This window comes from Anolis carolinensis, chromosome 4, assembly GCF_035594765.1.
Source record: "Anolis carolinensis isolate JA03-04 chromosome 4, rAnoCar3.1.pri, whole genome shotgun sequence".
In the NCBI taxonomy this organism is placed as follows: domain Eukaryota; kingdom Metazoa; phylum Chordata; class Lepidosauria; order Squamata; family Dactyloidae; genus Anolis; species Anolis carolinensis.
The window spans coordinates 116,141,445-116,276,900 of NC_085844.1; the positions used below are offsets into that span (position 1 = coordinate 116,141,445).

At 40.8% G+C, this 135,456-nt stretch overlaps 1 protein-coding gene and 1 long non-coding RNA gene across 2 annotated transcripts; both read left to right on the forward strand.

The window, feature by feature from the left end:
• The first annotated feature begins 4,400 nt into the window (after positions 1-4,400).
• pxdc1 (PX domain containing 1) lies at positions 4,401-47,981 on the forward strand. The gene is made up of 5 exons (XM_003224398.4): positions 4,401-5,222; positions 27,998-28,089; positions 34,877-34,994; positions 40,658-40,769; positions 44,357-47,981. The coding sequence occupies exons 1-5, from the start codon at positions 4,967-4,969 to the stop codon at positions 44,472-44,474; spliced, it is 696 nt and encodes a 231-aa protein (XP_003224446.1). The 5' UTR covers positions 4,401-4,966; the 3' UTR covers positions 44,475-47,981.
• A 391-nt stretch (positions 47,982-48,372) lies between these two features.
• On the forward strand, positions 48,373-64,413 carry LOC103279740 (uncharacterized). Its single transcript, XR_506952.3, has 3 exons — positions 48,373-57,276; positions 58,595-58,753; positions 61,700-64,413. It is a non-coding gene; the product is annotated as an uncharacterized LOC103279740 (long non-coding RNA).
• Positions 64,414-135,456: the final 71,043 nt, after the last annotated feature.

Genomic DNA, 135,456 nt, shown 5'->3' on the forward strand with positions numbered 1-135,456 from the left:
GGGGGGGGGGGGGAGGAAGCAGCAAGTAGGCGCAATGCTCTTTCCCATCTCTTGGATCTGACCAAACATCTCTCTCATTTTTTACTGGCTGCATTATCTAAGATTTTTGTTCCTGGGTTATACATTCCTAATTAGTTCTGTCATAAAAACATGGAAAAGGTTTATTAAACTGCATGAACTTTGCTTTTGTGGGACATCCTGCAGCACATTTTGCTATAGTTCTGCAATTAATATCTTATAGAGTCTTGGCCAATTTAACTTAGGGTTGCTGTGAGTTTTGCGGGCTGCATGGCCATGCTCCAGAAGCATTCTCTCCTGACTTTTTGTCCACATCTACAGCAGACCTCAGAGGTAGTGAGGACTGTTGGAAACTAGGCAAGGAGATTTATATATCTGTGGAAAGTCCAGGTTGGGAGAAAGAATTCTTAGCTGTTTGAATCAAGTATGAATGCTGCAATTTGCCAGCATGATTAGTATTTAATGGCCTTGCAGATGCAAAGCCTGGCTGCTTCCTGCCTGGGGGATCCTTTGTTGGGAGGTGTTAGCTGGCCCTGATTGTTTCATGTCTGGAATTCCCCTTTTTTTTGGGTGTTGTTCTTTATTTACTATCCTGATTTTAGAGATTTTTAAAATATTGGTAGTCGGATTTTGTGCATTTTCATGGCTACCAGTATTTAAGAAGCTCTAAAATCAGGACAGTAAATAAAGAACAACATCTAGAAAACAATGGAATTGTAGTCAAGAAACAATCAGGGGCAGCTAACACCTCCCAACAAAGGATTCCCTCAAGCAAGAAGCAGCCAGGCTTTGAATCTGCAAGGCCATTAAATGCTTATCAAGCTGGTAAATTGCAACATTTAAACTTGCGTCAAACAGACAAGAGTTCTTTCTCCCACCCTGGACATTATTCCACAGATACAGTAGAGTCTCACTTATCCAACGTAAATGGACCAGCAGAATGTTGGATAAGCGAATATGTTGGATAATAAGGAGAGATTAAGGAAAAGCCTATTAAACATCAAATTAGGTTATGATTTTACAAATTAAGCACCAAACATCATGTTATACAACAAATTTGACAGAAAAAGTAGTTCTGTATGCAGTAATGCTATGTTGTAATTACTGTATTTACGAATTTAGCACCAAAATATCATGATATATTGAAAACATTGACTACAAAAATGCGTTGGATAATCCAGAACGTTGGATAAGCGAGTGTTGGATAAGTGAGACTCTACTGTATATAAATCCCAACAGGCGTCATTACCTCTGAGGATGCCTGCCGTAGATGTGGGTGAAACGTTAGGAGTGAATACTTCTGGAACATGGCCATACAGCCCGCAAAACTCACAGCAACCCAGTGATTCTGGCCATTAAAGCCTTCGACAACACAATTCAACAGTTTGTGAAAAACACAAAAATTAAGTTTCTGGAGTATAGCAACTTCAAAGTAAGTACTGCACAATTAAACAGGAAATAACACTTTCAAACCAGGAACAGAACATTTTTCAAATGTTACATAGTGCTATCAGCTCATTGCTACTTCTTAAAAAAATAAATCCTGCCAATCTCTACTTAATATCAGTCCAGGCCACTTCTCCAAGGCAGGAGGGCCTCATTTTTCTTCCATGCAAGCCATTCTGTACATCTACCCCCAAGCTGTGTTGGTTGTGTGAAGGCCAGACAGATTGCGAAAGTCACTCAAAAAAAGACAAAAGCAAAACAAAAGAGGGGGTCATTGCAAATGGGCTGCAAGTCTCTCAGCTACAGTGGAGTTTCACTTATCCAACACTCGCTTATCCAACGTTCTGGATTATCCAACGCATTTTTGTAGTCAATGTTTTCAATACATCGTGATATTTTGGTGCTAAATTCGTAAATACAGTAATTACTGCATAGCATTACTGTGTATTGAACTACTTTTTCTGTCAAATTTGTTGTATAACATGAAGTTTGGGTGCTTAATTTGTAAAATCATAACCTAATTTGATGTTTAATAGGCTTCTCTTTAATCACTCCTTATTATCCAACATATTCGCTTATCCAACGTTCTGCCGGCCCGTTTATGTTGGATAAGTGAGACTCTACTGTACTTCCACTTTGAACTTTGAGAGAATGTGTGGAAAGAAGGGAAAATTCAAGTGTCAAGGGACCGAGCCAGAGTTGCACAGCTGGAATGCATCTACATTGTACAATTCATCCACTCTCAATAAGTGAAATTCTGTGAAGTAGGGACGCTATATAAGGTAAAAGTAAAGGTTTCCCCTGAGGTTAAGTCCAGTCATGTCTGACTCTGGGGGTTGGTGCTCATCTCCATTTCTAAACCGAAGAGCCGGCATTGTCCGTAGACACCTCCAAGGTCATGTGGCCGCCATGACTGCATGGAGCGCCGTTACCTTCCTGCCGGAGCAGTACCTATTGATCAACTCACATTGGCATGTTTTCAAACTGCTAGGTTGGCAGGAGCTGGAGCTAACAGTGGGTGCTCACTCCGCTCCCGGGATTTGAACCTGGGACCTTTCGGTCTGCAAGTTCAGCAGCTCAGCACTTTAACACACTTCACCACCCGCGCTCCTAGGGACGCTATATACTTATACATTATTTTAGTAGTTATACACTATTTTAAGTCTTTATCAACCAATCGTGTGTTGATAAATCGCCTCCTTCTCCTCCTGTTGCCGCTTGGGCTCCTCTCCTCTCCCTTCAGCTTCTCCTTCTTCCTTTCTTTAGGTGGTAATTTGTAATTTTTTATGATTTCTAATATTATTTAGAGTTTATTGAAAAACCGCAAAACAGCGAATCCGCAAAAAGCGAAGCGCGAAGTAGTGAGGGAACACAGTATGTGGAGAGTGACCTGTGGAGAGTGTGGTCAGACCACACCTGGAATACTGAGTCCAATTTTGGGCACCGCAGTTGAAGGGAGATGTTGACAAGCTGGAGGAGGGCGACTAGAATGATTAAGGGTTTGGAGAACAAGCCTTATGAGGAGCGGCTTAAAGAGCTGGGCATGTTTAGCCTGCAGAAGAGAAGGCTGAGAGGAGACATGATAGCCATGTACAAATATGTGAAGGGAAGTCATAGGGAGGAGGGAGCAAGCTTGTTTTTTGCTGCCCTGCAGATTAGGACACGGAACAATGGCTTCAAACTACAGGAAAGGAGATTCCACCTGAACATCAGGAAGAACTTCCTCACTGTGACGGCTGTTCGACAGTGGAACTCTCTCCCACGGGCTGTGGCTGGATGGCCATCTGTCGGGGGTGCTTTGAATGCGATTTCCTGCTTCTTAGCGGGGGGTTGGACTAGATGGCCCATGAGGTCTCTTCCAACTCTACTATTCTATGATTCTATGATTCTATGGTGTATATGGAGAGTGTGTATGTGAAGAATGTGTCTGTGGAGAGAGTGTGAGTGTATGTAGATGAAGAGTGTTATGTAAAGTGAAGTGTGATGTGGAGAATGTACAGTAGAGTCTCACTTATTCAACATAAACGGCAGAACGTAGGATAAGCGAAAATGTTGGATAATAAGGAGAGATTAAGAAAAAGCCTATTAAACATCAAAATAGGTTATGATTTTACAAATTAAGCAGCAAAACATCATGTTGTACAACAAATTTGACAGAAAAAGTAGTTCACTACACATTAATGCTATGTCGTAATTACAGTGTTTACGAATTTAGCATCAAAACATCATGTTATACAACAAATTTGACAGAAAAAATAGTTCATTACACATTAATGCTATGTCGTAATTACAGTATTTACGAATTTAGCACCAAAATATCACAATGCATTGAAAACATTGACTACAAAAATATGTTGGATAAGTGAGACTCTACTGTATGTGGAAAGTCAGTCTCCAAAGAGTGTGTTTGTTCAGTGTTTATATCTGAGCATGCCTGTCACAGATGCAAGCAAAAGGTCAGGAGAGAATGCTTCTGGAACATAGCCATATAGCTCGGAAAATTCACAGCAACCCAGTTTTTTGTGTGTGTCAGGAGCGACTCGAGAAACTGCAAGCCGTTTCTGGTGTGAGAGAATTGTCTGCAAGGTCGTTGCCCAGGGGACGCCAGGATGTTTTGATGTTTTTACCATCCTTTTGGGAGGCTTCTCTCATGTCCCCTTATGGAGCTTTTTTTTTTCGTGTCAGGAGCAACCGGAGTTGCTTCTGGAGTGAGAGAATTAGCCGTCTGCAAGGATGTTGCCCAGGGGACGCCCGGATGTTTTGATGTTTTACCATCCTTGTGGGAGGCTCCCGCATGGAGCTGGAGCTGAAAGAGGGAGCTCATCCGCACTCTCCCCGGTGGGATTCGAACCTGGCAGCTTTCAGGTCAGCAACCCAACCTTCAAGTCAGGAGGCTTTTATCCGCTAGGCAACCGGAGGTTCTCTTATGGAGCTGGAGCTGATAGAGGGAGCTGCGCTCTCCCAGGGTGGGATTCGAACCCGGCAGCCTTCAGGTCCAGCAACCCAATTTTCAAGTCACAAGGCTTTAACTCACTACGCCACGGAGGGCGCAGTGAAAGCCTTCGACAACGTATAGAGAGAGTGTTTGTGAAGAGTGTGTCTGAGGAGAGAGTCGTGTTGTGAAAAGTGTGCGTATGTATGTGAAGAGAGCGTGTGTGTGTGGAGAGCGCGCCACAATCCAAGCTTCGAGGGGTCCAGTCAGCTAGTCGACGGCTCCTGCGCCTCGTCCCCTTCAGCTCCAGGCTTCGGAGGCGTAGCGACTGAGGCGAAGAGGCGCAACTGTCAGCGGAGGAGGAGGAGGAGGAGGAGACAGACATTCTTCCCTCCCTGCCTCTCTCGCTCCGTCCCTCCTTTCCAAGCGGCCTCCCTGGGCGCGCCCATCGACGGACAGACAACCGGACGGAGAGGACCCCCTCCCCGCCTTCTTTCCCGCCTTCCTTCCTCTTTCCTTTTCCCCCGGGCGGCGACGTGGTATGCGCGCCCTTCGCCTCCGCCGGGCGGGATGGCCTCGGCCGTGTTTGAAGGCACTTCGCTGGTGAACATGTTCGTGCGGGACTGCTGGGTGAACGGCATCCGGCGCCTGATCGTCAACCGGCGGGGCGACGAGGAGCAGTTCTTCGAGATCCGCACCGAGTGGTCGGACCGCAACGTCCTCTACTTGCACCGCAGCTACGCCGACCTGGGCCGCCTCTTCAAGCGCCTCCTCGACTCCTTCCCCGAGGATCGGGCCCAGCTCTCCCAGTCCCCGCTGCTCCAAGGTGGGCCTCGGGTCGCGACCCCTTTCACCCCCTTCCCCTTCTTCCCTTCTTCTCCTCACTGGAGCTCCTCCAGTGCCGTTTCAGTGCTCCATCCCGTGGGATTCGCGAAGTTTTCTTTTGACAGAGACGGCTTGTCGAAGGCTTTGATGGCCGGAATCACTGGGTTGTTGTGAGTTATAGCCCGGAAAACTCACAGCAACCCAGCGGTTCGCAACCTTCCTAATGCAGCGACCCCTTAATACAGTTCCTCACGTTGTGGTGATTCTCAACCATAAAATTATTTTCGTCACTACAGTAGAGTCTCACTTATCCAACTCTCGCATATCCAACATTCTGGATTATCCAACACATTTTTGTAAATGTTTTCAATATATCGTGATATTTTGGTGCTAAATTCATAAATACAGTAATTACAACATAACATTACTGCGTATTGAACTACTTTTTCTGCCAAATTTGTTGTCTAACATGATGTTTTTGTGCTTCATTTGTAAAATCATAACCTAATTTGATGTTTATAGGCTTTTCCTTAATGCCTCCTTATTATCCAACATATTCGCTTATCCAACATTCTGCTGGCCCATTTATGTTGGATAAGTGAGACTCTACTGTACTTCACAACTGTCATTTTGCCACTGTTATGAATCGTAATTTTTTTTTTCTCGTGTCAGGAGCAACCGGAGTTGCTTCTGGAGTGAGAGAATTGGCCGTCTGCAAGGATGTTGCCCAGGGGACGCCCAGATGTTTTGATGTTTTTACCATCCTTGTGGGAGGCTTCTGTCATGTCCCTGCATGGAGCTGGAGCTGAAAGAGGGAGCTCATCCACACTCTCCCCGTGTGGGATTCGAACCTGGCAGCTTTCAGGTCAGCAACCCAACCTTCAAGTCATGAGGCTTTTATCCCCTAGGCCACCATGAATGTCAATATCTGAGATGCAGGATGTACAGTAGAGTCTCACTTATCCAAGCCTCGCTTATCCAGGTTTCTGGATTATCCAAGCCATTTTTGTAGTCAGTGTTTTCAATATATCGTGATATTTTGGTGCTAAATTTGCAAATACAGTAATTACAACATAACATTACTGCGTATTGAACTACTTTTTCTGTCAAATTTGTTGTAACATGATGTTTTGGTGCTTAATTTGTAAATGCATAACCTAATTTGATGTGTAATAGGCTTTTCCTTAAGAGAAAGACTGGCGGAGAGATCTTCAACCTCCTCTGCCAAAGGGGTCCTAGGACCATCAGAAATATGTGTTTTCTGATGGTCTTTGGAGACACCCCCTCGTGACCCCCCCCAGGGGCCCCGACCTCTAGGTTGAGAAATGCTGCTATAGACCTTAGTCAAGCTGCAACTCCCACGATCCCATAGCTTAGAGCCCTGCCAGCTGAAGCTGTCTCCAGCCACATCCATGCTGACCCAGGCTCTTTTTACACTGCCATATAAAATCCAATTTATCTGTTTTGAACTGGATTATATGCCAGCCCATTCATACCATCCATTTCAAAGCAGACTATGTGGATTATCTGCTTGGATCATTTGGATTATATGGCCGTGTAGTATCCTTTGCCACCCCTCTCTTTTGGTTTTGAGTTGCAGTGTTGTTGTTTTTGTGTGCCTCCCTGTCATTTCCTACAGATGCGGACCCTAAAGCGAACCTATCACAGAGTTTTCTCTGACCTTTCTGTGTGTGACATAGTGGTTTGAGGATTGAACTAGGGGCCCTTCCAGACAGACCCTATACCCCAGGATCTGATCCCAGGTTTTCTGTTTATCCCAGATTATCTGACAATGCGGACTCAGTTCAAAGCAGAAAACCTGGGTTTAACAGTGAGTTCAACTGCTGAGTTTCTGAACTTGCTGACTGAAAGGTTGGCGATTGGAATCTGGGGAGCTTCTGCCAATCTGATAGTTGGAAAACATGCAAATGTGAGTAGATGAATAGGTACTGGTCCGGCAGGAAGGTAACGGCATTCCATGCAGTCATGCCGGAATGACTGCACGGAATGCATGACCTTGGAGACGTCTATGGACAACGCCGACTATTTGGCTTACAAATGGAGATGAGCACCAACCCCCAGAGTCAGACACGACTAGAGTTGATGTCAGGGGAAAACCTTTATCTTTACATTTACTAAAGTAGATAAATGCTCAAGTGTGATGAGGCCCTGCACAGTTACTGCCTCTTCACACTAGAGCATGAATCCACTTTACATCCGGTTTCTGCCTCCTGCAGAATTCTGGGAATTGTAGTTTGGTGAGGCCCAGGACCTGTCTGGATGAGCCATTTAAAGGCCCCTCCTGAAAGTGGATTTAAAGTGGATCCAAGCTCTAGTGTGATGAGTTCTAAGGTCACTCAATAGGCATACATGGTCAAGTAGAGATTCGACCCCTAGCCTCCAGAGTCCTAGCTCAATCCTCAATTTATTTATTTGTATTTAATTACCATATCTATACCCCATCCTTCTCAACCCCGAAGGGACTCAAGCCAGCTTAAATATAGGCAACTATTTGATGCCTTAAAACAATGTACAATAGAGTTAGAAGATACCTTAAAAGCCGAGGCTGGATAGCCATCTGTCAGGGTTGCTTTGAATGTGATTTTCCTGCTTGTCTGGGGGATTGGACTGGATGGTCCACAAGATCTCTTCCAACTCCATGATTCTATTTAAAATAAACATAAGCATGCTTGATGAAAGAGGTATATTGACACTTGCTTTGAAAGGTAATGGTGCTCCATGCAGTCATGCCAGCCTACGGACAACACTGGCTCTTTGGCTTGGAAATGGAGATGAGCACCAACCCCTAGAGTCAGACATGGCTGGACTTAATGTCAGGGGAAAACCTTTACCTTTTACCTTGAAAGGTTAACCACTGTGACAGTGAGGGCCCTTCCACACAGCCATATAGCCCATAATATCAAGGCAGAATAACCCACAATATCTGCTTTGAACTGGGTTATCTGAGTCCACACAGTTCAAAGCAAATAATGTGGGATTTTATTCAGCTGTGTGGAGGGGACCAGAGAATGATGACATTTTAATATTTTTTAGCGCAGAATGAACAAATGGTACTGAAATTGGCCTTTCTTACCTGACAGTATGAATGAAAGGAGTCCTTAAGGCCTCCTATATGTAGATCTGTTGGTTTGGGAAACTGAAAACCTGATTATGTCCTTCTCCTCCCCCTATAATCATTTTTAGTAAATGCCCCATACTAACAGAGCTATGGTAGTTGCTGTATGAAGAACTGTGATTTATGAACAGCGTGTATGCCCTTCAGGCATTGTGGTGTGGCACACCTTGTGTTTCTTTTGGGCACTTCTAGATGACAATCCTCAACTTTCTTCTAACCTGAGAATAGCTGGATCAGAAGGGAGAGATGCAATGAGTGCTTGTGTGTGACTTCAAGCTACCTGTTGACTTATGGCGACACCATACATTTCATAGGGTTTTCTTAAGCAAGGAGTGCTCAGAGGTAGTTTGGTCTGTCCCTGCTTCCCATGATATATAGCTCACAGCATCTTGTAAGCATAGGCAGGATCTCATCCAAGTATTAACCAGATCAGACCCTTTTTAGCTCCCAAGATCAGATGGACTCTGGTGCCTTTAGTGTATTCAGGCCTTGAGGGAGGCAATAGGAAGATGTAATTGTTAGCGCAGGAATTACTCACTCTCATAATTCCACCACACTAAACCCAGCTAGTCCTTTGGACTCCTGGTAATCATCGTCATTTCCATATAGTCATTTCAGTGCTGGATATGCTGATTCGGCAGATCTCGCTTCTTATATTGGCATTGCAAATGGGTAAACAATCTTCATAGCAAGATAAGTGAGGCGAGTCCTGTGACTGTCACAAGTAATCTCTGGCAGGAGGTAGGAGGCTGATTTCCTAGAGCTCCCACCTTAGCTTTTCCTGCCCTGTTCATAGCCTATTCACAATATGCAATTATTCTACATTAACTGCCCTGGCCTCATTCTATAGAATCCTAGGATTTGCTTTTTAAAGAGGGATATTCAGAAGTGTATCCCTTGTCAAAGAAAACCCTATACAATTTATGGATCATCGTAAGTCAACAGGAAACTTGTAAGCACATATACATAAGTGTATCTGTATCAACTGGAGTGTTTCTACAGTCTCAGCAAACTATAAGCCCCTGAATGTCATAGGATGCAGCCACAGTTATTAAAGTGGGATCATGTTGCTTTAATTGTGTAGTGTGAAAGAGAAAAGCTTTTCTTTTAACCTGGCCAGTTTTAAAAGCGCAAGGAAGGTAGTAGGCATGTATAAAATGCACACATTAACAGATGCCTTAAAAATAGGCAAAACCATAAGGAAATTATTGCCACTAACAAGTTTGTGTTAGCCTTCTTTAATGTTTTAGTGCCATCTTCATCTATCCAATATTCTCCAGATGATTAGGTTATATCCTATTTTGATCATGCTAGTTAGGGGTGATTAGGATTTTTGTCCTAATTATGCTGTTGGGTTGCCTTATAGTGTATATGAGTGATACTCTGTCTCAAAGTTTTTGAAATCTTTAGGGGAAAGGAGACTTACAGCTGTGGAACAGTTCCTGAACATGATTCTGTATGCACTTGTGGTCCAAAACTGGACACCTGATGCCTTACATTTGCAGTCTGTTGGTTTTAAAATCCATGGATCTGCAGAGTCTCTCTCTCTCTCTTTCAGGAATTGGTCCTCCTTCTTTTGGGTTGAATCAATGTGTCAATTATAAAGGGATAACATCACATAAAGCCTGGAGGCAGTGCCTTACAGTGACCATTACACTGTATTTTGCATTTCCAACTCTGTAATTCAGATGTAATAACTAAGTTGGCAAGTTTTACATTTGAGTTTCCTGTGGTTTTCTCCATTCTACTCCACCCTTACAAGTGTGTTACAAATAGCACAGGAGCCTTGCAAGTACTTTTTGAAAACAGGGGAATTCCAGACATGAAACAAAGGATGTCCCCAGGCAGTAAGCAGCCAGACTTTGAAGCTGCAAGGCCATTAAATGCTAATCAAGCGGGCCAATTGCAACATTCATACTTGCCTTAAACAGACAAGAGTTCTTTCTCTCACCCTGGGCATTCCACGGATATATAAACCCCAGTTATCTAGTTTCCAACAGACCTCACAACCTCTAAGCATGCCTGCCATAGATGTGGGGAAAACACCAGGAGGGAATGCTTCTGGAACATGGCCATAAAGCTCAGAAATCTCACAGCCACCCAGTAATTCCGGCCATGAAAGGCTTTGACACTTATTGTTTGATTTGTAGGAAAGCCATCTTCATTATAGATTCATATCTTCTAGCAACTTTTAGTGTCAACAAATGTAACAATATGTTTTTGAATACAAAACATTTTATTACCTTCCCTGACTACTATGGTGTTTTTGTATTTTGTGTTTTAATTTGTTTACTATATCTTAATATTATGTTGATATTGTTCTTACTTGGTTTTAAATACTTATTGGTTTTAACTGTCACATTTTTTGTTTTTGTTTTGGGCTTGCCCCATGTTAGCCGCCCCGAGTCCCTTCGGGGAGATAGTGGTGGGATAGAAAAATAAAGTATTATTATTATTATTATTATTATTATTATTATTATTATTATTAAAGATGGTTAACATTGCTAATGTAGGCATTCTTTATTTTTCTTCATGTTTTTTCTCTCAAAACAACCACAGGAAACACAGTACTATAATGGTATGATATACTAATATTTTAATATGGGTCTTTTCTTTTGATTTTTAAAAACTGAAAATGAGAGGAAAGAGAGTAAAGGAAAAAGACAAATCAAAGTTAAAGCCATGATACTTCTATGAGCCCTTTGGTCCAGTCACTCTGTGACAGCCTGCCCTGACTCATAAAGTTGTTGTGTTGATAAAGAGCAGAGGAGCTTATTGGAAGGAAGATGAGCTATAGTCATGATTAATGTATAAACAATAAATTAACATATAATTGAACATGGGCTTCAGATCATGCATCCTACATTGTAGAATTCATGCAGTTTGGCACTATCATGGCTCAATGCTATGGGATCCTGGGTGTTGTAGTTTGGTGAGACACCAACACTGTGGCAGAGGTGGCTAAAGTCCTTATAAAACTGCAACCCTTGTGATTCCATAGCATTGAGCTGTGGCACTTGAAGTGATGTCAAACTGCATAAATTCTACATTAGAGATGCATTCTCATTCTCATAACTTTCAGTGGGTCTGGTTTCAGCTGGACTATTTATGGATTCAATCCACCACAAAGCCCTCTTGTGAGAACTCCCATGCTAATTTTGTACCCTTATGCCCCCGAGTGGGATAGAGTATACTATTATCATGTTTCTCGTGTTAAAACAAATTTCCCTGTTTGTAGGTAAACTACATGCCAAAACCAAGACTTAGCTAGAATCCCCTTTCCTAACATACCTCCTTTCCATGTACCTGTAGTTTCAAATGTGGATAAAACTCTGATACAGGGGGATCTACCCCTGGGATTTGGAATGGTACAACCCCAGCATAAATATCTGGCTTATTATCAGTAGGGCGAAAGCAGAAAAATGCCTTAAGGAAAATGGTTAAGAAGCCCTCCTACTTAAGATTATGGTCTCCACTAGATCACAGAAAAATGTTTATATATAACAGAAATACACATATCCTATTGTTCTATCCCCAAAATGAAGAGAGCTCAAAGGCTGTGATGGATTTGAGGAGAGACTGAAAGACTCTTAAAAACAGAATTGTGAAGTGTTCAAGAGAAACCAAGTGAATGAGTCAGTTGTCCCCTGTGTGAAACTGTGTGGTGTTGTATATACACATGCCAGCTGGGTGTCAGGAAGAAAAGGAAGTGCTACCAAGACACACTGAAACACTGGGCAGGCAATAGGGGATTTGTTGTTATCGCTTGGCTCCAATTGCTGGGAAACCAAACTGGGTAATCAAGCTCTGTGTACATAGACTGTACATAGAGGCTACTGAAGCCTGTGAACTGAATATAATTAGAGAAGGACAAGAAGAACCGATGGAGCGAGATAAACCTAGGTAGCTGTGGTTACCTCAAAGCTGATCTTCTGAGCTAAAGAATTCAGAAATTGTCTCTAAGAAAACAAAAGTATCGGAAATTGACTTTAAGAAAACAAATGTGTAGAACTGACAGTCTGGCTTTATGCTGTGTTGCAAGATTCCTTAAGGCAGTGGTTCTCAACCTGTGGGTCCCCAGGTGTTTTGGCCTACAATTCCCAGAAATTCCCAGCTGTTTACCAGCTGTTAGAATTTCTGGGAGTTGAAGGCCAAAACATCTGGGAACCCACAGGTTGAGAACCACTGTCTTAAGGCATAGTTGGGAGACTTTGACCTTTCAGATGTTTTGGATTGCAGCTTCCACAGTCCCTCATTGTTGGTCATGATGACTGCAGCTTCTGGAAGTTGGAATCCAAAACATCTGAAGGGCCAAAGGTTTTTCACTCTTGTTGAGGAATGCTCTAAGATTTATTTATAGCATTTATATTCTGCCCTTCTCACCCCGAAGGGGACTCAGGGCGGATCACATTACACACATAAAGGCAAACATTCAGTGCCATAACATAGAACAAAGACAGAGACAGGACGCAGGCACGGGCTGGCCTCGAACTCATGACCTCTTGGTCAGAGTGATTTGTTGCAGCTGGCTTGCTTTCCAGCCTGCGCCACAGCCCGGCCTGTGTCTTGTCTCTGTCTCATGACATTGTTGTTATGTGCCTTCATGTTGGCTCCAATGTATGATAACCCTATCATAGGATTCTCTTGGCAAGATATATTCAAGGAAGCATACTGTCAGCTTACTTTTTAAATGCTTTCTAGAAACCATTATGTAAAATGCTCTGCAAGGTGGTTGATTTCATATGCAGGGTTGGTCAGAGCTGTCTGAGAGGAAGAGACAGAACCACAGAGTTGGAAGAGACGGCAAGAACCATCTAGTCTAGTCCCTGTAATCTAGGAATACACAGCGAAAGCAATAGTTATTGAGATCATGTGGCAAGGGTCAGCTACTTGGCTTTTGCCTTTGACTAGATATAACCGTGTTTCACACAGGTTGCTTGCTGTCCTCAAGTGAAACAGAACCATGTTACTCCAAATAGTGGTCACTGGACTGGTGCTGGTCCCCAAACCATTGACTACCAGTTTATGGAAACCTTTTTTGGGGGGGGGGGCAGTGCCAATGGGCACATTTATGGTGCCTATTCCCCTGCACATTGGGGGCAGGGGAATGCCAGCCTTTTCCATCACTTAGCCTGAGATCAATGAGATAGAAGATGTTGTTATTGCACCAGCACTGAATTACAATCAGCTGATGTGTCCAGTCAGCTTCTATATATTAAATTGTTTGTGTAAACAGTTGCAGAAGGGAACTGTTCCTTTTCCTCAGACAGTAAAATGTCTTGGACTGGGCCTGCTTCCACGCTAATTTTGTCAAGGAAAAAGGACTTTCAAATTGACCAAGTTTTCCCACATGCCCTTACAAATGTTTTTTTAAAAAATAAATAAATAAATTGTATTACTGCTATGAAAAATGCCCTATAAGCCTGCTTCATCCATAGAGATTGTCACAGTTGGTCACCATGCGACAGTAAATGTGTCTGTACCCTCTTTTCAATCCATTATAACATTTTCATTTTTAATGGAGTACAATATAACTCATCTAGCGAAGTATAATACTAGCCAAAGGTCAGGACCATGCATTGACTATAGTGGCATCATTTGTTGACTGGCAATTTTAAATAATAGCATATTATTTTTCCTAGGAATGTGGTTGTGCCACTGTTTTGGCCTTATTGCCATTGGTGACAATCATCTGGCCTCTCTGGCCATGAAGATGAATATGTATACATCAAGAGATTATTCTAGACAGGTTGCTAGTTCTACACATTGTGTCATATGCAGGTCCAGTCCTCATAGTCTAGGCAAGTCAGTAGTTAATATCACTGACACACCAAAATACACATTTCTAGCCAGGCTGCAATTTGTCTTGCAACCCCACATTTTCCTGGAAGCCATGCCATATTGTTACTACAGAGCCTATGAACCATCTTTGTGCACTAAATCACTGAATGATGAGAAATGAAGTGAAACACATGATCTATGGCTAGCCAGCTGCATGATGGGCTCAAGACACCTTGCTGTCTGAGGTAAAGAATTATATCCTCTCCCGTAGGGAATCCGCCTGAATGGTTGTTGTAGGAAATATAGGAAATCCAGCCAAACTGGTGGCTGAATAATTCTCCAGCACTAGAGATGGGGCATTATCCATTGCTCCTAAGGCACCAAGCTATGTGTGTTGTTGCAAAGTGTGCTGTGTGGCATAGTTTTAATTCCCTGCTTTTGCCACTTTCCAGCATGTGCCACTCAAAACTGCTGTTTCACTTTGCCTGATGGTAGGACCAGCCATTGCATTCCTGTGAAATTCCTCAACTGGATAATCAGTTCATTTGTGCCTTTTGTATTTATATAATATAGAAGCTACGGTGTGACTTAGGAGTTCCCAGCTGTATTGCCTTTTAAGTTAACTTTATTCAAGGAAATCAATCAAGTTTTTTCACTCTCTGCCTCTAATGGAATTTTGTTCCCAAGTCTTCATGCTATTTCATTATCCTTTGCTTCTGCCACGTAATCTGTACTGCATTCTTCTGAGCTGTTGTTTCCTTTTCTGAGCTTGGAAATGTTAAGTTATTTCCACATTTGTTGTTGCTCAGCTGGAAGCAAGAGACAGAAGGAATTTGGCTGAGACTTGCTGTGCTAAAGTGCCCCCTGCAGATAGCTCAGTAGTGCTGCTGCTGAAACCCACGGGTTATTGTAATAATTTAAACATCTTAAAAACGTTCTTGCTATTTTGTATCTTATGGTACAGTACGGCCCTTTCTATCCACAGGATTGATATATGTGATGTAATTTATCCACAATCAACAAAATATGCCCTCTCTAGGTGTTTTCTGAGTTCTGCAGCACAACTCCATGGTGTTCTTGGGCCAGAAGTCCTTTATTTCTATAGGGTTCACTATTGTCTGCAGTGTCACAAAGTCTGGGAACATATCCTCCATAGTTACAGGGATCATACTGTACAGACATGTGTCTGTATTTTTTTAAAATATTTTTTATTGAGATTTTACATTGAAGTAGGGGAATAAGGGAATGGGGGGGTAAGCTCAGGGAAGGGTGGGGGGGTTGGGGGAAGAGAGAAAAGATAGATATAGAAATTAAAGAAGAAGGAAGAAAGAGAAAAGAAAAAGAAAAAAAAGAGGGGGCGGGGGGAAACAAAGGTGAAGTGGGGGGGAAGGGATCCCTAGCAAGAGGTGGGGGGGGGGGGGTGACTTCCAGTCAAGTAGCTTCCATCTTCAATCCATATAGTTTCTTTCTTAATTTCATCATATTTTGGAAATATTCTTCGAGGAGCGACCAATTTGTTTCTCTCATTGGTCTTCCGGTAGTTTTTTTGATCAAAAAGGTTAATCTGTCCATATTTTTAATGTCCATTAATTTCTCCAGCCACAGTTCTTTCGAAAGATTATTCCTACCCTTCCAATTTCTTGCTATCACAAGTCTGGCAGCCGTTCTGCAAACCAGAATATTACTTATTAGGCCTATATAATTTCAAAGAAGGGGGAGAAGCAACTTGAGAGAAAGAAAAAGATAACAAGGAGAGAATATTCACCTATGCTGTAACGGCTGACATATGTCTGTATTGATCCTCCTGGAAATCGCTTACAAAGATCCCAAGTGAAATGTATGGTATAGCATACGTTATGTCTTATTAGCAGGAGGCATACAGAATAGATGTGGTGACAATTTATTTTGAATCTTTTGCTGAGAAGGCAATATTCAAACATTTGAAATGCACAGAACCATCAAAGAACCACAATATCAGATGGATCTATATGGCCAACATGGTCAAATGTTCCCATTCATCCTGATTCAGCAGCATGTCTGGACACCTTGACACACTGGGTCATGCTTTCTAAAGCCCCCCCCCCCCCAATGCATCATTTCCTTGCACCAGGAGGGTTCGAGGGGGACCATAATGGTGGCCAGTTAAGTTTTAAAACCTTTTTAACAGATCCTTTTGGGGTTTTGGGGAGAGGTTGGGTGCCCTCTCGGTTTTTTGGGCTTTTGGAGCTCAAAAAACAAGATGATGATGATGATGATGATGATGATAATTATTATTATTATTTTATTTTTTACCCATCTCTCCCTGCGACTCAAGGCGGGTTACAACACGATTTAAAAACACAAGCATAGCAAAAATTCAAGAAATACAAATATTTCTATGAAAGATCCACATTAAAACAGCATTTCTATAAAATACATGCAGTAGAGTATCACTTATCCAACATTCACTTATCCAACCTTCTGGATTATCCAATGCAGTCTGCCTCCCACCCGGATCTACAGCTCTAGGCAGCAAGGACTGAACTTTTTACCGATTTAATTTCTGATAAAGTTGTTACAAAGTTAATTTTCTGCAATCCTATCTTTATTTGTAGTCAATTTGTTAGTAGCCAAAGTTTTTGTAGTTAATGTTTTCAATACATTGCGATGTTTTGGTGCTAAATTCGTAAATACAGTAATTACTACATAACGCTACCGTGTATTGAACTGCTTTTTCTGTCGATTTGTTGTAAAACATGAAGTTTTGGTCAATACCAACACTTTGTACTTTGCTCGGAAACTAATTGGTAGCCAGTGGAGTGACAGTGTGCTCACTCTTAGATGTTCCTGTAGCCAATCTGGCTGCCATATTTTGAACCAGCTGGAGTTTCCAAACTTGGTACAATGGTAGCCCAATGTAAAGCGCATTGCAGAAGTCCAACCTTGAGGTTAACAGTGTGTGCACTACCATCTTCAGGTCCTCCAAATCTAGGAAGGGGCACAGCTGGCGTATCAGCCAAAGTTGGTAGTAAGCACTCCGGACCGTTGCATCTGTCTGAGCTGACATTTGGAGGGACGGATCCAGGAGCATTCCCAAGCTACAAACAGTCTTTCAGGGGGAGTATAACCCCATCCAGAACGGGTTAACACCTCCATGCCCAGATTAGGACCCTTGATGGCAAGCACCTCTGTATTGTCTGGATAAAGTTTCAATTTGTTTCCCTCATCCAACCCATTACCTCCTTCAGGTATTCATTCAAAGGATACACACTATCCTTAGCTGAAGCTGTTTGGGAAGGCATGGAGAAATATATTTGGGTGTAATCAGCATACTGATAATACTCTGCCCCATGTGTACGGATAGCTGTGTGGATTGGGCCTGGGGATCACGTGAAGTGGTCCGCGGACCCAATCCACACTGGGACCACATCTGATAAGACCCGGATCTTACCGGATGTTTATTTAATCCAGTTTTATTGGATGTGTCATTTGGACATCTCCAGTAAAACTGAGATGAGTCCTGTTTTTTGGGTCTGTCTGGATGGGTCCTGAGTTACCACAAACTGAGGTCAAAGTGCAAAAGTGAGTTTCACTCAATAATATTGCGGGTGGGGGTGGGGAGAGCAGACAAGAGGGCAGTATCTTGCCCTTCCTAGTTGCCTTAGGCAAGAGCAAACTGTTTCAGCCTCTCCTACCTTATCTGTTTCTATTCATTAATAACTTTTACCCTCTCAATCACATTTTGATTTTGCTTGGCTACACATGTCCCAGTTTTCATCTGTGAAATCTTGGAAAGAATGCTAGAGACATCTTTAAATACAGCTTAAATGACTTCAGCAGAATATGGCAGCTAGACACAGATTGTCAACCACATTTGCTTATACTTAAAGCTAAAATGCTACTGTCCAAAAATTGCACTAGCGAAATGCTCTTTCCTTCCTGCTTTTTGAAGGATGATCAGCAGTCTGTTTTGTGTGGTTATAATTGCTGCATCTGTGTTGAGCATTCAAAATTGTGCTTTCTGTTTCATCTGACTATGGCCCCTTCCACACAGATGCATCAAATCCACATTGAACTGGATCATATGGCAGTGTGGACTCAGATACCCAGTTCAAAGCCGATATTGTGAGATTTTCTACCTGATATTCTGGGTATATGGCTGTGTGGAAGGGCCGTTAGAAAATGACTGATAAATAGATTTACTGTTTCCCAAACTCTGTAGCATTAGTCATTCTGATGCAAACATACTTACACAGATACATACACAATGTACAGTCAGAGGTATGCCACTTTGTCTTACTGTGATTCACAATTCTAAACTTACTGTAACTTCTGCCCAACCAGGGATAATGTAGGCTGTGATTTTGAATGTGTTGCAGTACTGACATTCATTTTAACCAGCAAGGTTGATTTCTACACAGTACAAATGTGTTTTAGGTCACCCAAGAGGCATTTAAAAAATAGTTAAGCAGACTTAATTTCTATCCTACCGCTGTTCTAACATAGGGGCTAGGGCAGCTAGTACCAGACTAAAACACAATGCAGCTGGCCCTTCAGATATGTGGTTTTAACTTTTCTGGATTGATTATTTGTAGATTTTATTAATATGTTCTCTCTAAGAATCTCTTTCAATGTAATTTAAGGGCCCTTCCACACAGCCATATAACCCAGAATATCAAGGCAGATAATCCACAATATCTGCTTTGAACTGGATAATCTGAGTCCGTACTGCCATATCATCCAGTTCAATATGGATATTATTACAACTGTGTGGAACAGGCCCTAGGTCTATTCATATGAAGAGTTTGGCCTGTGTACAGTAGGTTGGATTCAAACTTAGTCCAAGTTGTAATTGACTCATTGAAAATAATGGCACTTTAGTTAATTGTGATTAACATGTTCCACTAAAATTGTTCAATTATCCCTGCTTATGATTTAGGTTGAACCCAACTACTTATCTAGAGATGAAAAGTAAATGATAAATAGTGTCCGTATGGTGTGTTTTCTATATTGCTTTACAGGTTTCTTCTTGTTTACTGTTTATCTGTAGCCATGCAGGAGCAAACCGCCCATTTCCCCAAATGGCAGCTATATTTATAGTGTTGCAGCAAGAAAGATAATTTCCCAATTGTATTGCAGTGCATTGGTTGTAGAAGATTTTATTGTTGGCTTATCAACAATGTATTATGAACAAAGAGTCTCACTTAGGTCTATGTCCCTCTGGCAAACCATGGATTGCTCTATTTAATTATCTAACTCAAGTGGGTGGCTGCGATATTTCTTTGATGGCAATAATCATACTTTTGGAATATGCCATGGTAAATGTACTGTGATGGTACAGTTTATGGAATAAAGACTCAATTCATATCTTTTGTAATCCATCTGTTTTTGAGCATTCCAATAAACGGATCTTGTCGAGGTGCTGAAAATTATTCTGTGCTAGCTGTCAACAAGATTCTAAACATCTTGCCGATGTATGCTGTCCCAAGATCTGCACTGAATATATCAACATTGCATCTTAAGCCTGCTTTGAAAATAAAGCTGCAGAAGTTACTGGCCAACTTTTTATTTGTTCGCTATCTGCCTGTGCCAGGCATTAGTGTCCTTAAGAGGGAAAAAGGGAACAGATGTTTGGAAAGCTTCACTGCCTAGTTGCCTGGAGGCAATCTTTACTCACCGTAGAGGCCAGGCTCTTTACAAGCCGGAACGAAACCAAGCAAAATCTAGCTTTTGCTGTGATTTGCAAGTTTTTTGAAACCCCTTAGGGAAGGGTGGTCCTCTTAACACTTTTTAAATATTGCATTTGAGCCAGCTAGCATACTCACTGGCATATGTCATGTTTGGTGGCATTATTTGTTTCCCTCTGTATATTTTGTCCTTTGAAGTATTGTTAATGAAGTATTTCCACTACACAGCTACTTCAGTGTCATGCCACTTCAGCTGTCATGGTTCTGTCCTGAAGAGTACTGGAATATGTAGCTTGGCAATGTACTTAGATTTCACTGCTAGAGCCCTAGTGGAAGTTGGAAGGCCCTCCAGATGTTGCTAGACAGCAACTCCTGTAACATTTGCCCACATCACTACATGTAAGGTACGGTGCAGTTTAGAACCTCCTGGAAGGCTATACAATTCCCATCCCATACTAGACCCAGAAGCTCTAATACCTCTTGGTAGTGCTTCACCAACCTACATTATTCCATAAGATGGAGCCATGACAGTGAAAGCAACATGAAAATGATGTAAGTGTGTAGTCTATTTTTTATTAGTTGTTAAATTCACAGGCTTCTGTACAAGGCTATGTACTTACTATAGATGTTTTGTATATTTAATTGTGGTATACATTCTTTTATAATCAATATTTTATTACATTTTCATTTCCTTTCATTGCAAAATTCAATCTCTATAATTCATATATTTATTTCATCTCATTTCCCCTATTGTGTTCCCCATCTCCAGAGTCCTTCTTTTCTTCGTGGTGCCACCAGAACATCATTTATTTTGGTGAGGGTTGCTTCCCATCTTCTTTTCTCAGTGTTTCTTCAATAAATGTTTCCCATATGCTTTCAAAATAGTTTTTTCCTTAGGCCTTTTTTACCTTTACATTACATATTGATTATTTATTACTAATTTCCATATTTCTTTATATTATTCTTCTATCTTAATTTCTACCCCTCTTTTCCATTTTTTTTGCTATTAATAGCCTTTCTTCCATTAAGAACATTGTTATCAGATTCTTTTCATTTTCTGTGGTATACATTCTGAAGTGTAGAAGCTCATCATGACAGATCCCATAGTCTTCCCCATTAAGAGAGTCCAAAAAATTCAGATCCATATGTGCCTTATGTCTTTTGTAAACCAAATAGGTTTTAATTAGCCCAACATTATATATCGTTTGATTGTCATCAGCTCAACATTAAACAGGAATAGTTCATAACCAGATATTGTTGCTTGAGAAATTCCCTGCCTTCGCTTCTGTGATGATTGCAGGTAAGCTCAGGGTGACCTGGAGAGAATTAAAGGTTTAATTGCTTTGGTCCCATTTCACCACTTCACTACCCATTCCTGAATATATGCAAAAATCCATCAGTGGATCTAAGTGCTACTCATCTTGTTCTAGTTATTACCATATTTGCCACAAGATTGGCTTTAACCAATCAAGATACTAGGAATGAGAGAGTTTAAAGAGATCTGGCCATCAACAGTCTTGTTCACACCTTGCAGACTCAGGACTGGGCCTTCCTTGATTGAATCAGTTCCTTTGTAATATGTTATTTTCCCCTGGCTTTTATTTTACTAAACGTTATCATTCTTTCCAATGAATCATGTTACCTCAAGGTAGGTTCAAAGTGCACTAACCCCAATTTGATCATCTTCGCTTGGCCTTTATTTGTCTTTCTGCAAGTCCATGGTATCTGTAAAACTCTCCTGAAACACTACATTTGAAATTAGTTGATTTTCCTGTCTGATCTTTACACTTGAGGGTTTATCTAGTGATCATGCCTGAATTTAAAGTCTCCCCACATCCCGCTCCCACCAAAAACATTGTATAAAGATCTGCCATCTTAACTAACCTCTATATATGTTATATGCATGCATGGAAGCATTAATGTAAATGATTACATTAAGGACTACCTATGAATTTAGCCAAAATTATACATAATTCTCACTTGTTGAAAAGATTGTGCAGTGAGGGATTCAATTTTGAGATTTCGGGTTCCCTGGAATAAAATAAGTGCCTGGCTGTTATGGCTATTCAGTTTAATGTGGTAGTATTTGATACGGTACCTGTTGAAACTCTAGGGACCAGAAAAGTGAAGTGAAGCCAATGTTCAGTTTTGCATGGCTTGGGAGCCAGAATGGATGACATTAACCATTAGTCCTTATGCTTCTGAAATTATATATAATGGAAGGTTCTGAGTCATGGAAGAAGTATCCAGTTTTAAATATGATTGTTAACTATCAGTATGGAATTGTAATGACAGCTCATTATTTTTATATTAACTTTCTAAGCCTTGACAAATGTTAAATGTAATATAGAGGTGAGAAACAGGGGTGCTTTCATATGTTATACTGCTACTCTATCAGCCCTACACATCAAAGGCTCTGTTGAAGGATGATGAAATAGGCAGTTCAGCAACAACTAACCATCCCCTGTCCGGGGTATAAAGTAACATGCGGATGTGGCTGCACCAAGATATCCTAAGCCTGTATACCACAGGCAAGAAAGAAAGAAAATGTGTTGCCGAAGGCTTTCATGGCCAGAATCACAGGGTTGTTGTGTGTTTTCCGGGCTGTATGGCCTTGTTCCAGAAGTATTCTCTCCTGACGTTTTGCCCACATCTATGGCAGGCATCCTCAGAGGTTGTGAGGATGCCTTCCCTAGATATGGGCGAAACATCAGAGAGAATGCTTCTGGAACATAGCCATACAGCCCGGAAAACACACAACAACCCAAAGAAAGAAAATGTTTGCGTGTGTGTGTTTGGGGTGAACCCAGTAGCAAATTTCTGAATTCCTCAGCCAATTTGACTTAAAGGACAATTCCTTCTTGAATCCAAGTGTATTGTCAAGTTGTGTTAAGACATGTCTGCATTTCCCTGAAACTGTTTTAATTGCCATGGCTTCCTTTCAAAGAACCCTAGGAGTCTGAAACTGAGAATGCTACTGGCTCTCTCGCCCCTTTAGGGCTGGCTTTTGAAACGGCAAAAGGAGAGACATCTCAGAAGCTAGGCTGCTCAACGCTGCAGTTGTTCATGCAAGATAATGCCTCTCCGTTCAAGACCTCATCACGTGTAGAATTGACTAGCAAGGTAGAAAGCTAGCCTAGAACTGTTTTACCTGGCAGGTAAATGCACACCTATATTTGAAGAAAGACAGAAAGTCCAGTTACAAGTTTGCCATATCATTTTGTGTTTGTGAGACAGTGGTGTTGCTAGGGGATGCGGGTGGGGGTGTGGACTGCATCGGTTGACACCATCAGGGCAGATTACACTAGAGTGACTATCTGTGCGGTGTTTCAGCAGAAAGAATTCTGTGTGGTGTTTCAGTAGAAATGTATTGTTTTAAAAAGAAGAAAATAGCTGTAGATATAGAGCAGCAGTGTGGTGTAGTGGTTTGAACATTGATCTACAACTCTGGAGACAGGGTTCCATTTTCAGCTTGGATATGGAAGTCCAGTGGATGACTTTGAGTGGGTCATACATTATCAGAAAACACTGTAATAAGTTTGCTTTAGGGTCGCTTGAAGGTTGAAAACCACAATTTATTTTTTGTAATATAGGTTTACATATGTTGTATCAACATACCTGAAAGGTGCAAAATTGCTAATTCAGTGCTAAGTTACTTTTTGAATTTTCTAATGTGTATGCACTCCAATCAAAGCAGACATTGTTACCCTATTACGATGACACTTTGAATCATGTGGCTACAAAAATGTGCTGTTTTTATTTAGTCTCTGATTTTGTCATTATATTCAGTGATGCAAACAAACTAGAGGGAATTACAAATTATTAATATTGTCTAGTAGGGGAAGAGGTCCAAGCGGTGACACAATTGGTTACTGCACTGAGTGATACTAACCCTAGTGATACCACTGTTGTGAGAACAAGCTTTAGATCAGTGGTTCTTAACCTGTGGGTCCCCAAATGTTTTGGCCTTCAACTCCCAGAAATCCTAACAGCTGGTAAACTGGCTGGGATTTCTGGGAGTTGTAGGCCAAAACATCTGGGGACCCACAGGTTGAGAACTGCTGCTTTAGATCAAGGATGGACATCTTCAACCTTCCAGTGTGTTTTCTTTTGTTCAGCCTGTGCCATGGCAGTTAATGTTGGGGTATGACAGGATTAAGGTGTCTGTGACAAAAATTCTAAAGAGAAGGGCATTCCGACTCTAGCAATCTGGTAACAGGTGAAAAAGCTCTAAAACAGCGATGGACAAGTTGTGACCCTCAAAATTTTATTTTAGAGCTCCCGTCAGTCTTAGATAGCAGTAGAGATGGAGAGGGACAATGGAAAATGCAGTCCAGCAACATTGGTAGGGCCACATGTTCTTCAAAAGTACCTCAGGATTAAGAATTTGTGGAGAGGAGAGTGATTTGAAGTGTAGAAATCTCATTTTCTAGGTGTTTCAGGACGGAATTAAAGACATGTCTCAAGATGCTCAAACTGTGATTGTTTTAGCAGTTTAAAAGTCCAAGAGACACAGATATCTATAACAAATAACAAATAGCGAAATAACAAGTTGTCAACTGTTGTGCCCAATAGTGTTACACAGGGCTTAAACATATGAGTCAATTTAATCTAAAGATGAATAGCTAAACAAAGATACACAATGGTACAATACCCAATAATGCAGTTTTTTTCTTTGCAGAGATTACTAGTATAGTCAGAGTTTTATCTTCACTTGTACATATAGTATTTTAAATCTAAGTCCCATTGGTAATCTGTATATTCCCTATGAAGGTATCTCGTGAAGCCAAAGTTATATCTTCACTCTTCCGTATAGTCTTATAATTGGTAGATAAACAAGGAGGAAAAAAGTGTTTTTGAAAAGTCTCTGTAGCAATGAGTAAGACACTTGAGGTGCCCTTGGGAAAGTGTCAACAAAGATCCCCGGGTTGTGAATCCTGGTTTCGGGAACCTCCCTTCTTCAGGATTCTACGGTGTCTTCACATAAGTGTTATTAGACTCAATAAATTCCTAAATAAGTGATAACAGACAACATAATAGATATGCCAGCAGTTTAAAAGACCTAACCCATTTCAGTGGTGATGGTGATTTACTGTATTGCGTCGCATAATAGTCGCCACCGCATACAAGTTGAACCCTCATTTTTGGGGGGGTTGTGTTTCCTCGCTTAATAGTCACACTAGTTAGTCACTCATCCATGCCCCTGTGCCCCCTTAGAGCTACATATGTTCCTTCAGCTGCCAGCTAGTCTGGAATTTTCCAAGGCTTGATTCCAAATAGCCTTCAGGAGAAGACCTTTTGTACACAAGGCTTTGAGAGGTTTTTTACTAATCCAAATACATGTTCAGCATCTTGAGACTTGTCTCCAGTTTCTTTATTGGATTACCTTGGCTCTGCCTAAGTTTCTGCTTCTTTTGTTTTTTCAATTTCAGGAAGGCCCATCTGCTAAACTCCAGAAAAAGAAGGCCAAATTGAGTGTTAACAGTAACCCAAGGGTACTTTTAAGTATAGAAAAAGCTATTTCCATTGGAAGTGGTGAGACAAGAGGTGGATGAGGAAGAGACATGTGATTGCAATAGCATGTGTGAGAGTCGGAGTAGGGAAATGGTAGATGGGTGAAAGGTTACTCTTTTCCATTGCTTCTTCAGTGGAAGGTGCATATCCTGTTCCAAAAAGGCCAGCACACATTTGTTTAGGTCTCAGATTTAGAGCAACTAAAAAGTTAACATACGGTGAACAACTTCTGGACTAGAGCTCAGATAAGAGTGTTTATGAAATATTTCTAGCAGAAGGGTTGGACTATTGGTTGTTTTCTGGGTGTCGTTGAATAACAATTCCCAGCAGCACTACCAGCACAGTTAATGATGTGGATGATGGAAGCTGGTAGACACATGCCTACCCCAGTTTAGGGTTTACCACCCCCATATGTCATGTTGATCTCTTCCCATATAGATAGGGCATCTGTGTTCTTGAGAAGTGGATAAACAATACAGTGATTAAGCTTGTTTAGGCTGATGGGAATTGGAACTAAAATCCAGCAACATCCACAGAGTCAAAGTTTTCCTAGTCTTTGTTTAAGTCTTCATCTCATTTGAATCTCATTTGAATAATCAAATCCACAAAAAGTCTGAACTGCAAATGTGGAGGGACAATCCTATTACATTATTTGCATATATTTGTTCCCCTGTTATTCTTGGTTTGTGTTCCCATTTTCCTTTCCCCCTTATAGTCTCGATTAACTTTTCTCCTGAAGTGTTAAATTTTAGATTGTACTCTTCTAAGGACAGATTTATTTCTTCTTTGCTTATTTTCTCCAAAAGATTTCAAAATAGGATATGTCATAGTAATTAAAGTAATGTTTTATAACTGAGCATTATATACAAATAAATTTGCTGTTGAAGTCACTCTTCTTCCCTCGTACCTCATATGTTTATTCTGGACTGCCATTATAAGGCTAGCTTTAATTTTGCAAAATCATTTCACTGCCTTATTTCTTGCATGTTACATGATTAGTCTTTTCCCAAATTGCTGTGAGATGCAATATCCTTTTGCACAACAGAATTCTAACACTTTCATATCACATTAATTGCCATGGGTCCTTTTAGATCCTGGGATTTCTAGTTTGGTGAGGTAATTGCAGTTCTCTGCCAGAGAGCTCTACTGCCTCATTAAAAAATCTCAGCATTCCATATGATGTAGCTATGTCAATTAAAGTGTGAACAAACTACTAAAACTGTACATTGCAGAGGACACGTTAGGCTGCAAGATATATACTTATTCTGGATATAAATGTAATTAAAAACCATATGATTTAATTTTTGTGTAGACATGCATCTGAACACACATCACACTGTTAGTTACACTTCTAAACATGTTTTATCTGGCCGCAATTCCTGAAAGCCATGGGATTTACTTCTGAATCAGTAACATAGGATTGCAGTGTTAGAACATGTTCAAGAGATAATGGGATTTAATACAGTTGAGGGAATCTTGTGTAATATGTGGATCTCTAGCACTCCCTGCTGGATGCTTTTCTCTATGCAATGGAATGGCTTTCTCTTTTCGCCTCATGCTTGGATGCAAAACACTTTTTGCATATTTTTTAAAATAAAGATAATATAAAGTTAAAGTTAATAAACATTAATATTAGTGTATATTTTGCATGCATTAGGTAGGTCAAGTTAAAGGTTTTCCCCTGACATTAAGTATAGTCAAGTCCAACTCTAGGGTTTGGTGCTCATCTCCATTTCTAAGCTGAAGAGCCGGCGTTGTCCAAAGTCACCTCCAAGGTCATGTGGCTGGCATGACTACATGGAGCGCCGTTACCTTCCAGTCAGAGCAGTACCTATTGATCTACTCATATTTGCATGTTTTCGAACTGCTGGGTTGGCAGAAACTGGGGCTAACAGTAGGAGCTCACCCCCTCCCCGGATTCGAACCGCCAACCTTTCAGTCATCAAGTTCGGCAGCTCAGGGGTTTAATCCTCTGCACCACTGGGGGACCCTGGCATGCATTAGCATGTATCAAATAATGTCAACAGATAAATATTAAATAGATGACAGATGCATATACAGAAAGCAAATTTCCAAAGCAGAGCAGCCTTTCCCACTCCTTTGCAGCCTGGACAACAGCAGCACTTATCAGCAGTGGCAGCTGGTGTAAGTAGTGAGTCTACTCTGAGTTTTAGTATGAACTTTAAAGGAACTAGCTTGCATAGTTATTGGCATTGCTAGCTGGGGGCAACGAGAGGTGTTGCCTACAACATCTAAATTATTTTGTATTAGGGAAGTTGACAAGGGACAGACTCAAAGAGGAGCTGCACAGAGACGGTTTGACTGGAGTCTCAAGAAATTGACTTTCAGAGCCCATCCAAACAGGCCCAAAATGCAAGACCTGTCTTGGTTTTTACCAGAGGTGTCCACAGATTCTGTATCCATGAATTCCACCATCCACTGCTTGAAAACATTTTTTTAATCCAAATTATTTTGCCATTTTATATAAGACACCCTTTAATATGCCATTTAATAATGGGACTTGAGCATCCATGAATGTTTCTATCCATGGGGAGTCCTGAAATCAAACCCAAGCAGATAGCAAGTACTTACTGTAAAATAAAGCACTGGGATCCATATCCTATTTCCTCTCTGGCCACAATAATCTTAACAATCATTGTTATTTTTCTTTCTTTCCAGGACTTATCACAATCAAAGAATCTCACGACATAGAAGCCAGGCTTAATGAAGTAGAGAAGCTTCTCAAGAATATTATAAATATGCCTTGGAAGGTAAGTAGAGTAGATAACATTCATCAGTGAAAGTACAGTTCTTCCGTAAGTTTTCTAGTTGTTATTTTGTCTGTTTGCAAGCAAGATGACTGAGTCACTGGTGGAGGAGAAAAACAATCCTCGAGTTTAGTCTTAATAATGGAATAGCCCAGGCCAGAATAAGGTCAAGCCATACTTGTACCTGAATCTAGACCTTTTCACACTGCACAATTATAGTGCTATAATTCCAATTTAAGTGCCATGGTTGCATCTTATGGAATCTCAGGGATTTTATATATGATTACAACAGCGAGAATCATCTATGCCCAGAGATGAAAAGAAGCAGATATATTGATGCAATAAGATTGCCTGATGAAAATATGTGAATTAGGAGAGATTGATAAATTGACCATGTTGATTACACAGAAATCCTTGACTAAATTCAAGAAAGATTGGGACATATTTGTTACTTTTATACAGCAAAGATGGGGACAGTCTTCAACCATTGGTTTTCTGATATAGAAGAGTGTTATTAAAACTAGAAAGGTAGAAATAAAGTGATACCTAAAGGACCCAATAAATAAGCTAAAATCAACAGGCAACAAGTAGAAAGCTTATAGATTAGTTTAGTAGGTGTTTGTTTAGAATTTGGACAAATTGTATGTTGTAGAGAAAGGTGTATTAGTTTTGTATACAATTAAATTTTGTAATGGTAGTTTTAATTTCATTTTGAGTTGTTGTATTTTATAAGTATGTTTTTTTCTTTGTTTGTATGTTTGAATAAAAATCATTTACACACAGAATCTCTGGGTATGTAGCTGAATTCTAAATGTCCCTCCTAAAATTCCAAATAGGATAAGAAGCATGGCAGTTAAAGTGAAATCATGTTGCTATAACTGCAGTGTGAAGGTCCCTGTGGGAGAGGCTCTTCTGAGTAAAATAGCATGGGCTTGTCCTTGTAGTATTTTTGGAATCATAGTGCTATATACAAAATACAGCAAATGGAAGCCAACATTGCATTGACCCAATGAGTGGCAGCTGTCCAAGCTTTGGGCATCTTTACCAGCCTTCTGCATCATGGTGATTTCCAGATGTGTATTTTCATCTCGTCTTTTAATTTTTTACCCAGATCATCTGTCTATCTGGCAGCCTGTTGAACTGTGCTGTCTCTTATATCACAGTTTCATGCATACCTGATGAAAGGCAAAGGGCATGCTGCATGTTAACAGCCAGACTTTCACATTCATTGAGGTTAGAGGTGCAGGACCCCTGTGAAAATGTAAGACCAAAAATAAAAAACGGGGGTTTTTTATCTCAGAAAACACTGATTAATAATATTTTGGGAATATTTGGTTTCCTCCATAATTTCAGGTGAACCAAGTAGATAAAATATGCTGAACACAATTATGTATTTATTATGTCTGTAGTGATACATCCTAGGCATTGCTGTATGGATTGCTGTGAATTGTCATTGCTATATTCTATTAGAGTTGTGCGCAGAATTTGTTTATCCCATTTCCTTCGTTTCTTTCATTTCTTTTGGTGCTTCGGGAGCACATAACGGGCTTGACACGAAAGCAAGCAGGAGCCGATCCTGACTCCAAGCCTGCTTTTTGGCATCACAGTTTAATCTTTTTTATTACTCCCCAGAAAACAAAGAGTAAACACTCATTCCCTGAAAACTACTCTTCTCTTCCAGGAGATCATCATTCTTCCTTACCTGGAAGTGGGAAGCCTCCTTAAGCCTCCAAGGAGAGTGTGTATGTGGCGTGCAGGCCCAGAAAGTGTGCGCACCTTCCAGTGCCTGCAGCCGAGTGCCTGCCTCCTCTAAAGTAAGAAATTCCTACTCTAGAGGAGGGAGGTGCTTGGCTGAAGTCACTGGCAGGCGAGCACACTTTCTGGGCCTGCACGCCACACACATTCTTTCCAAGCAAAGTGCATGTGTAGTGTGCAGGCCCAGAAAGCGTGCCTGCCTGCCAATGCCTGTAGCCTGTGCCTGTTGCCTGCCAGTGCCTGTAGCGTGTTCTGTGCCTGCAGCTGAGCACCTCTTCTAGAGTAGAAAGAAACAGCAGATAAGAAGAAGCCTCCTTAACACACGTGGGAACGGGAGCCTGAGAAGCTCCTCCCATAATGGGCCGATAGAAAATGGATCTTTCTGCACCTCAGAACGAAACCAGATATCTGCCCTCAGTTCCTGATCTGAAGGCCGGGATACAAAACGGGTCAAGGTTTACCCCGAATGCACAACTCTAATGTCTATAGCAGCATACACTATGACAGTAATGGTGTCATCAGGAAACAAAACTAAAAATGTTTTGCTACAGATTTGTAATCACAATCCAACGCTTTGCGGATGAGAGTCCAACAACAGTCACCCAACATAGACGGATTCCACTTGCCCTGATACTGTTTCTCCATCTTGGCAATGCCCTGATAAAACCTTTACAAGCTCTACTTGTCTCAAGTGGGTTTAATGGGGCATATTCCCATGTAAGCGAGCATAAAATTGCAGCCACAAATATCTCCATCTATTTATTTTTGTATTTCCAGAGTATTTCTACTGTTTATATAAGCATCTCTTTGTGGAGAGGAACTGTATCACATTTGGTTTAGTAATAAATTCTCCAGTTTCACTAGTGGGGAGCTCCTCTCTGGATGGCTGTGTGAATGTCCCCATTGTACCTGTAGGAGGCACCGCTAGACAAAAATACCTTCATCCTTTACAAGGCCACACATCCAGTTCAGTAGGGATGTAAGTTCATTCATGCTTAGTGTATTTTTCCAAAATATTTGTAAATGTTAATGTTGGGGCTATAACTCCCCAATTCCATAATTAGCATGGCCAGTGGAGAATTCTACAATTAAATACAGAAGTAATAGTACCACTCTCTCTCTCTCTCTTTTTAGTATGTTGTATTACAGATGTTTGGACTCACATTCCGGAATACCCTCAAACCTCGAGCTGAGGTATTTGGGGAGTAGAAATCCAAAATGTTAATCTTTTCAAACTATGCCTGGAGTAACTGTCCCTTGAAAACCTTTGGGCCCTCAAATGTTTTGGAGTTCAACTTCCTGATATGGCAGCATACCATTGCAACACAGAGAAGGACTGGGAGAACTAAACCTAGCTGTGCACATATGTTTAAGAGTAAGCCCATTAACCTCAGTGGTCACTATGTGTGAATAAAGGGGTGCTCCATATCCTTGTTTATTTTGCTTGGTAATGCAAAAGAAAAAAAAACCTGTGGGGACATTATGACACAGAGAAAAACATGCATAGCTCTGGACTGGGAGAACTAAAGCACACAGTGCACATATACTTTTGAGTAAGCTCACTGAACACAGTGAATAAAGAGGTGCGATATAGCCTTGTTTGCTTCTCTTTTAGAAGAAGGTAAACAACAAGGACACCAAAGTAGAGTTTGAGGCCCCTTCTACACTGCCATATAAAATCTGGATTATCTGCTTTGAACTGCATTATATGGAAGTATAGACTCATATAATCCAGTTCAAAGCATATAGTGTTTAATACCTGATTTGATAATCTGGATTTTATGGCAGTGCGGAAAGGGCCTGATTCTCCTTGGAGTAACCATTGAGCCGGTTATTCTGGTGTGCAGAGTAAAGAAGCTATATAGTTTTTTACAACTGTATTTTTGTTTTTATGAAGCAGTAGGGGTCCTTCTGTGACCATTATTTTTGCCTTAGGTGCCAAAATAATTAGACTAGTGGCACCTTACATTACAAAGGAACAACTCTACCCTGAGTTTTAGTCTGAACTATAAAGGAGATATTTATTAGGGTACTAAACTCATTTGGGGTGTAGGATTTCATAGCTTGGATACTTCTTTTAAAGTTCAGATTGAAATTAGAGTGGATACTAGTGGTGTGCATTCAGGACTCACTTCGTCCCGTTTTGTGTCCCAGCTTTCGGTGGGGTCCTGTTCCGTTTTCATCTGACCTCCTGAAATCGAAACAAACATTTGTTTTGTCTTTTGGGCCAAAAGATCTGTTTTCTTTCGACCCAAAGCACCCGGGCCTATGGGTGCAGGCTTTGTGCCTACCCAGTGCACCCGGGCCTCGCTGGGCCTGCTGTAGCCAATTGCAAAGTAAGGAGTGCTCCTTACTCAGCACTCGGCTGCAGCAAGCCCAGCGAGGCCCGGGTGCACTGGGTAGGCACAAAGCCTGCACCCGTATGCCCGGGTGCTTTGGGCCTATGGGTGCAGGCTTTGGACCTATGCACCCAGGCCTCGCAGGGCCTGCAGCCGATTGATCCAAAAAGCAGGCTTGGAGCCAATACTGGCTCCCCCCTGCCTTTTGTTTCGAGTTTGCTTTTGTTTTGGGGGGCCTTTCTGTTCCATGCCATCCAAATGGACGGTATGAAATGGAAACACAAATGAAACAAAAGGAACAAATACTGCACACATCTCTAGTAAATACCATATCCTGTTGTTCTGAAATCCATCAGCCTCCATTAAATCTTGCTGGACTTGTGTATTATTCACCTTTACATTCTTGAGAGTGTAGTAGTGGCATTTGCTGTTTAACCTCAGGTAGCAAAATGTATTGAGCAAAGCCTGCCTTGCTCAGCCAGTGTGGGGCATGGGATTGGCATTTTAATGTTTACTAAACATTTGGAACAATTGGTTATGTCCTGTCCAAAATGGGCTTCTGACAGAAAACAGAACTATCAAACTAATGCTAAGAATGAAGCAGTATGTATGTACTAAACATGACTCACAGATCATGTTTGGTCTGGAATCAAACATTTGCATGATACAGTTTCTCTCTGAAGCAGTAGACTAATTTGTCTTCACCACAAGCCAATCAATGTGACTTGCAATCAATCAATGTGACTGTTGCTGTGTTTCATCTTAAGTATTTATTTACTAGAGCACCAGCCAGGTTTATAAATTGATATGTAGTCTCAAAGCCAACCAGACCCAAGGACAGCAGTTACCGCTGTGAAGCAAACAAGCTAGCAAAAAACCCTTTTCCAGTGGTGTGAAAGTAAAGCTTGTGAAACCATCTTCTTAGCCTGCAATTCTCACAGTTTAGGCGATTCAGGGAGTTATTGCACAAAAAGTAGTGTTTCCAACTCTGGGAAATCTTGATTTATTGAAAAATAGGAGTGCAAGTAAGGAGAGCAAAAACATCAGTACCCAGCACTGATTGTGTACCTCTATATTTCCCAAAACGTTCTCTCCACCATGGAGATACCACGGTCACTTGGGAGAGAAAGATTTAGAAAAATAAGCAACAAGGAGATAAATTGTGGGTACAGGTGATCTTCACCACTTTGCCGCATTTGCTGATAAAATCAGATCTTACTTTCTTTATTTACAAAGTCCCCCACGACCTTCTGGCAAACAAACTAGTAAAATGTGGGCTAGACAAAACTACGGTTAGGTGGATCTGTAATTGGCTAAGCGAACGAACCCAAAGGGTGCTCACCAATGCGTCGTCTTCATCATGGAAAGAAGTGACAAGTGGAGTGCCGCAGGGCTCTGTCCTGGGCCCGGTTCTGTTCAACATCTTTATTAACGACTTAGACGAAGGGTTAGAAGGCACGATCATCAAGTTTGCAGACAACACAAAACTGGGAGGGATAGCTAACACTCCAGAAGACAGGAGCAGAATTCAAAACGATCTTGACAGACTAGAGAGATGGGCCGAAACTAACAAAATGAAGTTCAACAGGGACAAATGCAAGATACTTCACTTCGGCAGAAAAAATGGAAATCAAAGATACAGAATGGGGGACGCCTGGCTTGACAGCAGTGTGAGCGAAAAAGACCTTGGAGTCCTTGTGGACAACAAGTTAAACATGAGCCAACAATGTGATGCGGCTGCTAAAAAAGCCAATGGGATTCTGGCCTGCATCAATAGGGGAATAGCGTCTAGATCCAGGGAAGTTATGCTCCCCCTCTATTCTGCCTTGGTCAGACCACACCTGGAATACTGTGTCCAATTTTGGGCACCACAGTTGAAGAGAGATGTTGACAAGCTGGAAAGCGTCCAGAGGAGGGCGACTAAAATGATTAAGGGTCTGGAGAACAAGCCCTATGAGGAGCGGCTTAAAGAGCTGGGCATGTTTAGCCTGCAGAAGAGAAGGCTGAGAGGAGACATGATAGCCATGTACAAATACGTGAAGGGAAGTCAAAGGGAGGAGGGAGCAAGCTTGTTTTCTGCTGCCCTGCAGACTAGGACACGGAACAATGGCTTCAAACTACAGGAAAGGAGATTCCACTTGAACATCAGGAAGAACTTCCTCACTGTGAGAGCTGTTCGACAGTGGAACTCTCTCCCCGGGGCCGTGGTGGAGGCTCCTTCTTTGGAGGCTTTTAAGCAGAGGCTGGATGGCCATCTGTCGGGGGTGCTTTGAATGCGATTTCCTGCTTCTTAGCAGGGGGTTGGACTGGATGGCCCATGTGGTCTCTTCCAACTCTACTATTCTATGATTCTATGATTCTATGATTTCTCAGAAGCGAGGAATGTGTCTTTCTCAGGAGTGGAAAGATGTCTCACTCCAGATGTGTTTGGATTGCAACTGACACCATTCCTAACAACATTCCTAATGTTGAGAGATGAGGAGAGTTGCAGTTCAGCAACATTTGGAGCGCCACACATCCTTTGTTTTCCATGATTGGGGCAATTCCATCTCTCAATGCATGGAACTGCTGTTGTGGTGTTTTGTTGGTCTTAATACTTGTAGGCTCAGTTGTTGGACTTGCTGCATTAAGATGCACACAGTTTGTCCATATTCAATGAGATTTCTCTCCTCCATGAACATCTCTTTTTTTTCCAGTATTCTCGATCTGAAGTTGTCCTCACCTTTTTTGAAAGATCTCCTTTAGACCAAGTGTTGAAAAATGACAACGTTCATAAAATTCAGCCAAGTTTTCAAAGTCCAGTTAAAATATCAGGTAAGAATAATTAACTTGTTCTAGTAAAAACCATGCTAGTTAATTATTTTTTTCCTAGTACACCACCTGTATTGTTTGAAAGAAAGTTCCTTTCAGTCATCTCACTTCTTTTTCTTAAGGCTTCTCCAAGGATTTCATGTCCTAAAATCACTTCATTGTTTCCCACTGACGTCTCATTGTCTTTGAAACTGGTTTGGCACATGACACGAGGCGGTTAGAGATAACTGTCAATTTTTTTGTGCTAGTGTTATGAAAAAATGAACAGTCTGGTCACAAAGTGGACTTACAACATGTTGTGAGAATGTGGCAATTTTTCCACCATTCTCTAGCAACTCCTACTTAATTTAATTAGTTGCTGCCTAATATGCTCACCCCACATCCTTTGGCCACATTCCACAGGGAAACCACATGCTAAAGAAGGTTGGGGCTGGAGCCAAAATTGTAATCATTCTATGTTTTCACATGGCCACACACACCAGCCCCAATCTGATCACACTCGGGCATATCGTATTCATTTATTTATTCCCTTTAAAATATAGACATGCTCACCCAGAAGCACACACATGCATGCCTGTCCATTGGTGGAGAAAAACGTTCATTTATTCTAGGGGGAGTGCAAACTAGTGCAAACAGCCAACTTGTGGGGCTGATTGAGATTGTAAACCTTTAACCATTTGCCTCTCCTTCTACTCTAATTCCAGTCCACATCAGAGCTACCTGGTTTTTCAATTTCTATTGCTAATCCACAAAGGACCCCCTCTCACCCTTCCATTTGAATGGATGTTCAGTCTGGTTTGGGACAATAATGGGATGCAAAGAGTTGAAGTGCCTCCTTAACTGTCATTCTTGGGTATGAATATTAATCAAGTCCCAATGTGTACAATTTTCCACTCTTCTGTGTTGTTTGTGAAAGAAAACAAACACACATCCTACCAATATAGTCGGTGTGGAAACCAAGGGGGAGGACTTGGGACTAGTAGAAGTCACCCAGAGGCCAGATAGGAATTGTCTGAGAGCCACATCCAGTATATGGGGGAGCCATTGCCTGTTCAGTGTGGCCTTTACATTTCCATACTGAATGCTAATGTACTCTAGACTGGGTGATAATGTTACAGTTTGCACCTTATCTCAAGTGGTGTTCTTAACCTGGGCTTTAGTTATCATGTAACAGGATAACTCCAATGCTAGTCCTACTTGAAGCAGACCCATTAAAGAGAGGCCAGACTTATTAGTCACATTTAGCTTAAATCTCATTCATTTCGGTTTTCCTGTCAGCATTACAGAACAGAGGATTTTGTCTGCTAATCGTCCGATCTGCTCATGCAGAATTCTGAGAAATGTAGTTTAATAATAATAATAAATTTTATTTCTAACCTGCCCTCTCTCCCTGAAAGAAATCAGGGTGGCTTACACATAGAAAAGGCAAGTATTTGATGTTGTATACCAGGGGTCCCCAAACCAAGGCCTGTGGGCCGGATACGGCCATCCAAGGTCATTTACCTGGCCCCCGCCCTCAGTTTTAGACTTAGGCTCGCTCAGAGTCTGAAATGATTTGAAGGCACACAACAACAACAATCCTAATTAACTTGACTATAAATAAGACATGTGCAATGTGCATAGGGATTTGTTCTTTTTTTTTTCAAATGATAATTTGGCCCCTCAACAGTCTGAAGAATTATGGACCGACCCTCTGCTTAAAAAGTTTGAGGACCCCTGCTGTATACAATCATAAAACAGAATCAAATATACATAAAAACATAACACAATAAAATAATAAAATACAGATAATCATTAAAAGCACATATAAAATAAATGATGGGAGAGGTGACGTCTGGGCCTCCTAAAATGCAATAGCCAAGTATTGTTCAGATGGAATCTAGAGATATAACATATAGGTATGAAGTAGCCCTACAGTGTGTTATCCCTTAGTAAGAAAGCAGTCAGGAGGGAGTGGATTTTTTTCCTTTTCAATATTCATCTGCTCCTCCATAGGCTGTGGAGCAAAAATGAGTTTTAAGATTTTTTTTAAGGGAGAGGAGGGAAGGGGCTGCTATCACTTCAATAGTGTGTCCAGAGAGCCGAAGCAACCATAGAGAAGGTCCTCTCTCTCTCATTCCCACCAGCCATGCTTTGGATGGGGTGGTATCGAGAGGAGGACCCCCTCAGGTAATCGCAGTAGGTGAATAGGATTGTAAATCAAGATTAAGGTTCTCAAATAGTCTGGACCTGAACCATTTAGGTAATAACCAGCACTTTGTATTTAGCCCAGGCAGCCAGTGGAGCTGCCGTAACAGAGGAATTATTAGCTCCCTGAACTGCACCCCAGTTAGTAAGGAAGCCGGTGACCTCTCTAGCAGAGAATTCCATAGGCTGTATCCTGAACCACATTTCCCAAAATTCTGCAGGAGCAACTCAGACGATAGGCAGACAATAGCCTCTGTTCTATAATGCTGGTAGGAAAACATCCTTGGTCTGATATGAGGCCTCCTCGCTTCACATCCATCCATCCACCTACACAAAGAGGGCCACGTATACTTGGCAATCTGGACAGCTTGTACAGAAATATTTACATCACATCGAGTTAGACCTGGACACTATAAATACCCCTTTGACAGGTTCCTATCATGAACAATACTTTTTTTCCTTTTACTCATTTACTCGTTGTCTCTTTGGATCCCCAATCTCCTCATTAGTTACTTATCCTTTTTTCCACTCTCTTCTAGCAATTATTATATGGATATTCTTTCTACATTTCATATAGCGGTAGATTTGACAGCCCTGGATGGGGGGGCAGAGTATCCCCTTTAGACATTGTGGGCTCCTCAGTCCAAATCTTTATATGTTAAAATAATCTAGCAATGTGACTAAATCACATTAAAAAACTACTCTGGGCATTTTTAAGCCTAGAGAAGAGAAGGTTGCGGACATAGATAAAATTAGTATTCTGCTCAGATTTCACACTAGATCTGCTTCTCTTTGTTTGTTTCTTGCATTGTTAGAAGAAGATTGGAAAAGTGGGAGGAATTATTTTGTGTTCACTAAAGAAAAGCGAACTTCCCAAACAGTCCCTCTCCAAATTGAAAGAATGAAAGAAAATCAAGACTTTACCCAGTGGAAACAAGTTTGCGTCTTGTGTTTAATTCCTTTTCCCCCTCAGTGTAATCTTTGACTGCAGAAGATGAGTCATACTTTTAGTGCACAAACTGATAGGGAAAAAAGAAGGAAAAGAGGCAGAGATCTCATGTGAGACTAGCAATACATTCAAAATGAACAAAAGAAAAGCTTTCTCCTGCCGCAGTTTTATATCTCTGTGAAGAACCCGAGAATATGTTTAAAGCCATCAATAGGAGAAGGTTTCATTTTATCTTTCATAACCAGGTTGGTTGTGAACAAAATCTTAGGGGTTCATAGATTAAAGTCTTTGAGTTTGAAATGCTGCACCACATGGAGAAAGGCTGTCATTATTTTTTAAAAAAAATCCTGAGATGCAAGATCCAAAAGTTTTTCTTTCTTTGCAAGAGTTTTAACTCCTTTGAAAAAAAAATGTTACCGAACAGGCAAGTTCCTCTTTCAAGGAAAGAAAGCTTTTATCTCCTAAGCTAATTGAATACTGAGAAGTTTAACTGCATTATGTGGCAGTGAAGATAGGGCCTAAGACTCTATCTTAAAGGTTTCTGTATGAAGGAACCATATTGATAGACTCACAAAACCACTGGAGGTGGTCACATCCAATTCCATGCTTGATGCCTAAGATTCAGTGCTCAAGCTTCTCCAACATATGGCTGTCCAACTTCTCCTTGAAGGTTTCTAGCTAGGGAAAACCCACTCTTCTTCTACAGTTCCTACCATCAAGTGTTTTCTGCTAAGCCTAAATCCAACACCTTTTCCAGCTAAGGAGGCCTGTTGAATGATTTAATACAGGGATTCACTTTAAGGGTGTAGAAATCTTAGCAAATTTTCTCTTTCCCAAGAAGAGAAAGAGTATCTTAACATTAAAACAAACTTTTAAAAAGTGTCTGTGGATTTCATTCTCTCTGCACAAAATATTTTGCACAAAATGCATTTGTGTGCAGAAAAATGTTTTGTGCAAAATACGTTTTTGTCTGTGCAAAAGTTATTTTGTGTGAAAAATATATGTGAGTCAAATAAAATCCTTTATTTTCACAAGTCCTAAATTGTGAGTTTAAAATCAGAAATGTCCGTCAGGAGCCCCGGTGGCGAAGTGTGTTAAAGCACTGAACTTGCAGACCGAAAGGTCCCAGGTTCAAATCCCAGGAGTGGAGTGAGCGCCTGCTGTTGCTCCAGCTTCTGCCAACATAGCAGTTCAAAAACATGCCAATGTGAGTAGATCAATTGGTACCGCTCCGACTGGAAGGTAACGGCGCTCCATGCAGTCATGCCGGCCACATGACCTTGGATGTGTCTACGGACAACGCCGGCTCTTCGGCTTAGAAATGGAGATGAGCACCAACCCCCAGAGTCAGACATGACTGGACTTAACATCAGGGGAAACCTTTACCTTTACTATGCCCGTCAGAGAGGACATAATTGAAAGCTTTATTGTGTGAGTCAAGTAATCAAAGTTTTCTATACCCTGTTGACGTAACATTCAGGTAGTGATTCCAGTGATTCTGTTTTAATTTGAACTATAAGTAGATTTCCCCATGTAGGAGACCTCCTGATACTTGAGAATGCTGTTATGACCCCCTTCCTCTCTCCAAGTTACAACTGTCCAATTTATTCATTCATTCTTCACAAAGTTTTCCTGACAACACTCTTACTTACTTTCCTCTGCTCTCCTCTGAACACATTCTAGTTGGTTAGTATTTTTTCTTAAAGTGCACTACCCAGGAGGATGTAAAATAGAAAGAGTAGTTATAGCTACAGAGATATCCAAGTAGCCAATGGCCATTATGGATTGCTGTCTTAGAGGCCACTTTTCACAAAATCACATATATAGTGTTATAGAGTCTGTTAACTATATGAAAATGTACTAAAAATGATATATGAATTGAGCTTACCAGTATTGATGGACCAAGGGCTCTAGAGTCCAGGTGGACTTGGGTAAAGCAAGGGTTGGAATCCTACAGTGCCTGAGATGTTGTACAGTAGCTCCCAGCATTCCTTGCCATTGACTTTTTGTCATTGCTGGGAACTGCATCTGAAAGGTTGCATAATTTCCAGCTATATTCTATATCTACCATTCTAAAGATGCGCTAAACCTCATGTAACTTTGAATGGATTTGAACAGTAATGGGGACAAAAGTGACAGGAAAATACAAGACACATACAAGGGGAAGATGGCATTGCATGGACCCTCCCCACAAAAATTCTGTGAACGAGGCATGACGCTTGTTGTAATATTTCCCCTCTTGGGGTAGCAAACCTGTTTGCTTTACTGAATGTAACAGAGGAAGAGGCACCCATCCTAGCAAAATCTGTCAAATGTTAACAACCTATTATATATTTTAAATTTCAGTCAGGGAATCTAAAAAGTTGAGTAAAATACTAAAAATAGTTTTAATAACTCAATGAGTTAATTCTAAGCATTGTTTTTCACTGGGGTTATCCACTGGTGTTACTGTTGGCAAGACACACAGTTCTGCCCACATTTCTGGAATTAGTTCTTATTCTTGATATCTTGTCTTTTCCTTTCTCCACAGAAATTATGAGATCAAATGGATTTTGTTTAGCCAACACTGAAACCATAGTTATTGATCACAGTATACCAAATGGTAAAGAAAAACATTTGGATGTCGACGAAGCAGATCATTTGTAAGTAGACATTATTTTTACATAACATTATTTTAAATGTTATTTTAATATAGTTTTCAGCTTCATATCAAGTGTGAAGAAGGAAAAAAAATGGAAACTGGCTTGAGAGAAAGAATATTTATAGCTTCTTTCCCATTAGATAAAGGTAGGTAAAGGTTTTCCCTTGACATTAAGTCTAGTCGTGTCAGACTCTGGGGGTTAGTGCTCATCACCATTTCTAAGCCGAAGAGCCGGCATTGTCTGTAGACACCTCCATGGCTGGCATGACTGCATGGAGCGCTGTTACCTTCTTGCCAGAGCGGTACCTATTGATTTACTCACATTTACATGTTTTAAAACTGCTAGGTTGGCAGAAGCTGGGGCTAACAGTGGAAACTCACCCCATTCCCCGGATTTGAATCGCCAACCTTTTGATGAACAAGTTCAGCAACTCAGCGATTTAATCTGCTGCACCACCAGGGCTCCCATACTCTTTCCCATTCTCTACCATAAATGAGATCTAATTTTCATATTTCAAAGAATTTGCAAGGGAGGAGGAAATCCAGAAAGACTGTTGTCAACTTTCTGTAGTGCTAAAATTATACCTAGATAGATAGATAGATAGATAGATAGATAGATAGATAGATAGATAGATAGAGAGGCAGGCAGGCAGGCAGGCAGGCAGGCAGGCAGGCAGGCAGGCAGGCAGGCAGGCAGGCAGGCAGATACATATTCATGTGCATATTGTTCCACTATAGATATTTTATTTTTAAAGTTTATAAATTACTCAATACTCCTGATTTTAGAACAGTGTATAGTGAGTTAAACACTAAACAAAACAATATACTAAAAAGGACTCTGACTTTATTTTTTTAAAAGAAACATTTTGTCTGAAACAAACATCTTCAGCAAAAAGCAAAAATAAATAGGGTACATATTTGCCTGTTCTCAGCTGGCATGATGTCGCATAAATGGGAGTTGATATACTGAATGCCCTCTGCAGATTCAAATGGAACCACCAGGAGTGGTTCTTAGAAAACAGCAGGGGTCAGGCGGGATAATAAATGTAGAGAGGTGTTCTTATTGTTACAGGAACAGGAGCTTGTAATCAGAGCTACGTTTACAAACAGCAACCAGACTAGATTGTTAAATACTGTTTTCTAGACACCTGTGTTGACAGTCTGGTTTTCATTGTAGAAGATCCCTGAGAAATTCTGTTGTGACAGATGATTGATGAGTCACTCAAATAACTTTAATTAGCTCCACTTAATAGCGTCTTCTTCAAGTTTAAATGTTTGCAGTGTACAAATGGGAATCTTCATCTGTCAAGACAAAAGACAAGGAGAGGGGAAAGAAGAAACATGTTAGAACCAAAAAGGTGACAATATAGTGAACTAACAATTTAGTTTTAATTTCTGGTAGCAATAAGTCAATCGTTTCTGTCAACCATGTTCAGTTTACAAGAGTGCAATATGCAGTTGCAGGTGTGTACAAAGATTCCCACATGCTTCTCCCTCTGATTTGAGCAATCAGTTATTTAGTCAGGAATTGAGTGATACACATAACAAAACATACCACCATTTAGCAGATGTTGTAAAACTTACTCTTTTTGGCGCTGTGTCTACCAGAATTCCCCAGCCAACTTGGCAAGTTGCAATTATGACTGAGGGAACTTGGGCTCTGCTATTTGCATGAAGTAATTCTACAGGAACATAAGTCACACTCTGGCTGTCTTTCAACATAGGTGTGAAGTGGGCAAACCTGAAGGTGTGCATGGAACCTGCCTTTTAAAAAGAGTGTGAATGTGTATGCTTTAATTCTTAATTAGGTTGTTAGCAGGCAATTATCTCATGAATCTTTGAGAAAGAGACGACTCTAGTTCAATAGGTGGAACTATTTGTACTTTATATATCTATGTGTGTGTGGAACAGTAAAATACTGGAATGTTTCATGAATTTTAACATTTCTGGAAATTGCTGCTATTAGGTCAGTGTCCTGAAGTTACCCATCTGCACCATAAAGTATTTATAATCAGAACGTTTTTTCAAAAATTGGTCATAGAGAGAGAGAAAGTCAACTATTTCCTATAAACAACTTATCTCAGCTAGCAAGTACCATAAAAATATTGGTGGTACAAGGCATAAAAAGACAGAAGCAGTGAATTTATTTGCTTTTTAGCTATATTGGACATGAATGAAAGGTGGATCACTTTCCACTATACACAAAGTCAGATTTTCTGTAATATTTATTCATTTATAAACTATTCAGATAGCTTTACTATAAAGATGTCCAAAGTGGTGTCCACATGAGTCTTGGAGTGGCATTATTTCTGCTCTTACCATCAGGAGGTCAATTTCTTTCCTGAACTATTGTACCCAGATATAATAATAAATAATTTTTAAAATAACTAAGCAGATATGATTTCAGTAGTTGTATAATAGCACTGGTAATTCAGTCGTGTTTGTTTTTACAGCTGGTTATCTGAATTTTTGTGATTTATTACTTTACTTAACTTTCTGTACATCTAGGTATGTATTAGAGGTGAATTCTGAAAATCATACTGAGTGTAAAATAAGTATTACAGATTTAACTGGTCTATTGTAATTGGTCGATTTAACTCAATTTCCCCAAAACTACCATCTCACTCATGGGCTGTTTTGTTTTGCTGAGCTCTGCTATTTCTGCTGTGCTAGAAATGCTGTAATTGTCATATTATGTGCCCATTTTTGCTTCATCTGATATAACGTCTACAGTGACAAGTACAGAGAACATCCTCATAAACAACAAACACTCTCTGTATACAATCTGCATTGGTCACATAGACCTTAGATGAAAAACATATTTATTAGATATTGCTCATTTTCACGTTGCCTGTATAATTCTGATTTTATTAAAATATTGAAGTTTATTCCAAACATGAATATCTTAATAGAACTTATTAAATGCTATTTTGACTAGTGCTGTAAGTCAGACAGAAAGCACTATTGAGTCCTGGGGGATCCTTTAATCAAAGCTATTGTTTATTGTTTGTATGCCTTTCTGCTCAGTTTCAGGCCTGAATAACATTTTTTGGGGTGGAGTGAGCTTTTTATTGCTTCCAGGAACCCATAATTCCCCCCAGACTCTGTCCGTCCCTTAAAGATGAGATGACTAAAGGCATAACTACAGACCTTACAGCCTAGCATTCCTTCTCTTTCCTGATAAAAGTCAGAGAAAGTGGTGACAGATTAATTGTCCAGGTCCATGACAATTCTGTAGGGCTGTTCTAATGATGCCTTCCTTAGGTAGAGAACCCAACTTTGCAGTACCAGGGATTGGAGACAGCCTACCTGCTACTGGCTTCCAAACTCACCTGGTCAGCTGAAGAGCTGTAGTAGCTATTTCTGGCCATTTTCTGGATAGCACTAACTCCTTTTGTATGAGGGCTCCCCTGGAGGTATAGTTAATAAGACACTGAGGGCTTTCTAGTAATAGATCCCTTGATCTGATGATCTTAGAGCCACTTCTGCTTCTTTACCCGTACCCATCTCAGTTACATCATCCTGTTTTTCAGACATATGCCTGCAGATGCATGAGTGACACCCTCTCTTTGTTTTGTCTCCTTCCAGGTTTGACACAGTTAGTGAATTTACCTCGGAGCTTGAGGACAGTGATGACCCAACAGCTTATGTTACCAACCTGTCATATTACCACCTGGTTCCGTTTGAAACTGATATTTTGGACTAAGACTGTCTAGCAAGCTTGGTGGCTGACATCAGGCAGATGTCTTCCTTGGTGACATTTGCCATCCTAGAACTTTGCACTTGTCATGCCCAGATTCAAGGTAATGCGATGCAAGGCAGGAAAGGGCTAGCTACAAATATGCATCCTGAAGCTGGAATCGGTGCTTGGTTCTTCCCTGGGTATCTGGAAAGAATGCAGCTCATTTCTGATGGACAAAGGAACTTCTGTTATTCCAGAAGGAATGAAATAAGGACAGCCCTCAGGGGGATATATGTTGCAAATATGTAAGGACATAACCTTAACAAAACTTTTGATGATTCGAAAATCCGTGGCTCCAGTTCTTACTGATGTACAGTGACATTTGCAAAGACCATCCACATTTCTTCTTTCTCAAGTGCTCTGGGATCTGTAATGATCTTTTGACACTTTTTTTTCATTGAAAGGCCTTCTGTGTTCAGAAACCAGTGTTTTCCTCCATTCCTCAGAGTGACAATGTGTAACAGTTGTCACAATGGTGCATTTGCTGAGACAGACCCAGAGTAACCGATGCCTTATGTCATACGTGCCTACAGGAAATAAGCACATACATGGGATTGCTTGATTTAACTTATTCTAAAGCAACGGGTTCATTTAATCATCTAAGGGCCTGAATTTTTCACTTGAAATGATAATCATGCTAATGAAAGAAAGCAAAAAACAAACAATAGAGGAAACAAACAACATACAGCCTGGGATGGTTGGGATGGAATATTAATTTTCAAATATTTTGTCTAAATTTTGGTTAGCTTTTAAAAAATGTCATAATTTCCTTTCCCACCCCTCAGTTATGAAATGTTGCAATGTTTACACTAAAGGGGTATCTATTCATATTGATTTTGTCTCAAGTGTAACTTGGAAAAATTGCTTCTTTTGGACTACAACACCTAGAATATGGATACTGGTTCTCTTGAGCAATGGTTCTCAACCTGTGGGTCCTCAGGTGTTTTAGCTTATGACTCCCAGAAATCTCATTCAGTTTACTATCAGTTAGGATTTCTGGGAGTTGAAGGCCAAAACATCTGGGGACCCACAGGTTGAGAATCACTGCTCTAGGGGCTAGAATGTTGGACTTGTGTGTCATAAGAAGACAGATATGTTTCCCACATGCATTTCTTCCATGGTTGTAATGTGGGAATGAGAAAAATGTGGTCTTCCAAGTGGTGTGGGGTCACAACTCCCATCTATCCTAACTATTGTAACGAATGGTGAGGGATTGTGGGAACTGCAGTCAAATGCCATCTGGAAATTCCCTCATTCATCTTTCCATGCATAGATCCTCTGGAGGTTCATATCACTTAGTTTTACAACATGAAGGTGCCAATCTATGTTTTAAAAAGCAATTCTGCATCTTACAAATAGGCAGGATCCTTGTATTAGTAGAGATTATTTTCAACTGCAGCTGCAGCATGTGCTTTCACCTTATAATGAATGAAAAGTTTTTTATAGCAGTATGGCATTAGCATTAACAGGACTGACCCAAGATTTTTTGTTGCCTGAAGCAGGGCAGTGTATAAATCCCTTCTCAGCGAAAATTGAGGTGCATAGTACCTATAACCAGCCAAATTGTTCTGGCAGAAGAGCCAGAAATGTTTAAGAAGTGCCTCTTTCCATCGCTGGCAGTAAAATAAGAAACTAAATAACCAAGAAATTGCTGGGGGTTTTTTTTATGACACCTATAACATGTTGCTCCAGGGCACAATTAAACTGTGCCTGAAGAAACAGCCAGCCCTGAACATTAATGCAACAGTCCTGGAGAACATGGAGAATATGTTCATCTGCTAAATTTGGAACATGGCAGCAATCCCTCCATGGCCCATGATTCACACTTCTGAGTTGCACAGAAATAGACTTTGAACATGTCTATAAGGACTGTGCAAAGCTATAATGTGCCACCGTGTTGCTCACGCTAGTTCTTAGTTTGCATTGTAGAATAGATTAAAAATGGGGCTGGTCCCAAATATTATGCTGCCTGAGATAGATCAGCAAATGCCCTCTTCCCCGTCAAGATGCATAGCTGTGAAAGCAAGCCAAATTATTATTTTGTTACATAAGGCTGAAAATCTCACAGGCAGATCTCACACATCTCTATCAGTATAGGAAAACAAAGCATGGAGTTAACAATTTGCTCCTCTTTCCTTCTTAGGGTCGCTGTTTTGAAAACTGAAGGTGAATCCTTAGCTTTAATGGTTATATAGGAGAGGGAATTTCAGAAGGTATTGCTTGTGATACATGCAGGTATTAAGCAATACCTGCTGAAATTCCCTCTTCTTCACAACCATTAAAGATACAGGAGCCCTTTCCTGTTTTTATTCCATCCATTCTACATGAAGCCACCCAAAATCTGCTTCCCAAGAGAGCCACTTTGCCTAAAAGTAGGGCTGGCAAAATGGAATAAGTACAATGTGCTTTAAGAGCTGCAAACCTGGGAGAAGCTTGAATGTCATGCCTCCTTTTGACCATTCATGCTGCATTGAGAAGGAGAGACTATGACATGTTAGTAAGTGTGAATAGCTAGGAAGAGCCCAGAAGGTCTTCTTTGCTTTTGATATCTGCAGCTCTTCATCCTGGTCATAGCGTAGGAGAAAAGGGTGAGTAGTTCTTGTGGGAAGTGGGATAGAGGCCAGATACCTAGACATGAAGCAGAGAGGGAAACATAGATGGAGAAAGAGTATAGTGGATCCTTGGTATCTGCTGTGGTTTGCTACCAGGACCACCTATAGATCCCAAACTCCATAGATGCTCAAGTCCCTATACAACAGAATAATAGAATGACAGCCCTTATATAAAATAGCATGATCAGGATTTAATTTTAAAAATATTTTAAAGCCCTGGATGCAGAATCAGTGGTTATGGAGGGATGACTGTACTGGCTCTGCGGCTTTAATAATGTCTGATAAATAGTGTGACATGAGCACTTTCTAGTAATAGGAAGCAGTTGACATAACTGTGAAAGTAGACTGTAAAGCTTTTGAGCTACTGAGTGGTTGGGTCTTGGCTCCAGCTCATAGGATATTGGAGCACCTGTTTTCAGAGCTCACTCACCATAGTTATGACTGCATTGTTAACTAAAAGCACATTGACACTATAGACCTCAGCCCCCTTGGGACTCTTGGAGACTGTATTTCAGTTAGCAAGGTTAGGTGTCACAAACACAGAATTTCAGCATTCACATCTAACTGATCTTCCCTGGAAAGAAAGAAAAGGCAGGTAAACTGTTAGCAGTATGGCTGCCTTACGGTGAGTGTAATTGCCAAAACTGATGCATAGGAATTGAATACATTCCAAACTACCTGTGGTTCCTCGGCCCCAAGAATGGTACATCTCTTTCTCCTGTGAACCTCAGTATTCCTTTGTATAATAATTCTTTAAAAAATGCTAATGTAAATAGTAATAAATTATTGAGAACCCTAATTGTTTTACATGATAAGTTTCTCATATTTTAATGAAATAAAATATTACTCATCAGTGTAAGGCCGACTTTTGAGCATGTTTTTGATGCTAATAATGACAACTTGTACCAATTAATCTGCCTTATATTGAGTCTGGTCTTCAGTTTGCCTAGTACAGTCTCTGGCAACCATGAACCCTCAGCTATTGAGTGTGGATGCTGGGAGTTACCCTCCAACAGCATCTGCAGACCTGAGATTAAGAAAGTCAGTTTGGGCCAATTCTGTAGCATCTAATGTTTTTGCTCAGCTTTGTAGGTGTCAGGGATGTGACAAATCTTTTACAGCTTTCTTTCTTGAAGAGGGATAAATGAGAACTATGTTTGGAAAAGGATTGATTACAAATGTTCTAAAATTTAAATAGGTAAAGGTAAAAGTTTTCCCCTGGATTTTAATTCCACTAAGTCCAGTAGTGTCTGACTCTGGGGGTTGGTGCTCCTCTCCATTTCTAAGCCGAAGAGCCGGCACTGTTCATAGACACCTCCAAGGTCATGTGGCCAGCATGTCTGCATGGAGCAGCATTACCTTCCCATCGAAGGGTACCTATTGATCTACTCACATTTGCATGTTTTCGAACTGCTAGATTAGCAGAAGTTGGGGCTAATGGCGGGAGTTCATCCCGCTCCCCGGATTTCAACGTGGTAACCTTTCGGTCAAAAAGTTCCTCAGGTCAGTGGTTTAACCCACTGTGCCACCAGGGGCTCCAGAAAATTTAAATATTTCTTCATAAATTCAATAGAAAGAATTTGAGATTATTTTTTTTACAAAAATTTAATGAGTGAAGATATGAAACTTTCAGCTGTTCAGGCATAGAGTTTTGATTGTTTTTAGGTATTAGAAATCTGGCTTTGATTCTCTGAATATTCAACTACAAATATGCTGACTGGCTTCTCTTTGACAGCTACATGGGAGGTGGGCGGTCAAGTACAACATGATCCTTTCCACAGCAGACAGGATTGTTCCCATTGGCCTATACAAAGATAAGATAATTTCATTTGGCTGCTTTCTATAAGAACTCACTCTGAGCTGGAACTGACAGCAATTCTAGATCTCCCAAAACTGCATTTGATACTGAAAACAGACACATCACTGCTGTAAGATGATGATGATGATGATGATGATGATGATGATGATGATGATGATGAAAAGGTAAAGGTTTCCCCTGACGTTAAGTCCAGTCTTGTCTGACTCAGGGGGTTGGTGCTCATCTCCATTTCTAAGCCGAAGAACTGGCGTTGTCTGTAGACACCTCCAAGGTCATGTGGCCGGCATGACTGCATGGAGCGCCGTTACCTTCCCGCCAGAGCGGTACCTATTGATCTACTCACATTGGCATGTTTTCAAACTGCTAGGTTGGCAGGAGCTGGAGCTAACAGCTCACGCCGCTCCTGGGGTTTGAACCTGGGACCTTTCGGTCTCCAGCTCAGTGCTTTAATGCACTTCGCCACCAGGGCTCCCTATTATTATTATTATTATTATTATTATTATTATTATTATTATTATTATTATTATAAACACAACAAGATGAGTCCACAGCAGACACTCTGCTGGCTGTTGTATTGGATCACACGTCGGACACTTCCCAAGTGTCTAGGGCTGTGTGGTGTATCGGCAAATAGTGCGTGCAGATCCCAGTAAGGTGGCCTTCTGCAGCTGGCAGGTGGTAATTTTGTCAGCGCCGATTGTGTTTAAGTGCAGGTCAAAGTCTGCACCCAGTGTGCCGATCACCACTGGGACCACCTTGACTGGCTTGTGCCAGAATCTTTGTAATTCGATCTTTAAATCCTCATATCGTGTCAGCTTTTCCAGTTGTTTCTCCTCAATCCTGCTGTCCCTGGGATTGCTACATCGACAATCCATACTTTGTATTTTAACATGATTGTTAGGTCACGAGTATTGTGCTCCAAAACTCCATCTGTCTGAATTCGGAAGTCCCACAGTAGCTTGACATGTTCATTCTCTGTAACTTTTTCTGGCTTGTGATCCCACCAGTTCTTTGTTGCAGGCAGATGGTATTTGTGGCACAAGTTCTAATTAATCATCTGAGTAATGATATATTATTGTTGTTGTTGTTGTTATTATTATTATTATTATTAATTCATTTCTATCCTGCTTTTTCCCATGGATGGGACTCAAAGCGGCGTACAAAGTAAAAAACACCAATACATATAAATTGACACGTCGTCTTCAATTACGAGTGGAGTGCCGCAGGGTTCTGTCCTGGGCCCAATTCTCTTTAACATCTTTATTAACGACTTAGACGAAGGGTTAGAAGGCACGATCATCAAGTTTGCAGATGACACCAAACTGGGAGGGATAGCTAACACTCCAGAAGAAAGGAGCTGAATTCAAAACGGTCTTGACAGACTAGAGAGATGGGCCGAAACTAACAAAATGAAGTTCAACAGGGATAAATGCAAGATACTTCATTTCGGCAGAAAAAATGGAATGCAAAGATACAGAATGGGGGACGCCTGGCTGGACAAGCAGTACATGTGAAAAAGATCTTGGAGTCCTCGTGGACAACACATTAAACATGAGTCAGCAATGTCATGCGGCTGCTAAGAAAGCCAATGGGATTTTGGCCTGCATCAATAGGGGTATAGCGTCTAGATCCAGGGAAGTCATGCTCCCTCTCTATTCTGCCTTGGTCAGACCACACCTGGAATACTGTGTCCAATTCTGGGCACCGCAGTTGAAGGGAGATGTTGACAAGCTGGAAAGCGTCCAGAGGAGGGCAACTAAAATGATCAAAGGTCTGGAGAACAAGCCCTATGAGGAGAGGCTTAAAGAACTGGGCATGTTTAGCCTGCAGAAGAGAAGGCTAAGAGGAGACATGATAGCCATGTACAAATATGTGAGGGGAAGTCATAGGGAGGAGGGAGCAAGCTTGTTTTCTGCTGCCCTGCAGACTAGGACACGGAACAATGGCTTCAAACGATAGGAAAGGAGATTCCACCTGAATACCAGGAAGAACTTCCTCACTGTGAGAGCTGTTTGGCAGTGGAACTCTCTGCCCCAGACTGTGGTGGAGGCTCCTCCTTTGGAAGCTTTTAAACAGAGGCTGGATGGCCATCTGTCAGGGGTGCTTTGAATGCGATTTCCTGCTTCTTGGCAGGGGGTTGGACTGGATGGCCCATGAGGTCTCTTCCAACTCTACTATTCTATGATTCTATGATTCTATGACACATAACCAACTAAAACATCATATGCTGATTTTAAAATAACCCAATTCAGGGCCACTACCAAAAAGGCCTCTCTCTCATTCCCACCAATTGTTTCTGTGATGATGGTGGGACCAAGAGAAGGGCCTCTCCTGATGAACTCAGGGCTCGAGTGGGTTGATAGGAGGAGATACGGTCCCTCAAGTAGGCTGGGCCCAAACTGTTTAAGGCTTTGTAGGCTAAAGCCAGAACCTTGAATTGTGCTTGGAAATAAACTGGAAGCCAATGTAGATGCTTCAAGAACAGAGTAGTTCTTTCTCTCTATCCACTCCTGTAAGCAGTCTAGCAGCTGACCTTTGAACCAACTGAAGTTTCCTAGCACTCTTCTGGGGCAGCCCCATCTAATCTGGATGTGACTAAGGCAAGTACTACCATGGCCAGATCGGGCTTTTCAAGGCATGGGCCCAACTGGCAGACAAGCTTAACTGTGTGAAGGTCCTCCCGGCCACCGGTGACACTTGGGCCTCCAGGGTCAATGCTGAGTCCAGGAGGACCCCCAGACTGCAAACCTGTGCCTCCAGAGGGAATGTGACTTCATCCAGCACAGGCTACAGCCCAATATCCTGATCAACCCTACAGCTGATCAGAAGTACCTCCGTCTTGTCTGGATTTAATTTCAATTTGTTCATCCTCATCCAGTCTATCATAGCTAACAGGCACTGGAAAACTCACAGCAATACATATAAGCTGTATTGATAGTAAATGATGTAACAAGTGAAAACAATGCAGCAGAGAAAAAAAGTTCAACCCTTTAGCCAATGAGTTCCAACAGCAAGTGGCAAAATTGGGTCCCAAAACTATGAATTCTACTCAGACCAAGGACAATGCTCCACATCCTTGTGTCTTAATAATACGTCACTTACAAATAGATCCCAGAAGAAGAAGAAAAACAAATTGCACAGGTATGACCCATCTTCCATCCAAAGAGCTATGAAAAGTTGCTAGCAGAAAAGCCTGTCTCCTCCCAGCTATAGCTTTGAATTGCCAGACAAAAGCATAAACTACAAAACAACCCATTTCATGTCCCAAAAAGCTGTTAATAATAATAATAATAATACAGTAGAGTCTCACTTATCCAACATAAACAGGCTGACAGAACATTGGATAAGCAAATATGTTGGATAATAAGGAGGGATTAAGGAAAAGCCTATTAAACATCAAATTAGGTTATGATTTTACAAATTAAGAACCAAAACATATGTTTAACAACCAATTTGACAGAAAAAAGTAGTTCAATAGCAGTAATGCTTTGTAGTAATTACTGTATTTATGAATTTAGTACCAAAACATCACAATGTATTGAAAAGATTGACTACAAAAACATTGCCTACTAAAAGGCAGACTGTGTTGGATAATCCAGAACGTTGGATAAGCGAATGTTGGATAAGTGAGACTCTACTGTAATAATAATAATAAGTTATTTGTATCCCACACTATCTCCCCAAGGGGACTCAGGGCAGATTCCAACATACAATGGCAAACATTCAATGTCTCCGTAAACAAACAAATACTGACATAAAATCCCAGAGAAACCCATCTCTAAATAATAATATAATATTAAACCTTTATTAGGACTCAGGGCGGTTTCCAACCAGTGCAAAACAACATACAATATACAATAACTTAATACAGTAAAAGCGCATCATTAAAACAATACAAAACAATTCAGTTAAAATTAGCAATAAATAAAGTTAACATCTCTGCCAAGGTTTCCAGAATTCATCTGCCTTGTGGCGGGACAGATGCTTTAGATTTAGCAATATTTATGAATTATTTTATATTTTAAACAAAAGGAATCTGAACGAAATTTGCCCTGGGATAGTGTGGCGAAGCAGAAGATTAAATCCAGCAGACATGACTCTTTTTTGACCTTGGGTGTCCTTAAAAGAAGTCAAATAGGGTGAAGGAATACCTTAAGCAGACAAAACTCCATAGAATGCTGGGGCTCTTGAAATGGGGAAGGAGAAAAGTGAACTCAGATACAAACCACAAAATATCTTTTATCCTTCTGAGAAACTCAAGAGACAAAACCCCACTGTTGGCAATGTCATTTCTCGACAGTTAGGGAAGTGAGGTTGAAAAATAGTCCAGGTTTATTCTGCATGCCCCATGGATGAACAGGGATTTGTATCTTATTCTCCCAGGACTACATTCATCATACTGTGTTTTTCTTTGTGGAACAAAAATGTAGAAATTATCTCTGAGTACCCAGAGGGTATTCATTACTGAGTTCATTTGGGAAATGTGGCACATTTGGTATCGCATTTTTGGCCATTAAGTTAGTAGGGCTGCAGATGTAATTAATCCCCAAGAGAAAACTGTAAATCCTGCTTTTAAGACTATGGGGAAAATGGATTTAAATGGATTAATACTATTGCCTATTGCAGATTGCCTCTGTTCTTGCAAGACTAAACTCAGCCTGAAATAAGTAATTGCTGATGATTGGACACTAGCTTTGAGATTAATACAAAGAGGGGCTTTTTCTCCAAGATGATAACCAAATTCATTTCATACAACAGTCAGCACGATTGGTCCATGGTGTTTCACTGCAGCATATACATAAAGCAAAATACCCCATGAAGGCATCTCCCAATAATAATAAAATAATAAAATAACTAATAATTTGCTGCTTTTATGATATTCAACCACCGCTGCTCTCCTCTTGCTAATGTTAGGACAGCTCCTGAATTTGCTGATAGATGATTTTGAACAAATTACCATTTGTTTGTTTATTCCAATATGGGTCTCAAAGTTGACATATGGTAATACTGATTTGAGAGCAGGGTTGCATTAACAGCTACTTCTCATTGTAGATTATCATATATTTTAATACAGGCAAAATTGGCCTTGGAACACTGGTGCTGATAACAGGTAAAATGTTGATGTCAGGTGCTGGGCTTGTTTCAAAAAGGTTCCTGTAAATGTAACCAGCAAAAAAAACGTAAACTATTGTGTAAAAACAACTAATTTTCTTGAGTGTTTAAAAACATTGTGGTAATGTCTTTTCTTATGGTAAATTTAAGAATCTGTTTTTGTATGTTGTTTCTTCATGTTGCAGTTTCATTTGACTCCTAAGTCAAATCCTGTCCGTTTCCATGGAGGTTTTCTGCACTCTGAAGTGTTTCCTCTGCAGCTTACAAAAATCAACATTTCTCATGCAATTGCCATCTGAACACAATCTGTGCATTGATGCATCACTGTGGCTGATGTCTTTTTAAAAATGCTGCTCAAGCCTTCCATTTCCAAATAAACTTCTTATAAAATGAGACTAGCTGCTCTGGATGGTGATTGCTTTGTGTAGCTGATACCAACATGAAGCAATATTCCCCAGATACAAAGAACCTGTTGCCTCCCTGAAATGACGTTAGTATGGCAGTCCATCAGCCGCACTGCATAGAGTTATTTTAAAACAAGCCTGTATCAGTAAACCTTTTGGTAGCATGATTCGTTGTCTCCATGCATGGTAAACATGGTTAGAGGTAGCAATAGAATTGCTGCATATGGTGAATATATTTTCTATCTGTGGCAAAGGTAAAGGTTTTCCCTTGACATTAAGTCTAGTCATGTCCGATTCTGGGGGTTGGTGCTCATCTCCATTTCTAAGCCGAAGAGCCGGAGTTGTCTGTGGACACCTCCATGCAGTTATACCGGCTCATGTAGCCGGTATAACTGCATGGAGCACCGTTACCTTTCCATTGGAGCGATACCTATTAATCTACTCATATTTGCATGTTTCAAACAGCAAGGTTGGCAGAAGCTGAGGCTAACAGGGAGAGCTCAACCTGCTCTCCGGATTCAAACCACCAACCTTTCAGTCGGCAAGTTCAGCAGCTCAGCGGTTTAACCCAATGCACCACCGGGTAAATAATTCTTGTTTTGTTTGTGCCCTCCTATTGAAGGGACCATAAGCCAGAAAATAGTAGACTTTTGCATATATAGCTTTGCCTCTGCTAATATCATATTAGCTTCATATAGACAATGTAAGCTCTTTGTATGAGCCAAAGTAACAAAGAAACTGTGTCCCTCCTTTTCTCTTGCCTGGTACCCTTCTCCAGAAAGTACCAAGGCCAAATGCTAGCTTGAGATCAACAAGTGAGATCATAGACACCACTTGTGCCAAAGAGGTGTGGAGGTGAAGAAGACCCACAGTAATTGGTCAAGTTTAGATAAGCCGAGATATATATTCTTTGTTTGCAACGCCACACTTCGCGGCAGCCATTTGCAAGTACAAACCTTTTGGGGTGTACGGCTGTCCCGCCTTCTCATAGCTATGTGAAAATAAACTTTGCTTTTGTACTCTTACGAGACTAGATTTTCTGTCTCATTGCCTCCTGTGCCAGAACTCCTTTTTGAGATAAATTGTCCTACACTATAAGAATAGGCACCAAGGGGACTTGGGAGTTCTTTCCTTCCTTCTTGTTTGATCAACATATCCACGCTATGTGAAAAACTGGGAAGGAGCATGAGCAACCAGAACCTTCATACAACTCGAACTGCTGAATATCCAAGAGGACAGTGGGGCTTACTGGTTAGAGGGCTCGGAATTAAGAGATTCAGGGTCAAGTCTCCACTAAGCTATGAAATTCCAGCAAATTTTATTTATTTTGTGTCAAAAGCATTGCATAATAAATAAGTTTAAAAGTGATAAAATAAAGGAATCACAAACAGCTAAATAGTTTTGGACCAAAAGCGGGCAACAGCAATCGCATTGTCTGTAGCTTTAAACAACAACTCCTCCATGCATGAGGCAGGGCATTGTGGGCAAGCATACATATGAGGAGTTGTTTGTTCAGCTCCACATTCACACAAGGTGGATGATTCTTCCAGGTAGTGCTGTAGCGGAACCTTTGTGCTACGGTCCTTGTTGAGCGCAGTGGAGGGATTGGAGACGGACAACTGGAATAATTCCAAGAAAGCAGTTTTATTTGGCTAATGGCCACTAGGGTTCCCCCTCGCACAAAATAAGTGCTTTTCCCAGGGAGAACCCCCAGTGGCGGGCTGAGTAAATATTTATACACACTACAGGGTTCGGGTTATGCCCGCCCACAAGCAAATTCATTGGCTTAGAGTTGTGACGCTGCTTGACTTGGACCCAATCAGTGCTGACCAGCGGGCCGGCCGCACTCTTTCTGTGCCGTGCTCACAATCATTCAGAGCGCCTGCGTACGCATGCGCTGTTTGTTTATCTTTAGCTTTCATTTCTTCAGAAACACATGATTTCCCAGAAGTCACATGTTTCTGTGAGTTTATGCACCCGGGTCGCTAGCTGTCGCCATCTCTGCCCATATATGGTATTTCCTGGGGTTCTTTAACCTCCCGCCTCAGTGCCATCTTACAAGGTTGTCTTTTGATCTGCAAATGACTCTGGACTAGTTACACTATGTAACACAATTTTTGTTCCTGGATTATAAATGTCATTTTCTAACTAGTCCTATCGTAAAAACATGGGGAAAGTTTATTAAACTGCAAAAACTTTGGTTTTTGTGGGACATCCTGCAGCACATTTTGCTATAGGTTTTCAATGACTATCTTCTCAAGTCTCAACCAATTTAACATAATTTGTGGCAGCCACAAAAACTAAGTTTCTGAAGTGTAACAATTACTTTCAAAGTAAGTACCGCACAATAAAACAGAAAACAACACTTTCAAACCAGGAACAGAAAAAAATTCACATTTTGTTACATAATGTATTTTTTTTCAGACTGGCCTATGCCATAGTTATCTGGTAAGGAAAAAAATTGAAGAGAGTCAAGTATTCCCATTTGATCTCTTTAGAAGAAAAGCAGATTGGATGGTAAAAGTAAAACACACACACTTAAAAAAAAAACAAGCCAATGTAACCTACATTACAGGTTTCTGAAAGAATCCTCTACATCAGTGGTTCTTAATCTGTGGGTCCACAGTTATTTTGGCCTTCAACTCCCAGAAAGCCCAGCCAGTTTACCAGCTGTTAGGATTTCTAGGAATTGAAGGCCAAAACATCTGAGGACCCACAGATTGAGAACACCTGCTCTACATAAAGTGCCCAATCCTGTTTAAAACTATGATAAGAAATAAAGAGGGTGGGAATGGACTTTGCATCTGCTAACCACTATGGTAAGATATGTTCTTCTGAATTTAATGGTACATTATTTAGATTAGTACAGTAGAGTCTCACTTATCCAACGTTCTGGATTATCCAACGCATTTTTGTAGTCAATGTTTTCAATACATCTTGATATTTTGGTGATAAATTCGTAAATACATTAATTACTACATAGCATTACTGCATATTGAACTACTTTTTCTGTCAAATTTATTGTATAACATGATGTTTTGGTGCTTAATTTGTAAAATCATAACCTAATTTGATGTTTTATAGACTTTTCCTTAATGCCTCCTTATTATCCAACATATTCGCTTATCCAACGTTCTGCCGGCCCATTTATGTTGGATAAATGAGATTCTACTGCAGAGGTCCTCAAACTTTTAAAGCAGAGGGCCGGTCCACAATCCTTCAGACTGTGGAGGGGCCGAATTATCATTTGGAGAAAAAAAAGGAACAAATTCCTGTGCACATTGCATATGCCTTATTTGTAGTGCAAAACAACAACAACAATGAAAGAACAATACAATATTTAAAAATGAAAACAATTGTAACCAACATAAACCTATCAGGATTTCAATGGGAAGTGTGGGCCTGCTTCTGGCCAATGAGATAGTCAAGTTAATTGTTGCTGTTGTGTGCCTTCAACTCATTTCAGACTTTGGGCGAGCCTAAGTCTAAAATTATTTATATATTCATTTACTACATTTATTTGTTACATTTATATCCCGCCCTTCTCATCCCGAAGGGGACTCAGAGCAGCTGTATGTACATACAATATATTATATTATTAGCATAGCACAATATCAGCATTATATATTACTATATTGAACTATACCACGATACTGTAATATTATATGTAATATATATCATATAATTAATATTATTATATGGTATTATTAGTATTATACTGTATAACATTATAATATTATTATCAATATTATATGTATATACAATATATTATATTATTTAAAATGATATAAAATATTATATTATAAAACTGAGGGCGGGGGCCAGGTAAATGACCTTGGAGGGCCGCATCCGGCCCCCGGGCCTTAGTTTGGGGACCCCTGCTCTACTGTATGTACAAACTGTATGCAGATCCGTTTTCCTGTTTATCTTCTTTGGAGGAAATTTATCCTCTGTGCTCCCTTATTTTGATTAAAGTTAAAAAGGCTACCCTTAATGGAAATGGCATTTTGCGTAGAATGTAAAGTGTAGAGAATGCTAGAGAAAAAAATATGGACAAAACAAGATTTGTGTCTGACAGGATGCAGATATAGGCTCCTAGGAAGAACTCTACTTTAATGGATTGTTCTCTTCCCGCAGTGGCCAACAAGATGTCTATAGGAAGAGCATAAACAGACATATGGCATATTTCTGTGTGCCATACTGCTGATACTGAAGGCGCTAGGCTGAAACCAACCTGAAGAATTTGGTTTTGTGACTCCCACTGTTTCTCTCTTTCCACTTTGAAGAAAGATAAAGGTAAAAGTTTCCCCTGATGTTAAGTCCAGTCATGTCTGACTCTGGGGGATGGTGCTCATCTCAATTTCTAAGCCAAAGAGCCGGCATTGTCCATAAACACCTCCAAGGTCATGTGGCCGGCATGACTGCATGAAGCGCCGTTACCTTCCCACCGAAGCGGTACCTTTTGATCTACTCACATTTGCTTATTTTCGAACTGCTAAGTTGGTAGAAGCTGGAGCTAACAGCGGGCGCTCAAGCCGCTCCTGGGGATTTGAACCTGGGACCTTTCGGTCTGCAAGTTCAGCAGCTCAGTGCTTTAACGCACTTCGCCACCGGGGCTCCACTTTGAAGAAAAGTGGCTGTTAATTCTAAATCAAATTTTCCTCTTAGATCGGGGAGCTGAGGTGATCATGTTACCCTTGTTGTGATTGCTAAGCAAGCCTGGAGTCCTGAAATAAATCCAGTCTTGGCAAGCGCCTGCCAGACTCATTCCTGAGCCAAACTGACCTGGCAAATCAACCAGTTCTTGAAACACAAAGGACATTAAAGTAGAGGAAACAATCAGAGCTCAATGCTGTATGTCAAATATAGAGGTTGCAGCAGGAGTGTGCACAACAGGATAACTTAATGAAACCCAGCTTGCTGCATTATGGGCTGCTCATGATGCTAGATATGGGGCTGCTGGTTACTTCAAGCAGATACGCAAGCAAATGTCCCCACTCACCTCACTGTCAGTGAATATATAATTATCCAAACAACCTACTGTCTTTTAATGATATCCCAGATCTACCTCTTGTGGTAAAGCTGGTCATGAGATAGAGTTCATAATGGATGGATGGGAAAAAGCAATGCATGCAGTTTTCTGCTGCCCTGGAGACTAGGACATGGAACAATGGCTTCAAACTACAGGGAAGGAGATTCCACCTGAACATTAGGAAGAGCTTCCTCACTGTGAGAGCTGTTCAGCAGTGGAACTCTCTGCTTCGGAGTGTGGTGGAGGCTCCTTCTTTGTAGGCTTTTAAGCAGAGGCTGGATGCCAACTGTTGGAATGCTTTGAATGCGATTTCCTGCTTCTTGGCGGGGGTTGTACTAGATGGCCCATAAGGTCTCTTCCAACTCTATGATTTTATGATTCCTTGCGTTGTCGAAGGCTTTCATGGCCAGGATCACATCACTGATGTCTTTCGGGCTGTATGGCCATGTTCCAGAAGTATTCTCCCCTGACGTTTTGCCCACATCTATGGCAGGCATCCTCAGAGGTTGTGAGGTCTGTTGGAAACTAGACAAGTGAGGTTTATTTATCTGTGGAAAGCACAACCTACAAACCATCTACAGACCCACAAAGAAAATCCAACAAATGTTAAGGTCAGCGAAAGACAAGAGGGATCCTCTCTCCTCTGCAGGAGTCTACCATATACCATGCAGCTGTGGAAAGTATAAATAGGGACCACCAAACGCAGCGCCCAAACACGAGTCAAAGAACATGAAAGGCACTGCAGACTCACTCAACCAGAGAAATCAGCCATAGCAGAGCACTTGATGAACCAACCTGGACTCAGTATATTATTTGAGAACACAGAAATGCTTGACCACTCCAACAACTATCATGTCAGACGACACAGAGAAGCCATTGAAATTCACAAGCATGTGGACAACTTCAACAGAAAGGAGGAAACCATGAAAATGAACAAAATCTGGCTACCAGTATTAAAAAAGTCAAAAATCAGAACAGTAAGTGGGGGGCAACACCCTGAAAAACAGAAGAGTTCCAGGGGCATCTGATGACTGATCAGAGAATGCTCGCAGGCAAAAAAGACAGGAAGATGAAGCTTTTCAGTGCTAATTAGGGTGATTAACTGCAACATTAACACTGGCCTACAACTGACAAAGAGGTTTTTTTCCCCCCTCAGATAAATAAACCTCACTTGCCTAGTTTCCGACAGACCTCACAACCTCTGAGGATGCCTGCCATAGATGTGGGCGAAACGTCAGGAGAGAATACTTCTGGAACATGGCCACACAGCCCGAAAGACATACAACAACCCTTTATGATTCCTGTTCCCACTCTCCATTTTAAGCTTGCCATATGAATACCGGAGGGGTTTGTTAGCGAGTGTGTATAGCGGAACCAGCAGCGTCCAGTTAACACCATGTGCAAAAGACTCAGACCAGGCAGAGGAATTGAAAGAACAAAGGAACTTTACTTGTTGAGTTGAAGTTAAGTAAACAGTTCAGCAATCGTACAATGTCCTTGTAGTTGCATAGGATCAATAACTAATCAATCAGCATTCAATATATCCAGCATAGCATATTTAAACTGCTACTTGACCGTAGCTAGAGAGCCTGTCTTTTCTGTGCTCTCCCTGCAAGCTCAGATTCCCAACTGACAAACCCAGCCATCTGCCAGCAAACTGATACATTGTTTAAGGCGTGGCTTGCCTCTGCAAAAACCCAGCTCCCTTTTTGCAGAGAGCTTTTGCAAGCAACTTTGCAAGGATTTCTTTACACACACACATAGCAATTTGGCGCAATAGGGTTGAAATCATGCAGTCCTCCACAAGACTGTTTTTATGCCAAGACCCTCCTAAAATGTGATACAATGACGAGAGTCTCTTCCAGTGTTCCTGGGGGTGTTACAAGCCATTTTAGGAGTGCAGGGTATGTTCTGTCATATATACAGCCTTGTCCTCGAATATCTTCCCACCACTCTGCCTCACAGCTTCTGTCACCTAGACAGGCACCTCACTCTGCCTAATGGTATGGTTGCTCGTGCAATTTAGTGTGCCGAGATGTGGCCGGGCCAGCAGGTACAATCTACTCTCTCTTCCATGCGTTCAATGATTGCATTCATGCTTTTGCGTGCAATTATTTTGGCGCAAATCCTTCCTTTTATGTTGCCTCATTTTACTGCTCTCTCTTCCCCAATTCAGCCGCTTCATTCACAGTATCATTTTTTTTTTCCAGGAAACCTCCACACACCTTGATTGTTTACTGCTTCCTGTTTGGAGATGAATCTTTTTTCTCACAAGCTTCTAGTTAAAATGTGACCGTTAAATCAGCAGCTATGTTATCCAACTTTCATCTTCATCGCCCTGGAAATAAACCTGTAAATTCTGAATGTGAAATTATTAGATGTTAAAGAATGGTTTTCAAAATATTTAATGTCTCTTGCTTCTCTCTCTCAATTACTCTCTCTCTCTTGGACATGTACACACAGTTAATAGGAAGAACGTATTCCTATGCCAACCACTGTCTCCTGAATATTTAATATAAAACAGAGGGAAAAATAAAAATAATGAAGATCGTGCATTCTCTTGGGTGTGATGTTAAATCTTCATAAATGTAAAGACTGTAGGCTTGCTTCTAAGTAAATTAAAGGTTCCTATGTGCTCTCCTGGTGTGCTTCTCCAGCATTTTCTGGAAGGAAGTCAGTGCATGGTGTGTGGTTAGATGTGTGATTGGAAATAAAGGCTGAACGGAGTAGCCATAGCAATGTAATTCTGTTCTATTTTTCTTCTCAAAAGGAGTGATATATAATTCTAGCAATTTTCTTGCTGGAAGAAAACCTTTGGAAATTGCACAGATTTCAAAGGCTATTTGATTGTTCTTTGTGTATTGTGTGCAAAGTGTTTTGTGCAGAAAATGGCATTTTGGAAACTCAGTTTTCTACGTGGGAAATTATATTTTTTGGAAAGGAACATTATTTTCTGCACAAAAATACTGACTTTTGCAAAAAAAAAAAAAAAAAAACCCCTAAAATCCATGCCAGGGGATGGAGGATGACTGATACTTCTCACTAGCATTTTGCAGTAAGAAGAAGTTTCACAATAAAGCCACCAAGGAGCCTTCGGTGGCCTAGGGGATAAAAGCCTTGTGACTTGAAGGTTGAGTTGCTGACCTGAAAGCTGCCAGGTTCGAATCCCACCCGGAGAGAGCACGGATGAGCTCCCTCTATCAGCTCCAGCTCCATGCGGGGACATGAGAGAAGCCTCCCACAAGAATGGTAAAAACATCAAAAACATCCGGGCGTCCCCTGGGCAATGTCCTTGCAGAAGGCCAATTTTCTCACTCCAGAAACAACTCCGGTTGCTCCTGACACGAATAAAATAAAATAAAATAAAATAATCTGCCAAAAAAAATCTGGTTGTGAAACACAAACTGGATTCAATGGGAAGGATCAGAATTCATGATATTTGAATTTACTTATAAGTAAATGCAGAATGTGCCTGTTTCCAATAAGCTTTTATTGGCATATATGTATATCAAATGTGTAAAATGCAGAGTATATAATGCAATAGAAAAACAATAGAAAATCATCACATTTGTCAAACATTCAATTTAGTTTAGCAATTAGTACTCATATTGGCACAGTGTGTTAAAGCGCTGAGCTGCTGAACTTGTGGACCAAAAGGTCCCAGGTTCAAATCCCGGAAACAGAATGAACACCCGCAGTTAGCCCCAGCTCTTGCCAACCTAGCAGTTCGAAAACATGCCAATGTGAGTAGATCAATAGGTACCGCTCCAGTGGGAAGGTAATGGCGCTCCATACAGTCATGCCGGCCACATGACCTGGAGATGTGGACAACGCCGGCTCTTCATCTTAGAAATGGAGATGAGTACCAACCCCCAGAGTCAGACATGACTGGACTTAACATCAGGGGAAACCTTTACCTTTACCTTTACTCATATTAAAATGGAGAATGACCAAGGAAGAACGAAAGGACCAACCTGTCCATGTGTATGTGGGCACAGCAAACTCCATTGATAGGGTTGGTTTCACTGAGATCCATCAAGAGATAAACCTTATTCAACTACTTCCCATTCCACAGCTTGAAATGCTCTCAGAACCATTTACATATCAGTTAACAATACAAGACAATCTCTGCCTTCCAGCATGTCCTCTTGCACGATAGGACACAAAAGAGAAAGGGGATTGAGAGATAAATAGAGAACAAGAAAGCTCTCATTAGTTCTTAATGCAAAAGGCATGTATTATTATGTGCCTTCAAGTTGTTTCCAATTTATGATGATTCTGAGGACCTTATTTGTGACAGCGCGAGTGGTGCCATCTATATGTCCAACTGTAAGTTGCAAGATTTGAATTGTATCATGCCTGATTTTGCCTTTACCTTGTAAATGTAGTTGGATTGATTGGTTATTTATAGCTGTCAATCAATGTTGTTTGCACCAGTTATATTGCTTCCTCAGCTCAATTGTTTGGTTCCACCTCTTCCTGGAGTAGGACAGTGTTTCCTCCTTTCATTCCACCATCAAGCTCTCTACCAGATGGACATGAGAGACAGACTTGGCTCTAAAAGCCCTTGATTAAGTTACCTCTCAGCACCAATTCTGAGGTTCTTACCCTTGAGACTTATGCTTCATGTTCAAGGCCAACTTGAACGACATTAAGGAGTCTCAAGCACCTTCAAATCAGTCCTTTGGCAACAGAGAAAGATTGTGTCTTCAAACATAGGCCATTTGGACTGAGGCTGAGGTTTGCTTCGGCATTCATAGCCATTGAGAGAGAGGGACCTGGAAAAGCTTCTCAGCTACAGAGCTCCTTGGACTTAAGACAACCAAAGACTGTAATGTATATTTTCCTTTACCCCTTTGAAACTTCCATCTTATTGCCTTAAAGAGATAACCTTTTGTGAACAATAAAACCAGTTTTTGAGTTATCTACAGTGTTTTGGTCCTTGGGAGTTCCAGTTTCCCTAAAGGAGGGCAAGAAGCAATCCCCTGGGGAAAGATGTCACGTCCATGCCTCTTTCGCTAAGAGCTATAGCCCCAGGCACGACGGCACATTATCAGATGTAGTCCTCTCTACGTACTCTCTCTGCCTTCAGGTGCTGGCAAAACAGAGTCCCACAAAGGCCACCCCACATTGCACAGCCACTCCTGATGCTGCCCATGGGAATCTGTGTTTCCAGCACCAGACAACAAAGAGAAGACTCTGTTTTCAGGAGTCGTGTGTTACCCAACGTCTAACTGCAGAGGAAGCAGGGAAACGACAGGAAACAACAGGAAACAATATGGGATGGGAAGCTATCCCAAAAGACAAGGAAAGATGGTAGTGAACGAAGGAGAATGGTTCCTCCCTCTTTCCCCCCTCCCATCTGATGACGTCCTAGGATGAACCTATCATGGCCAGATTTGTTTAGAGGAGGTTTTGCCTTTAACTTCCTCTGAAGTTGAGACAGTGTGACTTGCCCAAGCTTACCCAAATGGGTTTGCATGGCCAAATAAGGATTTAAAATCATGCTTCTATAGACCTCATAGTGTGTATAGAGAAGTTACACAGTGTAGATATTCTTATATTGGCCTCACATTTTTTATCTAGCCATTGTTATCATAAACATTGGCTGGAATCCAGTTCAGCAGTTAGAAGATCATAAGCTGGACTTATGAACTCATGACCTCTGAGGATTCAAGTTTATGATTGTTAATTACTAAATATGGCCCCCAAGCCTACATTTGTAGCCTAGCGACACACCAACTGGGGTGTTTCCAAGGTGTGAAGATCAAGGTGTTGGGAAATGATGCCTGCAGTGCTCTCCTGCACTGAGAGAAACAACTCTGGTGTGACCCAGAGAGATGTCATCTTTCAGTCCCATGTTTCAGTCCCATCTAAATCTAGAAATTCTAGATCAGTGGTTCTCAACCTGGGGTCCCAGATGTTTTTGGCCTTCAACTCCCAGAAATACTAACAGCTGGTAAACTGGCTGGGATTTCTGGGAGTTGTAGGCCAAAAACATCTGGGGAACCCAGGTTGAGAACCACTGATCTAGATGCAGAATCCATCAATCATTCAGTCCACTTTCCTTTCTGTCCTCTCATCCTGGACACATTAGGAAGCATTTTTGACAAATTCATTGGCAGGGGAGACAAAGGGTTGAATAACTGGTAAGCTAAACACATACCTTTTGTCTGCATTTCTTCAACTTTCGAAATCTGGAAGAATAGGGAAGGGTGAGAACCCCCAATTTACACATTTCCCCTACAAACACAACAAAGAAAATGATTCGATATAGGTGAAAGTAAAGCTGACTGATTTGTACACCCTTTCCATGCTACGAAAGCTAGACTAATTGAATTTGGTTCATTGAATTCAATGAAAATGCACACTTACTTAAATGTCAAAAATGCACAATATAGGAACTCCAGATTCTGAAATATTCAAAAATTGTCCATATGGATGGCTGAGAGAGTGACACCTTTGCTTTCTGGTGATGCAATGTACACAAACTTTGTGTCGTGCACAAAATTATTACAAATATTGTGTATAAAATCATCTGAAATACACCTGATAGCTACGTAGGTGTATATGAAACATAATTGAATTTTGTGCTTAGACTTGGGCCCCATTTACAAGATATCCTATTTTCTATGTATTGACCAGGTATTCCAAAATCCAAAACACTGCTGGTCCGAAGCCTTTTGGATAAGGGCCAGTCAACCTGTAAATTCTTTCTCTTGTATGTGAAGTGTATCACAACAACATTTTCATATATGCTAGCCTACACTCTAGATGTGCTAGACTATAATTGCTAACATTCCCAAAAGCATGACCTATGGATATGATGTCAGGAAGTAAACTACATATAGTTTGCCTTTAATCCCTATAGTCAAGTTTTTAATGGCAGCACAAGTTGTTTGCATCACCATCCCACTTTCAGGTTTTGGGGGCAGGGATCTATGTACAGAGCCATGTTTTGATTTGAGATAACAAGTCCCACAAGGCTTGGCTTTTGGTGCTTAATGACCTGCCGAAGCATGAATGAAACAAGAAGTGGTGACAGCCAGGGTCAGGCCATTAGTTATGCAACTCAAAACACTGCAGGCAGCTTGATCATTATTGTGAAAAGATGTCCATAGAAAAAGAACAAAACCTCCTGTACAGTTACAGATGTTCCGGGAGTACATAATGAACTTGCCACATGTGCTTTTGTTCACTTCAAGCTGTTTCAAATGTTGACTTGGAGAACAATCATATATCTTCCCTGTTGAGATGCTAGGGAGCTTTTCCCCCTTCCTTTTGGGGTCTGTTTTTTGGTGTAGTAAACTGAGAAAGATGTAGTAAACCAAGAGAAAATTGCAAAGTAGCAAAAAAGGCAGTAATGTTGTTGAAAACGGCCCACTCACACCACTGGGATTTATACTACATCAAGTACAGCAGCATGCAAACAGATGAAATTCTTCCCCTGCTATCTGAAGGGTCCTCGTGATCCCATGACGGGCCAGCAGCAGCAAATCATAAGACCCAATCCTCCCCATATATGTACATATATGCCTTTCTCTCTCTTTATTAACTACCCACAGATATGCACTGATTCTAACCAGCGCATCTCCCTTGATGAAATCTCTATCAAATACATCCCTTCTATATCAAATGTATTCATTCTATCGTTACTCTTCTATATGTTGGGAATCACCCTGGACTACTCAATTCTAAATGTAGTTAGACAGATGATAGAGTTAGATTGAGGGAATCCTTTCCCTCTTTCAAAAGCATGCCTAGATAGGCTTTACTGTGTTTCACTCTATCCTGTTTACGTCACATCCCTTACTTTGAAGTTATTAGAAATGTGAATCTCCAGGGACACTAACTTCTCATTGGTCAGAATGTCTTTTATGGCCCCAATAAACTGGACCATGAGGTTGGAACCATTTTGGTTCTCTCTTCTCCCTTTGTTCTTCTAGCTAACAAGCAGCATCTTGCTGTCTCTCCTGGCAAGATGTAACTATTTAGATGTTTGTTATTTTTCCTTTCTTATTTTTTCCTTAGAAACCAGCCTAGAGTAGACTAGACAGCTCCCAAGCCTTTCTATCTACAATGGAATTCTTTTTTACCTGAACAAATATTTTTTGAACTTTTACTGAGACTCTGCACTCTATTGCCATCCTAAGTTGAAAGGCTTCCTTTTGCTCGCCCCGTGTAAGTAACTGTTTCATTTGAAAGCTTTTGCTTTTGCTACTCTGCTGCATTTTGATGGAATCTCCCCCAGAGAGGGTTAAATTGAGTCTAACCGCTCAGAGATTACCACAACACTATAGACTTCCGAACATCATTTCCCTCATCTACCCCTCCCCACCTCCCTGTTTATTATCTGCTGACCCAGAGATATGCGTGTGCGCAGTGGTTAACTACCAAAAAGTGAAACATAATAATAGCTTCTTCTATAAAAAGTATTGATTATAACTTATTCTAAATACAATATATTTAACATGAAAGGCGGAGCCCCCAGTGGCATAAAGGGTTAAATCCTTGTGCCGGCAGGACTTCTGACCAAAATGTTGGCAGTTTGAATCCAGGGAGTGGGGTGAGCTCCCATCTGTCAGCTCCAGCTTCCCATGCGGGGACATGAGAGAAGCCTCCCACAGGATGGTAAAACATCCGGGCATGCCCTGGGCAACGACCTTGCATGCAGCCAATTCTCTCACATCAGAAGCGACTTGCAATTTCTTGAATCACTCCTGAAACGAAAAGAAAGAAAGAAAGGCATTGCAGACTAACTCAACCAGAGAAGTCAGCCATAGCAGAGCACTTGATGAGCCAACCTGAATACAGCATATTATTTGAGAACACAGCAATGCTGGACCACTCTCACAACCACCATGTCAGACCACACAGAAAAGCCATTGAAATCCACAAGCATGTGGACAATTTCAACAGAAAGAAGGAAACCATGAAAATGAACAAAAAATTGTCTACCAGTATTTTTTTTTAAAAAAAACTCTGAAATCAGGACAGTAAATAAAGAACAACACTCTGAAACAAAGGGCAATTACAGACATGAAACAATCAGGGCCAGCTAACACCTCCCAATAAATGATCCCCAGGCAGGAATCAGTCAGGCTTTGAAGCCACAAGGCTTTTCAATGCTAATGAGGTGATTGATTGCAACATTCACACTTGCTTCCAGCAGACAAGAGTTTTTTCTCCCACCCTGGACCTTCCACAAATATATAAACCTCACTTGCCCAGTTTCCAATATAACGCACAACCCCTGAAGATGCCTGACATAGGTGTGGGTGAAACATCAGGAGAAGATGGAAGCTGAGAGCTGATACATTATTGTCACTAACAAAATCCAAACTTAAAATTTACTACGGACAAGACACTTGTTTTACTTACCCCTGTCCTTGTTCAAACCTTTCCTTAGGAAATTACTAATTTTAACCTTTTTACTCTATATTTGTCCAGGAGCGGGTTATTAGGCCGCAGGTCGGGATGTTTTGTATCTTTACATGGTTTTATTGTATGTATGCGTAAGTGTGTACGTTTTGTATGTTTTACATGTTTTGATATGGTCAAAAGTGACTAATCAATAAAGAATTGTTGTTGTTGTAAGAATGCTTCTGGAACATGGCCATACAGCCCAGAAAACTCACAGCAACCCAGTGATTCTGGCCATGAAAGTTTTTGACAACACATTGTATAAAAATGTTCCAATATGGTTATGCTTGTACACTTTGACATCCTTTGCTATACATTGTTCCCTTCTGCAGATTGTAATGAAAGCCTCTGTCCTTGTCGTCATCCTGATGGGTTTCTCTATATTGGAAAAACATTGGCTGTTAGCATAGCTCACCAGGCAAGACCCTCCATAACTGAGGTCCATAGCTTTTAAATTTTGACTTCAGAAAAAATACCAGAGAGAGATCCTTGATGTGAGTCAATACTGAATTTATACTGTTTAATATAGATGAAAATATTCCATATATCGTTCTGAGCTTGACTTCTTGCTGATGGAAAAAGGGGAATGTACTAAAGTACAGTAGAGTCTCATCCAACATAAGCGGGCCGGCAGAATGTTGGATAAGCGAATATGTTGGATAATAAGGAGACATTAAGGAAAAGCCTATTAAACATCAAATGATTTTACAAATGAAGCACCAAAACATGTTAGACAACAAATTTGGCAGAAAAGGTAGTTCAATATGCAGTAATGCTATGTAGTAATTACTGTATTTATGAATTTAGCACCGAAATATCACATTGCATTGAAATCATTGACTACAAAAATGCGTTGGATAATCCAGAACGTTGGATAAGCGAGTGTTGGATAAGTGAGACTCTACTGTAGTTATAAGGTAAGATTTTATTAGATAAAAGATTCACAGTGAGTAGTGACGGAAGTCTTAGGTTCATGGAGGAAGAAGGGAAAAGATTTGCTAGAATGTTGTAATTTATCTGTTACATTTTTTGCTTTTACTTGTCACTTGTATATACTAAAATTAAAAAATTGAAAATGGAGGAAAAATTGGTATGCAAAGTCTGGTCTAAATTATTAGGCCTCTAAGCATAATTCTCTGTGGTTCTCAAAGGGAAGATATTGCCTTTTCAATTTTAGTATGAGCCTTGTATCCATTTCTGAACTTACTGTGGAAACAGGAAACAGTGAATACTAACAAACCTTGATGAAATGAACACATTTTGCTGGATGTTACCATAATGTTGTCTTGGAGGACCTAGCAAATGACACATGATCTAGATATGACACATTTTGTCAAACTTGGGTAGCTAAAACTGCAGATACCAGTTCATGCCAGTGTTTACAACTGGATGAAGATCCATGGCAAGAAAGCTGGTGGGAAGAGTAAGAAATGAGTATAGAGGAAAATATGCAAGATTCTCAATAGCAGAAGGATTTCCATTTCTATTGAAAGACAAACTTTCATTCTAGGTCTGCTAATGAAATTTTAATTGAATTCTGTGGAACAGTTAAGGAACAGTTACCTACTAGAATATGTTTTAGACATTACTTCAAATATAGTCATAGGTTTGTTGTTGTTTAAAACAAAACAGATTTTAAGTCTAGCTGAGGGAATCAAAACAGACATAACACCAGTTAAAGAAGAAGATGTGGAAGATATTATGGAAATTATTGTTGAAGAATTATGCAATATTCATGAGACAGTATGCTCGAGAGCAAGAGTTTATCAAGTGCTGGAAATAATAGCCCAAATGCTATAATGAGAACTAGGCAAATAGTATAAGAACTCAACGGTCGGATTTTTAAAAAATCCCTTAAATAAGCAGCCAGAGGGAATTACCCATGGTTTTAAATGTATCTACACAAATAGAGCATAGAGCATGGGGAATAAAGAAGATTAATGTAAGGAGACTCTACATGAGCACTAAATCCAAGTTAGGAAGTGGATTAGAAGGAACTAGTTCTGCTGTGGTACGCCTACACAAACAATCCATGAACCAAGCTGGGATTATTTTTTTTATTGTGCCAGAAGCAACTTGAGAATATCTTGCAAGTTGTGTCTAGTATGAAGGAATTGGCCGTCTACAGAGACGTTGCCTAGGGGACGCCCGGATGGGTTGCCATCCTGGTGGGAGGCTTCTCTCATGTCCCTGCAAGCTAGAGCTGACAGGAGGGAGCTCACCCCATCTTGCAGATTTGAAGAGGCAACCTTCAGGTTAGCAACCCAAGGGTTTAACCATTGCGCCACCAGGGCTCTTGAGGCTGAGATGATGGCCACAATATTGGATGTGGATCTGAACTGAACGCAGGGATTATTTTTTTCTTGCCCAGTCAAATTCATGAGGTTTTCTTAGGCAAGGAATATTCAGATATGTTTTATTCCCATTCTGTCCTCTGAAATATAACCTACAGCATCGGGTGGTATCCCATCCAAGTACTAACCAGGGTGGACTCTGCCTAGCTTCCAATATCATATCGCATCTTATGGAATTTGCTGTGTACTCATCTTAGTGTGTATCTAATAATAATAATAATAATAATAATAATAATAATAATAATAATAATAATAATAATAATATCAGAACAATTGCAATTAGATACACAATTGCTTATTGTGTATCTAATAATAATAATAATTGCATCAGAACAAATGCAATTAAGGCCAAGATCGAAAAATCAGCTGATGACCCAAAATGCAGACTGTGCAAGGAAACCGATGAAACCATTGATCATATCCTCAGCTGCTGTAAGAAAATCGCACAGACAGACTACAAACAGAGGCACAACCATGTGGCCCAAATGATTCATTGGAACTTATGCCTGAAGTACCACCTCCCAGCAGCAAAGAACTGGTGGGATCACAAACCTGCAAAAGTATTGGAAAATGAGCACGCAAAGATACTATGGGACCTCCAAATCCAGACTGACAAAGTTCTGGAACACAACACACCAGACATCACAGTTGTGGAAAAGAAAAAGGTTTGGATCATTGATGTTGCCATACGAGGTGACAGTCGCATTGACGAAAAACAACAGGAGAAACTCAGCCGCTATCAGGACCTCAAGACTGAACTGCAAAGACTCTGGCAGAAACCAGTGCAGGTGGTCCCAGTGGTGATGGACACACTGGATGCCGTGCCAAAAGATCTCAGCCGGCATTTGGAAACAATAGACATTGACAAAATTACGATCTGCCAACTGCAAAAGGCCACCCTACTGGGATCTGCGCGCATCATCCGAAAATACATCACACAGTCCTAGACACTTGGGAAGTGTTTGACTTGTGATTTTGTGATATGAAATCCAGCATATCTATCTTGTTTGCTGCGTCATAATAAAATAATAATAATAATAATAATAATAATAATAATAATAATAATAATAATAATAATACAAAAAACAAGAAGGAGGCACTGTGGCGGAAACATGAGACCATATGATGATTGCAATACATCCCAAGTCACAAGCAAGGCTCCTACAAATGAGCTGAAATGGGCTATTTCTTGTTTTCTGAAGAGCCAGGAGGACCTTTGGACGGGGAAGCGAGAAGAAAGATCAAGGAGCAAGATAAAAAGATGTCCTAGAAATTTGCCCAAATCACCAGTTGAGATCAGCCCTTAATGAAACTCAGAATCTGCTTTCCCAGGTTATCTCTTTTCTGTCTAAATCCTGAAGTCATCACATAGAACAAAAACGATTAGGCAGGCACCCACTCTTTGCATCCAACCTCTTCACATTTTTTATTTCCTTTTTCCAAGTCTGCTTTCGTGCCTTGATGGAATTTGCCACCGAGCTATAGCTACCATGGTAACCAGGACATAGCTCTCCTAATAAGGAAGAATCCCTAGAGAGCAAATAAATAAACCACAAACACAGCCCGACTTCTTGTGTGTAGCCTCTTTGTGTGTATGCCTATGCGTGCGCACGCATGGGAGAAACACATTATCTAAGCAACTGGTTGCTATTTATTAAGAGTCAATTATCAATTGAATCTCTGAGCAATCTGAGTTTTGAATCTACAGATGGAACCCACTGTACTTTCAGACAGTTGCTGTCTATTGAACTTCTCTTAATGTGCATGAAAAATATTTCACAATATACTACACATGAAATATCAGTAGGTACTTCTGGAACATGGCCATACAGCCCGAAAAACTCACAGCAACCCAATATCAGTAGGATTTAGCACAGGAGTCCCCAAACTTTTGGCCAGTTCACAATCCTTCGGACCGTTGGAGGGCCGGACTATAGTTGGCCACCGAGCAACAACAACAACAACAACAACAACAACAACAGGGTTGGAAGAGACCCTTTGGGCCATTGAGTCCAACCCCCTTCTGCCTTTATGCATCAAAAGCACAAGCAAAGCACCCCTGACAGATGACCACCCAGCCTCAATGTTAATAATTACTACTACTACTACTACTACTACTACTAATAATAATAATAATAAGGGTTGGAAGAGAACCTTAGGGCCATTTAGTCCAACCCCCTTCTGCCTTTGTGCACTAAAAGCACAAGCAAAGCACCCCTGACAGACGGCCACCCAGCCTCAATGTTAATAATTAATATTATTATTAATAATAATAATAATAATAATAATAATAATAATAATAATAATAATAATAATAATAAAGAGGGTTGGAAAAGACCTCTTGGGCCATTTAGTCCAACTCCCTTCTGCCTTTGTGCACCAAAGCACAAGTAAAGCACCCCAGACAGATGGCCACTCAGCCTCAATGTTAATAATAATAATAATAATAATAATAATAATAATAATAATAATAATAATAATAATAAAAAAGAAGGTTGGAAGAGACCTCTTGGGCCATTTAGTCCAACTCCCTTCTGCCTTTGTGCACCAAAAGCACAAGCAAAGCACCCCAGACAGATGGCCACCCAGCCTCAATGTTAATAATAATAATAATAATAATAATAATAATGGTGATAAGAGACCCCTTGGGTCATTTAGCCCAACCCCCTTCTGCCTTTGTGCACCAAAAGCACAAGCAAAGCACCCCTGACAGATGGCCACTCAGCCTCAATGTTAATAATAATAATAATAATAATAATAATAATAATAATAATAATAATAATAATAATAATAATGGTTGTAAGAGAAGAAGAGACCCCTTGGGTCATTCAGCACAACCCCCTTCTGCCCTTGTGACGTGGGGGGCCGGATAAATGGCTTCGATGGGCCGCATCCGGCCCCTGGGCCTTAGTTTGGGGACCCCTGATTTAGCAGGTGTTTTCTGACGGATTCTTGCAGCTGCCTTTAAGCCCATGGCAGCCAACTTAGGGTGCATCTACATTGTAGACTTAATGCAGTTTGACACCTCTTTAACTGTCATGGCTCAATGCTGTGGAATCCTGAGAGCTATAGTTTTACAAAGTCTTTAATCTTCTCCAAAGAGTGCTAGTGCCTCACCAAACTAAAACTCTCAGGATCCCATCGCATTGAGACAATGCAATTAATAAACTGCATTAATTCCGCAGTGTAGACAGCAAGGCAACATTCAGGAACATTAGAGGAACCATGCTTTAAAGAAGAATCATTACGAGAAGCAGTGCCAATATTAAGTGGATAGATCCCGCCTGTTTACAAAACAATTGAATTTGATTCAAATTATAGAGCAAATAATCAAGTAAGACCTACCACAGGTCACGCTACAAGAATTAATTTACATGGCACCAGACAAGAAGACATACTTATTTCCATACATTAAAAAAAAAACAGTACTTTCGTAATTATTAATTTTAAAAACTGTAGATTCATTTGTTCAGCATTATAAGCCATGTCATACTTCATGGAAGTGAACAGACCTTACATTAATCATTTTCGTAATGGATGAAATGACAAGCATTAAGAGTTTGTGGAAATTAGTATCGTTCAAGAGGAAATGGTCAATGCAATAAAAGTCCAGAATAGTTAACTTCAAACTTGAAAATGATAAATGTGTTATATTCTGCCTCAAAGAAGCAAATCATGCTCTACAAGGAAGACGAGACTGGGAATGCATCTGCACTGTAGACTTTAATGCGGTTTGACACCACTTTAACTTTTTTTTCATGTCAGGAGTGACTTGAGAAACTGCAAGAGACTTGGCCGTCTGCAAGGATGTTACCCAGGGGACACCCGGATGTTTTGATGTTTTTACCATCCTTGTGGGAGGCTTCTCTCATGTCCCCGCATGGAGCTGGAGCTGACAAAGGGAGCTCATCCGCACTCTCCCCAGGTTGGATTCAAACCGGCAACCTTCAGGTCAGCAACTCAACCTTCAAGTTATCAGTCCTGCCAACACAAGGGTTTAACCAACTGCGCCACCGGGGGCTCCTTGTCAGGTTAAATTAAATCACAGTGATTAGAGAAATCCTGGTAATCTAGATCAACAACCTTCAGGTCAGCAATCCAACCTTCAAGTCATCAGTCCTGCCGGCACAAGGGTTTAACCCACTGCGCCACCAGGGGCTCCTTTTGTCATAATGCTATAGAATCATGTGAGTTGTAGTTGTACAAGATCTGCATTAATTCAACAGTTTAGATGCATCCTAGTAACAGCGAAGTTATTTGGTGAAATAAAAATAGTTACAGAAAAATAGTAAGTGAAATAAGGGGGAGAAAAAGGACCTGGTCAACACTGACCGCTTGAGATTTTTGCCAAGGTCCTATACTATAGACCAGACATGGACAAACTTCGGCCCTCCAGGTGTTTTGGATTTTAACTCCCACAATTCCTAACAACCTACCAGCTGTTAGGAATTGTGGAAGTTGAAGACCAAAACACCTGGAGAGCCAAAGTTTGTCCATGTCTGCCATAGACTTAGGACTGCATCACATGAACCTACTATTCAACTACAGTCGATTATTGTTTATAATGGATACATACTGCAGTGACCACCTTCAATAGTGCAATTGAACACAATAAGAGAATATTGAAATATACATTTTAGTTTATAAAATGCTGATCATTTGTAATCCAAGCAAACCATTTCCAGGAGGATGTTGTCTTTTTCCAAGCCCTGGAAGCAATAGCATTTTTTAAAATAGAAATTCCACAGCAATATGAATAAACAGGGGACATTTCTCTACAGGAAGCTATTGGAAACAGCTGAAGAATAATGCCTGCCCTGGAATGCAAGAGCATGTCCTGGGAAGAGACAGATGCTGCATACCTAGCAAGAGAAACCACACCATTTGTTTTCCTGTATGAGATCTGGCATTATCAGATGGGAGTTTGCACACTGGCTTTCTTAAATAGAAAACAGGAAAGAAAAAAAAATCAAATAAATAGGAAACATGGGAACCTACAAGGGTTGAATGAAAAGTAATGCCTCCACCTTCGTAACTCCTCAACAGATGGCAGTACTGGTATGCGGCAGGTACTGGCTTGTTCAGTAGACTCTCCTCTACAGTTCCATTTGGCGGGACGCCTTAGCATTGAACGGTTGTGTTGTTAATATGCGAAGTAAGGAACCCTGCGTAGATGGTCGGTCAATGCGACTTAAGCAACGTGCAGTCATTGAATTCTTGACAGCAGAAGGTGTCACCCCAAAGGAGATTCATCCGAGAATGCAAGCTGTTTATGGTGATTGTGTTGATGTGAGTACTGCGCGTCGTTGGGCGAGTAAGTTTAAAGATGCTGAGGTGGGAACATCTGACTTGCGTGACAAAGAGTTGGACGTCCTGTGACAGCAACCACCGAGTTTCAAAAACAAAAGGTTGACAGGGTTGTTGTATATTTTCCAGGCTGTATGGCTATGTTCTAGAAGTATTCTCTCCTGACGTTTCGCCCACATCTATGGCAGGCATCCTCAGAGGTTGTGAGGTATGGAGAAACTAAGCAAGGAAGGTTTATATATATCTGTGGAAAGTCCAGGGTGAGAGAAGAACTCTTGTCAGTTGGAGGCCAGTGTGAATGTTGTAGTTAAACACCTTAATTAGCATTGAATAGCTTCATCTCCTGGCTTCTTCCTGCCTGAGGGCATCCTTTGTTCAGAGTCGTTAGCTGCCCCTGGTTGATTCATGTCTGGAACTCCTCTGTTTTCAGAATGTTGCTTCTTATTTACTGTTCTGATTTTTGAGTTTTTAATACTGGTAGCCAGATTTTGTTCATTTTCATGGTTTCCTCCTTTCTGTTGAAGTTGTCCACATGTTTGTGAATTTCAGTGGCTTTTCTGTGTAGTCTGACATGATAGTTGTTGGAATGGTCCAGCATTTCTGTGTTCTCAAATAATATACTGTGTCCAGGCTGGTTCATCAAGTGCTCTGCTATGGCTGATTTCTCTGGCTTTTCTGCGTAGTCTGACATGATAGTTGTTCAGCCAGAGAAATCAGCCATAGCAGAGCACTTGATGAACCAACCTGGACACAGTATATTATTTGAGAACACAGAAATGCTTGACCACTCCAACAACTATCATGTCAGACTACACAGAGAAGCCAATTCTCTCACACCAAAAGTGACTTCGGTATTTTCTCAAGTCACTTCTGACATAATAAAAAAGTGTGTTGACGTGCTTGTACAGTGAGGGTTTTATTTTTCAGTCTCAAAGTTAAACTAATGATAGTGAATGTATAACTGAAATAGAGAAAAACTTACATAGCAATGCTGACATGTACCCTGTTTGCCCGAAAATAAGACTTCCCCAGAAAATAAGACCTAGTAGAGGTTTTGCTGAATTGCTAAATATAAGGCCTCCCCCGAAAGTAAGACCTAGCAACGTTTGTGTTTGAAAGCATGCTCACCAAACAGAACACCAGAGCATGCAGGATTGGTAAGTGTGCGTACCATAGATTGTTGTACATGGAAATAATGGTAGTAATAAGAGATTCTTGATAGGGTTCAGTTTGTCTGGTTATGCTGGTTTGTGATGACAACTACTGTACAATATATGATAAATGTTCAATTTTTTTGTTCAACAATGTGAATTCTTCTTCATGGAAAGATAAGACATCCCCTGAAAATAAGACCTAGAACAACTTTGGGAGCAAAAATTGATATAAGACACGGTCTTATTTTCGGGGAAATAGTAGTTGCTACTTAGGGCAAAGCCAAAATGTGCATCCTGCTGACATCACACAGCTTGTCTCTATGCAGATCTTGCCTGAACAGTCCTGTTGTAAATAGATATACAGTAGAGTCTCACTTATCCAAGCCTCGCTTATTCAAACCTCTGGATAATCCAAGCCATTTTTGTCATCAATGTTTTCAATATATTGTGATATTTTGGTGCTAAATTCATAAATACAGTAATTACAACATAACATTACTGTGTATTGAACTACTTTTTCTGTCAAATTTGTAGTATAACATGAAGTTTTGGTGCTTACTTTGTAAAATCATAACCTAATTTGATGTTTAATAGGCTTTCCCTTAATCCCTCCTTATTATCCAAGATATTCGCTTATCCAAGCTTCTGCCGGCCCATTTAGCTTGGATAAGTGAGACTCTACTGTATAAATAATCCCTATCCAACAACTGGATATATAAAGCTTTGCAGTGTAACAAGTTTTATGACGCTTCATCCACAAATGTAAAAGCAAGCTCCAAAAAACCCTTGAAACTTTTGCAAGGTAATAAACTGAAGAGAAAGTTAGCAATGAAGCTATGAAGTAGCACTGCACAGTTTTATTGCCTGCAAATGCTGCATCTGCATCCACGAATAGTAGGAAGATAAAAATGAAATACAGTCTGCATTAAACTATATTAATAGGAAGGAACTAAATGTATTTATTGTTGGTATGCATTTATTGCAGCCAATGAAGGAGTCATTTTGGCATAGTGTAGACGTATTAGGGAGAGCCGGATAGGTTGGCCAGAATTATCTATTATTATCGGATTGCATAACTTTACAAGTCCTTTGGCTTTATAGCATAGATGCTAAGGAATGTTGTTATTGAATTGTTAAGATAAACTAGCTATAGTTTCCCAGTGCATATTGGTCCTGTTGTGTATTAGGTCCCATTTTAAATCATAGAATTATAGAATGATAGAGTTGGAAGAGACCTCATGGTTCATCCATTCCAACCCCCTGCCAAGAAGCAGGAAAATCGCATTCAAAGCACCCCTGACAGATGGCCATCCAGCCTCTGCTTAAAAGCCTCCAAAGAAGGAGCCTCCACCACACCCTGGGGCAGAGAGTTCCACTGCCAAACAGCCCTCACAGTGAAGAAGTTCTTCCTAATGTTCAGATGGAATCTCCTTTCCTGTAGTTTGAAGCCATTGTTCCGCGTCCTAGTCTCCAGGGCAGCAGAAAACAAGCTTGCTCCCTCCTCCCTATGACTTCCCCTCACATATTTATACATGGCTATCATGTCTCCTCTCAGCCTTCTCTTCTGCAGGCTAAAGACGCCCAGCTCTTTAAGCCGCTCCTCATAGGGCTTGTTCTCCAGACCCTTGATCATTTTAGTCACCCTCCTCTGGACACTTTCCATCTTGTTATGATATTGGCTAATGATCCCTATCCTCTTGTCCATGATTGGTTGAAATTGTTATTTAATTGTTATTTTGGTGTCGGACTGATCTATCTGCCCATTTTATAATAGCCCCACTCTCGAGGTGTTGCCAATGCTATATTGCACTTTGTCCATTTCAACTGTGAAATTACCTTCCCCATTTCGGCCCATTTCGGCACATGTTACACTTTGCCTGGGTTCTATGAATTAGTCTCCAGTGTTAATATTGTATGTTTTATGTTGATTTTAACGATTGTTTTTACTGTAATGGATGTTTTTATTGGATAACTGTTTTATTGCTGTGTTTTGATATTTGATTGTTTTATCGGGCAAGGCCCCATGTAATCCGCCCCGAGTCCCTTCGGGGAGATGGGACGGGGTATAAAAATAAAGTTGTTATTATTATTATTATTATTATTATTATTATTATTATTATTATTATTTATAGTCTATTTTGATTGTACAGTTGTATTATTTTAATATTGTCTTAATTTTTGACTATGTAATGTATGTTGTTTTTTTTTATTGGAAACCACCCTGAGTCCCCTTGGGGAGATAGGGCGGTATATAAATAAAGTTATGTTGTTGTTGTTGTTGTTGTTGTTGTTAACATCTCTCTTCAATTGTGGTGCCCAGAATTGGACACAGTCTTTCAGTTGTGGTCTGGTTCAATTGTGCATCCATTTCAATGCACAATAGTCACTTTTCTGATTCCTCTGCAAATTGTATAGCTGTTTTCCAAAACCTCTGTGTGGCATTGCAGCACCTTTGACTAGTTTTTCATCAAGTGTTCTGCATCAAGGTCAACAGAATAATGTTTCATGTGCTTGTTTGACTCTTATGGGTAAGAAGAAATTGATGACGCTCCAAAATCTCCATTAGGAACACTGTTTGCTCTTTTGGTAGAGCAAAGGAAAAAACGACGGCTGCATTTTTCATAGCCCTGCATGCCAACATCTTTGACCTATTCTTGTTTTCCACACTAGAAACAACAGCGTGATATATTGACTGCACTTTGGACAATTGAATCTAAACTTAATAAAGCAGGATAAAATTGAGCTTCATGAGTGTGCATGCAACTAATTTGTTCAACCCTCCATGCAATAAGAGAATCCAGCTATAATGTTATAACTCACCAGAGCTTGTCATTACTTTCAAAACCAGGATATGAAGTAAAGCAGGGATAGAGAATATGTGGCCCTCCAGATTTTTGCTGGACTGCAACTTCCATCCTCCTTCATTATTGGCTGCAAAGGCTAAGACTGAAGTTGAAATTCAAATTCAACAGGCCACATATTCCTCACTCCTGCTTGGAAGATGCAGAGGACATGAGCGGGGGAGACGAATATTTTATTTATAAAATATTTTATATGTTTCATTAATTTATGTTTCTTCTTTGCTGCCACCAATGAACCATTCAGGGCTTTTTTTGTTTTTGTTTTTTTTGCTGCCACCATTTAATTACACCTCAGCTGTCTTCTTGTCAGAATTTTAAACTGACAGGCCACCTCTTTGTTAGGATGTTCAGGAAGACACATGAACTCCTTAGATGAAGTAAAACAAGAATATGATATTTATTTTTTATTTGAACAGTAAAGATACATAGCAGTTTCAATAACAGGTTAGGATTTACTCTAACGAAGAATGGTTTTATAACTTGAATTCTGTGGAAATAGATTCCTTTACACAGGAAATACAAACAGGTCAATTTAAACCATTAAATCCCCTTCTCCTGAGATTTAACACCAACACTCTAAAACTATAGAGTTTCAATATACAGTAGAGTCTTACTTATCCAAGTCTCGCTTATCCAAGCCTCTGGATAATCCAAGCCATTTTTGTAGTCAATGTTTTCAATATATCGTGATATTTTGGTGCTAAATTCGTAAATACAATAATTACAACATAACATTACTGCGTATTGAACTACTTTTTCTGCCAAATTTGTTGTATAACATGAAGTTTTGGTGCTTAATTTGTAAAATCATAACCTATTTTGATGTTTAATAGGCTTTTCCTTAATCCCTCCTTATTATCCAAGATATTCGCTTATCCAAGCTTCTGCCGGCCCGTTTAGCTTGGATAAGTGAGACTCTACTGTAGTTCTTAGCCCTTCTTCCCTGAAGGCTTTTAACTATATTCCTCAAAGAGGTATCTCTCTAATAACATTTCCCAAAATGATATCTTCAAACTCCAAACCCCAACCAACTAACTCCCTAACTGAATGAATAATACTCTGGCTGCATAGCTCCAACTGTCACTTTGGCTCTGCCCATCTCCAGTAGCTAAGCAACTCCCTCCATTTTCATCAGCCAATCAGACTGCACTTCCAGTAATGGCTGCCTGATCACTCCTTCCCCTTGCTCTGCTTAGCTTTTGCAAGCAAGGCCTGAAAACTGCCTGTACACCAACCTTGTTAGGTAGGCTAGTCCGTTACAGAAGTCATATCAATGATGGTTTGGAAACCATAACCACAGTTTTCTGCTTCATGCATAACAGAAAGCCATTGTTCAGTGAAACCTCGTGGCTTTTTAAACTCTACTTGTATGAGGCAGCAAGCCACAATCATCCAGAATATTATAAGGCTCAACAAACCTCTAGGCAGGTACCAGTCAAAGATGTGCTCTGTAAAGCACTGGCTGCTGGTCCTTGGCCAGTTTCCAGGAAAGGAAAAAAAAACCAATTACAGCCAATGGACTCAGATATAGTACTGGTTCCTGGCATATTGGGAAACCATCCCCCACATCAGACAGCATGGAGCACGCTGCTCTATACTGTCATTCAATATGTCACCTGAATCTATTACATTCACTGTGGCAGTCCTTTTAAAAAATGTACTGCAGTGTTTTCCATTTCTTCCTTTCATAGTGTGTTCATGCTGATAATACCGCTACAGTGAAGAACTGCAAATGTATTTCTCCTGCTATTATGATCCAGGCACTTTATTGTAACACGGAGACCAATCTGACTGGCATGTGGTTTATATCACCAACCCTAGCAGTATTTACATTAAAAGCCTAATGTATGAAGAGAAACATTCTGTTTGAAATGCAAAAACATGGTTGTGTTTAACAAGGCATTGCTGCTGTTTGGAAACTATCATTGACTGTACAGATTGTATATATTGCCTAAAATGTAGGTCAGAGAAAGAGAGCATTTATAAAATATGAAAAACGTCAGCTTGTTCTCTTCACCATCCATGTTGTTTAAGAATGCCTTTTACATGCTGGTGGTCATGTAAAAAAGGCAAAGGTTTATTGGTCCAGGATACATATAAAAAATTCAAAAAATGCTACAAATCAATATAAAAATGGACCCAAAATATTATGTATTAGGATTACTAGATATCAAGGTAGATAAAAACAAAGAAATTCTATTTAATTACTTGACTACAGCCGCAAGAATGGTGTATGCTAAGTTATGGAAAAACAAAGACACCCCGGAAATCAACACCAAAATTCTAGAGATTATGAATATGGATGGGCTAACATATTTATTAGCAAACAATCATGGCAAGCAAAAAAACAAACAAGGACTACTTAAAGAGTGTGAGTGTTAAAAATCTGATTTAAAATATAAATCTAGAAAACACATATAAAGGTGGAGGCTGGGTGTAATGTACAAAACAAATTACTATTTAAGATATAAATCGGTAAGGTCAGCAGGATTAAGATGGAAGTCGATATATATGTATACTGGGGGGGGGGGGTTAAGGTGTATGGTGTGACATATACAGTAGAGTCTCACTTATTCAAGCCTCGCTTATCCAAGCCTCTGGATAATCCAAGCCATTTTTGTAGTCAATGTTTTCAATATATCGTGATATTTTGATGCTAAATTCGTAAATACAGTAATTACTACATAGCATTACTGTGTATTGAGCTACTTTTTCTGTCAAATTTGTTGTATAACATGATGTTTTGGTGCTTACTTTGTAAAATCATAACATAATTTGATGTTTAATAGGCTTTTCCTTAATCCCTCCTTATTATCCAAGATATTCGCTTATCCAAGCTTCTGCCGGCCCGTTTAGCTTGGATGAGTGAGACTCTACTGTGTATACACACACACACACACACACACACACACACACACATATTTATATATATATTCACACATTGTCCATATATGCAGTCTTGTGTTTCCATCCATTGTCTTGTTTTTCCTTATTTTTATTTTTATTTCTTTTTCTTTTTTGTCCTTGGTTTGTTTCTTTTTGTTTTTTGTTTTGCTTTTTTATGGTTTAATTCACTGTAGAGAGCACGCAGTCTATGTTTGTTATTGTTCTTATATATACTCTTTATATTTTCAATTTCATTTGTGTGTCACTTTCCTGGAAGATCACTAATACAGTAGAGTCTCACTTATCCAACACTCGCTTATCCAACGTTCTGGATTATCCAACGCATTTTTGTAGTCAATGTTTTCAATATATCGTGATATTTTGGTGCTAAATTCATAAGTACAGTAATTACTACAAAGCATTACTACGTACTGAACTACTTTTTCTGCCAAATTTGTTGTCTAACATGATGTTTTGGTGCTTCATTTGTAAAATCATAACCTAATTTGATGTTTAATAAGCTATTCCTTAATGCCTCCTTATTATCCAACATATTTGCTTATCCAACATTCTGCTGGCCCGTTTATGTTGGGTAAGTGAGACTCTACTGTAATTTAAAAAAAGAAAAGAAAGAATGCCTTTCTCCAACCTGGTGTCCTCGGGGGTTTGGGATTATATCCCCAGTATCTACAGCCTTTTTGGGTCGTACTGTTTGTTGGGGATAAGAGCTGCAGTTCAACATAACTGGAGATAGTTGTAAGACGTTAGATGAAAGTTTTATTTTGCTAAAGGGTTGATTCATTTCAACAAAAATTAGATCCTTTTAAGCATAATGACCCCAAAAGATAAATTTATATTTTGTCATTTTCTCTGAGCTCCAGGGAACATTATTTCAAACTATCATACAACCGTAGAGTTAGAAGGGGATTCATGAGCCATCAAGTCCAACTCCATGCCTGGTGCAAGATCTCTAGATAAAGCACAGCAAAGCAGGTAGCTGTCCGACTTGTTTCAGAAAATGTCTACAGAAAGACACTTCGCCATCTCCTCCAGGACAGAACAAGTTAAACTATGGGTCCCAACTCCAAATTGTTTCTCCTTACCTCAATGTTGGGGTCAAAGGGCTTCCTTCCCTTCTCCAAACAGGAGAGAAGCCCAGATCAAGCTGCTAAGGGAAGAGAAATGGGCCATGGGAGGCAGCTGGTGCAAGAAAGCAGCCAGGCAACAGAGGAGTAAGAGGAGGAGAAGGAGGAAGCAAAAGAGGTAATAATAATAATAATAATAATAATAATAATAATAATAATAATAATAATAATAACTTTATTTTTATACCCCGCCTCTATCTCCCCAAAGGGGACTCAGGGCGGCTTACATGGAGCCAAGCCCGAATAAAAACAATAGCAATATAAAACACAACAATAGACAAAAAACATGCACAATTATAAAAATTTAAACATTAGCCAGTAAAAACAAATGACAAGAGCTAATAAAAACATGGATTAAAATGGAGAGGTTGTAAAAGTAGACTGGGTAAGGTGCACCATATAAATATTGTAAACACAAGGTGACTGATAAAGTGCTGCAAATTCTTGGAAGTGCAAATTGGGATGGGAATAGACCCTGTGTCTTTATCAAGTTGACATAGGTAAAAAGTGTAAACCGGTACAGGAATGGTCACAGATACAGATTGCTATGGGGATGAGCAATCTTTAACTAAAGGCCTGAGTAAAGAGCCAGGTTTTCAAGCTCTTTCTGAATGCTACCTGGGTAGCTAAGAATGATGGAGGAGGAGAAGGAACCCTGTCAGCCAGGCATTTACTGCCCTTCCTTTTCCCCAACTGCACCCCCTTGCTTGAAGGAGATCTTGTTTGTTTTTTGCACCTTAATCTTCCTACAAAGTTTGGCTTACAAAAGGATAAGCCCTCTGTATCCATGGATTCAACCATCCTCAGCTTGCATACATGTATATATCTCAAATCTTGACTTTGCCATTTTATATAAGAGACATACTTTTATTACGTTCTTGTATATTATGGGATTTGAGCATACATGAGTTTTGGTATCCACTGAGGTTCCTGAAACCAAACCCTAGCAGACACTGAGGGTTGATTTGTATGTACTGGGAAAGTATTTAAAACATTTCTATTCTGCCCTTCTCACCCCGAAGGGGACTTAGGGCGAAGCACAACATATATACGGCAAACATTCAATGCTGGAACATAAAATAAACCATAAATATGCACTTTGTAGGAAGTGTAATAAGCAGCAATACAGCACTGGTGATGACCGGATAAATAGACTTAGACGAAGGGTTAGAAGGCACGATCATCAAGTTTGCAGACGACACAAAACTGGGAGGGATAGCTAACACTCCAGAAGACAGGAGCAGAATTCAAAATGATCTTGACAGACTAGAGAGATGGGCCGAAACTAACAAAATGAAGTTCAACAGGGACAAATGCAAGATACTTCATTTCGGCAGAAAAAATGGAAATCAAAGATACAGAATGGGGGACGCCTGGCTTGACAGCAGTGTGTGCGAAAAAGACCTTGGAGTCCTCGTGGACAACAAGTTAAACATGAGCCAACAATGTGATGCAGCAGCTAAAAAAGCCAACGGGATTCTGGCCTGCATCAATAGGGGAATAGCGTCTAGATCCAGGGAAGTCCTGCTCCCCCTCTATTCTGCCTTGGTCAGACCACAACTGGAATACTGTGTCCAATTTTGGGCACCACAGTTGAAGGGAGATGTTGACAAGCTGGAAAGCGTCCAGAGGAGGGCGACTAAAATGATTAAGGGTCTGGAGAACAAGCCCTATGAGGAGCGGCTTAAAGAGCTGGGCATGTTTAGCCTGCAGAAGAGAAGGCTGAGAGGAGACATGATAGCCATGTACAAATACGTGAAGGGAAGTCATAGGGAAGAGGGAGCAAGCTTGTTTTCTGCTGCCCTGCAGACTAGGACACGGAACAATGGCTTCAAACTACAGGAAAGGAGATTCCACCTGAACATCAGAAAGAACTTCCTCACTGTGAGGGCTGTTCGACAGTGGAACTCTCTCCCCCGGGCTGTGGTGGAGGCTCCTTCCTTGGAGGCTTTTAAGCAGAGGCTGGATGGCCATCTGTCGGGGGTGCTTTGAATGCGATTTCCTGCTTCTTGGCAGGGGGTTGGACTGGATGGCCCATGAGGTCTCTTCCAACTCTACTATTCTATGATTCTATGATTCTATATACACATGAGGGTCCCATGGATAGTGGGATAGTAGATAGGACCAGGATGTGGCGCAGGCTGGAAAGCAAGCCAGCTGCAACAAATCAACAAATCACTCTGACCAAAAGGTCATGAGTTCGAGGTCAGCCCGGTGCCTGCGTCTTGTCTCTGTCTCTGTTCTATATCATGGCATTGAATGTTTGCCTTTATGTGTGCAATGTGATCCGCCCTGAGTCCCCTTCGGGGTGAGAAGGGCGGAATATAAATGCTGTAAATAATAATAATAATAATAATAATAATAATAATAATAATAATGAGAAAATCCTGCAAGTGGATAGACTGAACCCCATGAAAAAGGGGAACATATGCAAGAGATTTGTGGATAATGGGGGTATCTTAACGGGTTTCCGTATCCACTAAGATTGGGGCAGACATGGATTATGGGACTCAGAGTGAGGTGCAGGAGAAGGGATTATTGACAGGCATATTGATAGTAAAAAGAGGAACAGGTACAGGTTAGTGGGTATTAAATGCCTGTAATAAAAGTGAATGGTGAGAGTGAAGGGACCATAAGCCAGAAAGTAATAAACTATTGCCTATGTAGTTTTGCCTCTGTGGTGCCTTTCTCCAGAAAGTTCTAAGGAGAGAAGAAAGCTCAGAGTAAACAAGTTAGGTCATTGGTATCACTTATGCCAAGTAGGTGTGGAAGGTGAGGAAGACCCTCAGCCTAAAATTGGTCAATTTTAGATAAGCCGAGATATAAAATCCTTTGTTTGCTACACACATGTTGCGACGGCCATTTTCATGATACAGCCCTCTGGGGTATGTACCGCTGTTTGCCTTCTCATAGCTATTTGAAAATAAACTTTGCTTTTTGCATCTCTCACGAGACCAAGTTTCTCTGCCTGATTTCCCTCCTGAGCCAGGACCCTTTGAAGATAATTGTCTTACAAGAGAAAAGATGAGGCAAAATGTGGCTTGGGAGACTGCTGGGGCTCCCAGAGCGGTGAGGAGGTGGCGATGGGGCTTGGAGGCATCAGCATGGGACTGTCCGGTAGATGAATGGGCCTTTTTCTTGGGCCGTGGAGGGCCCTTGGGGCCACAGAGGGCTATGGAGGGTCGTGGGCCATATGGTCCGGGCTGCTGCCAGATGTGTGGAGGAATGTGGAAGGGAAGGAGCTCAGAAAGACTAAAGAAGATAGCAGAGAGACAAAACGTTAAGGATAACTCAAGGATAAAGATAATGAAGGGTGCAGATGATTCTCCTGAGTGCTGGCGGGTGTTGCTGGACTTCTCCAGACCCTCTAATTCATTGGTAAAAGTAAGAGCCTGTGATAACCTGTGGAACGCTCTGCTGCGGTTTTAAGTTAATCAGTTTAATAATTTAGACTGGGGGGGGGTCTTTTATGCTTGGTAACACCCTCATTCAATGGACTATCCTTCCATATCTAGGCCCCCTTTTCAAGTCCAATTGCTGTGGTACAACTGGTCCTCCATGTCCACGGATTTAACCAACTAATACAGTAGAGTCTCACTTATCCAACACTTGCTTATCCAATGTTCTGGATTATCCAACGCATTTTTGGAGTCAATGTTTTCAATATATCGTGATATTTTGGTGCTAAATTCATTAATACAGTAATTACTACATAGCATTACTGCATATTGAACTACTTTTTCTGCCAAATTTGTTGTCTAACATGATGTTTTGGTGCTTCATTTGTAAAATCATAACCTAATTTGATGTTTAATAGGTTTTTCCTTAATGCCTCCTTATTATCCAACATATTCACTTATCCAACATTCTGCCGGCCCGTTTATGTTGGATAAGTGAGACTCTACTGTATTAAAAAAAGGTTTGATTTGTATACCTCTTTTATATACTTGTATATCCGGCATCACATAAACATTTATTCGGCAAAAAGGGGAGGCAAGTTCAACAAGTTTAAGAACCCCTGCTTTAAGCTACTTTTTCCATTGCCGAACCACTCACTATCAAGAAGTTTCCTCTAATAATCAGCTGAAATCTACTCTTCTGTTATGTCAAACCATTAGACCTAGTGAAGGGACCATAAGCCAGAAAATAGTACACTATTGCCTATGTAGCTTTGCCTCTGCATATGCCCCTCCCTTCTTGTGAGCTGGTGCCTTTCTCCAGAAAGTTCCAAGACCAAAAGTTAGCATGAAATCAACAAGTGAGGTCACAGGTATCATTTATGCTAAGTAGGTGTGGAAGGTGAGGAAGACCCTCAGCCATTGGTCAATTTTAGATAAGCCAAAGGTATAAATTCTTTGTTTGCTGCGACATGCTTTTGCAATAGCCATTTGCATGGTACAGCCCTCTGGGGTATGTATGGCTGTCGCCTTCTCACAGCTGTGGTGAAAATAAACTGCTTTTTGCATCTCTCATGAGACTGGGTTTTCTGCCTGATTTCCCTCCTGAGCCAGGACCCTTGTGCTACTCTCTTGGGCAGCAAAGAACAGGCTTGCTCTCCTCTCTAAGGCACCCTTGTGGCTCTTAAATAATGCAGTCATTTTACCCATCAGTCTTCACCTTACCAAGTTGAACACGCCTTGCACTGGGCCCGGTGAGAATACTTTGCCAACATGAAGAGCAAAAGCACAAAAAGCAACCACACAATTAAGACACAAGAGAGTAAATGAAGGTGGGAAGGATTCAAGCAGAGCTGTGTTTAGGCAAGACAAGCAATTAGCGAGAACGAGAATACTATTCAGCCTTGTGATTAAATTATGGGATGGGTCCCAAACTACACATTATGGGAAGACCTGGCCATGCCACAAATCCCCATCTTTCCAGTAATTAACGGTGAGGATTTCTATTAATGTCTAGCTGAAAACAGTGTGTTATGAGATAATGAGAATGATATTTCGCCACCCTTCGCCCTCATAATATTAACACCAAGATGTTAGCATTACATTGTTGAAGGAAATTAATTTATTAGTGTTAAACTAGTAAGCTAAATTTATAAGATGGATGTGTTGCATGAATCATTATAGAAGTTAATCTTTAAATTTAAAAAGTATTTTAATACACTGAAAACAGCAAAAAAGGCCATCGCCCCAATTACCCTCTCAAAAAAAATGATTTAAAACAATGCGTAGTGTTGATTGGTCTAGAAAAAATAACATTGCCAGCATTAAATTATTAAAATAATAATAATAATAATAATAATAATAATAAAACTTTATTTATACCCCGCCACCATCTCCCCAACGGGGACTCGGGGCGGCTAACATGGGGCCACGCCCAGAGCAATACAATATAATAACATATAAAAACAACATATCATAAAATAACATGATCCAATTTTGTTGTTCAATACCTTAATGAATTAAAGATAACAAATTAAATTTTAATACATTATTTCAAAACTCTGCTCACTGCCCAGGAGCAGCAGCCAGTAAATGGGAGGAAGGGCATGAAATGCTAGATCTATGTTGTCATAATGTCATGGCCTTTCCCAGCTATGAGTGGTGGATATATCTTGCTGCTTTTAGAAGCAGCCTTGTGATTCCACGTAACATGTCATTTGTGTTTATGTTTTATGGAGCTAGAAAAGCTACATAATAGAAACCTGCCCAGGTAAGAAGATGAAGGAGAAAACATTTCTATTCCAGAGGGATAGTCGTTTAGCCTGTTCAAGAGAACAGACCTGCAGGATTATAAAGACATATGAATTTAGTGAAGCACAAACTTTCAGATTTTATGGATGTTGCTATGTGCTTGCATTCACATAAAATGCCCATAAACATGTGTACAGATGGATAGAGGGGGGGAAATGTAAAACAGAATGCCATAAAATATAAAGGAAGTCTATACCAGACTATAGAGTTATTTATTTATTTATTTATTTATTTATTATGTCAAAAGCAAATTGAGAATACAATTATAATGTATAGAAAAACCACAAACAAAGTTAAAACCTCCGCATTATACTAAATTTCCTTTGACCAGAAACTGGCCATTTGGAGTGCCTCTGGTGTCGCTGTAAGAATGTCGCTGTCGCATGTGGCAGGGCTCAGACTGCATTGAAGTAAGGGGTCTGTGGTTTGCTCTTCTCCACACTCACATGTCATGGACTCTACTTTGTAGTATCCCCATTTCTAAAGCTTAGCTCTGCATCTCATAGTGTCAGAGCGCAGTCTGTTCAGTACCTTCCAAGTCACCCAGTCTTCTGTGTGCCCAGGAGGGAGTTTCTTATCCAATATCAGCCACTGATTGAGGTTTCAGGTTTTAGCCTGCCACTTTTGGACTCTTGCTTGCTGAGGAGTTCCTGCAAATATCTCTGTAGATCTTAGAAAGCTATTTCTTGATTTGAGGCATTGGCATGCTGGCTGATATTTGAGCAGAGGATGGGCCGGAGATGTCACTTCCTTGGTCCTTTCATTATTGGCTGCTACTTCCTGGCAGATGTCAGATGGTGCAATACCAGCTAAAGAGTATAATTTCTCCATTGGTGTAGGGCATAGATATACTGTGATAATGTGGCATGTCTCATTAAGAGCCACATCCACTGTTTTAACATGATGAGATGTATTCCACACTGGGCATGTGTATTCAGCAGTAGAGTAGCAAAGCGCACAAGCAGATGTCTTCACTGTATCCGGTTGTGATCCCAAGGTTGTGCCAGTCAGCTTTCGTAGGATATGTTGTCTAGCACCCACTTTTTGCTTGATGTTCAAGCAATCTATATATATATAAAAGAGTGATGGAATCCTGGTGACCGACAAAACGACAAAACTAAACACCCCACAACCTCGAAAATTGACAGCACAACCCCTCATCCATGCCTCTAGGTTGATACAACAAAAAGAAAAGAAAAATAAAGTCCTAATTAGAGGGAGAGGAATAATTGTTTTTATCCAATTGCTGCCAGTTAGAAGGCTAAGCTCTGCCCACTTGGTCTCCTAGCAACCCACTCAGCCCAGGGGACAGGCAAAGTTAGGCCTCACTTAGGCCTCTTCCACACTGCCTATAAAATACAGACACCACCAGACAACACCACAGCAACGCGTGGCCAGGCACAGCTAGTGCTTCTTATAAGTCCGAACACAGTCCAGAGTAACTCCCAGGTATTTGGGTGTGCTGCAATGCTCCAGTGGGATTCCTTCCAAAGTAATCCTCAGAGCTGGTGTTACTTGTCTGTTCCTAAGATGAAAAGCACATGTCTGCATTTTAGATGGATTAGGAATCAGCTGGTTTTCTCTGTAATAGGCAGTAATAGGATTGTAGATTATTGTTATTGTATAGTTTGTTTAATTGTTTTATATTAATTTATCTGGTTTTTGTATTATGTATTCTTGGCATTAAGTGGTTGCCTCCATGTTGTAAGCCATCCCGAGTCCCCAGAGGAGATGGGACAGGATACAAATAAAGTTTATTATCAAGTTTATTTTTATTATATTTGTAGACAATTGTTGATATTAGTGTTGGGAATCATCCTGGACTACTCGAGTCTAAATGTAGTCAGATAGATGATAGAGTTAGATTGAGGGAATCCTTTCCTCGTTTCCAAAGCATGCCAAGATAGGATTCACCATTGTTTCCTGCTTCCCGTCCTATTTAGGTTAGCCCACCCTTTGATGTTTCTAGAAATGTGATCTCTCCTAGGGCTTTGACGTAACTTCCCCAATTTGGCCTTTGGAATGTTTATGGCCCTAGAGAAGAAGCGACCCATGAGGCTTGGTCGCCATTCCAGTTTCCTGCTTTGTTCCAGAGAAGACGCATCTCTGTCCTCTACTAGCCAAGATGTAGCTATCTATACCTTTGTTATTTTAATCCGTCTATGTGTATGAGAACAGGATAGATTAGATAGTTAGCTCCAAACCTTTTCTATCCATCAATGGATTTCTTTTTACCTCAATAAATGCTTTTAAACTTTAAAGCTAACTTTGCATCCCTTTGCCTTCCTGATGACACAGAGGCCTTCCAAAACTCACACCACGTAAGTCTCACCGCTGCAATTTTTACTCTGCTATTTTAATGGGAATTTACCTCATAAAGAGGGTAATTAGAGCTGAACGGCTCATCCATTCCCGACAATTAGTAGATGAGTGCTGGTTGGTATTTGATGCAGAATATTTACAGTACTGTAGAGTCTCGCTTATCCAACATAAACGGGCTGGCAGAACATTGGATAAGCGAAAATGTTGGATAATAAGGAGGGATTAAGGAAAAGCCTATTAAACATCAAATTACGTTATGATTTTACAGATTAAGCACCAAAACATCATGTTTTACAACAAGTTTGCCACTTGTTTCAGAGCGTGGCTACACTTGTATTGTTGGGTATGTTGGCCTACTGCACGTTGCTGCCTAGAGAAACAGCTGTGGATTCAGGTGGGAGGTAGACTGCATTGGGTAATACAGAACATTGGATGAGTGATGGTTGGATAAGCAAGACTCTAATGTAGTTATATCTGCATAACTAAGATCTTCTGGTCCAACTCTCCCCAACCCACCTTAAGAGGCAGCAATCATGTTGGGTGAAGGAAGTCTATTCAGCTTCCAATTGATGGGCAAGTAAAATTATATTTCTACCTCCCCAGCAGCAAGTGAGGTTGAGACAAAGGTTTGTGGAGGAGGTCTTGTTTTGGAGAGCTCACTTCAGTAGATGGTGGAAACATCATCTTCTTAGCACTCTGATCAGAAAGGCACCAATTTGTATAATCTGGCTTCTAACTCTTATGCCATTTATGTACTGCTACACTAAAATTAGTGAATTCAGAATAGTTATATCAGTCTACTTTATTTATTTGCATTTCCTGGCCTTAAATGTATACGTGCAAAAATTTGGAAGCACTTTCTCTAGAGGTTTCTAAGCAGAAGGTAGATGGCTATCTGTTGGGGATGCTTTGATTCAATATACCTGCATGGCAGGTGGTTGGACTAAATCAGTGGTTCTCAACCTGTGGGTCCCCAGGTGTTTTGGCCTACAACTCCCAGAAATCCCAGCCAGTTTACCAGCTGTTAGGATTTCTGGGAGATGAAGGACCAAACATCTGGAGTCTCACAGGTTGAGAACCACTGGACTAGATGGTCCTTGCGATTTCTTCCCGTTCTATAATTCTATGATTCTATGCTTCTATATTATCAGTAAAGGTAAAGGTTTCCCCTGATGTTAAGTCCAGTCATGTCTGACTCTGGGGGTTGGTGCTCATCTCAATTTCTAAGCTGAAGAGCCGGCGTTGTCCGTAGACACCTCCAAGGTCATGTGGCCGGCATGACTGCATGGAGCGCCGTTACCTTCCCACCAAAGCGGTACCTATTGATCTACTCACATTGGCATGTTTTCGAACTGCTAGGTTGGCAGAAGCTGGAGCTAACAGCGGACACTCACTCTGCCCGCGGGATTTGAACCTGGGACCTTTCGGTCTGCAAGTTCAGCAGCTCAGTGCTTTAACACACTTCGCCATCGGGGCACCTTATATCATTACATCACTTAAAAATATTAACACAAAACTCACAAATATTTTTAATCAAATTAATTCTTGATTCATTTGATCAAATTCTTACAATTAAATGTTAAAATCTCATTTAAAATAACTAGAAATGAGCAACAATGAATCAAAGTGAGGAGAAATGTTAACCGTTATTAAAAAGAAAGATCACTGGCATCTGGTGATTCAAAGTAATGCATTATAAAAGCATGATTGAAATGTTAAAGAATTAAGGGGAAACAAATTAATTTTAGTGCGTTATTTCCAACCTTTGCTTAAATGTCAGTGACAATGTTTCATCTCCAATCTTCATTATCAGCATTGTGACACCAAAAGAAAACTAGGCTTCTCAGTACATAAGAAAGAACTTTTTTTATTGTAGCCACACAACTCTGGAACTCTATGTCTTTGGTTTTATTTTTCTCTTTTTCACTTTATGTCTTCAGCCTTTCATAACTTTTTCTTGTATTTTAATACCGCTGGAACCAGGATTTATGAATACTTTACCCAAATGATATGGAGCGAGAGTTACTTGGTTTTTTATATAGTCTCCTCTGCTCTTTTTGCTCTCCCCAGCGGGGAGAGGGAAGAACTGTAAAGGCACTGATGTGCTCCTTGCCTGAACAGGTCAGAAGAATATAAATGGAAAGATATGAAGATTTTGGCTACTGATAGGGTGAGCAAGATGCAATCTGCTTTTGGGCTCTTCCAAACTTAATTTTATTTATTTTTATTTATTTCCATCATTTCTATCCTGCCCTTCTCACCCAAAGGGACTCAGAGCGGTTCACAGTTTGGCAAAATTCAATGCCAATATACAATACAAGAAGATAAAACATAAGCAATTAAAACAATTAGATAATTTAACAAGGTACAATAAATAGATTTAAAACAATACAATATAAAATAATTTTACAACCCTTGCTCTGTGAACTAAAGCTTTTTTTCATGCTGTAAACATGCTGTACAAGGATCATCTAATAACGGACCATGTCAACACATCTGATTATGTATTCTTGTTCCTTCTGGTTGTTATGATTGTTTCTTATGGTCTTCACTGTTTTGCGAGTTGTATAGGTTTTTAATTTTGTTTTAATAATGTGTGCTGCTTATGTATGTATGTTGCTGTTTTTATGCTTGTAAACCGCCCTGAGTCCCTTCGGGGAGAGAGGGTGGTATATAAATAAAGTTTTACTTACTTACTTACTTACTTACTTTTCTGACAAAAAAGGGGATACATTTCTTTTCTAGAAAACTTCAAGAGAAGCAATACACTTTTGAAATAGGTGCACATTTCTTAACATATGGCACTCACAATTACGTTTAGGGTTCATATTTGTATTCACAGTCCATGCACACTCAATAGTGTGGAGGAACTAAATAGGGTTTCTAAAAGTCTCCTAGTCTTGACATACTGGTGGCAGCAGTCACTGAAAATAATGTTCTCCTGTTGATTGGGATGCAGTAAATTGATTTTTCCACTCCCTTCTGGTGCAAGGAAGGTTTACAACAGAGATCCAGTTTCTGCTTGTCACATTGGATATAACTCCCAGGAGTAGTGAAGTGGAAACATGAGTCTATTGCATCCTGAGTGACAGGAGAACAAAGCCCTGCCACTCATAGTTCTTGCTGCCCAAGAAGTTTCCCCAACGTCCTGGAGGGTTAAGCTACAAGATGCTACTTAAGTGAGGTAGTTATACTTGGTCTAGAACAGGGGTCCCCAAACTAAGGCCCGGGGGCCGGATGCGGCCCATTGAAGCCATTTATCTGGCCCCCACGGCACAAGGGCAGAAGAGGGTTGGGCTAAATGACCCAAGGGGTCTCTTCTTCTCTTACAACCATTATTATTATTATTATTATTATTATTATTATTATTATTATTATTATTATTATTATTATGGCTGTGTGGCCATGTCAGGGGTGCTTTGCTTGTGCTTTTGGTGCACAAAGGCAGAAGGGGATTGGACTCAATGGCCCAAGGGGTCTCTTCCAACCCTCTTTATTATTATTATTATTATTATTATTATTATTATTATTATTATTATTATTGAGGCTGGGTGGCCATCTGTCAGGGGTGCTTTGGTTGTGCTTTTGGCGCACAAAAGCAGAAGGGGGTTGGACTAAATGGCCCAAGGGATCTCTTCTAACCCTCTTTATTATTATTATTATTATTATTATTATTATTAGTAGTAGTAGTAGTAGTAGTATTAACATTGAGGCTGGGTGGCCATCTGCCAGAGGTGCTTTGCTTGTGCTTTCGGTGCACAAAGGCAGAAGGGGGTTGGACTCAATGGCCCAAAGCGTCTCTTCCAACCCTCTTTATTATTATTGTTATTATTATTTTATTATGACACAGCAAACAAGATAGATATGGCCCCCTGTTTAAAAAGTTTGGGGACCCCTGGTCTAGAATCTTGGTCATCAGTTTTATGGAACTAAAACAGCCTTGTCCTCTTTAGTGGTTGATTTACGTAGGGAACTCAACAGGAGTGTGTCCCTGTTGGTTCTCTTGGACTTCTCAGCAGCCTTCAATACCGTGAACTACAGTATCCTTCTGGGACACCTCACAGGAATGGGACTCGAAGGTACAGTAGAGTCTCACTTATCCAACATAAACAGGCCAGCAGAATGTTGGATAAACGAAAATGTTGGATAATAAGGAGGGATTAAGGAAAAGCCTATTAAATGTGAAATCACATTATTATTTTACAAATTAAGTACCAAAACAGCATGTTTTACAACAAGTCTGCCTCTTGTTTGGGTGTGTGGCTGCACTTGTGTTGCTGTTGGATGTGTTGGCCCGCTGCACATTGCTGCCCAGAGAAATAGTCTGCTGGAGGCAGACTGCGTTGGATAATACAGAACATTGGATAAGTGAAGTTTGGATAAGCAAGACTGTACTGGGATCGTTCCCAGAAGGTGGTGTTGGGGAACACCTGCTTAGCCCAACAGTCATCGTCTTGTGGGGCCCCACAGGGTTTAGTACTACATGAAACCGCTGGGGGAGATCATCCAGAGTTTGAAGTGCAATGCCATCTGTACACAGATAACGGTCAAATCTATTTGTTGGGAATCTGCGAGCGGTTAGGCTCAAAATTACCCTCTTTTGTGAGGTAAATTCCCAGGAAAATAGCAAAGTATGTGGAAGTATCCCCTCCAAAACAGCAAGAAACTTGCATGAAGTGAGTTTCAGGAAAGCCTTTGTTCTTCAGGATGGCAAAGGATTGCAAAGTCAGCTTAAAAGTTTAAAAGTATTTATTGAGGTAAAATAAAGGTTTGGAGCTAACTAGCTTATCTTATCTAGGTCTAAGATAAGTAGGGTGGTGAAAATAATAAACAAATCTAGATAGTTACATTTTGTCTATGAGAAGAAGCAAAATGCATCCATCCCTTTTCATGTAACAAAGGGATCAGAAAGAGAAGCAGGATCAGAACGGAATGGAATGGCAACCAAACCGCATGGTCTGTGCCTATTGCTCAGGGCCATAAAAATTCCAATCGAATTGAGGAAGTTACATCAAACTCTAGAAGGGGTCACATTGCTAGATCAACAAGTGAATGGGTAGATCTAAACAGAATAGGAAGAAGGAAGAAACAGTAAAGCCTATCTGGCATGCATGGGATATAGAGAGGTACCCCTCAGTCTATTTCTATGCTTACTATCTAATAATGGAGACTTGAGCAGTGCAGGATGACATCTCTAACACTATTACTCCTTTCCACCTGCTGCTAAGGAGGCTATCCAGGTCCTGACCCGGTGCTTACCCTGTTTCCCCGAAAATAAGACATCCCCAGAAAATAAGACCTAGTAGAGGTTTTGCTGAATTGCTAAATATAAGGCCTCCCCCGAAAGTAAGACCTAGCAAAGATTTGTTTGGAATTATGCCCGCCAAACAGAACAACAGAGCATGCAGGATCGGTAAATGTACGTACCATAGAGTGTTGTACATGGAAATATTAGTTCAGTAGAGTCTCACTTATCCAAGCTAAAGCGGCCAGCAGTAGCTTGGATAAGCGAATATCTTGGCTAATAAGGAGGGATTAAGGGAAAGCCTATTAAACATCAAATTAGGTTATGATTTTACAAATGAAGCACCAAAACATGATGTTATACAACAAATTTGACAGAAAAAGTAGTTCAATACGCAGTAATGTTATGTTGTAATTACTGTATTTACGAATTTAGCACCAAAATAACATGATGTATTGAAAACATTGACTACAAAAATGCCTTGGATAATCCAGAGGCTTGGATAAGTGAGGCTTGGATAAGTGAGACTCTACTGTAGTAACAAGAAATTCTTGATAAGATTCACAATTTGTCTGGTTATGCTGGTTTGTGATGAGAACTACTGTACAGTATATAATAAATGTTCATTTTTTGTTCAACAATAAATGTGAATTCTTCTTCATGGAAAAATAAGACATCCCCTGAAAATAAGACCTAGCACATCTTTGGGAGCAAAAATTAATATAAGACACTGTCTTATTTTAGGGGAAACAGGGTAGCAGCTGTGATGGTTTGGATGAGGATAAACAAATTGAAATTGAATCCAGACAGGATGGAGGTACTCCTGGTCAGTTGTAAGGTCAAAACAGGATAGGGTTACAGCCTGTGTTGGACGGGGTTACACTCCCCATGAAGACACAGGTTCGCAGGCTTGGGAGTCCTCCTGGACTTATCACTGAGCCTGGAACCTCAGGTCTCGGCAGTGGCTAGGGGAGCTTTTGCACAATTAAAACTTGTATGCCAGTTGCGCCCATACCTTGAGAAGCTAGACTTGGCCACAGTGGTCCATGCTCTCGTTACATCTCAAATAGACTACTGCAATGTGCTCTACGTGGGATTGTCTTTGAAGATTGTTTGGAAGTTGCAAGTAGTCCAGTGGGTTGCAGGCAGGTTCCTTACTGGAGCAGCATACAGGGAGTATACAACCCCTCTGTTACATCAGCTCCACTGGCTGCCAGTCTGCTATCAAACACAATTCAAAGTGCTGGCTTTGGCCTATAAAGGCCTAAATGGTTCTGACCCAATTTACCTGTCTGAATGTATCTCTCTATGAACCAGTTTGAGTGCTAAGATCGGCTGAGGAGGTCCTGCCCTCAGTCCCGCCGTCTTCACAGGTGCGTTTGGTGGAGACGAGAGACAGGGCCTTTTTGGTGGTGACCCCTCAGCTGTGGAACTCCCTTCCCAGCAAGATTAGATCGGCCGCCTCCCTCCTGGTGTTCAGAAAAAAAAACTCAAAACCTGGCTATGTGAGCAGGCGTTTGGCGAGTGATAACATTGCTGCTGCAGCTAAATGATAACCATAGGTGCAATGTTTAATTGTTTTATGTTCATGGTATGATGTCCTTTGTATAATTTTAATGGTTTTAATTCATATTTATATGTTACTAATTTAATTATATTTACTATTTTTTTCATGTGCGTTCGGCATTGAATGTTTGCCATTTGAGTCCCCCCAGGGATGAGAAGAGCAGTATAGAAATGCAATAAATAAATAAATAAATAAATAAATAAGACTTTGCAATACTAGAATTCTATGTGTTCTCTGGAGGATCCTAGTACAGAAAATTAGAAACCCAAATGACAACAGTTACCCAGCTCTGGATTATTGCAATATCAATACAAGGAGATGCTAGCTCAAAATAGCTGTAAGGAAAATCTATTTCATCAGTTCTTACTCAGCTGCCTTGATTTCTCATCTATTTCTTGGCTCAGTTCATGCTGATTCATTCCTTGAGTGACTTAAAGCTGTCTGAAAGGGTTATTTTCTTTCACATAAAGGTGTTTAGTCTTAAGACTTCATCCCATGCTGTCTTCTCTATGTCATCTCTCCATTTCTCTGTGCTGCAGAAACAGAGTCCACGGAGGCCATCCCATGATGCAAGGCCACTTCTGGTGGGACCCTGTAGTGACAGCACAGAGAAATTGGAGTATTACTTGACTCTCAAGGACAGAAGCCAGAGAGAAGATGAATGGAAGTGGAGAAAGAGTGTGGGATAGCTGCCACAACAAAAGAAGATGGTTCCCTTCACTTTTCTCCACTTTCCCTGCTTTCATGTGATGAGACCCTTAGTTAGGTGAAGAATGAGCAAATGAATAACTTTATTGTCATTGTACATTGCACAATGAACTTAAGCGCTTTCCCCAGCACAAATTACAAAACAACACACCCATCTCTCCACACACCAACCACCACATAGCTCCCAATGCCACATCAATACGAAATCATGAAGTTCAATATAGTTACAGCTCTAGGATGAAAGCTATTTCTCAGTCTGTTTGTCCTTGTCTTTGTCACCCTGTATCATCTGCCAGATGGTAATAACTCAAAAATTGATCCTTTAGAATGCTCTGAGCTTTCTTAACGCTGCGGAACTTATTTGAGGTGGAGATTTTGCCTCTATCCTCTATCTTCTTCACTTCAGAAAGTTATCCTACACATACTGGAGTACACATACTGGAGTAATGGAGATAACTGTTGCACCTCAGATTAGCTTCACCTTGCTATATACACCAAACTGCACACTGAAGTCTTTTTAGTTTATTAGAAAATAGAAGATAAAAAGTTCTTTAAAAGCAAAAGTAAAGTTCCAAAAGATTGTTACAAAATAGAGCCTTAGAGAATAATCCAAGAAATCACAAGGAATAAACAAAGTCCCAATAGAGCATGACAAAGTCCTAAGAACATGAACCTGCAAGATAATCCAGGAAAACGAGAGCTTGCTTCTTGGTTGAACAAAAGTTGCTTTGACAAAGGTTTGTCTCCAAACACACTGCTTTAATACCCTTTGCAAAGCATGAAAGCATTTCTTTGGCCTCTGACCTCCTTCTTGTTTGCTATTCTCACACTTCTTCGAACCCTGAATTCCAAACAGTCAGCTCGATCTAAAGATTCCGTTTCATCAAGGTCAGCCTGCTTGTTAGCGTCAGCCTGCTTGCTATCAGACTGAGAACTGTCCTCCTTTTCTGAGTCATTTGCACCTGGCTAGTTTCAGTATCAGTATCAACACCAACATCATTCCTTGCTGTGGGAAAATGCACTTGCACTCTTTGTTCCTCATCCTCTACAACAGGAACATTTTGAACCTGATTTTGAACCTGAATCCCATAATCCTCATCCGAGTCCATCTGAGGTTCCAGCTGAGTCAAAACAATAACCATGAAAAGGAATCATACTGTCATGATTTCACATGTTTATTCTGTTCTTATCTCTCTCACACACATTCACAGAGAGGGGCGGGGAGAGGGGAAAGCATGCAGAAGTAGTCATCCTTCTCGTTCACTTTTCTGCATTTTGTTGTTTTGGTGCAACCTGGAATTGTTGATCCTCAGTGCTGTGAAGGTGCAAAATATACTGGTTCTAATTATTTTAATGTGGTCCAGGCCTCAATCCAATAGAGAATGGCTGGAACCAAACATCATCTCAGTGTAGCATAAATATCCACATGTAGACATCATGCAGAATAGCATGAGAGCAATAGGCAACCATCATGCAGAATAGCAACATTTCACAACACGTAGCAAAGACTGAGTACTATTTCACAATGTGAAAAGTGCAGTACACAACTAATATGCATAGTCATGATGGATGTGCAATGTTGCTGCATGTGGAAATCTGTTTCTGCTCCTGTCAGCAGAATCCATGTTTTGTTCTATGGTGAATAATTTGTCCCATATAGAAGCCATTCAATACATCGCAAGACTTGAAAGCTGCTGTTCAACAATATTTTACAGCCACTGAGACTGAGACTGCCTGCCATCCAGTTTTCTAACAAAGTATTAATTGCTGAGTAGCAAGGTCAATGTACCTGATGTCTTTGGTTCTTTTGCATCAGACTGGTTTTGGACTGGACAGTGTAGCTTTTCAAACCAGCAGCAGTAACTGTCAGCTATGCCAAGGTGGTGATGAATCTGCTCAGGGGTTTAGTTTGAAGGTTAACAGAAACCCCATCTACACTCACACTCACCTCACAACCTCTGAGGATGCCTGCCATTGATGTGGGCAAAACGTCAGGAGAGAATACTTCTGGAACATGGCCATACAGCCCGGAAAACATACAACAACCCTGTGATCCCAGCCATGAAAGCCTTTAACAACACATTATCCATCTACATTGCTATATAATGCAGTTTCAAACTGCATTATATGGCAGTGTAGATGAGACCTAAGTTATCCAAGGTACTGTAGCAGTTTTGGGAATATGGATTGTTCCTTTAAACCTAGAATGGAACCATCAGGAATTCAAACACAGAATTCCTTCAAACACAGAACTGTCTTTTTGAGGTAGGACACACAACCACACTATCAATATAACCCTGAAAACAATGACCCAGTGTAATGAAATATTCTACTGCAGGCTTGAGTGCCAGCAAATTATCATTTCCTCTACAACTGATGGGGTAATTCAGCGAAAGAAATATGTTTCCCCTTTCCCAGCTTCCAGCTTCCACATCCGTCAGTCTTCTCTGGGGAGAAGAGATTTAAATCCCTTCCAGCAACTTAGGAATGATTTGTGCCTTCCTTGTATAATAAACTAACTCTCTGGAAGAACTTACAGGAGACTGTAGCCTAAATCAAATGGAATAATTTCCTGTGGAACTGCAGGACTTTCAGGGTACCAGCTCTTGGCTCCATGTGTTTCCTGCCTTTTCACCATAGTGCTCAATTCACTCACCCACATACCCTACTTTTTCCCTAATGACTCATGGCTCTCACGTGATGCTGGGCTGTATTCTGGTTGACAAATTGTCACAGCCACTAGAGAAATAGAAGCATGACAGCATAATGTGTGGCATTTGACCTTGCTGGGACAGCTTTGCTTCAGTCCCTTGTCCTTAATTATGTGCCAAAGGAGTACAAGAGGTCAGGCAGCAGAGACTTCCAAGGCAGGGAGGTTACCAACTGGCATAATTCTGAGTAAAATTCTCCGTGTTGGTCCATGGTGCTTCCTCAGTTTGATTATTCAGTAAATTGTGGCAAAATGTAGCCCACAAACAGTATACAGCTGCCCAGTTACTTTTCTGTTGTCCCTAAATTCTTTTTATCACTCAAACTTTAAGGTAAAGGTAAAGGTTTCCCCTGACGTTAAGTCCAGTCGTGACCGACTCTGGGGGTTGGTGCTCATCTCCATTTCTAAGCCGAAGAGCCGGCATTGTCGGTAGACACCTCCAAGGTCATGTGGCCGGCATGACTGCATGGAACGCTGTTACATTCCATCCGGAACGGTAGCTATTGATCTATTCACACTGGCATGTTTTCGAACTGCTATGTTGGCAGGAGCCCCGGTGGCGAAGTGCGTTAAAGCACTGAGCTGCTGAACTTGCGGACCGAAAGGTCCCAGGTTCAAACCCCGGAAGCAGCGGGAGCGGCTGCTGTTAGCTCCAGCTCCTGCCAATCTAGCAGTTCGAAAACATGGCAATGTGAGTAGATCAATAGGTACCGCTCCGGCGGGAAGGTAACGGCGCTCCATGCAGTCATGCCACATGACCTTGGAGGTATCTACGGACAATGCCGGCTCTTCGGCTTAGAAATGGAGATGAGCACCAACCCCCAGAGTCACACATGACTGGACTTTACCTTAGGTTGGTAGAAGCTGGAGTTGACAGCAGGCACTTACTCCGCTCCCCAGGTTTGAACCTGGGACCTTTCGGTCTGCAAGTTCAACAGCTCAGCGCTTTAACACACTGAGCCACACTCAAACTTTAAGTTGCCTTAAAATTTAAAAAATGTCTTGGGGATCCTTTTTGGAGGGCTCCCGAATGCACAACACCACTGAAAAGTGATATTCCTGTCATGCCAAACCCCTCAAAAAACCCACATAGCTATAGGCTGAATTTATAGGCTAAAAACAACTGAATATAAAACAAAACATGATGTCATATATCTTCCAGTTTCACATTAGAGTGGTGGCACAGTCAACTCAAGGTCCTAGGGTGGAAATAACGGCTCTGGCTCTGTTGCTCATTGAGCAATAAATGTAATAGCTTCATTGGAAGTTAGGGACATTTACATAAGAACACCTGGTTGTTGGGGTGGAGCAAGGATTTAACACATCATATTGTCTCTTCTTCTTCTTCTTCATTCACTCAGTCGTTTCCGACTCTTCATGACCTCATGGACCAGTCCATGCCAGAGCTCCCTGTTGGCTATCGCCACCCCCAGCTCCTTCAAGGTCAAGCCAGTCACTTCAAGGACACCATCCATCCATCTTGCCCTTGGTATCTTCCTTTTTCCTTCCATTTTCCCCAGCATCATGATCTTTTCCAAGCATTGTCAGAACCTAATAATTCAGTTGCTTTAAACTTCTATTCCCAGAAGACTTTATGAAACAGGTCTACAGAAAGTACCATATATACTCAAGTATAAGCTGAGTTTTTTCAGCCCATTTTAGGGCTGAAAAAGTCCCCCTCGGCTTATACTCGAGTAAGGGTCCTGGCCGACTTAAATTCAGCTCGGCTTATACTTGAGTATATAGGTAAGTGATTCCCAACCTTTGGGCCTCCACGTGTTTTGGACTTCATCTCCTACAGTTCCTAATAGCTGGTAAGCTGGCTGGGATTTCTGGGAGCTGAAGTCCAAAAAACCTTGAGGCCCAAAGGTTGGGAACCACTGTTATAGGTAATCAAAGTTGGACAGTCTTATCTTATTCAAGCCTTATTATTATCTTAAATTACAGTGTTATGTAAATATTCAAAAACAGTTAACTTACTGATGCCTCAGTTAATGTAACTTTGTTGGTATCTATTTTTAATTGTGTTTTTGAAATTTACCAGTAGCTACTGCATTTCCCGGTAAATTTCAAAAACAAAAATGATTTCCCTGGAGCCCCCGGTGGCGCAGCGGATTAAACTGCTGAGTTGTGAACTTGCTGACCAAAAGGTTGATGGTTCGAATCCAGGGAGAAGGGGGAGCTCTCGCTATTAGCCCCAGCTTCTGCCAACCTAGCAGTTTGACAACATGCACATGTGAGTAGATCAATAGGTACTGTTCCAGCAGGAAGGTAACAGCGCTCCATGTAGTCATGCTGGACACATGACCTTGGAGGTGCTTATGGACAATGCTGGCTCTTTGGCTTAGAAATGGAGATGAGTACCAACTCCCAGAGTCGGATACGACTAGACTTAATGTCAGGGGAGAATCTTTACCTTTACTGCATTTCCCACCTCATCTTATACTCGAGTCAATAAGTTTTCCCAGTTTTTTGTGGTAAAATTAGGTGCCTCAGCTTATATTTGGGTCAGCTTATACTCGAGTATATACGGTATAATTCATTTGAAGGATTAAAGATTCCTCACTCTTATAACTTGGACAGATCTCTGTTTTCAACTACTGCCAACCAGTGTAAAGCTGGCAAGCAGAACAAGGTGAAACTGAATTTTTTTATCACTTCTGAATATTAAAATGGTGTTAAGTTATCTTCACAACCCACTGATACTGATATTTCTACTATTAGCTTTCATTTAAAGCTGTACAAGCGAGATCACCTCAGCACCAATTATTTTTGTAAAAGTGTGTTCCTGGACTGCCAACCCCATTAATGCTAGCCAATGGTGAGGTATGCTGGGAGCTGATGTTTGACAAGTTCTGCCCTTTCTATCCCAACAAATGTCTGTAATGTTAATTGTTGAATGCTTTAAAATCTCAAAGGAAAGTCAAAATAGACAATTCAAGAAATGATGGCAAAGTGGCTGGTCAGAATTGCTAGGTCTATTTGAATCAGAAAGTAACTATATGAGACAATTGGAGCATATACAAGGGTTATCCAGAAAGTAGATTACATTTTGAAATTAAAAATGAACAAAGTATAGGAGAAAACATTTACCATATGCAGTTAAAAGCCACACCCAAATACCACATCTCACGTAGTCGCCATTCAACCACTTGTTTCCAACAATGGGGGCGTGGCTGGCAATGCAGTGTTTTGGCGATGCTGCGCAGCTGCAGGGAGGGGTGAGGAAGCAAGCGGCAGAATTTAGTGGGGAAGGAGTTGCAAAGCTCATTCATCGCTATGGTAAGTGCCTAGATTTGAATGCCGACTACTTGAGATGTGGTATTTGGGTATGGTTTTCATCTGCATATGGTAAGTGTTTTCTCCTATACTTTGTTCATTTTTAATTCCAAAACGTAATCTACTTTCTGGATAGCCCTCGTACTTGTTTTCTGATTCAAATAGACCTAGCAATTCTGACCAGCCACTTTGCTTTGTTCTCCTTTCTCTAACTCACAAGAGAGTCCCTTATGTCAGTCATTGGTGAATATGTTGACTCTCACCTGGATGACAAGAAGAAATGGAGTGAATTATTCATGGGTTATATTTATAACCTACCTTTCTTCCAGTGAGCTCCAAGCGATGTGCTTGGCTTCTCACACCCACTTTATCCTGGCAAGAAGAGCATAGGAGGCTGAGTCAGACCACTGATCCATCTAATCCAACACTGTCAACTCTTATCATCATCAGCCTTCTAAAGTTTCAGGCGGGATTCTTTTCTAGCTCTATCTGGACATACCTGTGACTCCAAGATACTCTTCCGTGTAGATATTAACTAGACCCGTCCCTGCTTAGCAGATGAAATCAGACAAAATCAGTTTTTTTCAAGATTGGTAAGAGGAAGGTTTGGCAGAGAAAGAGAGATATTTTCAAGTGGGACTTGAATTCAGCTGTAACAAAACCTAGTCCACCACTAGTTCTGGTTTAACACATTACACTGCACTGGCTTCTGTTTGAAAAGGATCCAGCAGTCTCCGTTGGCCACAGGACAAACATGATTCAACTTGGTGATGCAGTGATTATAAGATTCAATTTAGACCTAAGCTGCATTAACATCAGTGTAGAGTCCAGACTGAGGACTTTATCATACAAGGAAGGCAAGCCATCATTGAAGAACATTTTGTGTAGATCACTGCCGATCTGCAGAAATAGTCAGAGTGAAATAATAAATGTATTATTAATAATAATAAAAATAGAGGAAAATAAATGTAATAGTAGCAAAAATAATATAAAAAATAAATGTAATAATACCAATAATAATAGAGAAAAATAATAAATGTACCATATATTCTCGAGTATAAGCTGACCCAAATATAAGCCAACCAGGACCCTCACCCGAGTATAAGCTGAAGGTGGCTTTTTCAGCCTTAAAAAAAGGGCTGAAAAACTAGGCTTATACTCGAGTATATATGGTACTATTCTATTCTGTTTAAGTCAGATCTCACCTAGAATATTGTTCTGACCACCACAATTCAAGAGGGATATTGATGAGTTGGAATGTGTTTAGAGGAGAGTGCTATGATGATCAAAGGTTTGGAAACCATGCCCTTTGAGGGATGTGTTAGAGAGCTGGGTATGTTTAGCTTGGAAAATAGAGGATTTGGAAGTCTAATGATAGCTATCCTTATTTTCTACCTCTTCCCGCTTACCTATTTTCATCAGCGCCAAAAATACTCCCTATTTTATATCCGCAGCCACTGGTGCGTTTTACTGAATCTTTTAAATCAGTAGGGGTTTTATATGATGTTTTATGTATATGTCTTTATGTAAATTTACAATGTAATTGTGATTGTTTTATATGTTCGTGCATGCTATTGTATTTTATTATTTTGCTGCACTTCTAGTACTTTTGTAAGCTGTTCTGAGTTCCTTCTGGGAGATGGTAATGGGATATTAATAAAGTTTTGTTATTATGATTATTTATTATTATTTAGACTTCAGCCACAGAGCCCAATGACTCCCATAACATCCTGGAGAACGGCTTCTGGGGAGACACTGTGGCTGATCTGCCATTGGCGGCGGCGGGCAATGGCAAGCTCCCCATCTTTCCATTAAGAAAGATGGGTCGAGCCGCTGAAAACAGGCTTCCCCTTGTGTGATGAAGCAGAAGGGAAGTTGTGATGGAATGCCACCAGGATGTGGCAATACCCATCAATTCCAGTGGCTTGTATGACAAGGTGGTAGGATATGAATCAATAGATTTAAGTTATAAGAAAACAGATCCCATCTAAACATTAGGAAAAATTACTTGACTGTGAGAGTTGTCTGACACTAGAACAGACTGCCTCAGTGGGCAGCAGGCTCTCCTTTGGAGGTTTCTAAACAGAAGTTTGATGCACTATTGTCAGGAATGCTTTAGCTTTGGATTCCCATACAAGATGGCTCTAGCGTCTACCGTGTTTCCCCGAAAATAAGACAGTGTCTTATATTAATTTTTGCTCCCAAAGATGCTCTAGGTCTTATTTTCGGGGGATGTCTTATTTTTCCATGAAGAAGAATTCACATTTATTGTTGAACCAAAAAATGAACATTTCTTATATACTGTAAAGGAGTTGTCATCACAAACCAGCATAACCAGACAAACTGTGAATCCTATCAAGAATTTCTTGTTACTACTATTTCCATGTACAATACTCTATGGTATGTACATTTACGGATCCTTCATGCTCTGGAGGTCTGTTTGGCGGGCATGCTTCCAAACAAAACTTTTGCTAGGTCTTACTTTTGGGGGAGGCCTTATATTTAGCAATTCAGCAAAACTTCTACTAGGTCTTATTTTCTGGGGATGTCTTATTTTAGGGGAAACAGGGTATGATCTATGAATCCTTGAGGGTGTCCAATAGAATATCTACTGAATGTACAACAACTTTCTAAACATTAAAATGTGCCTTGATTGGAGGGAAGGAGCTCAACCTGCTCCCACAATGTTGCTCTCACATTGACTTACACCCCAGCGTGATCTTTCTTCAGCATGTTCGGGGAATATTGGTTATTCTGAGCAAGCAACACATGTGAGAAGGAATTCTGGATCAGCAATCTCATCTGATAGCTCTGAGAGGTGCACTGCCCAGGAACAAATGTCTTTTCATTCTGCCTGAGTGAATGGATGAACAGTTCTAACACTGTCCTCAACACAAGACACAGACAGCTGCAAATGCTGATAGAAATGGAAACTTGAGAAACATCTATAACTTTACTACTACTATAAAGGATGAAGGCTTTGGAAATAAAAACTGGACCCTGAGAAAGACTTTGAGTCATGGATTCCGCATATCCAAATTTTCCCACATTGAAAGCTTCAAAGATACAATACTTCCTGCAGTTCTTGGCTTTGTTGTCACATATGTCACTTTCTCATAACCTGGCATCTTGCAGATGTTTAAGACTAGAGATTAGCCAAATTTGATTCTCCTGATGCTTTGAACTTCAGTTCCCAGAGGCCTTGACAAGCATGACCAATAATCAGATATTCTGAAAGGTGAAGTTTAAAACATCAGGAGCACCAAAAGGTTGAGAACCACTGCTTTGAATCACATTCCCTATCATCCCTGACTATTTTCGGCAATAATTGGGGTTGATAGAATATACTACCAGATTGTCACAGGTATAGCATAGTGCTGTATGTCTCAATAGAGACTAGGACAGAGCGTGTTGCAGTAGGGTCTTTTGTTTGTTTCATTCTCCTGCTCTCTTCCAACCTTGAGATATTACCCCAGCAGAAGACACAGCTGGAAGTGCAGTCAGGCTACTGAACAAAATAAGTCCTTAACTAACCTATCCATTTGTTCCAGCCATCTGCCCACACATATGCGTACGTCATTTCTGACCTAAAGGAAAACAGACTTCATACCTAGCAACCAGGTAAGTGGCTATTGAACAAAATGAATTCTGAGAAGTCATCCAGTGAATACCGGGCAGTCGTGTGGATAAGTAGACAGAAATTAATAACATCATGAACAGCCATCCAGCACAGGCCCTTGACAATCAGGGGAGCTAATCCAGAACAAAACCAGCTAGCAACTGTCCAGTGGAAGGAATGACTAGTTTGCTTTTCTGAAGCAGAGAGGGAGGGACAGACAGAACAATATTGCTTAAAAGAAAACTGAACTATGTGACTGGTTGATTCACACTAAGATCCCTTGGATAGCAACGGCTGCAGCTACTACAGCCTATTCGCTGATTTCTGCCACCCCCAGTCCTCTCTTGATCTCTGCCAAGTTGTTTTTCCTTCATTATCCCATCCACTTGAGGCTTGTGAAAGCACAACCTCGAATGTATTCCAAAAGAAAGCATTAAAATGGCCAAACAACGGATAGTACAGAAGCATGTACGCTATTCAAGAGTCCATAGTTTTCAAAGCTAAGGTTACTAAACAAGAGCAATACCAGCGACTGAAAATTTTTCTGTTCCTGGTTGAAAAGTGTTATTTCTGTTAATTGTGTGGAACCTACTTTGAAAATAGTTGTTATATTCCAGAAACTTCATTTTGTGGCTGCCACAAGTTGTGTCGAATTGGTTGAGACTCTATGAGATATTTATTGAAAAACTAAAACAAAATATGCTGCAGGATGTCCTGCAAAAACAAAGGTTTTGCAGTTTAATAAATTTTTTCCATGTTTTTATGATCGAACCAATTAGAAAATGAGATTTATAAGCCAGGAACAAAATACATGTTACATAGTGTTATTCTGTCTCCGTTGCATTAAAAACCAATAAAAACCAACAGAAGCAGCAATAGTAGCAATGAGGGAGTGGTTGCAGTGATACACTGGAATCCATACCAAAAATAATAATTTAACATCGACAGAAAACAGGATCACAAAACTGAAAACATTATCAAAATGGTTGCATAAAAATCCTATGGGATAGAAAGATATATACTGACCAACAATTAGAACATAGTGTGACAGACCTAGTGAGTCAGTGCAGTGTAGTGGTTTGAACGTTTGACTATGACTCTAGGCTCTAGAGACCAGGGTTTGATTCCTTACTCAGCCATGAGTGAGTCATACACTCTGAAAACCCCATGATAGGTTTGCCCTAGGATCATCCTAAATTGAAAATGACTTGAAAGTACACAACAACAAATGACAGACATCACTGTAATTGAAAAAAGAAAGAAGGGACAGCAGAACTGAAGGCAACAAGGTTATGAAATACTAGTATTGAGATCTACAAATTCAGAATCAGAGTTGCTGTGGAAAGAAAACTGTAATTTCAGCAGTGATAGCTGCTGTGGGAGCAATTCCAAAGGGACCAACAAAACATTTACATTAAGTTATCATCGGTGGCATCACAGCAGTACAATTTTTTTAAAAAAGACATTGTTTGAAATGTGCCACATCATCTGTTGATACCCTGGGTAAAGGTAAAGGTAAAGGTCGTGTCTGACTCTGGGGGTTGATGCTCATCTCCATTTCTAAACTGAAGAGCCGGCGTTGTTTGTAGATGCCTCCAAGGTCATGTGGCCGGCATGACTGCATGGCACACTGTTACCTTCCCGCCAAAGCGGTACCTATTGATCTACTCACGTTTGCATGTTTTCGAACTGCTAGGTTGGCAGAAGCTGGGGCTAACAGTGGGAGCTCACCCTGCTCCCTGGATTCGAACTTGCTGACCAATCTTTCAGTCAGCAAGTTCAGCAGCTCAGCAGTTTAATTCGCTACGCCACCAGGGGCTCCTACTTATTTCGAATTTGTTGAACATAATCGAAATAATTGATGGTCCAAAAATTTAGTTGATAACACTTGGTAGACTGTGAAACTGATTATAATTATAATAGTAGTAGCGATAACAGACCACTCTTCTAATTCACACACCATTATTCTCTATAAATCTGAGCCCCACATAACACATCAAAATATTTAATATGCAATTGATGTGGAAAGTCTAAGGCAGTGATCCCATGCTCTGATCCTCCAGATATTTTGGACTTCAGTTCCCAAAATCTCTGACCATTGGCCAAAATGTCTGTGGCTGCTAGGAGCTGAAGTCCAAACACCTGGAGGCCCATTGTTTAGGAATCACCGGTCTAAGGCATTGAAGCCTCTTTCTTCACTACTTTTCTCCTCTGTAATGCAGTCATGAAAACCTATGACATGGAGTCATCTGTGTTACCCCGTTCCATGATTCAGTCCATTGCCGAAACTTGTACAGTTGAGAAAACACTCCGGGTATGATGATGATATTATATCTCATGACCCCCTACCATGACTAGGCTTAGGCAGTTACCAAGGTAAGCGAAGAGGAGGAAATGTAGTCCTGCAGTTTTCAGTAGCAGCTTCCTTAGCTCCAGGATAAATATATAGCTCTACGTGCTCTTGACTTAATTATCAAGTTGAATTGGATGCAGTTAGAATGGTCAAATCCAGTTTCTTCATCTGTCTTCTTAGTGTGTGTGTGCGTTTTTTTAAAGCCTTGACTAATTGATAGTAGAATTGAATATCTGCTGTTGAAAAGAAGGTTCCAGTCTGAAATCCTGGCCCTTGGTAACACAAGAATTATTTTGAACTGAAGCTATCATGTTTCATAGAGCTGCAGGCTTTCATCAATTAATTGGTATGGTGAATTCATAAAGCCGCAGTTTTAAATTGCCTCTGTCAATTAACTGGTGAGCAGATAATAAGCTAAAATTCTGGGTTGTAAGACTCATGAAAGACCTGCCACTATGTAGACCACAAGGATACAGTGGCTTGATACTACTTACTAGATTCTATTAACTAACAGCAATAAAACAGGGTGTTTAAAATCTTGAGTTTCAAGTACCAGCTCAGAAATGGAATAGAAGGGGGGAAAGGTCAGCTTAACTACATTCCAGAAACTTGTGTGATCAAATTTTTTTTGTCCATATTAGCATTAGTACTGAAAAATGACGGATGCTTTGACCTGTATTTTCTTCAGAAGAGGTAGAGCATGAAACTGGAACATATTATTTCAATTGGGATCCCTTCTCTGTGCCCATCCAGAGGGGCACAAAACTGTGGGCAGACCCCCCACAACTATGTTTGCCCATGGGAGCATACCCTAGCACCAAGTTCCTCCAAAATAACTCTTTGTTGTAGCTCAGCAAGCATCAGCAGATTTTGACTGGTCAGAGAATGAGGGGGATGAAGTGTTTCAAAGTGAGGAGTATTAGGAATATATTCATAACCTGTTAGGATTATGATGCCAATATGGTTAGATATTGGTGCAGAGTAGCAAAAAATGCAGAACACTAGGGGTTTATGTGAGCAGAGGTGAGAAAAAAGCAAAATAGCCAGCCTCCCTTTCCCTTTAAAGAGTCATGCGCATAAAATGAGCATCAGAGACATCAAAAGTAAAATAATAAAAATATGTTTACTCACAATCTTGCATGATGATGGTCATAAAGGTAAAAACATCTTAGTTCCAAAAAAAATACAGTTCAGGATACTACATATCTCTTAACAAGAAGTAACATCAGGTAGCACGGCTGGATGAAGAGCCAAAAAGAGGAAGAGCAAGAAAAGGCAGGAAGAGGTAAAGAGAGAGAACAAAAGAAAGTCTCCCCTTTTATGCCCCAAATTCTAAAGTCATATGTCACTTTCTGTAAGTCTCCAGGAAGTATACTCCCATTTCCCACCTCACATGCAAAACCCCTAAATGGTGCCATCAACTTTGGAATGCAGCTTGGCTCAGGTTACTAAGCAACAAACAAAACTAACTACATAAACCATCCCACATTGAAAATGTATGCATGATTGCTTAGATAACCCAACAAGGAGTCTGTGAGGAATCAGAGAGAATTGCAGGCAGATGAGACTAATGTGGTGGATTAATGTGCTCATTCCCGGGCAACAGGGGAAAGTGAAAGTTCCCTTAAGAAAATGCCTTGGGCCAATGGGGAGTGTTCTCAGGAAACTAGATTAGGCCTGTTGCACCCCTAGGCCGCGTAGACACCTCAAAACCACACTGGAACCCCAGAATATAAGCAAGCAAGCTGTTTGTTGAAGAAAATATTCAAGCAATAGCAAATCAAAGTTCAGAGTCAATAAAATGGGTTTAAATCCACAAGAACAAAGTACTTGAAAATCCTGAAGCAAGAGTCTGTACAAGTCGCTCAAAGAACATAGGCCAAACCAGATATCAAAGTAAGTCCCAAGAAAGGTATCACGAATAGTCCGAACAAGATATCAAGGATTAATCCAAGGCATGAGTCAAACTGGAAACAAAGAAAGCAAAACTGGAATACAAGTTTATGTTAGCGAGAATAGCGGAATCCAGCAGCATCCAGTTAACACCATGTGCAAAAGACTCACACCAGGCAGAGGAATTGAAAGAACAAAAGAACTTTACTCTTGCTTGTTGAGTTGAAATATAAAACAGTTCTGCAATCGTACAATGTCCATGTAGTTGCATAAGATCAATAACATCAGCATTCTATTTACAGCATAGCATATTCAAACTGCTACTTGACCATAGCTAGAGAGCTTCTCCATTTCTGTGCTCTCCCTGCAAGCTCAGATTACCAACTGACAAACCCAGCCATCTGTCAGCAAACCGATACATTGTTTGAGGCGTGGCTTGCCTCTGCAAAAAGCTCAGCTCCCTTTTTGCAGAGATCTTTTGCAAGCAACTTTGCAAGGATTTCTTTACGCACACACACATAGCAATTTGGCGAAATAGTTTAGTCCAAGGTATAGAGTCAATGCTGGAACACAAGGCAAGGATCTTGGCTGGAACAGAAATCCAAACTGCAAAATTACTGGAACATTCAACTGGATATACAGGAATAAGAATGAGGCTGAAACTCGAATCAAGATACAAAGCAGCAGGAACACGAAGCAGAGATCTTCCTCTCTTGGATAAGCAAGGTTACCACCTCTGACTCTGTCAGAGAAAGCAGCCCTTCTTAAGAGGAATTCAAGGTCCCTTCCCATGAGAAGGTTGCTCATTATTTCATTTCAAAAGCAAATGAAATACTTCTTCTAACATACGCCTTTTCTTTTCTCTGCTGAGTTATCGCTTTCCTCCTGTCAAGCTCATTAGCCCTATCTGCCTTATCACTCCTAGGTTCCGAACTAGAATGTCCATCTGGCAGCAGGAGATCCGACCCTGAATGCTTTGAGGAATGCGGTTCAAACTGCCTACATGCAACTATTCTGTCTCTGGTCCCAGAATCCACTGGGACAAACTCTGGCTGCATCTCAGGCCCAAACCCAGAGTCCTCTGGCAAGGCAGGTGCAGGAATAATCACCGGCTGAACAGGCTCACCTGACAGCTCAGATGGAGGCTGGGCTATAACAAGGCCTGAGAACACAAGGAGTTGACAATAAACAAATGAGATATTCTCAGAGAAACCGAGATAAGACCTTGAAGGCCAGGTGTCTTCGGCATGATCTCATGGGTGCCTGGATGGGCTTAAATTAAGTGGTGTGGGCTGCAAGCCTCTCAGAGGAAACAACATTGCCACGAGAGATGGCTCTCCGTCTCTGCTCCCAAGGCTTTGATTCACGTATTCCCAAGTTTCCTGTTCTTTGTTTCCTGAAAGGGTTTACCTTGGAAAAATTTTATGTTTATGGATTTATGTATGAAGAACTGCTGTGGATTTTGGTTGTCTTGACTTTATGTTCTTTGACATTTTTGGATTACTGCTATTTTGTACTTTCTATTGTACTGACCCTCTTGGACTTGTCCCTTTTCCCCTTTTTATCTGCTTTCTTTAATAAACATTTTTAGATAAACTTACTGGACTTTGGTGTGGTGCTGGACGAAAAGATGTTTTAGTGCTAGAGTGCAACACTCTTCTCCATTGATAGATATGTTGGATACTGGGCTGTAGTCTGCAGGTCCTACAAGCATAAGGCCCCATGCTAATCTATGCACAGAACAGAATATAATAATAATGTTATGATAACTACCTCCACATTCAAATCTCCCGCTAATTCAGTAGAATGAGAAAAATTATGATTTCTCATGGAGAGTTGGCAAGCCTTCATTGGCAAGAGAAAATTTTCTGGTTTTATTGCTTGCAATGTTATGGAAACAGAATATTGTAATGGATTCATGAGAAGCAATTAACAAGTGGGGATGAGAATTGCTGACAGTGTGCGTTTTCATTATCGGAAGCAGAGCCTTCGCTGTTTGTGTTCCAAGAATTCTATTTGTGTGGAGAAAGGTTAGAGGAATTGTAAGAAAGTGAGGTGAATAAAACAAAACTGTAAACTTATTATGTGATACCAATAAATATAAATTTATTTGATCAATTATTTACATTTGTATTTATGTGAGTGGCTGTGTAAGAGGGCCCCAATGCATTGCTTTGCGCAGGGGACTATAATCCAGTTAAGATGGCCCTGCTCTTCTCTTCTTGCTATTGTCAGCAGACTCTCCTGTGACAGCTCGAAACTCTGAAGGAGCTCCATGGCTGGCAAAGAGTGGTGGCTGTGGTCCCGCAGACATGATCTATGTCCTTTACCTGTGCCAATGAGTATTGTGTAATTCTAATGGTGCTACTGTCCAGTATAATCAGTGGATCAGGATCAATTGGAGCCAATCCTGCTGTACAGATTGCCCTGAAGCCACTGGATATTCTGGCATTTTGAGGCAAACTTTGGAATATTCTCTGACTTTGCCTAAAGCAAAGTCATACTATAGTCAAAAACCCTGGGATAGTCATGGGAGGTCATTGTACATCACAGGGACAACCAGCCTTTCATTCAGGGTGAATATAGGTTGTGTTTTCCCCCCCAAGACTAGACACAGAGCTGTCCTTAGGTATTTTAATGTAGTAGGCAAAGGTAATTTTTGCGCCCCCCCCCCCCCCCGCGGCGTAGAGGGCAGGGCCGTGAGGCCGTGCGGCACGGGCGCATGGCGAGGCCAGGCCACGCGGGCTGCATGGCAACAAGGCCCAGGCCGCGGCGGCAAGGCCCAGGCCACGTCGGGAAGGGACAGGCTGTACGGGAGGCGTGGCCAGGACAGGCCTGTGCGGGAGGCGGGCCTGGGAGGCGGTGCCAGGACACACGGGCCGCATGGTGGGGGCAGGCCACGGAGGCCACATGGAGACAAGGCCCAGGCCGCGGTGGCAAGGCCCAGGCCGTGGCTGGAAGGCCCGTTCCGAAGGTGAAGGAGGCGGGGGGTGGCGCCACCCTCCTGGGGGCCTTGATGGCGCCCCCGGGGCGATGGTTCCACAGGCAAACGTCTAGATTGCCTGGCGGTTGGACCGCCTCTGACTAGACAAGCCTTGAGGCATTCTAGATGCTGAGAGGAGTTACTTTATGCTACAGTTTTTACTGTCTGTTGTCTCAGAGCACTTCTACAGTGACACAAATGCAGGTATCCCTCATTTCATGACCACTGGGCAGCCACCATAGGAGTCTTACACACACGCGCACATGCACACATGCACACAGAGGCTGTTCCCAGATGTGACATGCCATCTATATTCTCCTTGGTGCTCTGCCCAACATCAGACAGAATGCCACCACACTCAGGGAGCTGGGAGTATGGAGGAGAGAAAGCCAAGGAGAAGATAGGTGCCATGTTTGGGGAGAGGTGTGATATAGGACAGTGGTATTACAAGGGATTACCATCCAGTATCTACAGGTTACCTGAGCCCAGGAAATGCAGGATGTCAGTCAAGACAGTTGTGGATGGTTCCAATTAGGAACCAGACTAACTGTTCACTGGCCTTAAGTTGGGGGAAAGCCAAAATATTGGTTCAGGATTCAGGCTTTTGCACAATTTGGCTTAACCCAAATTAGCCACTATTTGCGGTGATTCAGGTACACAACAATCTAAGTGCTCAGTCCCCTCTGCCTGCATTGAGGTTATCCAAATCAACTGAACAATGGAAATGACATCTAAAACAAAATGCAGGCTTAAGTATCCCATCACATTTCATTTTCTGTATGATTTTTAAAACATTGTTTGCTTTATAAACAAGCCAGTGGAGCTTCAAAAACTTGTGTGAAGTGTCTTGCGCCTTTTGTTTTATTTGGCTGTAAGGCCAACACAGCTATCCCTGAATATGCTTCCTCGTAAATCTTTAGGAGCCTCCGGTGGCTCAGTGTGTTAAAGCGCTGAGCTGCTGAACTTGCAGACCGAAAGGTCCCAGGTTCAAATCCCGGGAGTGGAGTGAGCGCCCGCTGTTAGCTCCAGCTTCTGCCAACCTAGCAGTTCAAAAACATGCAAATGTGAGTAGATCAATAGGTACCACTCTGGCGAGAACGTAGCGGCGCTCCATGCAGTCATGCCAGCCACATGACCTTGGAGGTGTCTATGGACAACGCCGGCTCTTCGGCTTAGAAATGGAGATGAGCACCAACCCCCAGAGTCAGTCACGACTGGACTTAACATCAGGGGAAAACCTTTACCTTTACCTATGGCCAACACAACTATCCCTGAATATGCTTCCTCGTAAATCTATACACATAATAAAAGTGAAAAATGTGTATGTGGAGAAGATATCCGTTTACACAAAGAGCCTCCCACTTCCACAAACAGTTATAGTTCCCACTGAGTAGGTGACAGTAATGGCCCTCCCTCAACTGACATGCTGATGATGCTATGAACATGTGGCCCAAATCCTGCCCATGTCCTCCACTATTCTACCCCCCACCCAAGTGAAAATTTTAATGCGGGGACAATTTCATCCTAGTTGTTCTATTTTTCCTCCAGAATGGACATCCCAGGGTTCCTTAATTTGCATGACCCCGCCCACTGCTTCTACCTTAACCCTTTCCTACCCCTTCCTATGGCACACAGCAAACAGAGGAATTGATAGCAACTGAATAAGAGGTTTGGGGAGAATTCACCATGATTAACAGGAGTTGTACTTGACTTACATCCAGAGAGCGCTGTTAACCCATCTAACGATGGGAATGGACTAAACTTGCCACAGATGATGGGACTTGCAGTACCTTCACTGACACTGTGACCGCCCCCCCCCCTCCCACCTACAATGGACTGGGACCCAACTTGGCACAGAGAAGTCCCATGACCAACTGAACATATTTATTTATTTATTTATTTACAGTATTTATATTTCTCCCTTCTCACCCCGAAGGGGACTCAGGGCGGATCACATTGCACACATATAAGGCAAACATTCAATGCCATAACATAGAACAGAGACAGATGCAGGCACAGGCTGGCCTCGAACTCATGACCTCTTGCTCAGAGTGATTTGTTGCAGCTAGCTGCTAACCAGCCTGCGCCACAGCCTGGCCTACATACTGCAGGGGTTTGTGGGAATGGACCTTGATTTTGGGAGTTATAATTCTCCTACATCCAGAAAGCACTGAACCCAGCTGACGTCAGATCTGGACCAAACTTGACACACAGACCCAATATGGCCAACTGTGCGTGCAGGCCTGGTTTGGGGGTAATTGACCTCGGATCTGTGAGTTGTAGTTCACCCTTATCCAGAGAGCCCTGAACCCAGCCGATGACAGATCTGGACTAAATTTGGCACACAGACCCATCATGGCCAGATGTGCATACTGGCAGTGTTGGGGGTGATTATCCAGACAGCACTGAACCCAGCTGACAATGGATCTGGACCAAACTTCAATGATATGACCCAACATCCCAAAACAAACAATGCTTTCTTCTAATAACCCGGGCATTGCCGAGTCCCCAAGCTAGTATCCTAATAAATGCAGCCTTCACTTTGTGAGTAAGGAAGAATTTGGAATATTCTGAGAAATGAAGATTATTATGATTGCACATGTGTAGCTTTCTGAAAAGGTCACTGGCATGGCAATCTATGTGGATCTGTTCTGTTTTAGCATTTTGACTCAAACTTTGTTTTCTGAAAGGCTGCTTTGAAGTAAGGGATGATAGGGATCCTGGGGAGCCCTGAAGGCAAACTCATATCTCAGTGGTAATCCCATCCTCTGTGTTCACTTGATATTTCAGGCAGTGAAAGTAAAATTCTTGTTTTAATCAAGACATGTGCGGCATTTACCGTATTTCAGAAAGAAAATGCCTGATAACTTTTCAAGTGAACCTTTAAATAGATAAGACAACTTAAAAGTGACTTTTTGTCTATGAAAAAGAAAACCACAAAATCTACTTGCTGTAATCTTGCCATAGAGTGTGGGACTAATTGCCTGAAATACCTAGTGAAACATAAATATATGGTGGTTGTAATAGTTCTTCAGCTAACACCTCAAGTTCCCATTGGAGTTTGCAACCTTTGCATGCTGTAGTGAACCTTACCTATTAGACCAGGAATGAAGCCTTGGTAACAGTAAGTGAGGCAGGCATCCATTTTGTTGAGGAATGCCAGGCAGCCATCTTGAGTGTGGTTAGAAAGGGGGAGGAGCTTAGAGCGAGACTCCTAGGATTGGCCAACCAGAGCAGATGGGAGGAGCCAAGTCTTAGAGTGCAGAGAAAAAAAAGAGCTCCAGGCAGTTCTGTTTGTGGGTTTGAAGACAGCAGTTTTGTTTTGGAGTTGGGAGAGTGTGTGTGTGTAAGAGAACTGAAAGCTGTGGAAACTGACAGGCTAAGTCAGGCAGTTTGGATCTCTTGGGGGGAAAGATAACTCAAGGGATTGTCTCTCACTACTGGGCTGGTTAATAGAAGGACTCTAGGTTAGAGTTAGTTAACAATCCAGGGGAACTGTGTCTATTCCCAGCAACTAGAGCGAGGGTTTTTTGTGACAAATAGTTAGATTGGTTGGTTGGAACTGTTTGAAACTAAGTGAAGTAAATCTGAAACATACAACTTAGTTAAGCTGAAGAACGTCTGTAACCGTTTACGCTTATGAACCTCTCTGAAGGGGCCGGGCTGTGGCGCAGCTGGCTAGTAACCAGCTGCTATAAATCACTACTGACTGAGAGGTCATGAGTTCGAAGCCCGGGTCGGGTTAAGCCTCCGACAATTAATAGCCCCGGCTTGCTGTTGACCTATGCAGCCCCGAAAGACAGTTGCACCTGTCAATTAGGGAAATTTAGGGACGCTTTATGCGGGGAGGCTAATTTACAACACCATAAAACTGCCAGCAAAACACGAGGAAAGGAATGAGGAATTACAGCCACTACTGGACGGTGAAGCAACAGCTCCCCCTGTGGCCGGAATCGTGAAGCTGGAAAAATGTTTACAATGCTTCTGAGTCTGTCTAATGTATGTTGTTTGTCTGTTGGCATTGAATATTTGCCATATATGTGTTCATTGTAATCCGCCCTGAGTCCCCTTTGTGGTGAGAATGGCGGAATATAAATACTGTAAATAAATAAATAATCATTTGCCTGTTTTTAAGAAAATAAATTTTTATTCTATTTTCAACTTCCAAAAGCCTCCACAGTGTATATTTTCAATCAAGAAGCCTTAAAAAACAGTTCCAGCAATACAACAATAAAATACCACAGAAAAGCCTCATAGTGAACATCAGTTTGGGAGCCTGGGGCGAAAACGGTGTGGGCAGGAAATGGGAGAAGTTCGCCTCAGACACATTTAACAACAAAATCCTAAAGACATTTTAGGTTGGTGGCAGCTACCATTTTTAAAAGCAAATCTGTTATAATTAGTCTCCCAGCCTAGCCTCCCCGCTTTGCTCATTCCTTTATATTGGTGACAGCGGTGGGATATTATTATGATATAAAAGATTCCCCCCCCCCCGCCTCAATATTCTATTATATTGGTGGGATTTATAAAAAGATTCCCCCCTGCCTCAATTTTTATTATACATGCCTATATTTAGGAAGCATTAGATTACACCAAAAACAAGTATTTTGTTTCCTTTACAATTTTTCGTGCACCAGATAGATTTTTGGATGCTGATCACATAAATAATTTCAAAATTATCACACCTCATAAGGTTTTTGAGAAATGGCCAATTTTGTTTTACAATTATCAAGAAATTATGAAACATTTTTTCTTAGCAGTAATTTGTGTGATTTTTTTTTAGATTGCTGTTATCTTTGACATTAAAGTAAAGGTAAAGGTTTCTATTGACGTTAAGTCCAGTCGTGTCCGACTCTGGGGGTTGGTGTTCATCTCCATTTCTAAGCCGAAGAGCATGCATTGTCTGTAGACACCTCCAAGGTTATGTGGCCGGCATGACTACATGGAGCACCATTACCTTCCCGCTGGAGCAGTACCTATTGATCTACTCACATTTGCATGTTTTCAAACTGCTAGGTTGGTAGAAGCTGGAGCTAACAGCAGGCACTCACTCTGCTTCACAGATTCGAACCTGTGACCCTTTGGTCTGCAAGTTCAGCAGCTCAGCACTTTAACACACTGTGCCATCGGGGGCTCTCTGACATTACAGCTCCCATATTCCTCACTATTAGAAATCATGACTGGAGCTGATGGGAGTTGTGATACAGTAATGTCTGGAAGGCTGCAGTTTGCTCTGTTTGGTTAAGAGAGTGGGGTTTGAATTTAGCTGTGAGACTTGTAGATATGATATCTGATTTTTAAATGCTTTTAATCTTTTCCCAACCTCAAAGCTGCAAGTACTGTTGGGTTGTGATTCCCATTATCCCCGGTAACATCTGGAGACCCAAATTAGGTACAAACCAAAGAACACCAATGAATATGTAAAAACATTATAGGTGGCTCTCTGTATCCATGGATTCAATGGCTCTTTGAAGGCAACCCAAAGGCCGGTGTGGCCCTCAATGAAAATGAGTTTGATGCCCCTGTTTAAAACAGAAGGTGCATAAAGAGCATAGTGGAAGGTGAGTCCTAATGCCATAATGACTGGGAAAGAAAAAGGAAAGTAGCTAAGTAAATAAATACCGTATATACTCGAGCATAAGCCAACCCAAATATAAGCCGAGGCACCTAATTTTACCACAAAAAACTGGGAAAACTTATTGACTCAAGTATAAGCCAAGGGTGGGAAATGCAGCAGACAGGCCTGTAGCCGGGGGTGGGAGGGGTGTATGGCTTCACCCCCCCCCCTGAAAATTTTCAGTTTTTTTTTAAAAAAAAAACCTGGTTTACTCATGAATTTTAACTGGTTAACCAAATCCCCATACTAAGTCTATGAGATGCAAAAAATTAAGAGTCCCTCCAGGCACTATCTCAAGCAGATATTGACAGGTCTGTAGCTGGGGGGGGGGGATGTTAGGGGTTCAACCCCCCCCCCCCGCCCCCATTTTTCAAAACCCTCCCCCCAAAAAATTTCTGGCTACGGCCCTGGCAGCAGCTACTGGTAAATTTCAAATATAAAATTAGATACCAATAAAATTACATTAATTGAGGCATCAGTGGGTTAAATGTTTTGAATATTTACTGTATTTCAAAGAAAAACAGTAAACTAACTCTATAAGTGGAAAAGCAACCATAACTTTATAATAATAATAATAATCAACAACAATAGCTTCATTTGTACCCTGCCCTATCTGGGGAACTCAGGCCAGCTATCAACATAGTAACAGGCAAACATATAATGCCTACATAAACAATGCAGAGCTAGATATAGATCTATCATTATATAGACTAATTTCACATGTGTATTTCCCCCTGAAACCTTTGCAAATCCTCTCTCTATGTGCACTTTCCTCCTGCAATATTTCCAAGCCCGATTTATCAATGTTTATATCTATCTAGACATCTGTGTGTGTGTGTGTGTGCACGCGCGCACATGCATTTTCCCTCTGCACTTGCAAACATGTGAGGGTAAAATTCATATAAAATTCATATATAAAGTTAATGTATACATATAGCAACAGATACAGGTACATGGAAATCTCTAGTTATCTATATTTACATAGGATTTGTAAAAACCTGTAAACATATGAGGGGAAAATTCATATATTAATGTATTTGTAGGGGGAACATCTATATAAATATTTAGAAGCTTTGGGGCAGGCATTTACCCAAGGAAGAAATGCAAGCAAAGCCCCACTAAAAACAACTTTGTTATCTTTTCTCCTGTCCTTTCCCATCTCTTTTCTTTCTCCCTTTTTCAAACTCTAAAAGTAGCCAGAAAAGGTTTTTTAAAACTTCTCTTCCCCTCCCAAAAAAGCCCACCTCATTTTTGTTTCCTTAGGAATAAAAAGAAATGCACACCTTCTGTTGCTCTCTTTTCCCTCCCTCCCTCCCTTTGGACTCAAATGTTCTTGCAATAATAGTAATAATAATAATAATAATAATAATAATAATAATAATAATAATAATAATGAATAGTGCAAATTTGCAAGAATATCTTTTTTTTCTTCCCTTTCTGCCCATGCAATCTGGCTTGCAAGGGTTTCTCTCACACTCTCCTTTCGCTTTTGAAAACATTCGCTTCTTCTCTGTCTCTCTCTCAAAAAATATAAGATAACCAGCCTGGGAAGAGAAGCACAGGAGGGAGGTTTTGGAAAAGAAAACATACTGTGGCCTCCAGGCTCCGCTGCTGGCTTGACCTTGACCCGAATATAAGCCGGGGGAGGCTTTTTCAGCTCATAAATAAGGGCTGAAAAACTCGGCTTATCTTTGAGTATATACGGTATATCTTCTTAAGAGTCTTTACAAACAGCAGCAATCAAACAGTTAAGCAAGCTGCTGCTGTCCTGGCCGAGCTGGTGATCTGCGCACAGCCCTTCTCCCTTTCCTGGAGCCCACTGAAAATGAATAATCTGTATCTTATCTTTCACTTGGAAATTACCCATGAAACTGGGAGCCTTAGGGCCCCGAGACCTGGTAGCCTTAATGCAGGAAGGAACAAAAGTATATAATTCAGACAGACAACTTTGGAGGGCATGGGTCTACCTGCAAATGTCTATGCTCTTAAACATATTTTTGGTACGAAAATTAGGGTTGTCATTTCTTTTGTTGCTGGCAGGTTCTTCATTTTAAGAGCTGCATGACAGATAAGTACAACATAATTCTATACATACTGGGAATAGCTCTACCTACCAAATGGGTGGGTACTTTGTCAGGTTCATTTCTTTTGAAGCTTTAGCAAGATTCACAGACATCTTCCGAAATTTGACAGGGAAAATGACACTTTAAAAAACAAATGGGGAAAAGGAAATGTTGGAAAGAAAAAAAATAAATCCTGCCAAAAGTATTGGAAAGATTTGACTGGCAGATTTGTTGCTTCCTTTGTTGCTGCCACCACAGAGCCGCAGTGGCGCAATGGGTAAAACTCTTGTCCTGACTGAACTGCTGACTTAAAGGTTGGGTTGCTGAACTGAAGTTTGCCAGTTTGAATCTGTGAGACGAGGTGAGCTCCTGTCTGTTATCTCTAGCTTGCGGAGACATGAGAAAAGCCTCCCAGCTGGCACATTTGAGTGTCCCCCAGGCAACGTCTCTGTAGACAGCCAATTCTCTCACCACCAAAATCAACTTGCAATATGTTCTCACTTTGCTTCTGACATGATAAAAAGCTGCCACCATCATTCCATTTGGTTTTAGCAGCCAATTCAATGTCCTTTCCAAGTGTTTTTTCCCTGAAGTGCAATCCCTGTAAAGGTGTGAGGCCGGTTGAAATATCAAACCAGAAAGGTGTCTACATAAGATTTCCAGCAGTTATCAGCAAAACTCCTATGGTTTGACAAGTTCTCTTGTTCTTCACAAAAGGCAGAAGTAGAATAAATTATTCAAAATAAACTAAGCAAGGGGCAGGTTTAGATTGGCCGAAGAACTGAGCTTTTCTTGGTACAGAGTTTTGTTTATTTTGGCATAGCCTTTTTTAAATCCAAGAGTAGAAAAAACTTGGCTATGACTTACATTTAGATTTGTTGTCAAAGATTTTCATGGCCAGAATCACTGGGTTGCTGTGAGATTTCTGGGCTGTGTGGCCATATTCCAGAAGCATTCTGATTATTTAGATTATTAAACATTTAGATTATTTGATTCTCCCAGGTATTCTCCCAGGTATTTGGATTTATATTTTTGAAATATCAGTGTATTAAAATTACACCAGAACTGGTTCTGGTAGAGATGAAGATTGCTAGAACTGCTTTTTTTTAAAAAAAAAGTCAATATCCAGTTATATGGCTTTTGGGACTTACCCTGAGGGTGAATGGGGACTGTCATAATGAGCATCCCTTTAAAATACACAGATGACCCCCAAGAATCTTCCCTATCTCTACATCTGTTGTATTTTAATTTATTTCCAATATTTATATCCCGCCCTTCTCACCCAAAGGGACTTGTAGGATAAGTGTGACTTGTCAGTTAATTTCAGCAAGATTTCAGCACTATTTGTTGTGTTTAATTTATTGTATGTTGTTTTACATTTATTTTGGAAATAATCTCCAGGAATATAGAGCAGTATATAAATTATTATTATTATTATTATTATTATTATTATTATTATTATTATTATTATTGCATGACACAGCAAACAAGATAGACATGCTGGATTTCGTATCACAAAATCAAAAGTCGAACACTTCCCAAGTGTCTAGGACTGTGTGATGTATTTTCGGATGATGCGTGCAGATCCCAGTAGGGTGGCCTTTTGCAGTTGGCAGATCGTGATTTTGTCAATGTCTATTGTTTCCAAATGCCGGCTGAGATCTTTTGGCATGGCACCCAGTGTGCCCATCACCACCGGGACCACCTGCACTGGTTTCTGCCAGAGTCTTTGGAGTTCAATCTTGAGGTCCTGATAGCGACTGAGTTATTATTATTATTATTATAAGATAGAAGGGAAAGATGGGATGCTCCCTTGAGTCACATCAAACTCTGTGGATTCAACTTTTGTCATGGGTAAAAATAAAGACCAAATAACTGAGTGATCTAAAGAAATTCAAAACTTTTAAGAACAAAAGATTAAAGTGACTTTCCAGGCACTTGCTCTATAACCCTGAAAATAGACTTCAGTGTCTTTGAAGACTTCTTGCCCTGCCTGCAGCAATTGAGATGAATTCCTCGCTGCCAATTTGTGTTTCTGAAATGTTGTCATGATATATTTTGCCCCTCCTGGGTTAGAGGATACACCAGTCATGAAACAAGACAAGAACTTTATTGTCTCCTCAATCAAGACAAAACAGCAGCAGGAAATTCCTGACAGCACTCTGGTTTTTAAGGTCTCGGTTTAAGACTGCTTTCCTCTCCTGTTTATGTAAATGGAACCTTGATACTAGGATTGTTACATGCAGCTGTGAAAAGACTGTCGGTGAAAAAACATCAAGAACACAATGAGAGGATCAACAAATACAGAGGCTTGTTATCAAGATCCAGTTGATAAAAATGTGTTTAAGGAACAGTACAATCTAATTAATCATTAATGTAACAATTTGTGCTTTTTAATGTCCTTAAATGCCTCCACCACGTTTCTTTACTAGTACAGTAGAGTCTCACTTATCCAACATAAACAGGCCGGCAGAAAGTTGGATAAGCAAATATGTTGGATAATAAGGAGGGATTAAGGAAAAGCCTATTAAAAATCAAATTAGGTTATTGTTTTACAAATTAAATACCAAAACATCATGTTATACAACAAATTTGACAGAAAAAGTAGTTCAATATGAAATAATGCTATGTAGTAATTACTGTATTTATGAATTTAGCACCAAAAAAAACACAATTTATTGAAAACATTGACTACAAAAATGCGTTGGATAATCCAGAATGTTGGATAAATGAGTGTTGGATAAGTGAGACTCTACTGTATTAAGGAACCTGCACATTTGCTGCAGCTAAAAGCCTCAGGGGAACCAAATCCTGTCTGATCATGGGAACGAAGCAAGGTCGATTATTTTTGGTACAGTAGAGTCTCACTTATCCAACATAAACGGGCTGGCGGAACGTTGGATAAGCGAATATGTTGGATAATAAGGAGAGATTAAGGAGAAGCCTATTAGACATCAAATTAGGTTATGATTTTACAAATTCAGCACCAAAACATCATATTATACAACAAATTTGACAGAAAAAGTAATTCAATATGCAGTAATGCTTTGTAGTAATTACTGTATTTACGAATTTAGCACCAAAATATCACGATGTATTGAAAACATTGACTACAAAAATGTGTTGGATAATCCAAAATGTTGGATAAGCGAGTGTTGGATAAGTGAGACTCTACTGTACTTGGATGGGAGACCACCAGAGAACTTCTTACCTAAGAAAACATAAATTCATAGGGTTTTCTTAAGCAAGAAAAATTCAGGTGGCCATCCATCCAAGGACTTATTCATGGGGTCACTTTAAATTGACAAGTGACTTGAGGGCGCATGCACACATAAACAAAAGACTCAGACTTCAGAGTTGAAAAGATAAATATTCACAACCCACTATTCTATAGTGAGAAGATCCTTCTGCTTTAACTACAACTACTGTTTCAGAGATGACATCTACAAGTAAATTGGTTTTTGTTGTTGTTGTTGTTGTTGTTGGTTCAAAGTCACTCAGGACGCTTCCCGACAGCATGAAAATGCAGGTGAAAACGGGTTACAATAACCTGTTTTCACCTGTATTGGAGTCAGCCACTCCACAAACCTCAAATGTAGGCTCTAAAACTTACCTGAAATTTACCATTTCGGCATGCCAGGAGAACTTTTCCAAAAGTAAGTTTTAGGACCTGAATTTGGGGTAAGTTTTAGGACCTAAATTTGGGTTTTGGGGAGAGGGATGGGTGCCCTTCTGTTTTTGGGGGCTTCTGGAACCTGAAAAACTGAAATGGCTGTGTGGATTGGGCCCGGAGATCATGTGATGCAGTCCCCGGTCTCAATCCATACAGGTCCACATCTGATCTTTAGATCCAGATCTTACTAGGTGTTAAATTAATTCAGTTGTACCTGAGACGTCGTCTCTAAGTCCGTGATTGGAGACTTATAAAGATCCTATCTGTAAACTATTCTGAAGAGCAGTTAATAAATATAGTAAGTGGGTGATCATCATCATCATCATCACGATCATAATCATCATGATAATAGCTAGATTGCACACTTGTGTTCTCTAGAACTGTAATGTGAATGTATGTGTGTGTATGTTTGTTCAATTCACCTGTCAACTTAAGGGCAGCCCCATGCATTTCACAAGGTTATTTTAGCTAAGAGGTAGTTTTGCCAGTTTCTTCTTTGGAAATATAGCCTATAGCACTTGGAAATCATCGACAGTCTGCCATCCAAACATTAGCCAGTGCTGATCCTGCTTAATTTCCAAGATTAGATAGGATCTGGTACCTTTAGGGTATTTAGGCCCTCAGAATAAAAACCTATTGAATTTTATGGGGCAGATATCTCAGGAGAATGCATAGAATTTCACTATGATTAAGAAAAGTAAGGAAAACACCTCAAGTGGTAGATGCTTAGGATGCAAATAGTAGTTTATATTGTTGTTTTTTCTGAAGCACCAGGCATTTGCCTCTCTTGAAGGAAAAGACTGGGTGTATTACATGGTTTGTTTTACGCCTTGTAAACTGGCCTGTAAACGACCAGGACCTGATCCTGTTGCTGGTTTGGAATAAAGCTTAATTACTTAAAGCTTAAATGGAATGGGGGATCATTACCTTGTATTAGTTCTCAGGCAGCATAATGTCTTCTGTAATAACTTTGACAATAGGGATCAAAATCAGTGCATCCCTTTAGTCCCCTAATTCATCTCTGAAATATATGAATAGATAAAACATACCCAGGGAAATGGCATGTCTCTTGCCACAGTGGAATTATCAAAAGAGAACAGGCTCTGTATATTCCCCAGTCAAATTGTCATCTGAAGCTCCCTCCCAACATTGTCCTTCCCAGCAGTGACCGGGTCTGACCTTTAAAGGAGCTATCCAAGGTGCTGAAGCTATGTTTGGACTAGGACTAAAAGGTAAAGATTTCCCCTGATCAGAGCCGGCCCTAGGTATTTTTCAAGTGTAGGCGAACAGAATTTTGGCGCCCCCCCAAACCAATCACTGAAAAATAAAAGCGTTGGATAAGCGAAAATGTTGGATAATAAGGAAGTATAAAGGAAAAGCCTATAAAACATCAAATTACATTATGATTTTAAAAATTAAGCACCAAAACATCATGTTTTACAACAAATCAATAGAAAAAGCAGTTCAATACATGGCAATGTTATGTAGGAATTACTATATTTGCAAATTTAGCACTAAACATTGAACAGGGATATAGGGCAGTGTGGACTTAGATAACCCAGAGAGCCCTCAGTATTAAAAAAAAACCCTCTAAAATCAGGACAATAAAGAACAACACTCTGAAAACAGAAGAAATCCAGACAGTAAACAATCAGGAACAGCTAACTCCTCCCAAAAAAGGATTCTCCCAGGCAAGAAGAAGCCAGGCCTTGAAGCCACAGGGCCATTAAATGCTAATCAAGGTGATTAATTACAACATTCACACCTGCTTCAAAGAAAAGTTCTTTCTCCCACCCTGGACCTTCTACAGATATATAAACCCCACATACCTAGCTTCCAAGTTCCTACAGGCCTCACAATCTCTGAAGGCCCCAAAGGTGGGCTTGCGTGGTGCGAAGGTGGGTCTGCGCTGGCCGGAAGGCCCAGCGCGGCCGCTGGAAAGCCCGAAAGAGAAGGAGGTGGAGAGTGGTGCCCTCCTCCCAGGACGATGGTGCCCCCGGGACGATGGCGCCACAGGCAAATGCCTATTTCGCCTTATGGTTGGACCGCCTCTGCCCCTGATGTTAAGTCCAGTCATGTCTGACTCTGGGGGTTGGTGCTCATCTCCATTTCTAAACTGAAGAGCCGGCGTTGTCTGTAGACACCTCCAAGGTCATGTGGCCGGCATGACTGCCTGGAGTGCCGTTACCTTCCCGCCAGAGCGGTACCTATTGATCTACTCACATTGGCATGTTTTCGAACTGCTAGGTTGGCAGGAGCTGGAGCTAACAGAGGCAAGTTCAGCAGCTCAGCGCTTTAATGCACTTGGCCACTGGGGCTCCATCTTGAATATTTCTGTTGAAGTCTGGACTGAAACCCAGAGCAGATTCACTGCCCCGTGGCATGGAAACCACTAGCAGATGACATTATTTATTTATTTACTACATTTATATCCCACTCTTCTCACCCCGAAGGGGACTCAGAGAGGCTTATAAATCAAATGATCATACAATATATTATTAGCATAGCACAATATAAGCATTAAATTACTATATTGTACTATATCATTATATAGTAATATAATTAGTATTACATTTAATATATAATATATAATTAATATTATTATATTGTATGAATATTAGTATAATATTGTATTACAATTATTATATTATTACCAATATTATATGTATATACAATTTATTATATATATTCTGACATATCTAGAAGGGACACACAGTTGGAATAGGCTGGCTTTGGGCCACATCAACTCCACTATAGAGATGATATTGCGAGAGCCTTCTTCACTCCTACAATGATAGCATCTATGAAAATGAAATCATTTCCCCTGCAAACAGTTTTTTCCACATTTGTTCAGAGCAAGAAGAAATTGAAACCCACTTCTTAGCAAGGATGGTGAAATGTGCTGAGGTGATAGGGAAAGCCAGGCTGCTCGACTGTGTGTGAATGCAATGCAATCTCATAAAAGCAGTGCAAATGGGGTGGGTTCTGGTTCCAAGACTGAAAATGTTCAAAGGAGTTGGTCAGGAAATATCTAGCTTCTGTAAATTGGATATCTACAGGGCCAGATGAATGGCATGCTAAGTAAAGTAACCTGCTGGCCTATTTTCACTTATCATGTTTTAGAAATCCTGGGAAAGAGGTGAGAAGTCATAGGACTGTCAAACAGTATAGTAATTTTTGAAAAGTTGCATTTTGGGCAGCCCTATTGAGGAATGTTATATTTTGGTATTCAAATTTGGCTTTCTAATAGCTTGTGGCACCCACCCAAAGTTTGATCAAATGAGTCTACATTTTGCCCATATTTCCTGAAGAAAGTTATTTTAAAAATAAAAACTGAAGAAATGGGGGCCAGTTAATGATACAGGCTCTGGATGATATGCCTATATTGGAAATGCTATATTGGTAATAGGCAATACTAGTCTGACCTCAGTATAAGGGAAGATACTAGAATAACAGTCAATTTAAAATCATCTTAAGTTTGTTATCTGATGCCTTCTTTCAGACAGTCACCCCATAAAGCACAGCAACTGGCTACAAAAGAGAGGAATGTCTTCCACAGAAAGGTTCAGATGACATGTGTATTATGAGTGGTTTGTAAATCCAATTACTACTTCCAACTAATGTAAAAGCATTAAATCAGTGGTATATCAACAGTTGCACAAATTCTATGGATCTATTCTTGTAGGAGCCCCCAATAGTGCAGTGTGTTGAAGCGCTGAGCTGCTGAACTTGCAGACCGAAAGGTCCCAGGTTCAAATCCCAGGAGCGGAGTGAGCGCCCGCTGTTAGCTCCAGCTTCTGCCAACCTAGCAGTTCGAAAACATGTAAATGTGAGCAAATAAATAGATACTGCTCCAGCGGTCAGGTAACGGCGCTCCATGCAGTCATGCCGGCCACATCACCTTGGAGGTGTCTACGGACAACGCCGGCTCTTCGGCTTAGAAATGGAGATGAGCACCAACCCCCAGAGTCAGACCCAGCTGGACTTAATGTCAGGGGAAACCTTTACCTTTACCTATTCTTGTTGATATTAGCAATGGGCTAATCCCAGATGTGAGTAGGAACCATGTCCTCAGATTTTGGACTACAAAAACTATTAGTACTAGCAGGATAGCCCATCAGGTTTCAATTTTTGTAGCAAAAGGTTCAACAGGCATATAATAATAATAATATTGTATTTATATACCACCTTATCTCCTCAGGAGGACTCAGGGCAGTTTCCAACATAAAGCAAAACATTCAATTAACCATACAACAATGTGAACATAATAAACATAATAAACATAATAAAACAAAAACATACAATTCAAAACAATCCACAAAAGTTAAAATCCAGTTTCAATATGCTAAATATCCTCCCCATTCCAGACCCCAAAACTGAAAACAGAATAAAGTAATCAGAAATGTCTTGGTAAACAATAACACTGAAGCATGTGAAGTTGTATAATACAGTAACAAGGGAAAAGACCTATTTGAACATTAATGTCAAAAGTGAATTTTGCTCAAAACAAACAGTGAGACGAAAGTCCTCCTTTCCTAAACTATGAAAGAACAAACAAACCATATTCTCCTGCTGGGAATTGTGACGGGGGAAAGTTCAAGCTTTTTTCTTCAGCATCATAAGCTCTGAACAAATAAAAAACAGAATTGTGGAGACGATAAGTGTCAAGGGTTTCTATACACAAATGTGCCATGAAAGACAAGCAATACCAATTTAGAACTCACCCTGATGTTATCGACCGCGTTTCTGGGGGATCGGGTCCCTTAAGGAGAGAGCCGATCCGGTCCTGAGGGAACGGACCTTGGTGAAGCCAAAAGAAGAATATAAGCCGCAATACAACCTGAAGCCTGGAATGAAGAAGGTCCGCCAAGTTGAAGGAAAATCCGCCAAGGAGTTTTATTGAGCAATTCAGCTGAAAAGGACGCTAATAGCGATCATTCAATCTACTAGCGTAACATATGTTTCAAATAAAGCCATATTTATACAATGTTTTGGTCTGACAGCCCTTTGAATTTCCCGCCCCGCTTCCCTGCCCATCTGATCGCGGATAGGCTGAGAGGTTGAACGAGGCGGGCTTTCGTTTCCCGCCTTGCTCTGCTGGCCCAATGGGGAGCCGCTTTTTGTCCCCTCTCGGGCCAATCAGAGAGGAGGAGGCGGGAGCTATTGAGACAAAGAGGTGACCGGACAGGAAACATCTGATTAATTCTGGCCCAGCCAATTTCTAAAGGAATTAATGACACCCATCAAGGATGTCCGGGGTCCTGTCACGTTCACAGATTTTAGATATGTCTTTGGGGTGTCAGACGGGAAGTGGTGATTTGATGAGCCATCATTGACGGCCCCACAGGGTGCCTTCCTGCGGCGTCCTGGCCTGAGATGTGACAATGTTTGCCTTGGGGGCGAGTCACCTTTAGTTTGGTGACTCGCCCTATATTGTCCATGCGATCGGAATGAGATGGGATTAAACTGTGGCAGATTATCCTTTTGTTTTTTGGGAAGGGGAGGTCTGAGTCATGGGGCTAGAGTTCAGGTTGGGGTCATAATATTTCCCATTTGATTTCATGATCTGCCAATTATATGGGATAAAATGAAAATTAAAAATAAAGTTGGAATATAAACCCAGCTGGGAAAAACACATATTTTCCGGGGATCCCAAAGAGTATAAATACATATAGGCAGATAGGTAGATAAAGGAGATAAAGGAGAATCCATAAAGGTGGGTGACATTGCATAAAGGGGAATCATGAATGATATAAACAATAGAAATAAGCAATAGAAAACATTTGATAAGGACGAAGTTCACAACATCTGGGGAATCCAATATAGAAGTGGGGTTCAAGCAGCATGATTTCACAATTCATGAAGTTAGCCCAACGATTTGAAATTCATACACAGCGAGTCATGAGTGTGTCCAAGTACATAGAATATGAATATTCACAAATGCATGAGGAGAAAGAGTTCATAGGGAATTCATAGAGATGGCATGGGGAAGGGGCACATATGGGTTAGTAAGTCTTTGGAGGTATAGGATTTCATAAGTCCAAGGGTAGGTCTGGGGAGGAGTGTTCTTCTTCTTCATAAAATCACAAAAGTATGCATGGAACGTGGAGTGCACCCGTCCGTCACCCCCTGGCAGCTGTAGAGGGTGAGGGTCCTTGGAGAACTATGTCTCCCCCGCGAGAGAGCGATCCCCCCATCCCCATTTCACAGAAAGGGGCCAGGGAGAACCATTTCGCGAGTCGCGGGGAGAGAAAAACCCGGGATAAAGCAGCAACTTGGCTTGGAAAGAAACGCGGTTCCGTTTGACAGTCAGCTGTTGAGATGCCGAAAACTGGACCGATTCCGGGTCTGCTGGTTGTCTTCGAGTCAGGAGCCTTAGAAAGGGTTAAGACTAAAAGAGGAGCGTTCTAGGGGTAATTTTGATAGAGATATGAGCCAATTTATATCGTCCGCCATGTTAATCTATGGCGGAGAACCTCAGCCGGAGTTAAAGGACGGGAGGGAGAGAAACCGCATGCAAAAAGGAAGGAGTCAGAGGGAGATACAAAATAACCAGATAGAGAGTGTTACTGTTAAAATAAATGCTACTTTTATTGGGGGGATTTGTTACATAGTTCAGGGAAAGGGAAAATGAAGAAAAAAAAGGTCTTTTAATAATGGTCTGTTGCGGTCCCGCTCCGTTCTTTCGGAGAGTAATCTATGGAACTCTCTGCTGCGTTTTCAAATCAATTTGAAAGCGGGGGCGACGGTTATCATACCCCCACTCGGGAGGGCGGGGCGAGATGGGCGGAGCCTATTTCGCCCCTGCCCTACCGCATAAGCGTTATAACCTCTTAGCGGCAGCATGGCCATCTGCTGAGAGGGGTTCGAATGGTTCTTTTTGCGACAAATTTGGAACAGAGCGGGCAAATGCGACCAGCAACAGCTTATTATTAGAAGGAAAAGGATTACAGCTAGAAAGAGGAGAAAACCTTTCCTCAACCAGTCTAAAGAAGGGAGCCAGTCGGTTAGAAAACTAAGGTCGAATCCAGTCGTCTCCTTAATTCCTGAGGCCAAATCATTCAAACCCTCGATGGATTTACGAATCATAGGAGTCT

Bases quoted from the DNA above. Each gene is read 5' to 3' on its own strand.
- pxdc1 (XM_003224398.4), top strand. From the start codon at position 4,967: ATGGCCTCGGCCGTGTTTGAAGGCACTTCGCTGGTGAACATGTTCGTG. The intron at 5,223-27,997 runs GTGGGCCTCGGG...CTTTCTTTCCAG, and splicing joins CCAGTCCCCGCTGCTCCAAG to GACTTATCACAATCAAAGAA. The intron at 28,090-34,876 runs GTAAGTAGAGTA...TTTTTTTTCCAG, and splicing joins TTATAAATATGCCTTGGAAG to TATTCTCGATCTGAAGTTGT.